Here is a 142,591-nt window from a genome sequence, read left to right as displayed (position 1 = left end):
TAGCTTGTAGTAACTCACGGGAAGCTTCTTTTATTTTATTTGTATTCATAATAATTTTTATTTTTCGTCAGAATGTATTATGGTGCATTATTCACCAATTTTTGTTCTCAAAAACAGTGCATTGTGTGTAATACAACTGTGATTTTTATTAAATGAGTTAGTTTTTAAGGAAGGCCAGAGCTTCAGCTGTGTCAAATAGATTGTTCCTTTAGTTAACGTTATTTAAAAGATATTATATTCCTATTTGATCAAGTCCTCTTTATTGTATTACGGAGAGCAATGTGAGCGTCCATTCCCATTAGATAACGGAGGATTTTACACCCGGAAGTAAGTATTCTCCTTCCTGTCGATTGATTTTATTTACAGTGATATCTGCACTGCTCATCAACTCAAAAACACCAGATCATCCTTGTTAATTACACAACATTGATTGGTTTAAATTGTGTGCAATGCTTTTGTATTTTCCCATTTCGATTCGGAGAAACAAATATTTGTTCGTCGTGTGGGGGCAGAAGACACTACACTACCCAGAATCCTCAGCTATGGGACTACACCATGTGCTTAGACGTGTCCTAACCCCCCCCCCCCCCCCCCCCCCCCCCTCCTTAGGTCACAGGCTCCTCCAACAGTGCAACCCTACGTCCATTTATATATACAGTCTATGAGTGCAACACAATAAAACAGATACACAGACAAAATAGTGCAAGTAAATACAAAAAGAAAAATAGTCAAATAGTAAAAAGTGAAATAGTGCAATAAGAGTCTATATACAAGTGATTGGAATATGATATATTAGATAAATAATTTCTAAGTAGCAGCCAGATGAATGTTATGGATGTTGTTTCAAAGTTCAGGTGTTTAATAGTCTTATGGCCTGTGGGATGAAGCTATCCCTGAGTCTGGTGGTTTTAGTTAGTTAGTTCTGCGGTACCGCCTGCCAGACGGCAGCAGACAGAACAGTTTGTGGCTGGGGTGATGGGGGTCTTTATAATCCTGAGGGCATTCTTTAAGGTTAACCTGGTATTTTTACTCCACTACATTTATTTGAGTTACTTTACAGATTTGGATTAATGATGTGAAATATAACAACCCTTAAATCAGACTTTAGTTACACCTGAGTAAAATTCAGTGAATTCAGCCAACAATCAGGCGAGATATTTGGTAGTGGGTGCTTGAGAAGATTAAATATTTATCTGCAGATCCCTATAAAGCATATTCATTACTCGTTATTCTCTACTAATAGTTCATTAAAAACTGTATATAATGGCTATTTTGCACATCCCTTTCAAGATTTCAAGATTTTCTAAGGTTTATTGACATATCATATACACAACTACGGTGTAGTTATGCAATGAATGAAAAACTTGGGTCACAGGTTCCTCAACAGTGTATTACAAGACATCTATCGATACCTGTGTACCTCCACCATTAAACATATTCTGCACCTTTCTTATACTATCTACATACATCTTATAAGAGTATAATTAATATGTATAATATCAGTTAAAATAAGTGAAGAAAAAGGCATTTTAAAACAGTCATTAAAAAGCAACACAATCTACCTGCATTACAATTACTCTAAACGTGTAATAACGTGCTTTAACCAGTAGGAGGTGCGGGTTAAAAAGCTGTCAAGTTTACAGTGTTAACAAAATAAAATATACTGCTGTTTCTGGTTTAGTTTACGACGGATATATTCTGTTATTGTTTTGATATTTGTAACACAAAAGCGATGTAAAAACCCACAGCAAGACAGAAAGAAGGTCTTAACATGACCAGCGGTCTAGTAGTTAATAAAAAACAATAATATCAAAACAAATTATTACTACTAACTTTATTGTGAAATTAAAACCGAACGGTAAAAGAATAGTTTCCGGTCTATTCTGAGCCCGATCTCTGTAGATAAATAAAGAACTACGACAGATGTGTAATGTTTAATGCAGCCAAACCATTCATTACAATGCATTCATGTGATGACTTTCAAAGAGTAAAGCAAGCACTGCTGAATAAAGTATGATTTTATCTTTTACGAAACGTTTTTTTTCCATATGGAATGCAGTTGGAGGTCAACCAATCACAGAGCTTGAGGCAAAGCAGAACAATAGCTGAGGATTCTGGGTAGTGTAGTGTCTTCGGCCATCCTAAACTCTGAACACATATTTGTTTCTCCGAATCGAAGGGGAAAATTACAAAAGCATTGCACACAATTTAAACCAATCAATGTTGTGTAATTAACAAGGATACTCTGGTGTTTTTGAGTTGATGAGTAGTGCAGATATCACTGTAAAATCAATCGACAGGAAGGAGAATACTTACTTCCGGGTGTAAAATCCTCCGTTATCCAATGGGAATGGAGGCTCACATTGCTCTCTGTGTCCGTAATACAATAAAGGGGACATGATCAAATAGGAATATAATTATCTTTTAAATAACGTTAACTAAAGGGAACAATCTATTTGACACAGCTGAAGCTCTGGCCTTCCTTAAAAACTAACTCATTTAATAAAAATCACAGTTGTATTACACACAACGCACTGTTTTTTGAGAACAAAAATTCGTAACTAATGCACCATAATACATTCTGACGAAAAATAAAAATGATTATGAATACAAATAAATAAAAGAAGCCTCCCGTGAGTGACTACAAGCAATAAAGTAGATTTTAAAAACGTTTTATAGAATAAAAGCTCACTGCGGGACGTTGTAGAAATGCGTGTGTGCACCACGACAAAGGAGCCTCATTCACTTTACATTGGGGTTGTTTGCGTGGTGCAGACACGTAAATGTAGCAAAGTTCGTGACTCCACCACGCACTGCGGTGTTAAGGAGTCGTGGTGGAGTCACGCATTCTGGTGAGACCAGGTTGTAAATTAAGGTTAGAATAGCTGACCCCTCCCCGCGGGGAAGCATAAGTATTTATACATTTTCCTGCCCTCCCCTGTGAGCGTCACAGGATATGTGGTTCTAAGTAATATGATTGATCATGACAGCACCCATTCTGATTTTTATTAAATGATCACCTATGCATAATGCCAATGTCTCAATCTCAGTGCAAAGAACATTTTCATCAACCTGCTGTATTCTGATACAAAGAAATGTCTCTATCCACCTCTTTAAGGTTATTTAACCAACAATTGTTAATATAGTATGACTCGTTCAAAATAGAATGCAAACATACTGTAATGTTCTCAATTACCAAGGAACATCATGAAGAAACAGATCCCTCTCCTGACCCGTGCTGTGAGGAAGGAAAGAACACTCCAGCAACACCACAGTCTGACCGTAAGTGTGACTGTCAATAACTGACCTAATGTTATAAATATATACGCAGTGATATGTAAAGATACTGAGATGTACTTTTCTTGTCTTATGACAGATGTTCCTCCACCAGGGAAAGTAGCTGGGTGTAGACTACAGTTAGATTACTCGGCTGTGAAACAAACAGCGGCAGTTTGACTGTTGATAACGCAGAAACTGTCACGGTTAAGGCACTGATTCACGGGACTGAGTGTACCATCAGTTTCAAAAAGATTGCAGACAATGGAAATCAAAGCGAAGCAACCTCGCTATCTGTCTTCACAGGTAAATCTGAAAATGTAATCAATGCCACCTGTTTTCTGGATCTTTTGGATAAATATATATGGCTTGTTTTTTGGCCTTTCCTTGTCAGTCAAACAGCACTTTAAAATGCTGACAAACATTCATTTTTTAAGTTTTACTGAAAGCTTTCTGTTTTTCCCCTCAGAGCCCAGCACTCCTGTTCAGAATAAAGTCTATCAGCTCAGCAGGGAGTTAGAGCCTCTGCATCCTGAGCCACCTGCTGCTGAACTTGATGAAGTGGAGAGTAACAATGCAACGTGGTGCAGTGAGGTTGGAAGCCAACTGCACCATCTGCCCCCCCAAAGGTCAGTCAAATATAATCGTTATTGCATGGTTTACTATAAAACAAAAGAGGCAAAACAAAACTAAAAGATGTACTTACTGTAAGATGATAACGTTAAATAATTGAGCGGTTTAGAACTCTGCCACATCAGCCCATAAATGAGTATCTCATAAGCTTGTGCTAGGGAATTGTAGTCTTTCTTTTTAATTGACTCTAGAGGTCGCCACGGGTGAAAATATTATTTTGGCATTCTGCACAAAACAATTGTAATGGGAATCTTTAATAAAAGTTAGCCGGATAAAAAGGTTCAGCCTTTGAAAACTACATTCTAATTGTGAATGTTAATTTGCCTTATTCTGAGACTGGCACCAGAGAGATAACTTAGCTTACTGGTCTTTCCAGCATGTTTGTTTCGGTCATAAAAAGAATCAGACCTCTTGATCTGGGTGGTGTCTCCAGAACTTTTGCCATTAACCAGGATCAATGAAGTGCATTTCAGTTTATGATCAATACATGTATGTCCAGGTATATGGTTTCTTTGAATGCAATTCCATTCTGGTCTTTCTTGCAAAGTCGTAGATCCATCTGCTCCAGAACTCCGTTATGCATTTCACTTGCTGCCAACAGTGTTTTGGCTCTGAATATTGCAGATGGATTTAACCTGGTGGTAACATTGGTTTGACCTTGAGCTGGAGCAAGTGGTCGAGTGATAGAGGTTCAAAGTCATTTGGAACATTTGGCACTGTAGTTATGTGTGTCGGCTGTTGATCATTTTACACGCACATAACTGTTGAAGGGCTTTCATCATCAAGTGTTGTCAAGTTGGCCAAAGTCATTGACTCTGACATGTATGGTGGTAGCTCTGGCGTAACTCTGTCTTTTGGAAATCTGACATGTTTTGCTCTTTTGCATTTCTATGCGTGCACCTGCACTTTCTGTTGCAAAACTACTTTCTTTAAAACCATCAGTGCATGTCTTTTGATGAAATCAACCAAAACTAGAAACATTGAATTTTTATTTTGTTTGAATCTATGAATTTGCAGTTCTACACTTTTCCCTGAGTTTAAAGGAAGGTATCAATATTTTCCATTGAGTTAAAATATCCTTAAAGAAAAATAGTGTAATTGAGCAGTGCTTTTCTATCTTCACTGTTAATGGCATTCCAATTTGACCTTTCTCCAAACAAGCTGCTGCAAAAGAGTTCATTTCCATAGTTCTCTTCGAGCAATCTCTTGGCTTTCTCGTCCTTTTTAGAATTCATTTATGAAACCTTCCACCAAGTCTTTAGCTTGGACAAACATCTCAATCAATGGAAGGTACTCTAATTTATATTCTTTAAAGATGGGTATTTCTCTGGATGGATGTAATGTTAAGCGTTGCTCCTTTGTCAGCATTTCAGTCATTTTGATTTGGTGCTGCATTACTTAAATCGAGTCACTCTTTCTTTGCTATTTGATTGTGACTTGGCTGGAGTTTGGCTTTATGTTTTTTTTTGTTCCTCTTCATTATGAACATCAGCATTTTCATCTGGTTGACCAGTACAGTATTGCTCCACCACAGCAAATATATTATCATCCTCCACCATACTCCAGGGCTTCCATGGTTGTTATTGTATCAGTTTGAAGCTCAAGCTTTTCCATTACCGCTCTAAGATTTGTTTTTATTGCTTCAAGGTTAGCTTCTTGTTTTTCAAGCAAATGCAACTTTCTCAGCAACAGCCTTTCTTCATGTTAATGAAGCTGTCATATATATATTACTGCCAGTATAGCACACATGATGCTTACTGCTAATCTGGCTCACACATTTTCTGTATGCGTACTTATCAGAATCAAAATCAGAATTCCTTTATTAGTCCCACTGCGGGGAAATGTACAGTGTTACAGCAAAAGTGGCATACAGTAGCAGGTAAAAAAGGCAACCAATACATGGCAACAAAATATTATATTTTATATATTATTATATTAAAGTATTGAGACCTTATAACAATTAAATGCTGAGACATTTATAAAAAAATGTGCTTTTACATAAATGACTATTGCACAGTAACATTGCAAACAAGTGTATATGTTTTCCTTTTCAAGTGGATGTTTCCTTAAACCATGCATAATATATATCTTAGATATGATTGATCATGACAGACATGAACGATAGTTTCTTTCAATGTTCACCTATCACTGCCAATGTCAAACAGTGTATTGCATTTTTATAAACCTGCTGTAATTTGATGCAAATGATGTCTCAATCTCTTCTTTCAAATCCTTTCACTGACAATTCCATTGCAATCTGCCAATTAGATTTGTATATCTCTTAATTTGATTCTAGTGTGTTGAAGGATCTGGATCCATCTATTAGACCAGCTGTTTAATAATTGACTGCCCATCATAGTTGTAGTTTAATAAACTATAGGAAAGGAAAAATGTTATAATAAATGTTGATCCATGCTTATGAATGTTTAATAATCAATTAAGGCTTTTATATGTATTGTTTTTATTTTCTACAGAGAAGCAGCTAGAGAGTTTTGGAGGAACTGGGGTTGGTACACCACTACAGAGAGAAGCTGTCCCTAAGCACACTTCTGAGGATTGACCAGAAGACCTTTACAGATGAACCTGCCAAATGTAATTCAGATCTTCCATGGTATTTTCTGAAGAAACTAATGATGGTTAATGTGACAGCTAGGAATGTGAAATATACACCTGCACACAAGTCCAACTGTGAGGATCACACAGATGGTCTTGATGATTAGACGAAAAAACACATTCAGGTGAAACACTGAATCCCCTTGATAATCACTGCTCTCTTCCTGTGCTCTGATGGTTTTGTACAGCAGGAAATGGCCCTCAAAATGTCCATGTGTCAGTTTTCCGTGCCTCTGTTGCTTCCCAACTGTGACACAAAGCAGTGCACACTCATGCTTTGGGCCATGAGAGACATTGTTAAAAAGTACAGACCTCTCACTTTCAGAATCCAAGGGATTTATTGAAGAGAGAATTGTTGTCTCTGAACTTCCAATGATATCTTTTGTGAGACTGGGTGAGTGCTCCTTGTCCAAGTCAGAGATCCTCAATAAGCTTCTGAGCAACTCTCAGCAGACCATGACACCTTTGTTCACCGTAACATGGAGGGTGGTGACAGTCCAAGGAGAATATCCAATGGATTGGTTGAAATGACTTGGTACCTTCCTTGTGGGAACAAAAACATGGACGTCTTCAGCGAGCCAGTTGCTGTAGCTAACCTTCGTGGGGACATTGCTTCATTTGAAACACAATTTTCTTTCTTGTGTCAGACATCTGCAGCAGTTTTTTGTTCTTTGATGCTTTGGACTCTGAGTGTGAGCTGCTAACCAACCAACAACACAAGGCACAGATCTTCTTGGTGGGTAACCGTCAAAGCAAAGATTTCAAATCAGATGCTGTAAAAAAGGTAGCAACCAAGTTGAGCTTAACCAAGAGCAACATCCTTTTGAAAGATAAGCACATAAATGATGCAAACTTTGTCAAAGATTTGCGGGAAAAAGTCAGCAATGCATTTGAAAACACAAAGGTGAAGATGGGAATTGAGAAGATGGCTGACATTGCCCATGAACATGGAATCTTGTTGATGAAGACTCTCCAGACTGCCAGACTGCGAAGGAAAAACGCAGATGCCATCACTGCAGAAATTCAAGACATTCTTGAATACAAAGAAGCTCAGCTTCCCTTGCAAGGACAATATGGAAAGACCTCACTCGCTTAGAGAAGGAAGAATTGCGACTTCGGAAAGTTGGGTCTGAAAATATAGAAGTACAAAAGCAATCTTCATCTAAGAAAAAGAACTTCGGAGAAAACAGAACTCTCAGACATGTCAAGGCAATGACATGTTTCATCAATGCAATATCAAGCCCAGGGATAGAGAGGTGCTATTTCCTGAAATGGATGCGAATGAACCTCGATAACGTGTCTCGGGAAAAACTCTTTGACCTCAGGGAGCAGTACAAAGAAAAATGCAAAACTCTGAGAACAAAAGGAGATCAAGGAGATTGAGGAACAACTTTCCAACAGCTCATTAGGGACTGAACACTTCTTCCGTGAAATGGGCAGATCTATGAAGCTTCCCTTTCCCTTCCTGAAACAGACCCAGCACGTCAACTACAGCATCTCCCCAAGCTATGTGCAGAATTAATGCTTGCTGGATTTCCACTTGAGCTTGTAGATGGAGAAGCATCCAACATACCTCTCAGATGGGTGAGTGACGTTCTCTCTCAGCTCAATGACTTGGTGTCTCCTAAGAACAAGATCCTGGTAGTCACAGTTCTTGGAGTTCAGAGCACAGGAAAGTCCACTCTCCTCAACACCATGTTTGGAGTGCAGTTTGCAGTCAGCAGTGGTCGATGCACTCGAGGTGCCTTTATGTTGCTGATTAAAATCAATGAAGATGTCAGAAAAGACCTCAACTGTGACTTCATGGTGATCATTGACACTGAGGGCTTAAAGTCACCAGAGCTCGCACAACTGGACAATAGCCACGAGCACGACAATGAGCTTGCAACACTTGTTGTGGGGCTGAGTGATATCACCATCATCAATGTTGCAATGGAGAATTCAACAGAAATGAAGGACATCCTACAGATAGTTGTACACGCTTTCCTCAGGATGAAAGAGGTGGGAAAAGAAGCCCAAATGTCAGTTTGTTCACCAGAATGTGTCCGATGTTTCAGCCCATGACAAGAACCTGCGAGACAGGAAACTGCTCCTGCAACAGTTAAACGAGATGACCCAGGCAGCAGCCAAAATGGAAAAGAAAGAAAGTACTCGAGCTTCACTGATGTGATGGAGTACAGTCCAGACACTGGAAACTGGTACATTCCTGGACTCTGGAATGGAAACCCACCGATGGCACCAGTCAATGCAGGCTACAGCGAGGCTGTCTATGAGCTCAAGAAAAACATAATCCACATTTTGGGAAGTTGTGGATCATCAGCTAATAATATCTTGGAGTTTACAGAGTGGATGAAGAGCCTGTGGACTGCAGTAAAACATGAAAACTTCATCTTCAGTTCAGAAACAGTCTCGTGGCTGATGCATACATGAGGCTGTGCACAGAATTCAACAAATGGGAATGGGAATTCAAAAAAGAAATGTACACATGGGTTACACAAGCTGAAACAAGAATCTCCAACTTCGGTACACCTGCTGATAAATCCAACAAATCTGACATGAGAGAACTTCTCATGCTATTGAAAAGCGAAGCTTTGATAGAGCTGTCTAAATGGGAGACAAAGCTTCTTGGAAATCTGGAACAGTACTTCAAGGAAAAAGAGGTCATGTCGATCTTGTTGAAGGATACAGACAGGAGTTTGCAAACAGTGCAAGGCCTTCGAGGAGAATGGAAAGGTCTGTGTTAATCAACTCACAGCAGCAGCTGACATCAGACAGGGGATGACAGAACTTGATAGAATCAAGGAGAACCACACAAAGGAATTAGAGGGCAAGTTTGTGCATTGATTGAAGAATGTAGGAAGAAAAACATCAAGATGAAGAGGAAGAGCTGGACAAAGAATTTGACAAGATGTGGACTCAAACAGTGACTCACCTATCCTGTTCAGAATTGAAGGTTGAGGACATTTTCACCAGTGTGTCTCACCACCTGAGAACAAATCTAAAACAAAAGGGAAGTCAAGCGAATGATTTGTTGAGTAACAAAACCCTGAAAGAGTGTGGACGGTTGCCTTTTAAATATACTGAAGGAATTGTCAAGCGATATATAGACCTTTCAGTGCTCAAAGTCACACAAAGGCTGTACAACAAACAGCTGACAGCATCATTACAGATTGCTCAGAGATGATGACTGACAAAATGCAAAGAAAGAGTAATTACCATGATACCTACATCGAGGAGATTCTAAACATGATTGATGAGAAGCTGCAAAACAATCAGGAAGTTGACATCACTTTTGAAGTCTCTCTGAAACTGCACATCTGTGGAGACGCAGCCAGAAGGTTTCAGAAAATGCATGAAGATTTCATCCATGAGAATGATCCCTACAGATGTCTGAACGAAAACAAAGAAACGTTTCGTTCTAATTTTAAAGATGTGTTCCATCATGTAGTCCAGTGCCAGAAGAAAGCAGAAGAATTCACAGACCGATGCTTGAAGCCTGCAGTCGAAGGCTTTGTCAACCGTTCCTGGGTCCTGATATCATTGGTGAAATGAGACAAGTGAGCAGTTCAGCACAAGAATGTCCTTCCAGTATTCAGTTTTACTGGATCTGCTCTCAGAGGATGACTTTAAAAAGTACCTGAGCTTTATTTGCTCCTATGAGAATTATGTAAAGAATTGGATACTCAACAAAATAGTGGAACGCTTCTCAAATGGCTCTACGATGTTCGAGGAACAACATCTCCAGTCATGTGTCTACAGCATAAATAATGCTATCCAGAAAGCTCAAACAGAAAAGTGTGGCAACTTGAAGTCATTTGTTGAAGTTGTCTGTCAGGAGCTTGGTGACAAACTGGTCATTTCCCAGGATGCTCTTGGTAAATTCATGATCCTGAACAATGCCAACCAGGAACAGTTTGCTCACAGGCTCACTGAGTGTGTGAAGGAGATGGCACAAGCTCTGAGAGAGAAGTTTAAGGAAACAAACATCCAAACTAAACTACAGAACCTTCAGGTGAATCCTCACCACGAGCTTTTCGTCATACTGATTGGATGTGGTGAACAGTGTCCGTTCTGCAAAGTGCCCTGTGAGGCAGGAGGAGAGCCCACATGGAGCACTTCGCTTCACTTCATCGCCCAAATGGTCTGGTTCGAAATAGATCGGAAGAGACACAAAAACTCACAATTGACTTATGTTCTTCCTCTGTGAACAGTGACATGCTTTTTCGCAACAGTGATTCAAAGGATAATGGCATCCTTTCAAGTCTTACAGACAAATTTATCCGCACTGGAAAATCCTACCAGATGCAAGCCTCCAGGCCTCAGACTACTGGAAATATGTAATGGCAAAGTTCAATGAGTTTGCAGAGCATACGATGCAAAGCCTGCTGATATTCCTGCAGCTTGGAAAGAAATCACAAAGGAGCAAGCAGAGGCAAGCCTCAAAGAGTCATTTTCTATCAAATGAGAAACTACAAGCTTTGTGCTCACAGAGGGTCACGTCCTCCTCATTACAGTCATCATCCTCTCATGGATATTTAGATTACACTTGATTCATATGAAGAGAAGCACACAGAGTAACATGCTGTTTGTGTGATGGCAAGATTGACCATATCTTTTCCCCACAATAACTTACAAGGAATTTGTAAATGTTTCAGTTTGATTAAATCAGACTTTGTATCCTACTTCTTTGGTTGTTATTGTAGTATCAATTAATCAAATCCGATTTGATTGAGTGTTTTTATTTCTTTAACCTGTTCCACTCTGAGCCTGTTTTTCAGGTCTCAGGCTCGAAAATGACATTCCCAGAACAAATGACCATATCTTCCCTTCTAAAAGGGTTAAATTAATAATCTTTGTTCTCAAAGTAATGATAAACCTGTGAGTTGGATGTAGAAGTGTCAGAATCAATATAGATGTTTTTTATTTTAAAGAAATTCAGATTTTACATAGTAAAAACTGTAAATTATAGTGTCCGTCCAAAAATTATTTTTTACAGATAGTGAAAACTACCCTTGGATGATGGGTTAGTAGACTAAAAGCTTTAGGAATCCAAAGTACAACATATAATAAGTACCCTGTATCAAGATTGATGCAAAACAAGTGAAATTTGACCTTTTTAGAGAGATTTAGCCAAAAACCCCCCACTTCTGGGGTCATTTGGGTGGATTTGACCTATCTCTGGCCCCCCTTGGTCGATTTGGTTGGTTGACACACCCTTGTGACCGTTAGAGCCAATAGAATCGAAGGGGAGGCTCACATACACACACATTGTAAAGAAAAAATGTGGGCGCTTCGCGTGTGGAAAACGAAAGCAAAGTGGATGAATGTCTCCTTCTGGAATTTGGAAATTAAAAAGCCGTTTTATTGCTTATGGATTATCAGAAATAATTTCAAAGAAGGCACAGACACATAGGATGAACCTATGGATTAACTGCAGCATCGTTTTTTTTATCGTTTTAATGCCATTGAAGACCACTTTTGACCAAGGTAAGCCATATTTACGTTTTTTAGCTACTTAGCTCCACATGTGATGATGTACGCTTTCGTTTATAGCGTCGCGAATGTTTATCACTGAGTGTTGAGGTTTTTTACACAGATTCAGTGTCTCCAGGACACCAAAAACGAGTGGTTGGCTGTGCATCTAGGATAAGTAATAAGGGAGTTATGAGTGAGTTTAAGTGCCTTTGTAGGTTCCGTTTTTTCGATCGAGGCTAATTCAGAGGCTGAGTGCTAGCATTGTGGTTTTTTTTGGAAAAAAAAAATGAAAAAGATCAGTTAGCTGAGTTTCTTCCCGTTACATGGATATAACACATTCATAGTTTTATTCAATATTAAGATTCCTTAGACGTTGTTTCCTGCAAATGACGCGTTTATCCGCCCGGTACCGGGGGGATGGTGTGGAACAGGTTAAAGTAACTGATGCAAAAATATTTGCTTTTATGTTTTTCTGTGTTTTTGTCATAAACACATTAACAATTTCAATGTTTTAAAATATCATTCAGTCTTCATGTCAACATGAAGATTAGACAATGTCTTTAGTTTTATTTCAAATAAGTATCTGGTTCTTATTATTTACATTTTTATTGACACATTTAGAATTGTTGTCTTTTCATTTCTGAGCTGCATCAAAAGCCACACATTTAGATTTTTAAATCAGTTAATGAATCATTGTGTTTTAGTTAAAATAGTTGTGGTACAAGACAATTCACATATAATCATGTTATGCACCTGATTTGTCTAAAAGTAATAACATACTACTTTATGAAATACATTGACAGCCAGAGTTGGGTGTCTTAAAAAATATTACTTTTGTCGGTAACGGTAGTGTAACGCGTTACTTTATAATTCAGTAATCACACTACAGTTACTAACATTGCCCCGACACGCGTTACTTCGTTACTTTTATAAAATCAGTCATAATCACACTGACAGACAAGAGGGGTTTTCGCCGCAGGTTTATATGTACGTAATCTGCACGACTTGCGCGTCCACATCTCCACGTGCAGTGCTGCATAAACATGGCTGAGTCAGCGATAACTTTCGAGGGGTGGAGGTATGCCCATTATTTTGAGTTCGTCCGAAGAATAGACAGGAATGTGACGGTGAGGTGCAAACTGTGTCCAGGCCAGAAGCTGTTATCCACTGCTGTAAACACCACGTCAAACCTCAACAAACACCTGCAAAAACACATGCTAAGGTGAAGCTAATAGCTAAGGACCCCCGAACCCAGAGTGAGGATGTTGTGAGTGCGCCACCGCCGACTCCGAAGCAGCACAAATTAGAATTTGGAGGACCGGTAACCAAAGCAGAGATGGACAGGCTTGTAGCATCCTTCATAGTAGAGGTAATGTTGCCCATTTGCACAGTGGAATCACCATCGCATCGTTCAGAGATATACTGCGCAAAATACAGATAGCAGGAGACAGAGGACAGCCATAGTCAGAGCTATCTGGATCAGTCTTATGCGACAATGGAAACTGAACTAAAGAGAACATTTGAAACTTTAGCAGTCTGCGTGATCTGCCTGTAGGGGGGCGGGCCGGCCCTGCGAGTAAAGTAACGAGTAAAGTAACGAGTTACTTTATGTAGAGAGTAACGAAGTAGTGTAATATATTACTTTTTAAAAAAGTAATATGTAATATGTATATATTACTTTTTTTTTAGTAACGACCCCATCTCTGGTTGCCGATTAGTGTCCTCCTTGAGTCTCGGCAGGTTGTTTACTGGCCCAGAGTTCTCTGTGAAAATGTAAGATTGAAGTGACTACATTAACTTATGTTCTTAAGTTAGACGGACAACAAATGCTGTATTCACAGTGCCTCGGTAGCAGTAGGTTAAGGTAAAGAATGAAGCGCTGGTGGCTGGCTGCAGTCAAACCCCCTTCAGTCATTTTAGACTGTGATCTTGGTTTCAAAAACTAAATGTTTCCAACTGAGAAACATTGCCAGGATTAGAGCAGTTGCCACTCAGAATGCTGCTGAAATGGTTTTACATGCTTTGATTTCTAGCGGCTTGGACTATAGCAATTCTCTTTTTACTTGTCCCTCTTAAAACATCTTTTAAATAATTGCAATTAATTCCGAATGCTGCAGTCAGGATATAACAAACAAAACAGAGATCACATTTCCCCTCTGCTGGCATCACTGTACTGGTTACCGGTGTCTTACAGAATTGATTTTTAAAGTGCTTTTAATGATTGACAAGACTTCACATAACCTTACCCCTCGATACTGTACATCAATGACTGCCTTTCATTCATGCAGACTCGCTTAGACTAGAAGACCATATTCGCTACATTAATTTATGGTCTTAAATTAGACAAACAAAAAATCTGTATTCAAAGTGCATTGATAGCAGTAGGTCAAGGTACAGAAGCACTGTGAATCCTGATTGGAGGGCAGGCCCCTTCCAAAAAACACAAGTAATCCGATTCCGCCCTTCTATCTGAATGGTTCTGCTGACCCTGCTTCAACCATCCATTCCCTATCTGTACCATGGTTGGCACTTCAAAAGCTCCAAACTATGGTGAACTGGCTTTGCTTCCAGGAACAGAAGTAAGCAAGTGAAGCTGAGACAAGTCTTCTGATTTGATGTAAGGAACAGTCTCAGCAAATACACATGGTAAGCACAGAAGGAAAGTAAGTGAGTCACGAAAGCCTTTGTCGATTTGTCCTTCCACCAAGGTGAATGCCGATATCCTTTATTAGGCCTAGATATTTAGTTGTGGCACCATCACAAGAATTAGGGAATGAACTGGCCTGCAGAGTAACGTAGCTCCCACAGGGGAACCAGTTCACATCAGCCCACACTAAGTACACTAGTAGGGGTTGCTCTAGTACAGGGCTTCTCAAACTCCAGACCAAGGTCCGGATCCGACCGAACTGCAAATCAATCCGGACCGAACCCTGTGCCCATTATAATAATAAAAAATAAATAAATAATAAAAAAAATCTGATTCTGATCAATTAATGTACATCATTATGTACGCGCGTCTTGTGTCTGACGCGTAGTGAGAATGAACGTGCTATATATTTACTTGTGTGCGCGAGCGTGACACTCATTGCAGACCGCAAGTTAACCGCAAGTTTACCTTGACTTTCTAATGCTTCTATGCCTTTTTTGCCGAGGTTCAAGGCATTGACTACAGACAAACAGCCAAGCCACCATACTGTATAATGTGTGTGTATAAAGCGGCGCCGTTTGCCGACAGGCAAGGCAGGCAAGTGCTTGGACCAGAAGGGGGCCCCCAAAGAAGGTAGATTAAGAAGGTCCACAGCAACGACACACATGGAACACCCTTTCATTTACTGCAAGACGTGTCGGGAAACCCCCATGCATAGCGCGCCATAAGAAACTGCTACTTAATTTCAGTTTCGTTTCAGGGGGGGGGGGGGGTGACTTTACTGGCATTGATCCGGACCAGTGACCTTGTATAAAGTTCACAAATGGACCTTTAATAAAAAAGTTTGAGTACCTCTGCTCTAGTATCTCACCCTCAACTGTTATGAGAGGCCCAGGAGTAGGTTAAGCACCCTCTCTGGTAGAAAATATCCTGTTGTAAGAGTGTTAGTTACTTAGTCAGTTGGGTAGAAAGGAGGAGGAGAAGGTTATAAGAAAGGATTCTAGCATGTATTGGTCTTTATCAATGCCAATTCCTTTTTTACAACGGTTCCAAGGTACCAAGAATAACGAAATTGCGTAATTGTGCTCGTGCAACGGAGTAGCATAAAAGAAGGGACTTCAAATGTGTCAAAAGCACATTTAAAAAGTGTTCACCCCTCTCCTGTTGTTTCACATAGTATGTGGTTCTGAATAACGTTCCTGAGAACTGGTTACATCAGGTTTCAACAGGAAATAAATGCTATTTAATCTGAGGTTGGAAATCCCCTTAACTTTAATGTATGCAAAATCTCCTCAAAGCATATATGGTCGTGAGTAAGCAAGTTATGATCATGGCAACACCCTTTTTAGTTTCCTTAAATGTTCACCTGTTAATAATGCCATGTCACAGAATTAGGATCATGTTCATTAACTTGCTTTTTTCAGATGCAAAATAGAGTTTCTTTTTCTGAGCTAACACCTACTTAACTGTAGTGCAAGATATTATTCCAGATTTTATAAATAATAGAACCTTACATAACCTTACCCCTCCATACTGTACATCAATGACTGCCTTTCATTCATAACCAGACTCGCTTAGACTAGAAGACCATATTTGCTACATTAATTTATGCGTCTTAAATTAGACAAACAAAATAATCTGTATTCAAAGTGCATTGATAGCAGTAGGTCAATGTACAGAATGAAGCACTGTGAATCCTGATTGGAGGGCAGGCCCCTTCCAAACAAAACACAAGTAATCTGACCCATTCTATCTGAATGGTTCTGCTGACCCTTGCTTCACCATCCATTCCCTATCTGTACCATGGTTGGCACTTCAAAAGCTCCAAACTATGGTGAACTGGCTTTGCTTCCAGGAACAGAAGGAAGCAAGTGAAGCTGAGACAAGTCTTCTGATTTGATGTAAGGAACAGTCTCAGCAATACCCATGGTAAGCACAGGAAGGAAAAGTAGTGAGTCACGAAAGCCTTTGTCGATTTGTCCTTCCACCAAGGTGAATGCCGCTATCCTTTATTAGGCCTAGATATTTAGTTGTGTGCACCATCACAAGAATAGGGAATGAACTGGCCTGCAGAGTAACGTAGCTCCCACAGGGGAACCAGTTCACATCAGCTCCACACTAAGTACACTAGTAGGGGTTGCTCTAGTACAGGGCTTCTCAAACTCCGGACCAAGGTCCGGATCCGGACCGAACTGCAAATCAATCCGGACCGAACCCTGTGTCCCATTATATAAATAAAAAAATAAATAAATAAAAAAAAAAATCTGATTCTGATAAATTAATGTACATCATTATGTACGCGCGTCTTGTGTCTGACGCGTAGTGAGAATGAACGTGCATATATATTTACTTGTGTGCGCGAGCGTGACACTCATTGCAGACCGCAAGTTAACCGCAAGTTTACCTTGACTTTCTAATGCTTCTAATGCCTTTTTTGCCGAGGTTCAAGGCATTGACTACAGACAAACAGCCAAGCCACCATACTGTATAATGTGTGAGTGTATAAAGCGGCGCCGTTTGCCGACAGGCAAGGCAGGGCAAGTGCTTGGACCAGAAGGGGGGGCCCCCAAAGAAGGTAGATTAAGAAGGTCCACAGCAACGACAACATGGAACACCCTTTCATTTACTGCAAGACGTGTCGGGAAACCCCCCAGGCATAGCGCGCCATAAGAAACTGCTTCTTAATTTCAGTTTCGTTTCAGGGGGGGGGGTGACTTTACTGGCATTGATTCCGGACCAGTGACCTTGTATAAAGTTCACAAATGGACCTTTAATAAAAAAGTTTGAGTACCCCTGCTCTAGTATCTCACCCTCAACTGTTATGAGAGGCCCAGGAGTAGGTAAGCACCCCTCTCTGGTAGAAAATATCCTGTTGTAAGAAGTGTTAGTTACTTAGTCAGTTGGGTAGAAAGGAAGGAGGGAGAAGGTTATAAGAAAGGATTCTAGCATGTATTGGTCTTTATCAATGCCAATTCCTTTTTACAACGGTTCCAAGGTACCAAGAATAACGAAATTGCGTAATTGTGCTCGTGCAACGGAGTAGCATAAAAGAAGGGACTTCAAATGTGTCAAAAGCACATTTAAAAAAGTGTTCACCCCTCTCCTGTTGTTTCACATAGTATGTGGTTCTGAATAACGTTCCTGAGAACTGGTTACATCAGGTTTCAACAGGAAATAAATGCTATTTAATCTGAGGTTGGAAATCCCCTTAACTTTAATGTATGCAAAATCTCCTCAAAGCATAATATGGTCGTGAGTAAGCAAGTTATGATCATGGCAACACCCTTTTTAGTTTCCTTAAATGTTCACCTGTTAATAATGCCATGTCACAGAATTAGGATCATGTTCATTAACTTGCTTTTTTCAGATGCAAAATAGAGTTTCTTTTTCTGAGCTAACACCTACTTAACTGTAGTGCAAGATATTATTCCAGATTTTATAAATAATAGAACCTTACATAACCTTACCCCTCCATACTGTACATCAATGACTGCCTTTCATTCATAACCAGACTCGCTTAGACTAGAAGACCATATTTGCTACATTAATTTATGGTCTTAAATAGACAAACAAAATAATCTGTATTCAAAGTGCATTGATAGCAGTAGGTCAATGTACAGAATGAAGCACTCTGAATCCTGATTGGAGGGCAGGCCCCTTCCAAAAAACACAAGTAATCTGACCCATTCTATCTGAATGGTTCTGCTAACCCTGCTTCACCATCCATTCCCTATCTGTACCATGGTTGGCACTTCAAAAGCTCCAAACTATGGTGAACTGGCTTTGCTTCCAGGAACAGAAGGAAGCAAGTGAAGCTGAGACAAGTCTTCTGATTTGATGTAAGGAACAGTCTCAGCAAATACACATGGTAAGCACAGGAAGGAAAAGTAAGTGAGTCACGAAAGCCTTTGTCGATTTGTCCTTCCACCAAGGTGAATGCCGATATCCTTTATTAGGCCTAGATATTTAGTCGTGGCACCATCACAAGAATTAGGGAATGAACTGGCCTGCAGAGTAACGTAGCTCCCACAGGGGAACCAGTTCACATCAGCCCACACTAAGTACACTAGTAGGGGTTGCTCTAGTACAGGGCTTCTCAAACTCCGGACCAAGATCCGGATCCGGACCGAACTGCAAATCAATCCGGACCGAACCCTGTGTCCCATTATATGAATAAAAAAAAAAAAAAAAAAAAAAAGAAATCTGATTCTGATAAATTAATGTACATCATTATGTACGCGCGTCTTGTGTCTGACGCGTAGTGAGAATGAACGTGCATATATATTTACTTGTGTGCACGAGCGTGACACTCATTGCAGACCGCAAGTTAACCGCAAGTTTACCTTGACTTTCTAATGCTTCTAATGCCTTTTTTGCCGAGGTTCAAGGCATTGACTACAGACAAACAGCCAAGCCACCATACTGTATAATGTGTGAGTGTATAAAGCGGCGCCGTTTGCCGACAGGCAAGGCAGGCAAGTGCTTGGACCAGAAGGGGGCCCCCAAAGAAGGTAGATTAAGAAGGTCCACAGCAACGACAACATGGAACACCCTTTCATTTACTGCAAGACGTGTCGGGAAACCCCCATGCATAGCGCGCCATAAGAAACTGCTTCTTAATTTCAGTTTCGTTTCAGGGGGGGGGGGGGTGACTTTACTGGCATTGATCCGGACCAGTGACCTTGTATAAAGTTCTCAAATGGACCTTTAATAAAAAAGTTTGAGTACCCCTGCTCTAGTATCTCACCCTCAACTGTTATGAGAGGCCCAGGAGTAGGTTAAGCACCCTCTCTGGTAGAAAATATCCTGTTGTAAGAGTGTTAGTTACTTAGTCAGTTGGGTAGAAAGGAGGAGGAGAAGGTTATAAGAAAGGATTCTAGCATGTATTGGTCTTTATCAATGCCAATTCCTTTTTTACAACGGTTCCAAGGTACCAAGAATAACGAAATTGCGTAATTGTGCTCGTGCAACGGAGTAGCATAAAAGAAGGGACTTCAAATGTGTCAAAAGCACATTTAAAAAGTGTTCACCCCTCTCCTGTTGTTTCACATAGTATGTGGTTCTGAATAACGTTCCTGAGAACTGGTTACATCAGGTTTCAACAGGAAATAAATGCTATTTAATCTGAGGTTGGAAATCCCCTTAACTTTAATGTATGCAAAATCTCCTCAAAGCATAATATGGTCGTGAGTAAGCAAGTTATGATCATGGCAACACCCTTTTTAGTTTCCTTAAATGTTCACCTGTTAATAATGCCATGTCACAGAATTAGGATCATGTTCATTAACTTGCTTTTTTCAGATGCAAAATAGAGTTTCTTTTTCTGAGCTAACACCTACTTAACTGTAGTGCAAGATATTATTCCAGATTTTATAAATAATAGAACCTTACATAACCTTACCCCTCCATACTGTACATCAATGACTGCCTTTCATTCATAACCAGACTCGCTTAGACTAGAAGACCATATTTGCTACATTAATTTATGGTTTTAAATTAGACAAACTAAATAATCTGTATTCAAAGTGCATTGATAGCAGTAGGTCAATGTACAGAATGAAGCACTCTGAATTCTGATTGGAGGGCAGGCCCCTTCCAAAAAACACAAGTAATCTGACCCATTCTATCTGTATGGTTCTGCTAACCCTGCTTCACCATCCATTCCCTATCTGTACCATGGTTGGCACTTCAAAAGCTCCAAACTATGGTGAACTGGCTTTGCTTCCAGGAACAGAAGGAAGCAAGTGAAGCTGAGACAAGTCTTCTGATTTGATGTAAGGAACAGTCTCAGCAAATACACATGGTAAGCACAGGAAGGAAAAGTAAGTGAGTCACGAAAGCCTTTGTCGATTTGTCCTTCCACCAAGGTGAATGCCGATATCCTTTATTAGGCCTAGATATTTAGTCGTGGCACCATCACAAGAATTAGGGAATGAACTGGCCTGCAGAGTAACGTAGCTCCCACAGGGGAACCAGTTCACATCAGCCCACACTAAGTACACTAGTAGGGGTTGCTCTAGTACAGGGCTTCTCAAACTCCGGACCAAGGTCCGGATCCGGACCGAACTGCAAATCAATCCGGACCGAACCCTGTGTCCCATTATATAAATAAAAAAAAAAAAAAAAAAAAAAAAAGAATCTGATTCTGATCAATTAATGTACATCATTATGTACGCGCGTCTTGTGTCTGACGCGTAGTGAGAATGAACGTGCATATATATTTACTTGTGTGCGCGAGCGTGACACTCATTGCAGACCGCAAGTTAACCGCAAGTTTACCTTGACTTTCTAATGCTTCTAATGCCTTTTTTGCCGAGGTTCAGGCATTGACTACAGACAAACAGCCAAGCCACCATACTGTATAATGTGTGAGTGTATAAAGCGGCGCCGTTTGCCGACAGGCAAGGCAGGCAAGTGCTTGGACCAGAAGGGGGCCCCCAAAGAAGGTAGATTAAGAAGGTCCACAGCAACGACAACATGGAACACCCTTTCATTTACTGCAAGACGTGTCGGGAAACCCCCATGCATAGCGCGCCATAAGAAACTGCTTCTTAATTTCAGTTTCGTTTCAGGGGGGGGGGGGGGGTGACTTTACTGGCATTGATCCGGACCAGTGACCTTGTATAAAGTTCTCAAATGGACCTTTAATAAAAAAGTTTGAGTACCCCTGCATTACATAATTACACCGTAGTTTGTTATGATGTTATGACAATAAACCTTTGAATTTTGAATCTTGAGATTAAAGCTCTCTTGTTGTTTTCAGGGAGAAGCTGTTTTCACAATCATGACCAAGAGCGGGTTGACTGAAAATAATTATTCAGAAAGGGAGGATACCAAACAATACGTTTCTTTTTCAAGGAAATAAAATGCAAAGTGGCTTCCCAAGGCAGTATAAAAGGAGACGCCTCTCATAGGCACTTGCATTGGCAGAGAAGGGCAGGGCTGTGTACTTGCAGAGCTTTATACTACTATACACTGCATATGAAAGCTCTGGATACAAGAACAGATTTACGTGTTACCATGGTTCATCTACAAAAGGTAGGAAAGCATTTATTTGTCTTTCATTTAAATACTTTTTAAAGGATGGCTTCACATGGTCTCAAACAGAAGCATAACTCATCAGTTTCAGTAATCTATCAGGCTGCAGAGTTCACATGGCTGTTTGATCTTTGGTGTTCAGGTGTTGTGTTTAATGGTTTTCAAGTACTGTACTCGAGTATGTATTTGAGGTACCTTTACTTCACTTGAGTATTTCACTTTGTGCTACTATATACTTTACTTCACCTCATTTTGGAGGCAATTTTTTACTTTTTACTCAACAATATGTATTTCACAGTTTTAGTTACTAGCTGCTCTGCAGACGTTGAATAATAATACAGAATACAAAATAAACTAATAAACCATCATGTATTATTATATGATAGGCACCCAGCAGTATATATCAAGATATACAAAATGAACCCAACCTCTACCAAGTGCAACATTGACATTAATTGACATTAATACATTCATTATTACTAATTATAATACAATTGTTTTTAAATATGAAAATGGGCCTTACTGCACAATGAGTACTTTTACGTTTTGTACTTGAAGTATCTTTTGATGTCTTTTGTAATTTTACTAGGGTAACATTTTGAATAAAGGACTTTGACTTGTTACAGAGGATTTTTACATTGTAGTAATGGTACTTTTACTTAATTAAAAGATCTGAGTACTTCTTACACCTCTGGTTATTTCCTATTACTTTTAGTGGGAAGCTGTTTGGATAATCTGAACGGTGTGGGATTGCTGAGGGTGTATCAAAAATGGAGTACACTGATAAGGAGGTAAACCGTTAAATGACAATACAATTACAAATACATGTCACATAAGCTATTGTTAATATAGTATGACTCGTTCAAAATAGAATGTAAACATACTATAATGTTCTCACTTACCAAGGAACATCATGAAGAAACAGATCCCTCTCCTGACCCGTGCTGTGAGGAAGGAAAGAACACTCCAGCAGCACCACAGTCCGACCGTAAGTGTGACTGTCAACAACTGACCTAATGTTATAAATATATACGCAGTGATATGTAAAGATACTGAGATGTACTTTTCTTGTCTTATGACAGATGTTCCTCCACCAGGGAAAGTAGCTGGGTTTAGACTACAGTTAGATTACTCAGGCTGTGAAACAAACAGCGGCAGTTTGACTGTTGATAACGCAGAAACTGTTACGGTTAAGGCACTGATTCACGGGACTGAGTGTACCATCAGTTTCAAAAAGATTGCAGACAATGGAAATCAAAGCGAAGCAACCTCGCTATCTGTCTTCACAGGTAAATCTGAAAATGTAATCAATGTCACCTGTTTCTGGATCTTTTGGATAATTATATATGGCTTTTTTTTGGCCTTTCCTTGTCAGTCAAACAGCACTTTAAAATGCTGACAAACATTGATGGAACATTCATTTTTTAAGTTTTACTGAAGCTTACTGTTTTTCCCCTCAGAGCGCAGCACTCCTGTTCAGAATAAAGTCTATCAGCTCAGCAGGGAGTCAGAGCCTCTGCATCTTGAGCCACCTGCTGGTGAACTTGATGAAGTGGAGAGTAACAATGCAACGTGGTGCAGTGAGGTTGAAACTGTGCAAGCGAAAGCCGATGGACCATTAAGCAAGCCAACTGCACCATCTGCCCCCAAAGGTCAGTCAATATAATCATTATTGCATGGTTTACTATAAAAACAAAAGAGGCAAACTCAAATACAATTATGCACAAACTAAGATTTATGTTTATTTCCGTTCGATGATAACGTTAAATAATTGAACGGTGGAGAACTCTGCCACATCAGGCCCATATCTGTGTATCTCAATAAGCTGGTGCTGGGGAATTATAGTCTATTATTTTTCATTGACTATAGAGGTCGCCACTGGGTGACAATATTATTTTGACCTTCTGCACCAAAAGAAAATGGCCTACATAGCGGCACTTATTGTTATCTTTAATAACAATAAACAAAACAAAGAATGAGCCAGATATAAAAGGTTCTTTGAAATCTATGTTCTAGTTGTGACAGAGAGTTGTTCAATTATTTGGCCTTATTCTGAGACTGGCACCAGAGAGCTAACTTTGCTTACTGGTCTCTCCAGCATGTTTGTTTTTGACATAAAAATAATCAGACTCTTTCTTACAAAAGTGGTAGACACATTGGGACTTTCTGCACGAAACCAAAACTCTGAAAAAGACCCTTCAGAGTGTGAGACTGCCAAGAAAGTTGCAGATGACATCACTGCAGAATTGTTCCTTGAATACAAGAAAGATTTCCTTGCAGAAGACAGAAAGCTGATTGCCCAGTTTTATGTAGTTAAAGCTAGCTGGCATTTCAAGTTATTCTTTTGTATGAGTCCTTGGTGAAGCTAGCGATCCTCCTGACCATGGGACCCTGGCCCTTTATGGCGCATATCCACTACAGGGCCTAGCACGGCTTAGTAAGGTATAGTTAGGCCTTGGTAGGCCAGGCTCACTTTATGCTGCGTTTCCATTACAGTTTAGGAACTGGGGTAGTAACTATAGTAACGCAGTGTAGGCGGAGCTGTGACTTCATCTTCAATGCGAAACACAAAACCAACATCAGCCGTTTGCTATTAGCCCTCAGAGCTCACAGCTCCTCATATCTGTTCAGAAACTAGACAAAAATTAAACAAGTACAAACCACAGACTGTCTGTGTCATGGTGAGTACAGTCGCTGGTTTATTTATGTCTGTATAGGCCGTTGTTGTGAGTGTGGACGGTCGGAGCATATACTGCGTTAGCTTAGCCAATCTCCATTTAGAAAACACGCATTTTAAAAGGTTTTTCGCCTGCCGTCTTGTCTGCAGACTTGTCAAAGCATTATTCATGGTTTTTACTAACCGGTATCAGCATGTTGTTACTTCAGCATCATTTTGATGTTGTTACTTCAGCATTATTTTGAAACGTATGTAATATGTATTACATTGAAATCTACATTCTAATTGTGACCGAGGGTTGTTCAGTTAATTTGCCTTATTCTGAGACTGGCACCAGAGAGATAACTTAGCTTAATGGTCTTTCCAGCATGTTTGTTTCTGTCATAAAAGAATCAGACCTCTTGATCTGGGTGGTGTCTCCAGAACTTTTGCCATTAACCAGGATCAATGAAGTGCTTTTGAGTTTATGATCAATACATGTATGTCCAGGTATATGGTTTCTTTGAATGCAATTCCATTCTGGTCTTTCTTGCAAAGTCGTAGATCCATCTGCTCCAGAACTCCGTTATGCATTTCACTTGCTGCCAACAGTGTTTTGGCTCTGAATATTGCAGATGGATTTAACCTGGTGGTAACATTGGTTTGACCTTGAGCTGGAGCAAGTGGTCGAGTGATAGAGGTTCAAAGTCATTTGGAACATTTGGCACTGTAGTTATGTGTGTCGGCTGTTGATCATTTTTACACAAACATAACTGTTGAAGGGCTTTCATCATCAAGTGTTGTCAAGTTGGCCAAAGTCATTGACTCTGACATGTATGGTGGTAGCTCTGGCGTAACTCTGTCTTTTGGAAATCTGACATGTTTTGCTCTTTTGCATTTCTATGCGTGCACCTGCACTTTCTGTTGCAAAACTACTTTCTTTAAAACCATCAGTGCATGTCTTTTGATGAAATCAACCAAAACTAGAAACATTGAATTTTTTATTTTGTTTGAATCTATGAATTTGCAGTTCTACACTTTTCCCTGAGTTTAAAGGAAGGTATCAATATTTTCCATTGAGTTAAAATATCCTTAAAGAAAAATAGTGTAATTGAGCAGTGCTTTTCTATCTTCACTGTTAATGGCATTCCAATTTGACCTTTCTCCAAACAAGCTGCTGCAAAAGAGTTCATTTCCATAGTTCTCTTCGAGCAATCTCTTGGCTTTCTCGTCCTTTTTAGAATTCATTTATTGAAACCTTCTCACCAAGTCTTTAGCTTGGACAAACATCTCAATAAATGGAAGGTACTCTAATGTATATTATTTAAAGATGGGTATTTCTCTGGATGGATGTAATGTTAAGCGTTGCTCCTTTGTCAGCATTTCAGTCATTTTGATTTGGTGCTGCATTACTTAAATCGAGTCACTCTTTCTTTGCTATTCGATTGTGACTTGGCTGGAGTTTGGCTTTATGTTTTTTTTCTTGTTCCTCTTCATTATGAACATCAGCATTTTCATCTGGTTGACCAGTACAGTATTGCTCCACCACAGCAAATATATTATCATCCTCCACCATACTCCAGGGCTTCCATGGTTGTTATTGTATCAGTTTGAAGCTCAAGCTTTTCCATTAGCGCTCTAAGATTTGTTTTTATTGCTTCAAGGTTAGCTTCTTGTTTTTCAAGCAAATGCAACTTTCTCAGCAACAGCCTTTCTTCATGTTAATGAAGCTGTCATAGATATATTACTGCCAGTATAGCACATATGACGTTTACTGCTAATCTGGCTCACACATTTTCTGTATGCGTACTTATCAGAATCAAAATCAGAATTCCTTTATTAGTCCCACTGCGGGGAAATGTACAGTGTTACAGCAAAGGTGGCATAGCAGGTAAAAAAGACAACCAATAAATGGCAAAAAAATATTATATTTTATATATATATATATATATTAAAGTATTGAGACCTTATAACAATTAAATGCTAGGACATTTATAAAAAAATATGCTTTTACATAAAATGACTATTGCACAGTAACATTGCAAACAAGTGTATATGTTTTCCTTTTCAAGTGGATGTTTCCTTAAACCATGCATAATATATATCTTAGATATGATTGATCATGACAGACATGAACGATAGTTTCTTTCAATGTTCACCTATCACTGCCAATGTCAAACAGTGTATTGCATTTTTATAAACCTGCTGTAATTTGATACAAATTATGTCTCAATCCCTTCTATCAAATCCTTTCACTGACAATTCCATTGCAATCTGCCAATTAGATTTGTATATCTCTTAATTTGATTCTAGTGTGGTTGAAGGATCTGGATCCATCTATTAGACCAGCTGTTTAATAATTGACTGCCCATCATAGTTGTAGTTTAATAAACTATAGGAAAGGAAAAATGTTATAATAAATGTTGATCCATGCTTATGAATGTTTAATAATCAATTAAGGCTTTTATATGTATTGTTTTTATTTTCTACAGAGAAGCAGCTAGAGAAGTTTTTGGAGGAACTGGGGTGTGATCACCACTACAGAGAGAAGCTGTCCCTAAGCACACTTCTGAGGATTGACCAGAAGACCTTTACTGATGAACCTGCCAAATGTAATTCGGATCTTCCATGGTATTTTCTGAAGAAACTAATGATGGTTAATGTGACAGCTAGGAATGTGAAATATACACCTGCACACGAGTCCAACTGTGAGGATCACACAGATGGTCTTGATGATTTAGACGAAAAAACACATTCAGGTGAAACACTGAATCCCCTTGATATAATCACTGCTCTCTTCCTGTGCTCTGATGGTTTTGTACAGCAGGAAATGGCCCTCAAAATGTCTATGTGTCAGTTTTCCGTGCCTCTGTTGCTTCCCAACTGTGACACAAAGCAGTGCACACTCATGCTTTGGGCCATGAGAGACATTGTTAAAAAGTACAGACCTCGGTCCCTTTTAGAATCCAAGGGATTTATTGAAGAGAGAATTGTTGTCTCTAAACTTCCAATGATATCTTTTGTGAGACTGGGTGAGTGCTCCTTGTCCAAGTCAGAGATCCTCAATAAGCTTCTGAGCAACTCTCAGCAGTACCATGACACCTTTGTTCACCGTAACATGGAGGGTGGTGACAGTCCAAGGAGAATATCCAATGGATTGGTTGAAATGGCTTGGTACCTTCCTTGTGGGAACAAAAACATGGACGTCTTCAGCGAGCCAGTCGCTGTAGCTAACCTTCGTGGGGACATTGCTTCATTTGAAACACAATTTTCTTTCCTGTGTCAGACATCTGCCGCAGTTTTTGTGTTCTTTGATGCTTTGGACTCTGAGTGTGAGCTGCTAACCAACCAACAACACAAGGCACAGATCTTCTTAGTGGGCAACCGTCAAAGCAAAGATTTCAAATCAGATGCTGTAAAAAAGGTAGCAACCAAGTTGAGCTTAACCAAGAGCAACATCCTTTTGAAAGATAAGCACATAAATGATGCAAACTTTGTCAAAGATTTGCGGGCAAAAGTCAGCAATGCATTTGAAAACACAAAGGTGAAGATGGGAATTGAGAAGATGGCTGACATTGCCCATGAACATGGAATCTGTGTTGATGAAGACTCTCCAGACTGCCAGAATGCGAAGAAAAACGCAGATGCCATCACTGCAGAAATTCAAGACATTCTTGAATACAAAGAAGCTCAGCTTCCCTTGCAAGGACGAATATGGAAAGACCTCACTTGCTTAGAGAAGGAAGAATTGCGACTTCGGAAAGTTGGGTCTGAAAATATAGAAGAGTACAAAAGCAATCTTCATCTAAAGAAAAAAGAACTTCGGGAAAAACAGAACTCCTATGACATGTCGAAGGCAATGACATGTTTCATCAATGCAATATCAAGCCCAGGGATAGAGAGGTGCTATTTCCTGAAATGGATGCGAATGAACCTCGATAACGTGTCTCGGGAAAAACTCTTTGACCTCAGGGAGCAGTACAAAGAAAAATGCAAAAACTCTGAGAACAAAAAGGCGATCAAGGAGATTGAGGAACAACTTTCCAACAGCTCATTAGGGACTGAACACTTCTTCCGTGAAATGGGCCAGATCTATGAAGCTTCCCTATCCCTTCCTGAAACAGACCCAGCACGTCAACAACTACAGCATCTCCCCAAGCTATGTGCAGAATTAATGCTTGCTGGATTTCCACTTGAGCTTGTAGATGGAGAAGCATCCAACATACCGCTCAGATGGGTGAGTGACGTTCTCTCTCAGCTCAATGACTTGGTGTCTCCTAAGAACAAGATCCTGGTAGTCACAGTTCTTGGAGTTCAGAGCACAGGAAAGTCCACTCTCCTCAACACCATGTTTGGAGTGCAGTTTGCAGTCAGCAGTGGTCGATGCACTCGAGGTGCCTTTATGTTGCTGATTCAAATCAATGAAGATGTCAGAAAAGACCTCAACTGTGACTTCATGGTGATCATTGACACTGAGGGCTTAAAGTCACCAGAGCTCGCACAACTGGACAATAGCCACGAGCACGACAATGAGCTTGCAACACTTGTTGTGGGGCTGAGTGATATCACCATCATCAATATTGCAATGGAGAATTCAACAGAAATGAAGGACATCCTACAGATAGTTGTACACGCTTTCCTCAGGATGAAAGAGGTGGGAAAAAAGCCCAAATGTCAGTTTGTTCACCAGAATGTGTCCGATGTTTCAGCCCATGACAAGAACATGCGAGACAGGAAACTGCTCCTGCAACACTTAAACGAGATGACCCAGGCAGCAGCCAAAATGGAAAAGAAAGAAAAGTACTCAAGCTTCACTGATGTGATGGAGTACAGTCCAGACACTGGAAGCTGGTACATTCCTGGACTCTGGAATGGAAACCCACCGATGGCACCAGTCAATGCAGGCTACAGCGAGACTGTTTATGAGCTCAAGAAGAACATAATCCACATTTTGGGAAGTTGTGGATCATCAGCTAATAATATCTTGGACTTTACTGAGTGGATGAAGAGCCTGTGGACTGCAGTCAAACATGAAAACTTCATCTTCAGTTTCAGAAACAGTCTCGTGGCTGATGCATACATGAGGCTGTGCACAGAATTCAACAAATGGGAATGGGAATTCAAAAAAGAAATGTACACATGGGTTACACAAGCTGAAACAAGAATCTCCAACTTCAGTACACCTGCTGATACATCCAACAAATCTGTCATGAGAGAACTTCTCATGCTATTGAAAAGCGAAGCTTTGATAGAGCTGTCTAAATGGGAGACAAAGCTTCTTGGAAATCTGGAACAGTACTTCAAGGAAACAGAGAGTCGTGTCGATCTTGTTGAAGGATACAGACAGGAGTTTGCAAACAGTGCAAGGAGCCTTCGAGGAGAAATGGAAAGGTCTGTGTCTAATCAACTCAGAGCAGCAGCTGACATCAGAGAGGGGATGACAGAACTTGATAGAATCAAGGAGAACCACACAAAGGAATTAGAGGGCAACGTTTGTGCTTTTATTGAAGAATGTAGAAAGAAAAACATCAAGAAGAAAGGGGAAGAGCTGGACAAAGAATTTGACAAGATGTGGACTCAAACAGTGACTCACCTATCCTGTTCAGAATTGAAGGTTGAGAACATTTTCACCAGTGTGTCTCACCACCTGAGAACAAATCTAATACCAAAGGGAAGTCAAGCGAGTTATTTGTTGAGTAACAAAACCCTGGAAGAGTGTGGACGGTTGCCTTTTAAATATACAGCTGAAGGATTTCTCAAGCGATGTAAAGACCTATTCAGTGCTCAAAGTCACACAAAGGCTGTACAACAAACAGCTGACAGCATCATTACAGATTGCTCAGAGATGATGACTGACAAAATGCACAGAAAGAGTAATTACCATGATACCTACATCGAGGAGATTCTAAAGATGATTGATGAGAAGCTGCAAAACAATCAGGAAGTTGACATCACTTTTGAAGTCTCTCTGAAACAGCACATCTGTGGAGACGCAGCCAGAAGGTTTCAGAAAATGCATGAAGATTTCATCCATGAGAATGATCCCTACAGATGTCTGAACGAAAACAAAGAAACGTTTCTTTCTAATTTCAAAGATGTGTTCCATCATGTAGACCAGTGCCAGAAGAAAGCAGAAGAATTCACAGACCGATGCTTGAAGCCTGCAGTCGAAGGCTTTGTCAACCGTTCCCTGGGTCCTGATATCATTGGTGAAATGAGGACAAGTGAGCAGTTCAGCACAAGAATGTCCTTCCAGTATTCAGTTTTACTGGATCTGCTCTTAGAGGATGACTTTAAAAAGTACCAGAGCTTTATCTGCTCCTATGAGAATTATGTAAAGAATTGGATACTCAACAAAATAGTGGAACGCTTCTCAAATGGCTCTACGATGTTCGAGGAACAACATCTCCAGTCATGTGTCAACAGCATAAATACTGCTATCCAGAAAGCTCAAACAGAAAAGTGTGGCAACTTGAAGTCATTTGTTGACGTTGTCTGTCAGGAGCTTGGTAAGAAACTGGTCATTTCCCAGGATGCTCTTGGTGTGTTCATGATCCTGAACAATGCCAACCAGGAACAGTTTGCTCACAGGCTCACGGAGTGTGTGAAGGAGATGGCACAAGCTCTGAGAGAGACGTTTAAGGAAACAAACATCCAAACTAAACTAGAGAACCTTCAGGTGAATCCTCAGAACGAGCTTTTCAACACACTGATTGGATGTCGTAAACAGTGTCCGTTCTGCAAAGCGCCCTGTGATGCAGGAGGAAGAGCCCACAAGGAGCACTTCACTTCACTTCATCGACCACAGGGTCTGGGTCAATGTAAATGGGATGAGACACAAAAACTCACAATTGACTTATGTTCTTCCTCTGTGAACAGTGACATGCTTTTTCGCAACAGTGATTCAAAGAATGAATGGCATCCTTACAAGTCTTACAGAGACCTTTATCCGGACTGGAAAATCCCACCAGATGCAAGCCTCCAGGCCTCAGACTACTGGAAGTATGTAATGGCAAAGTTCAATTATGAGTTTGCAGCAGCATACGATGCAAAGCCTGCTCATATTCCTGCAGCTTGGAAAGAAATCACAAAGAAGCAAGCAGAGGCAAGCCTCAAAGTGTCATTTCATATCAAATGAGAAACTACAAGCTTTGTGCTCACAGAGGGTCACGTCCTCCTCATTACAGTCATCATCCTCTCATGGATATTTAGATTACACTTGATTCATATGAAGAGAAGCACACAGAGTAACATGCTGTTTGTGAGATGGCAAGGTTGACCATATATTTTCCCCACAACAACTTACAAGGAACTTGTAAACGCTTCAGTTTGATTAAATCAGACTTTGTATCCTACTTCTTTGGTTGTTATTGTAGTATCAATTAATCAAATTCGATTTGATTGAGTGTTTTTATTTCTTTAAAGTAACTGATGCAAAAATATTTGCTTTTATGTTTTTCTGTATTTTTGTCATAAACACATTAACAATTTCAATGTTTTAAAATATCATTCAGTCTTCATGTCAACATGAAGATTAGACAATGTCTTTATTTTTATTTCAAATAAGTATCTGGCTCTTATTATTTACATTTTTATTGACACATTTAGAATTGTTGTCTTTTCATTTCTGAGCTGCATCAAAAGCCACACATTTAGATTTTTAAATCAGTTAATGAATCATTGTGTTTGAGTGGTGGTACAGTCAACATGTAAACATGACAGAAAGTCTGCTGTCATCAAGTTAAGTTTGATATGTGACCGTTTCCCAGAGAGTTAGAATATATTCTTATTTAGTTTCAGTGAATACATATAAACATCAGTTACAAATATTTACATATTCAATGTTTAAAATATCATTCAATCTAAATGTCAACATGTAGATCATACAAGCATTTTCTTCTTACCTTATTGAGTGCTATTCCAATACGTATATAACTCCAAATATTTACATTTTTATGTTCGTGTTATTGTATTGACTCAAAATGTATTGTGTTACTTTTCGTTTTGGGCTGCATCAAATGCCACATTTTAACATGTTTAAATCAGTAAAAGGATAATTTAGTTCATATTCAGCATGTAAACATGTAAACATGACAACAAGTTTGAATCAAGTTAAGGATGATATGTGATTGTTTTCCAGAAGGTTATAATCTATTAGATTTTGTGTTTGAAAGATATTTCAGTCTAAATGTCAACATGTAGGTTATCCTTCAGGTTGTTTTTCTTTCCTATTCGAGTATGGTATGTAATTTCCTTAGCTCAAAATCTGTTACGACTTTATTTTGTATCAACTTAGTATCTGATATCACATATTTACATTTATTAACACTTAAAAGATCATTCAATGTAAAAGTGCTATTGTCAACAAGTAAACATGACAACGTTTGTTTTAATCAAGTTCAGCATCATATGATCTTTCTTTTACTCAGAGATTATTATCTTTTGTTTCTGTGAAGTATCTGATTCTTTATATTTACGTAATAAAAAATATAATTCATTCTTTATATTGTTAACATGTATACTGACCACTGTTTACTATTTCAATAAAGAGACCAAATCTGCAGACTGGCTGTTAATGTCTTTAATGTTTCCCAGATCAGAATCACAGCATAGTGTATAATAACTTCTAAAGGAAACAGAAATATCATCACCTCATTTATTTATATAGTTTTACTATACTAAGATACTAATCATCTTTTTTTAAATTCCATTATTTAACATTTGTTTTCATCTCAAGTCTTAGGCTTCTGAATTCAACAAATAATGTAAAAACAAGACAACAGGTGCAACTCCGCAATGAATCGTGTGTGTGTGTGTGTGTGTGTGTGTGTGTGTGTGTGCGTGCGTGCGTGCGTGCGTGCGTGCGTGCGTGCGTGCGTGCGTGCGTGCGTGCGTGCGTGCGTGCGTGCGTGCGTGCGTGTGTGTGTGTGTGTGTTTGATCACAGGTTCAGACTCTGAAAAGTGAGAGAAATTCAGATTAACTTCAAGTTGAATTTCAACTGTTAACAATAAACTAAAAGTAAAGAATGTTTTTAAGGATGTGTGTACATGTTTTGCTTTCCAGTGTTTTATTGTTGATTTGTCCCATAACTGTATATTTTGCTAATTAAAAAATACAAATGATTACATTTGGATAATGCACATTTGGCTGCATCACGGCCTGGTACGGCAGCTGCACCGCCCTCAATCGTAAGGCTTTACAGAGGGTGGTGAAAACTCAACCCACTCTCTTCAGTCTGCATACAAATGGCACGACTTTACACATTGGAAATGCGTGCAATAGATATGCAGAAGTCTGATTTTGCGTGCATATGATACGCTAACCATTCCCATTGAGTTCTGAGGCCGAGTTTTGCGTGCATATGATACGCCCAATGGCAAGACGTGAACATGTGACGATTTACCATGCTGGGAGACGTGAAGATGTCACAATTTCGTCCCTTCAAACGTGACAGTTACACGGTATTGTTAACATGGCCCAAATACCCGGAAATGCCAAGCAAATGCTGTACCACGACGGTCGGTTGTTATTGTCAATATTAATATAATAATGATTTATTTTTTAATATTCACACTCGATTTCGCTGATTTTCTTGTTGCCCCAGCTGGTCGACACCTCTTTTAGCAGAAACAAAGGCTACATTAATGTATTAAATCGATGTTAATCCATGTGCGCGGTTGTGGAATTGACGGACGTGACGTTGTGCGATTGCGTTGCCAGGCAACAACTTGGCTTCATGTTAATTTACAAACTCTTCAACTAGAACCGTAATTATATTTAAAAACATTTTAGAAGGCCTCACAAAATACTTTAATGTAAATGTAAATTTAAATGTGAAGGACTGTGTGTATAACAAAATACATCCATCATAAACAATACCGGAAACAGACGTAGGCAAGATCCTCAGCTCGGTGATTGGATGGTTTAGCCGCAATGCATGTTGGGATATGGTGTTTATGCGATGTGAAATCCAAAAACATTTTTAAAAAATAAAATAATACTTTATTCCGAGTGTGCTTGCTTTTCTCTTTGAAAGTCATCACATAACGGCATTGTAATACACGGTTCGGCTGCATTAAATATTACATATCTGCCGTAGTTCTCTATTTATAGAGCCCTGATGAGAAGACTTCTAGACAAACAGGAAGAACTGCCGCCAAAACTGAAAACGTGACGTGGATCATAAATATATCAGCAATTAAACAACATCTTAGATTTATTTTCACACAATACGTCTCCTTGCAGTATCAACACTAATTCGGCTGACTTTTATATTTGATCCAATTGGTAGATAGGCTGTATTTACACCATAACGGCGCACAGCTGATAGAAAGGGACACCTACTGGTTAAAGCACATTATTGCATTTTATTATTTGTATTATTAGATATTAATAAGATCCCTATAAAGTATATTCATTACTCGTTATTCTCTACTAATAGTTCATTAAAGACTGTATATAATGACTATTTTGCACATCCCTTTCAAGATTTCAAGATTTTCAAAGGTTTATTGACATATCATATTATACACAACTACGGTGTAGTTATGCAATGAATGAAAAACTTGGATGTGCAGCATGTGTGTATGTATATGATATGTCAATAAACCTTTGAAAATCTTGAAATCTTGAAAGGGATGTGCAAAATAGCCATTATATACAGTTTTTAATTAACTATTAGTAGAGAATAACGAGTAATGAATATACTTTATAGAGATCTGCAGATAAATGTTTAGTCTTCTCAAGCACCAACTATCAAATATCTCTCCTGATTGTTGGCACTTGACAATCACCTTTCCCTGAATTGTACTCAGGTGTAACTAAAGTCTGCTTTAAGGGTTGTTTATATTTCACATCATTAATCAGAATCTGCAAAGTAACTAAAATAAATGTAGTGGAGTAAAAATACCAGGTTAACCTCTGAATTGTAGTGGAGTAGAATTACAAAGTAACAATGAGCTGTCATATATTAATAATGCCCATTATGGACACAAGTGATTTTCACCCATTTATTAATTACATGTTTTAAATGTGTACACACCAATTTGTTTCCTATCGCCTAAACCTCCAGGGCTGTACACAGTTTAATACTGTCAACTTCTAATTGTGGGAAAAATGAAAACGTATTTTAAAACTACAATTCCCAGTAGAGACGTGCCATAGAACATGTTGCGAAACACAATAGCCAGCATGTGTAGTTCTGGGGGGGCGTTCGAGTCCAGTTTTGGAAAGTCTGCCGTGGTTTCGTTCCATTTCAAAGAGCTTTGACGCTCGGCGTAACCTTGGCGCACTGCCACTCCAACATCCAATCCCAGAGCTTGAAGATTAATCACGGGGTTTGTCAACGGGGCTGTAGTCCCAAACGATAGCTGGGGATTATGGTTAGTGTAGTGTCTTCGGCAATCCTAAACTCTGATTTTTTTTCGGATATCATTTGTCACTACCCGATCTGTCCCCCTGCCCGATCTGTACTGCGCATGTGCGAGATGGAGAACTACATACGGCAACTCTAATAGGACACTTGACACAGTGGCTTTTGGCAAAGCAGAAAAAGAACCGAGAGAGATGAGTTATTGTTATTACAACGTGACTTCACTATTATTTAACAACTCTTTTTATTCGGTTGTTTTATTTGGGGTTAAATACATTGTCAGAATAAGTGAGACATGGATTTAACTTCTGTTAGACAGCTATATGCCATACATTTTTGCATACATTCACACTAAATATTTATTCAGTATGATAGCTGTCTAACAGAAGTTAAATCCATGTCTCACTTATTCTGACAATGTATTTAACCCCAAATAAAATAACCCAATAAAAAGAGTTGTTAAATAATAGTGAAGTCATGTTGTAATAACAATAATCTCTCTCGGTTCTTTTTCTGCTTTGCCAAAAGCCACTGTGTCAAGTGTCCTAGTAGAGTTGCCGTATGTAGTTGTCCAATATGGCGGACCATCTCGCACATGCGCAGTACAGATCGGGCAGGGGGACCGATCGGGTAGTGACAATCATATCGCATTAACACCATATCCCGACGTGCATTGCGGCTAAAACATCCAATCAACGAGCTTCAAGCTGAGGATCTTGGGTAATCAGTTCAGTGGGTTTGTGTATTGCAATGATGCTCGAAATGTCCCTTATAGGCCTACGTCTGTTTCCGGTGACTTTATTTACGGCTAAAAAGCCAAAGATTATAGAATTAAACGAATAAATAAAAACAAGGATAATTGTGTGTTATTGTTGAGTAAATAACAGTGTGTTATTTAGAAAAGAATAACAAATTAGAAGGAAAAAAAGATTTAAAAAATACAGATTTAAGTATTTTGAGGCTCTGAGCCCCATTTCTTTTCCTCACAGATGGCAAAAAGTCCGACATTATACGATTTAAAATAAAAACAATAATCGTGGCTTGATATTGAGTAAGAACACGTTTTTATGAACCGCACAGCTTCCGGTCTTCCAAGACCCGGCCGGACAAAAAGATGTGTTGCAGGCACGAAACGTGGTGTATCATATGCACGCAAAATCGGACTTCTGCGTATCTATTGCATGCATTTCCAATGTGTAAAGTCGTGTCATTTGTACGCAGACTGAAGAGAGTGGGTTGTGAAAACTGCACAGAACATCACCAGGACGGAGCTGCCATCCATGGAGGACCTTTACTCCCAGCGCCTCAGGAAGAAAGCCCTCAGGATTACAAAAGACCCCCATCACCCCAGCCACAAACTGTTCTGTCTGCTGCCGTCTGGCAGGCGGTACCCAAGCGGCAAACTCTGGGGAAGAGCCGGGACGCCAATACGGAAGTGCCACAAACTGCAGTCCATATATTGGCCGATAGGCGATGACTGCAGAAAGGAGCAATTTCCATAGACCCCATGTTAAAATGTCCAATTTTACAGCAGAAAAAAACATGTTTCTACCCCTGGATGCAATACATATTATTATAGATATAGTTAGATTCCACCTTCATGATTATGAATCTGTGAGTGAATTGTTTTCTAACGCGACCCTTTTATTTATATTAGGTCTTAATGTTTTTGCATAAATTAGGGCGTGGTCACTTTGATGGACAGGTACGTGCCTCACTGTCAGCTAACAGCAACTTGTCCACTCTGCTAGGCTACAACGTTAGTTAGTTGTAGTTACTGTACTTGACCCTTTAGCCGTGTTCGTGGTGATTGTGCCTTTTAGGGAATATTGTTACAAATACCAGACAATTAAAATGTCGTGCTGTGCGCTTGAATGTAGTAACAGAACTTCCAAGAAGTCTAAAATTATCATATTATACATGTTAACCCCGTTAGCAGGTGTTTGTGTGCTTGTTAGCTTAGCTTGTTATGTAGCTTATTAGCCAGCTAAGGACGTAACCCTTTATACATGTATACCAGTGACGTGCGGTGAGGTTCATGGCTGGTGAGGCACTGACTCACTGCGTCAGATTTACAAATATTATATTTTGACCTTAATCGAAATATTCGGTTATTTTCAAAAGCTTTTTTAGTCTGATGCTTCGATTCATTTTAAACAGACCGTTCAACAAAAGGATACCCAAAATCTAAATATTGGAGATCCCATTTTCATTACAAATGTGGTCTTACCTTGACTTGAAGATGAAGTCCATGCAATCCTTCTGGACAACAATCTCTGTTACTTTTTTGTAAAAGTCCTCCTTATCTTCCTGTAGTTTCAAAAGTCTAGTTTGTTGTTTGCGTCTACCGCAAGCGGCAAACTCTGGGGAAGAGCCGGGACGCCAATACGGAAGTGCCAAAAACTGCAGTTCATATATTGGCCGATAGGCGCTGACTGCAGAAAGGAGCAATTTCCATAGACCCCCATGTTAAAATGCCCAATTTTACAGCCTAAAAAAACATGTTTCTACCCATGGATCCAATAAATATTATTATACTGTAGATATAGTTAGATTCCACCTTCATGATTATGGATCTGTGAGTGAATTGTTTTCTAACATGACCCTTTTATTTATATTAGGTCTTAAAGTTTTTGCATAAATTAGGGCGTGGTCACATTGAGTGACAGCTCTGTCAAGTGACTGCTGCTGTTAGCTTCTTGTCTCTCTGCTAGCTGCTCTGTCCGTGAAGCTACAGGGACTCTGCCTGCCCAGTTCATCCAGGGAACACAACTTGACCCCGGCCGTGTTTGTTTGTTCTTCATGCTTATATATCGGACTATTGTGACTCGCTCTGCGGTTAAAACAGACGGTGCATGAATGCCGTTTTGCGGTAAGTGAAATTCGAGTACTTTATGTATGTGTTTATGCAGGGTTGCCAACTTTGGGTACCTGGCTGGAGTGAGATTGTGATATCATGGGTTTAATTCGGTTTAATTACACATATGCGCACGACATGACTGCTATCGTGTCAGCAGCGGGACCTTAGCATATATATAGGATATATATACAATATATACAAATACACAATAATGGACACAGACTATAAAGGGCACACAGTTTCATTCACTAATGAAAGTCAAACATGTTTGTTTCCACTGTTGTATTGTGTGCCTGTCGCGATAAGCAATTAATTGACTTATCGTACGATAAATAAAAATGAACTCGATAACTTTTCTGACTTCGATAAATTTCCATTTACATGAGGATGTGACTAGCAGTTTGAAAGGATGTACTTGAATTATTATTATATATTATCATTATGTCAGTGGTCTAAAATGGTCATACAACGGTGCCGACAATATTATCGTTTATCGCAATAATTTCCGGGAAAATGTATCCAACAAAATTAATTATCGTGAGAGGCCTATACATGAAACACACACACACAAACAAATCTACAGACTTACTCCAAACTGCCAAATATATTAATTAACACACTCTCACTCTCATATACTGTACTCTTTGACTCTATGTTGGCCTAGTAGAACAATAAGCAGCAGACTTTTACTTTTTTATCATTTCTACTGGATCTTAGATCTGCGCATGCGCTCCAGAGTATTTTTGTTGGGTAATCTATGGTAGGGCTAACCCATACAGTGGTGGGGCTTAAATCAGTATTTGCAATGTAATTACATACACGCTCCCCCCGACAGTGAAACGCCATGCGTGAGGTTTAGATTATTTCCCTGTCTCAATCCAAATTGAACTGTATGAAATAAAAAGGCACATTTGTCTTGTAGTAAATAAAAAGGGCGACCTGGAGCCAATCCTGCAACAGGTGAAAGAGTTGACATGCTGAAAACCCAACCCCTGCAGGGGGGTCTGGGGGGATTCTCCCCCAGGAGATTTTTTAAAATCCTAACATAAAATAAACATTCTGGTACTCTCTTGAGAAGAAAAATAAATAAATCTATTACTACACATTTAAAAAAATGAATGCCATATTATTTTTTTGTTACTTTGTTCTGAAAGCTGAACCTGCTGCTCCTCACAGAGAGAAGAGGGAAGAGGCTGTGTGAATTACTTTACATTGTGGATATGGGTGGATAGCCCCCATTGTTCTGTGTGTCAAAATGAAAGACAGCCCACACACCTATCAATCATCAAACCGTGGGGTCTTATTTCATTACGTGTTGATTTCTATCAACACGTAATGTTGTATCGATGTATAGAGATGTACTACCACAAAAGTATTCTCCGTCGGGACTTCCTGCAACAACACCACGCCGTTATCGTGATTCTGATTGGCCAGAAGACATTATCAAAGATGTTCTATTGAGAAGACGATCACTACGTGACAAAAGTTTTCAAAACCGTTTCTAGTCTTCGTATTCTTGTTTTTGGCGTGAGAATAGTTTGGGCAGCGTGAGAGCGTGAGATTGAGAGTGAAAGCGTGTGTCACACGCCAGATGCGTGAGAGTTGGCAACCCTGGTTTATGATTTTAATCAGCTACGTAATGAATGTTAAGGCTGGGGTTAGCATGTAAGCGAGTGGTAGCTACATCGGTGCTAATCGTATCCTCCAAGTTAACTTAAAACCATAGACTGTATATATAAAGGTTAAAATGAAATAGACATTAGTGTTAAGCGTTAAATGAGATAGTACTGTAGAACAAAAGGCTTCTGTTTGAGGTTGATAAAATAAGGTCATCCTTGTAACTTAGAGAGATATTTTATTATGTAGGTAGGAACTGTATGCATCGCTAAGGTTAATTTAAATTGGCTATGCTCAAGTATGTAGACAAGCTAACGTCGAAGTAGTGTATGTGAAATCAACCTCACAATAAGATGTGTGTATATTACAATTATTAATGTCATATTTCAAGATGATTACTTAGATATTACAATATGGTTGGTTGAGCTGGAGTTCATTATTGAGCTTACACGTTAACGTCACAGTCATCTGAAGAACGAACCCAAACCTTGTTGTTTTTATTAATTGCATTACCAAATTGGTATCAAATAAACAGTAATTATTGGTAACACAACTTCCAAAGTTACAGTAAAATAAAAAGGACCCTGACTCGGGCAATACACAATCCAACATGTTCAACAGAAGAGAATAAGTTATATTGTTTGTACACATGGTTCTTTACATATATATCTGTTTGTTTAAAGTTTCCAGGTGATGCAGACAGGCTGGACCAGAGAGTGAGAGACAGAACTGGACTCCTCACAGCAGTGAACTTCAGCACAGGTACAAATACTCTTTTTTCATACTGTACAAAGAATCAAGAAAGATATTGGTTTAAATAAATGAAGTATTGACTTTAATACACTGATATACATTCCATTAAACAATACTAAATACTAGATCACCTACACATCAGTGAAGTTGAGGGTTTTTTCCATGCAAAGGGTTACATGTTAACAAGCAATATTACTTTGTCAGCTTTCTAATTTAAGGTATTGAAGGCAAAGCTATTAGTGAGAACTGCTACTATTTATCTCTCAATATTGTCTGTAAAAAACGTGGTAAAAGTTATGATTTCAGTGAGAGAACAGAGCAAGCTTCTACAGTTGCACTAAGTTTTGATAACAGTTCAATATTATTTTGATAATAAAATATATTTCAATGTTGATGAATGTCCTACTGTTCATTCATAATCTGATTGTCTTTGTAGCTCACTGTTGAAATAAAATAAAACATTACAATTACAAAATAATTATATCTACAGCCCCTAAACACAAGCACACCTCTTTCATAAATAACACACTTGTTCTGCAATAATATGTTTTATGTTTCCTGTAATTTTTGTTAGGAAAGGACATGCCTGAAAGACACGACTCAACATTTTCTCCTTCTCTGAGGGTCAAGAAGAACATCCAAGAGGAAAATTAAAAGCTGATGTTATGAGATTTTAAGACCAGTACAGGACATTCACTAAGAAACTACTTTTATTGTGAAGTCAGCTGATCGAATGCACCTATTTCCACATCTACACTCCATCAGCTGATTAATTCTATTTGCCTCACTTTATGAGCTTCACAACACCTGTACCTTGTACCGCAGAGTTTGCAACGTCACAAATAAATGGGGCCAATCTTCAGTCAGATGTGAATGTGTAATCTAACATTTTCAGTAAGAATAATGGACAAAAGGAGTGCAAATACAAATTCAATTTATTGAAATCTGAACCAAAAGTTAATCAAACATGTTTTAAATAAAAAAGCACATATGGACAGAAGGTGTAAACCTATTAAATGTATAAGTAAACACATTTAGTCAAATAAAGTGACAGACAAGGCCTGTGCAGTTGGTATCAGCTATGCCCAGCATGGGCTCCTCCATCAGGCCTGGTCCTCCTCGCAGAGGAAAGACCCTCAGTCCTCTCCAAACCAACAGACAGGACGTCCATCACACGGAGGTTTCTCCCTGAAGTCTCTGCAGCTCTCTGGACACCACGCTGTCTCAATCCGTCCACACTGAATATGAGTGGGGGAAAATGAAAATAATAAATGCTTTAGACAATAAGAAATATAAAGTTGACTGTTGAGTTGCTCAGTTTTTTTAGATTGTCAATACTATTACTGTATAACTAATATCTCAGGTTAAGAGGCACCTTCAAATAAAGATTGGTCTTTAAATACATTTTGTCTTTTGAATTGTTTGTCTAAAGTCAAGGATCTAGAACTGGTACTTATAGTTTTAATGATACAGTCTGGTTATAATGCTGTTTGGAGGAGGCCTCACAGGTAAGAGCACTAACTAGCTACCATCACATGTACTGTACCTTAGCTTGACTTAAATGTATTAAACGTATAATTAAGTGATAGCAAAATATAAATAACTAATGTCATGCAAACATATTAATTTGCTTGATTCCAGTGTTGCATTTAGCACATTGCATACAAACGTTAAGGGATTTTAAGATTCTGAAGTATTATGCTAAAAACTCAATAACTTAGATTATTATTTATAGTTTTGCCGAATAGTTTCATGTCCGCTTACCTTAGAAACGTAAAATGTGACGGCAGTGTGCAGATGGGGAGCATGTTAGCTTAGCTTCTTAGCTTGAGCTAGCTCTGTTACTTCCCAGCTGGAGGCAGCAGGTCCCGCCTCGGCTCCGCCTCTTTGCCCTTATTTGGAGCGGGCGGGAGTTAGACTCAGACGTCACTGTCGAGCCGTTAGTGGCCGACTCCGCCTACTAAGGGCTTCTCGGCAACTCTGCAGAATCCTATGGGTGACGTCACGGACCCTACGTCCATTTATATATACAGTGGCCGTGTCTCAATTCAGGGGTTTCATCCTTCGAAGGCTGCATTCGTAGACCGCATACGTCACTTCCGCCGAAAGAAGGCTGTCCCAATTCAAAAAAAAGACGAGACTCCTCCGAATGCGGCCCACGAATGCAGCCTTCTTTTCCCCAATTTGAAGGATACATCTGATGGACACTCCGCGGCCTACCATATCCCAGGGTGCAATGCGCGCAGGGAAGAGTGAGTTTTTTTCAAATGAAATGGCTTCCGGTCTCCCCAGCAGAGTGGATTTAAAAGCAGCAGCAAGCGGAGGAATCACTAATAAATGTGAGTATTGGGTTTTAACTTAAATTAACTAATGTCACACACGTCAAACCCAAGGGGCATTCAAACGTACATTTTCGTTAAATAATACGGATAAATATGTGACGCTAACTAGCTAGCTGGACGTACTGCACTGTTGTTTACACTTATTTTTAATTCAATTCAGAAGTTTACTAAAGTCATACAGACATCTTGGCTCTGTTATAGATATGTTATACTTTATATTACATAAATGGACCAAAGTGAAAACATTTAGACCTGTATAGCCTACAGTACGGTGGGATTTATAAAATGCTACCCTGACGTGTAGCTGCTGTTTGCTTTATTTATTTCTCTGACATTTTGCAATGTTTTACTGTTTATTAAACTTTGGGACAACATTACAACCTTTTCATTCAGCTCATGCTGCTTTGAGGTAGGGTTAAAAGAAAAGCCTATTTTAAATATTTCCACCAGATTTGATCATCTTTTATAAGGTTAAAGTTTATTTAATGTATCCTAATCCCATAATAATAAGACAATCAAAAATAGACAGCAGCCTTTAGCTTGATGTTAGTTTGTGCCGTGCTGTCAAAGGGATGCACGTGTGACTGTCATTTAATCTCTTTAGTTTTTAAAAACCAGAACAGTACATCATTTTAAATGATCCTTTAGGGATTGTTTGTCTGAAATACTTAGAGTTAAATTTTGCAATAATACTTCTGCAACCCTGTGTTTAATATGATTAATTCACTTTTTTCTTTTTCTCTTGTTTTTCTCTGTAATTAGTAAAATTCTGGAGAAATGGATCTGCTGGAGAAGGACCCCTAATCTGAAAAGTGCACAGCGGATCATCAGGACAGAGCTGCCATCCACCTGGACCCCCCGAGGTGCTGGAGAAAGCAAAACGGTGATCAGGAACATCCTCCACCCAGACCTCTGCTTACTGCCGTCCTACAGACTTGTGTCTTAGTTTCAGAATTAGATTTTGTATGTGTCTTTTCTTTTAATAGATATGTAACGATTATAGCTTGAGTCTGTCTGATTCCCCAAACAGCTGCTTCTATATACTTGCTGCACATATAATACAAATAAACAACTCCATAAACACACTTTTGCTGATATTTGTGTTACTGCTGATGATGTTAAATAACATGATTGATTTCCTCTGTCTCAATGATGAAAGTTATAATAATAGAAGACATGAAGCTGCAGAGAGAGGATGGATATATTCTTACCTCTACTTTGTGATCAGATGAAAATACAATATGAAATTGTAATTGTTAAACACATTGTTTATTTCATTTACTGAGGTTTTAACCATTATTTCCAACATGTGTACATAAGCAGTGGAATAATAGGATATCTCTAGGTCATTAAACTGTCTTCAGTTTAATTTTATTAATACAAAAAATAGGTCATAGAAAATGTTTAATTGTGTATTTCAGCAGAGCGGGGGGTCACGGTGCTGCTGGACCTGGAGGTGCTGACCTGGGGTCAGTGGGACATCATCTGGGCAGGTTCAGGGGAAGAAGGAGAATATTTACTGTTATGATCACAGCTATTAAGATTAGAACACTAATATTGTTAAGAATCAATCTATACAACATGCTTTTGTTCATTTAAAAAACATTGTTTTAGTACAGAAAAATTAAGACTTATTTTAAATATGAAATAATATGATTAAATTACATCAGCTATATATAATTTACTTGTTAACTTACTAATGTAACATTACTGGGGGCTAAAGGAACAGCTTCATCTTATTTACTTGGCCATGGTCCTCTTTAATTAATCGCCGACGGTGATCTCCAAAAAATGTAAAAGTAAAGTTTCTGGATCCTTTTCAGCTGAGTTAGCTTGTAAGCTAATTTGCTAGTAGGCTGCTGGAGCAGCGTAACCGAACAGCGCGTATCACGTGACGTAAATACGAAGCCCTCCGTAGGCTAGACAGTCTCATTTCGTAGGCCGCTCGGTCCAGCCTACCCGGTCTACGTGGGCTGGGTCCTCCGTGGACCGCGTAGGCTGCGTACTCCGAAGGGTGCAGCCCCTGAATTGAGAAGGGTCTAGCTGCGGCATGGATGTATAATAAGAACTGGATACAGCGTGGGAGGCGGGGCCTCATTCATTCCTATGAGAGTTGCTCATTCGCGCATGATGATAAAATGGCCCAACTTTTGAGAGAGCGAAACGTCACAGATTACCCGGCATGCCTGAGAAGTACCCGTATGTGCGCTCATAGCGCATGCGCAACTTTAACCATGCCCCCCAAAATGCTCGTTCACATCAAGCACGTCAATTTGCGTACACGTAACAGCACCGCACGTTCATGACAGCATGGTAATGTTTGTTATGATAGATTTGATATTAACGAGGCGGCAGTTAGCAGCTAGCGGTTAGCTAGTAATTATGCTAATTTACACATCAATCGTTATGTACTTTTATATTACGCTGTAACAGGATCTAGTGATATCCAAGCAACAGAGCTTCATTTAGCATGAAAGAATTATTGCACTGTATATATATATATATATATATATATATATATACACACAGTGCAATAAGCTTCTTAGTGCAATAAGAAGCTACAGGGACGTTAATCTACGTCGGTAATATTAACTTTATTTAATACAACATTTACGGTACAAGATTTAATCATACAGCCCATGTAGTATAATATGTTATAAATGATGAATTACAGCAAACATGTGCAATATATCCATTATTACAGCTCCGTGGGCTGGCAGTAAGGCGATATGGGTCCGTTCTTATTGTGCATCCATGGGTAAAGATAAACGCATGTAGTGCTGAACACGTAACATGAACGTGCCGGGCGGCGCGGTCCCGTGGGTTAGATGCGCGTTCATAATGCAGAGGGAAATAACTCTCAGAATAACGTTATTAGCACATTTTACAACTTGAGGAACGAATGTTTTTAATAAGGGCTATACAAGTGTTCATACTGGGTAGTTTATTTAGTTTAAAAAAAATTATCCAACGATTTACAGACCACTCTTTCCCCATGTAAGTCAATGGGAAAAAGTGTTTCCGGGCCTGGCAACCAAAAGGAAGTGTAGTACCGCCGTTTGGCCAGCACGAATATTTTCATCAGAGTCCGGCGCACTTCCTGGGGGCTTGAGCTGCGGCCGCGGCCAGTACACGACACTACACGACACGCCCACTACACGACACGCCCACCTGACACGACACTACGGTGGCTGAGAGACATTACCATACATGGCAGATTAAAAGCGAATTGACGACACTGACGCTGATGCAAGGATATTTAAAGAGACATGAGGTTCAGAGAACAGACAAGAGTTCATGCGGCATTCGGGAGAAGGAAGCAGATCGGCTAGCTGATTCTGGTAGACGGCGGTGGAAACACTGGACTGTGACTGGACGAGAGATGGCAGAGGGAAGTGACGAGGCAGGAAGCGAGTTAGGAGACATGGACGTAACAGGCGCAGGCGGGAGTTGTGAAAATGGAAAATGGGATATAGTGAGGAGAAATAAACGTAAAAAGGGAGGAAATACTAATTCGGATGAGAGCAATAGTGAGGGTGAAAGGAGAGAAAGAGTGGTCGGAAATAGGCAACAGGAGTTCATGGTGGTTGTGAAACTTGCGCAAGAGGGAGCTTCGTTTGGCGTGTGGAACCCAATACGGTTAACTAAATCCATCAGTAAAGAAATCGGGGAGGTGATGAGTGCTAAAGTATTGAGGAATGGATCAATGTTGATCAAATGTAGGGATAGAGAGCAACAGGGGAAAGCAATAACGATGAGTACTGTGGAGGGTAAGAAAGTGGAATGTTCACTGTTCAGTGGTAGAAAGCTAGTCAGGGGAGTTGTGACAGGAATCCCCGTCAGAATATCAGCTGAGGATGTGAAAGGGAATATAACAAATGCAAGAATAAGTGATGTCAAACGCATGAAAGCAAACCGCAATGGGATCAAAGAGGATAGTCTTTCGGTTCTGATCACTTTTGATGAAAAAAGTCTTCCGGAAAAGATACTCATTGGATATATGTGTTATTATGTGAGACCTTTACTCCCAGCGGCTCAGGAAGAAATCACTACGGATTATCAAAGACCCCCATCACCCCAGCCACAAACTGTTCTTTCTGTTGCCGTCTGGCAGACGTTACCGCAGCATCCGGGCAAGGACAAGAAGATTCGGAGACAGTTTCTTCCCGCGGGCAGTGAGACTGTTAAACAATTGAACTGTTGAAACAACATCAAACATTCAACTGCTACTCAGTAGTATGTATCTAATACCTAATATATATATATCATTCCAATAACTTGTATATAGACTCATACTGCACTATTCCACATCATAACTTTATTTCATTTTTATAACTATTATTATTTTTGTATTGCTCTTGCTCTTATTGTTATTATGTTATGTTATTATGTTGCATTGTTGGAGAAGCCTGTGACATAAGATTTTCAACTGCATAATTACTCTGTAGCTATGTCAGATTGACAATAAAGAACCTTGAACCTTGAACCTTGTATGTTCCACCACCACTAAGATGTTTTAAATGTCAGAGATTTGGACTTGTGGCGGCAGTGTGCAAGGGAAAACAAAGGTGTGGCAGATGTGGTGGAGATCATGAATACGGCAAATGTGAGGAAGGGGCAAAGCTGAAATGTTGCAATTGCGGAGGGGAGCATAGCTCAGCGTACCGTGGATGTGAGGTTAGCAAGAAAGCAGAAGAGGTGCAGCGAGTCCGGGTGACGCAGGGAGTTAGCTATGCAGAGGCAGCAAAGACAGTTTCAGGAGGAACGCAGGTTACAATGGAAAACAACAAAAAGAGCAAAGAAACAGAAAAAGTTCACAACTGTGTTAAGTTGAAGGAGGACACTCTGATAGTGAGTAAAAGAGAGTTTGTACTGTTTATGGCAGAGATTATCAACTGTTCAGCGCAGACTAAAAGCCGGAATGAAAGAATCAAAATAATTGTCAAATCAGCTGAAAAGTACCTTGATGTGAAAGGGATGCACTGGGAACATGTGAAAGATATCCTGAATGATGACGTCCAACAATCTCAGACATGGAGTGGATCATCCTGATGGTGTTAATTGTACTGCAGTGGAATGCTAGAAGTTTAATTGCAAATGGACAAGAGTTCAAAAAATATATTGACAACCTGGGAGAGAAACCTAATGTACTTTGTATCCAGGAAACATGGCTGAAACCACAACTGGATTTTATTGTGAAGGGATATACTGCAGTTAGACGAGATAGGGACTCTGGCAGAGGGGGAGGAGTTGCAACATTCATACAGAGTGGTATAAGTTACAAAGTTATGCATGTAAGTACAGAGCATGAGGCAATAGTTATAAGGGTATGGAATGATAGAGGACCTATAGATATAGTAAATTATTATAATCCATGTGGGAAATTAGATCAAAGTATATTAGAGGATGCTGGGGGTTCACTGCAAGACAAAGTAATATGGTGTGGGGATTTTAATTCACATAACTCGCTATGGGGAAGCAGTAGCACAGATGCAAATGGTGCAGTAGTTGAGGAATTTATAGATGACCACGGGCTAGTGTGTATTAACACTGGGGAAGGAACACGATATAATTGCACGAAGAATATAGAAACAGTACTCGATCTGACATTTGTATCTAGTGCTATAGCAGGTATAAGTACATTGGATGTGGTAAAGCATACTACAGTGGCCAGCGATCATTATCCAGTGATGACTAAAGTTGGAACCAACATGAGTTTTGAAAAGGAAAAGAAAATTCCTAGGTGGAAATTGGGAAAGGCTAATTGGGATGCCTTTCAAGTTGTAAGTACGAATAGATGTAAAACACTTCAAGAGGAACATTTTGATGATATAAATAAATTAAATGATGAGCTGGTCAAGGTTATCATTCATTCAGCTAAAGAAACAATTCCGAAAATTGCAGGAGCTAGGCGTACCAAGAGTGTACCCTGGTGGAATGGTGAATGTAGCAAGTCCATTAAAGACAGAAATAAAGCATTCAGGCAACTCAAACAACTCCATTCTCAGGAAGCTTTGAATCAGTATAAAAGGGCCCAGGCTATAGTAAGGAGAACAATAAGAACGCAAAAACGCACTTTTTGGAGGCAATATTGCAATAGTATTGGAAGAGAAGTACAGCTTGCAGATGTTTGGGGCATGATTAGGAGAATGGGGGGAATTCGAAGGAATTATGAGTTGCCAGTTTTGAGCAGAGGGGACATAATGGCTGTCACAAACTTAGGAAAGGCGGAACTTCTAGCTCAAACATTTAGGAAAGTTCATAGTTCGGATAACCTTACAGAGGAAGCCAGGCAGTGCAGAAATAATACACTAATGGAAAACCCGAGAATATTGGATAGAGTAGAAGTGTTAGGGGATCAGTTGGACCTGCATTTTAGTATGTTTGAGTTGAGAAGAGCAATTATTAGTGCTCGTCAAACCACTCCTGGGAAAGATGGTGTTTGTTACAAAATGTTGGAACACATGACAGATAACACTCTAGTCATTGTGTTAAGGTTGTTTAACAGGGTGTGGGATTCTGGCCAACTTCCTTCAGTGTGGAAAGAAGCGATAATAGTGCCCATCCGAAAGCCAGGGAAAGACCCTTCAGATCCATCTAGCTACAGACCTATTGCCCTGACATCTCATTTATGCAAAATTATGGAAAGAATGGTTACAGAAAGGTTAACATATATCTTAGAAAGTAAAGCTCTGTTGTCCCCATATCAAAGTGGGTTTCGTAGGGGTCGGAATACAATGGATTCTATATTGTGCTTAGAATCAGACATCAGGAAAGCACAGACCAACAAGGAAGTAGTGATTGCAGTCTTCTTTGATATTGAAAAGGCTTATGACATGCTCTGGAAGGAAGGACTACTAATCAAGTTAAAATCATTGGGAATTGGTGGTAAAGCATATAATTGGGTTATGAATTTTTTACTGGACAGGAAAATACAAGTAAGAGTAGGTGCAGAGTATTCAAGTGTTTATGCTGTGGAGAATGGTACTCCGCAAGGTAGTGTATGTAGTCCGTTGCTGTTCAATATAATGATACATGACATTTTTAATCAAGTTCATCCAAGTGTGGGAAAATCTTTGTATGCAGATGATGGGGCTTTGTGGGCAAAAGGTCGCAATGTAGCACATGTTGGAAAGAAAATACAAGCTGCAATAGTTGAAGTGGAGAAATGGACAAATAAATGGGGATTCAAACTGTCAGTAGCTAAAACGCAGGTCATTTGTTTTACAAAACGGCATAAAATTGCTCCTATATCGTTAAAATTGTATGAGCAACCTCTTGAACAGGTTAATACAATAAGATTTCTTGGTGTTTGGTTTGACGGAAAGCTAACATGGAGCAATCATATAGGCAAAGTTCAAAATAAATGTAAAAAGGTCAACAATGTACTTCGGTGTTTGGCGGGACAGGAGTGGGGAGCGAGTAGATCATCACTTCTGAATATATATTGGGCACTCATGAGACCTGTAGTAGATTATGGGTGTATAGCGTTCATGGCAGCAGCAGAATCAAACCTTAAAAAACTGGATGTCCTACAAGCTCAGGCCCTGAGAATATGTAGTGGAGCTTTTAAAACATCTCCAGTATCAGCAATACAGGTGGAAATGGGAGAAATGCCTTTAAGGATAAGAAGAGTTAAGTTAATGTTGGCATACTGGGTAAACCTTCAGGGGCATTGTGATAGTCATCCTGCGAAAAGTATTTTGAAAGACTGCTGGGAGCACAATGAGTCACATTTAACAAGTTTTGGATGGATTGGTGATGTTAAAGCAGCAAGTATAGGTTTGAATAAAATACAGTATTGCCCCACAGTTCCAATCTCGTCCATTCCACCCTGGTTATTCCCATTGCCAAGGGTAGACCTCAATATACAAAGGGAGTTGAAGGAAAAGAAAGAACTACTACCAGTATGGCGCATAGTCCAGAATTATTTTGCAAGTAATTACTCAGACTCAACAATCATATTTACAGATGGCTCCAAAGATCCAGAGACAGGGCGTGCAGGGGCAGCAGTTTATATCCCAGTGAGTAATACACATATAAAGAAAAGGGTAACAGACCATGTGTCAGTATACACGACAGAGTTGTGGGCATTGGTGTTGGCATTGAAATGGATAGAGGGGAAAGAAATACATAATAGTGTAATTGCATCGGACAGTTTTTCAGCATTATCGAGTATACGATCAGGCAGATCTTCATTTAGAATGGACATAATAAATGAAATATTTCTAATTTTATATAAAATGCAAATCAAAGGCATAGCAACTAGTTTCATCTGGGTTCCTGCTCATGTTGGTGTGGAGGGTAATGAACAGGTGGATATTCTGGCCAAACAAACACTCAGAATTATGAACATAGACATAGAAGTTCCACTTAGCAAAGCGGAGGTTAAAACATTCATACATAAATATGCACAAACAACATGGCAAGAACATTGGGACCTTAGTGATACAGGAAGACATCTTTATAAAATTCAAAGGTATGTGGGGGATGGAAGGAAGGTGGGGTTTAAAAGAAGGGAGGAAAATGTCATTTCTCGGATGAGAATAGGTCATACAGGTCTCAATCATACATTGAGTAGAATAGGAAAGCATCCAACCGGAAAGTGTATACACTGTAGCCAGCCAGAAACTGTGGAACATGTTTTAATGATTTGTGGGAAATATAGTGTTCAGAGAGGTGTGTTTTTCCAGACACTGAAGAGGGCAGGATTCAGTGACTTGTCGATGCCGGGGCTGTTGGGGAAAACATCAGGCAATATTTATTGTGAGATTATTAAGTTTTTAAGAGAAACTGATACATTTAAAATAATCTAGAGTTTTGGTTCTTTTTTGTTTTGGTTTGTTTGGTTTGTTTGTTTGTTTTGTTTTTGTTTGTTTTGTTGTGTTTTATTTCTTTTGTTTATTGTTTTCTGGATAGTCTCTTGTCCACACTCCAGTCCAGTTGGTGGCGGTAATGCACCTATAAGTTGGTTTGCCAACCGCCAATAAAAACTAAAGAAGAAGAAGAAGAAGAAGAGAACAGACAAACAAACAATATGGCGCACCGAGTACAGGTAATTAACGTATTGTGGTTTTAGATATAATTACATACTATTTAGGTTCTCGTTTGTTTGTCGATGTGGCTGTTTAGCGCAGTGTAATTGTGTTTATTTAGCTAATTTGTATTTTAAATATTAAATGTAAAGGAATGGAATACATATAAATATATATATATCTTAGCTCTTAGCTTGACATGCTCGACGTTCAGTTAGCATATATGCTAACTGAACATGCTCGTTCAGTTAGCATGTCAAGCTAAGAGCTAAGATATATGTATATATTTTAGCTTGACAGATGGAACAATGCATGTACTCGCATTTTTACAAGAATCTGATTTTAAATATTCATTGAAGGTGTCTTTCACATTTGAATGTTTTAAAAAAAAAACATGTATTAGCTGCTATACTGACATGCACATATGTATAATTATATTATTATTTTAAGTGTGGTTTAAAGTTAAATGATATATAGTTATTGGGTAGAGCCAAGTAACCCAGGTGGATGCAATCAGGCCTCTGTTTTTAGATGGGGTTTGTGGCCATGCTGTAGGCCTGACATTTAAACCATAGACCGTATATATAAAGATTTAAACTAGCTGAAGGGCTTTCTGTTCGAACCACAGTGACATCTAGAGGTTGTTTTGTGCATAACATGTCAACCAAAAAGGTAGAGCTGGCTGAATCAGATGGAGTTAAACTTTTTTTTTTTTCAACAAGATATCAAGACACAAAATGTGCTCTACCAAATGGTGGCGCTGGCAGTTAAAGGGTTACCTTCTGAAAGTGAGGAAGTATGACCAGCTTTGTCCCATAGGATTATACAGGCCAGTCCATTGCTGCTTGTTTAAGGAGTTAACTATTTCCAATATTAAAGTCACTGAAATTGTATTCTATTTTATTCACCTATAGACAAACAACACAACACTCCGTGATGGAGCACGCCCAGAGCTCAACAAATTGGACTCGGACACCTTCCAGTGTCCATTTTGTGAAAGGACCGGGTCATACCCTGGTCTGATGGCTCATTTGCAGAGCCACCAGAGGGCACTTGTGAAATATGGAGGTAAGTACATCTATAATTCTATATGATCATTGTATACTTCATCACATTACATTACATGTTACTTGTTAGATGTGTTTAATGCCTCACATATTATGGATACATGTGTTATTTCTGTGCCCCAGGACATCCTTGGTGTAAATTCATTTTGAATTATAAATTGAACATTAAAAATTAGATTTATATTCAGGTTATGAAGTGTTAATAATGCTGGAAAAATATCCTTATTTGGGGTAGGCACAATATGAGCATAATCACACATTCAATCTGCAAAAAATCAGTTTATAGGCAAAAATATTATTGTTGGTGACATGATTATTTATTGCTCTCGCACAAACACCTTGTTTCAAATTGCATATTTACAAGAAATTCATGTTGGTTTGTTTCTAGAATCCTCTAAACCACTTTCTGTCTCTTTTTTTTAGGTTATAATGTTTATAAATGCCATCTCAAATGTGTGGCCAGCAGCCATTATCACTGTGGCTTTTGCCCAAGAATCATTGGGAGAAAGGAGATGTTTATTAGTCACTTTAAAAACTGCTGCACTGAACATCCAACTACGTTGGCGGCGGCCCCAGCAACCACAACGACTCCTCCAGTGATGGCCCCGACGGCCGCTCCAGTGATGGCCCCGACGGCCGCTCCAGTGATGGCCCAGACGGCCGCTCCAGTGATGGCTCCGACGGCCGCTCCAGTGATGGCTCCGGCTGCTGCAGCAACATGGCACAATATTTCCACAGCCCCCAACATTTTGATGTCAAAGTGCAAAACCACAACATGTTGTTTTTGTAGCCTACAACTAAAAAGGAACATTTTTCACATGATGTTCTGTTCAATAAATGTTCATTGAGGAAAACGGTATCAGTGTCTTATTGTATATTCATCACAGTGAATGCAGTGCATGCTGAACTTGCCGGACCATATACTGTAGTTGAAAGTACACAATGAAACACTGGCTTGCTTGTATCAAATCAATACAATTCCCACATGCCCTACCCCGGAACCTGCGGTCTTCAGACTCTGGCCCCCCGCACCAACCTGCGATCCTTCGGGGACAGAGCCTTCAGTATGGCAGCCCCCACTCTCTGGAACGCTCTCCCTGCGGAGATCTGCAACATCCCCACGCTTGACGCCTTCAAAAGGGCCCTCAAGTCTGCCAAGGTCTTTGGCCCCAAATCTATTTGTGTTGTCTGTCTAACTGTTCGTCTAACTGCCTTTTGTTATGTTTGTTTCTACTCCTGTTCTTTTTAAAGCGACCTTGGGTCTCATGAAAGGCGCTATATAAATCCAAGTTATTATTAATACATCATTGGAACGGTAAGAATCTCAGCTACAACACTGACTAAAGCCTTCCCATCTCCAGTATGCCTACATGACAAGCATTTTTATAATATACAGTAAACATATCTTTGACTTATTAGAGAAGAGACAATCATCAAGCCAGATACCAAGGTATTTACAACAGGCAACCACTTCAATTACTTTTCCTTTATGTTATTGTTATTTGGTTTTTATTAGTGCTTTTGTCGTTTTGAAGGAAATTAAAATACTGTATTGAGTTGGTTTCTTCTGTTTTGGAAGCCTTGTATATCTTTTTGGTCTTGTTAGAAATACCCCATGGTAAAACGGTGTTCTAGCAGCAGTTAAAGAAGCTTAGTTTGCTGTCTTAGACTGCCAGTTGTATTAAGATGGTTTGTTCACAATTTACACATAAAACCTAAATGTTCATCTGTTTATTGTTCTTCTTCCTTTATATTCAAAGCATGTTGATTGTCTATTGGCTATATCTTGACATTATGTTAATTTGATCATACTTGCCATACATTTATTTTAATTTATGCGATTCCTTCAAAGGTTTTGTAATAGACCCCTAGTACTTTTAATTTATAAAGTAATAATAATACATGTGAATGATTGAGCTCATTAGTGGCCTGACTGGCCCTCCTAATTTGTTCCTTAATGACCCCATGATGTGATAATGTATATCTTAAAACCTTTAACAACTATATTTAGATGTTCACAAATATCTACATTTATGTATAAAATACATGTGTAGCAGTTAGACAAACATAATCAATAGATCATCTCATTAATACCTATTTTATATATTAAAAAAAAGTTGACTAAACCACCGTTTGTTGACAAAATGATTTGGGTTGAAAGTTATACTGTTGTGTCTCAAACGGATAGACTAGGTTATTAATTTATTTGCCTAATAGTTGCTTAAAATGCTACAATAACATTTGCAATTCGTTTTTAATCTGCCATGTACGATCTCAATAATAATAAGTGTCGTCAATTCGCTTTTAATCTGCCATGTACGGTAATGTCTCTCAGCCACCGTAGTGTCGTGTCAGGTGGGCGTGTCGTGTAGTGGGCGTGTCGTGTAGTGTCGTGTACTGTCCGTGGCCGCAGCTAGACCATATTGCCTGAATTGAGACACGGCCAGTCTATGGTCTACCGTCTCTGCGTAGAATAACAGTAGCAACAAGAACCTGTGGGCTCACGTGCGCCCCCTTCAGTGCGGCAGAGGTTATGGCTGCCTCTCCTGGTGCTTTTTTCATTGCCGTTGTACAATGAGACCAGCGAGCCTAAATATCATATACGTGAAATAAGGTATTTAGAGACTATGGATGGCGAGGATAAATGTAATAAAGGGATCTACTGTAGTGCCGAGAGATAGGGAGTCGGAGGCGGTGCAGTGAAGGTGAAAAGTGGTGCTTTAATGAGCAGCAGAAATGCACATGCTGTCGGGTCGCAGCCCGGGAAGACAAGAGAAAGCGAAAGGGAGGGCACGCAGTAAGTACCAACCAAGTATGTCCGTGTGGAAACAGTACCCTCAACCTGTAGTTCCATGATTGGATTATGTAACCCCAGTGTATGAATCAGTGATCACTACACTACAAACATTACATTGGTGACCTACAGTGAGATGGTAACAGGCATGCGCTTAGGGCCCGCTTTCCAGACAGTTTCTGTGGGGTGACGCATTCTGAGGTGAGGCAGATCTCATCTGTGTCTCACCTTACCCACAGTGCTCCAGCAAGTTACTGTGGGTTTACGTGAGGCAGAGCTCGTCCCTGCCTCACTTCCCGTAGCAGAGCTCGGCACATTTGCTGATTTTGACTATAAAAAGCGATTGGAATCATACATAAATCACACATACAACACAGATCGGTGTAGACATTTTATTATTATTACTATTTAGTTTTTCTTTAGTTGTGCCTTGGGTAAGACTTTTATAGTATATGGCTATGACGCCCATAATGCTAAACGGGAGCAAATGTTAAAAGGGGACCCAATTATCCCAGTGGTGGCTGCCGGAGCTAACGGAGCCGCAGGGGGCTAGCTCCAGCCGGCGTCCAGCTCCAGCCGGCGTCCCGGAGCCCCCTGCGGCTCCGTTAGCTCCGGGCGGTGGAGTCCGGCGTTATAACTGGATATCAAGGAATGCAGTGAAACGCGGACTTGGTTCGCCTGCAGCCCGCTGTAGTATTAGCTAAATAAATGATGTTGAACAAGGCTTATTAAGCTGAACATCGCCACAATTGTTTTGCTATGTATCGGTACTTCTTTTATTTTATTAACGTGATGACAAGCATTAAGAATAACAAAAAATAGCTAATTCTCTTGCAGAGTGTCTCGTTTGATTATGAATGTAACGTTTATATAGGGGAACTACACTGTTTTATCAAAACCAAAGTGCCACGCAGTAACTTGGTATGCATGTATTTCATGTTAGCTTAGCTTCTTAGCCTGAGCTAGCTCTGTTTACTTCCAGTTCGAAGGCAGCAGGTCCCGCCTCGGCTCCGCCTCTTTGCCCTTATTTGGAGCAGGCGGGAGTTAGACTCTGACGTCGCTGTCGAGCCGTTAGTGGCCGACTCCGCCTAAGGCTTCTCTGCAAGTCTGCAGAATCCTATGGGTGACGTCACGGACACTACGTCCATTTATATATACAGTCTATGGCGGTACCGCAGCATCAGGACTAAAACCACCAGACTCAGGGACAGTTTCATCCCACAGGCAATAAGACTGTTAAACACCTGAACTGTTGAAACAACATCCATAACATTCATCTGGCTGCTACTTAGAAATTATTTATCTATTTACCTAATATATCATATTCCAATAACTTGCATATAGACTCTTATTGCACAATTTTACTATTTCACTTTTTTAAACTATTTTTCTTTTTCTTTTTGTATTTTCTATTTACTATTTACTTGCACTATATTTTGCTGTTTATCTGTTTTATTGTGTTGCACTGTTGGACAAGCCTGTGACCTAAGATTTTCATCGTCATAACTACACTGTAGCTATGTTCTTATGACAAATTAAAAAAAACTTGAACCTTGAGAAAGGATAGATGGAAACACAACAAGGGGAAGTCTGTCCATGTAATTCATTATCTTTATCTTCACATGTCTGGTTTCACATATCTGATAAGACATTATTGAGACATACATCCTTTCCATCAAACCAAATTATAGCCAATTTAAAATGTTGTATTAATGGTAAGCTTAATAGAGGAAGGTGAGGTAAAGGTGAGGTCTGTCACGGCCACTTAAACAGCAGATCTGTCAACAACTTATTAATTCTGAACATGGACTCCAGCAGACTACTGACATCTAGTGGACATGAATTGCAACAACAACTACTTTAAACTCAGGATTTCTCTTTTAATTGTTATCTTTAAAACATAAAGACATGGAACCGTAAACATTTCCTAATTGGATCTGAAAATTAAAGGCAATTGTTAATTTACTGTTAGCACTCTAATTTTTTTAAAGTAAATAATTCTATTTAAAACACAACCGTAGCCTCAAGACATGCAAAGTGAATTAAGAAGAGCAACTATCTGCAATTGACAACAACAGCTTAATAAGTTTAACTAAAGTTGTCCCAATAGAAGCTCCCGTCACAGTGTACTGACTGATTCTGCAGTCCATTGCTGCTGTCATCAAACATCTCCACACACAGACAACACAATCATATCTGTCTACTGATTTATCAGGGAAAATAGGACTTCAAAACTCACAAGGTTTATCCCAATATCCATCCTCAACTTGACCCGGAAATCGATCGTTGAAGGACGTCCTAATTCCTTAAATGTGTGCGGAGGAGTCGAGGAGAGAGGAGGGAGGAGGCTTCCAGAGGAGAGGGCATGGGAGAGGGGCGCGAGGAAACGAGTGCAGGCTATGCGGAGGTATCTAATGTAGCGAGAATGAACGCCATTACGAAGCAAGAAACCCAAATAACACAATGCAACAAGTCTCCTTTCACTGCAGCCACACCACACACATCATCTCTAGCAGAAGCTCCAATATTTACTTAATAAAATGAAAAGAAAATATAAAAACATGTAAAGAAAAGTCATTAGTGCCACCAATACGTTTGAAGTCCTATTTGAGTTTTCAGTTCCAATAATAAGTCCTGTTCTAACGCCATTGAGGCTCCCCCAAAAGTTTTAAAAAGCACCGCTGCTTGTAAGTTTCCAGCATTGCTTTTGTGTCTCGCCGCTGCCTTGGTTAGACTCAAGTTTGCAAACTTATAAGGCTCCAAACACGGAGTCCATTAGTTGACAATATTAGGCATTTCCAGCAATACAGTTTGCAGTACTCCTCCGAGGCTGTGAGCCAATGGTACCGCTCGTAAGGCAAGGCAAGGCAAGGCAAGTTTATTTATATAGCACCTTTCAACACAAGGCAATTCAAAGTGCTTTACAAAAATGAAAGACATTAAGAAAATGGCATTTAAAAACAGTCATTAAAAAGCAAAGATAATAAAGTAAACATTAAAAGAAAAAATACATGGATAAAGTTGCAGTGCAGTTTAAGATATGAATAGTTCAATTAAAAGCAGCGGCAAAAAGAAAAGTCTTCAGCCTGGATTTAAAAGTAGTCCTGCAGCGGACCTGCAGGTTTCTGGGAGTTTGTTCCAGATATTTGGAGCATAATAACTGAACGCTGCTTCTCCATGTTTAGTTCTGACTGGGGACAGAAAGCTGACCAGTCCCTGAAGACCTGAGGGTTCTGGATGGTTCATAATTTAGCAGTAGGTCAGAAATGTATTTTGGGCCTAAACCATTCAAAGCTTTATAAACCAGCAGCAATATTTTTGCAATGATTTATTTGACACACAGGAAGCCAGTGTAAAGACTTCAGAACAGGAGTGATGTGATCCACTTTCTTAGTGTTAGTAAGGACTCGAGCAGCGGCGTTCTGAATCAGCTGCAGCTTTCTAATAGATGTTTTAGTAAGACCTATTACAGCAGTCCAGTCTACTGAAGATAAAAGTATGGACAACTTTTTCCAAATCCTGCTGTGACATTAGTCTTTTAATCCTAGATATGATCTTTAGGTGATAGTAGGCTGATTTAGTAACTGTTTTAATGTGAATGTTGAAACTCAGGTCAGAGTCCATGACTACACCTAGATTTCTGGCTTTATCTGTTTTTTTTAACATTGCACACTGAAGCTCAGCGCTCATTTTTATACGTTCTGCCTTGGCTCCAAAAACCTGCTTCAAACTGAGCTGAAACTCAGAGAGCTGTACATTATACACACTCAAAGCAACTTTAACTGACCTTGAAGCAGGACGCTCTGTCTGTAAATGCTTTGGCTAAACTTGGTGTATGACTGTGTTGTGATTGTGTGTTTTTTAATTGTCTGTAACTGTAAAACTGTCTGAAACTGTGCTGTTACCATTCTTGGGCCAGGACTCTCTTGAAAAAGAGATTTTTAATCTCAATGAGACCTATCCTGGTTAAATAAAGGTAAAATTAAAATTAAATAAATTACAAAACTTCAGAGATTACCAGAGGTGGAGTTATTTCCGCAGGGACTGGCCTGTTTGGAGAAAGCCATCAGATTTGCAGATCAGCTTCATGCTGTTGACACTTCAGGGGTGGAACCAATGGATTCAGTTCTGGAGGACAGGTAAGGTTCAACCAGTTATGAAAACAAGTATATTTGTATATTGGCCTCCTCATCCCAGCTATATCAAATGAGCCCCAACTGTAGCACAGTTTTAAACTGAGCCGATTGCATGAATATTGTTATGTCTCATACATGCTCATTCAGGTCATTAAACCTTAGGGAGGATGCAGTGACGGAAGGGGACTGTGCTGAAGAACTGCTTCAGCTCTCCAAACACACCGTTGAGGAATATTTTGTGGCACCACCAGGTGAGAAAAAACCCTGAATACATGTATTTTTAAGCATTAGAGGGGATTGAATCATTGGTTTTAAAGGTCACCTATTATGCAAAATCCACGTTTTCATGTATTTTATACATCACATGTGTCCCCTCTGTGTAAAGAGATTCTGAAAGTTTCAGGAAAAAAGATTCTCTCACTTTTTGTCCTGATCCATTTATATAAAAACCTGTCTGAAAATGAGCTGATCAGATTTTGCCCACTATTTTGGCTTGTGTAACCATTAGCCAATAACCAACCAAGGTAACCCCCCCCCCCCCCCCCCCTTATCACCTGAATCTCCTCCTAGAGCACCATTGTGTTCTTCTTAACCAAATCTCTCTCAGAGGGGCGTGGGGAGTGGCTCCTTATTTTCATCTAAAGTAACAGACAGAGAATCAGCATTTTTGAAACAGGGCTGAAACAGAGGGGATTATGGGATGCTAGAATGATCTGTTTGGTATTTTGAGCCAAACACACACAGAGACATGTTTTGTATATATCTGAGACCTATAATATGTTGATGAAAAAGAGTATAATAGGGGACCTTTAAATAATTAAGAGTATATGGGAATGAAACTGAACAAGGCCTCATTGGTTGCTGATGTATTTCTGCCTCTCTACATTTGCCTGCACTATATGCTCTTCCCATACATTTGTACTATTGGCTTCTCTATGGCTGAATAACTAATCAGAGTTTTAAAAAAATATTAATATGGACTATTGCAATATTCAAATCGCACAAGGCACAATATTTGATAAGGTTAAATGTGTGTAAAGATACCATTTTCTATTAAGCAGTGTTGTGATTCACAAACCAGATTCTAAACGCTTAAAGGTCCCATGTCATGGCCATTTCCACTGATCATAATTCCATTGTTGAGGTCTACTAGAATAGATTTATATTGTGCAATTTTCCAAACTCACATTGGTTTCTCATACAGCATCTCTGTAAACTACTTGTATGCACTGAATTTCACTCGATAGCGAGTTAGCGATACACAGCCAAACACAGCCAAACTCATCCTGAGCACACACAAAGTCACAGCCGAAGTAAAAACAATAAGTGTGGCTTGATATTGAGTAAGAAAAAGGTTGATAAACGCTGTGAGAATGGGTCTGCAGACAGAATTTCGCCGCGATCCCAACTGTCTGTTATCAGCCTGCAGCCAGGGAGGAGAAATCAGCAGAGCTGCCTGCACACTGTATGTGTGTGAGGAAGTCCGTGGATTGGTCAATCAACACGTAATGTTGTATCGATGTATATAGAGATGTACTACAGCAAAAGTATTCTCCGTCGAGACTTCCTGCAACAACACCACGCCGTTATCGTGATTCTGATTGGCCAGAAGACATTATCAAAGATGTTTTATTGAGAAGACGATCACTACGTGACAAAAGTTTTCAAAACCGTTTCTAGTCTTCGGTATTTCCAGACAAGTGGCTACTGAAATCAATCTTACTAACTGCTGTCTGTGCAATTTACTCCGTGCGAGTTGGTGAACTTTATTTTGCTTACTTTAACATCATTTGTCATGGTGGGGCTAAGCCATTTGTTGGTATCGCTGTAGCCTACCCCAGCCATACCCTGGCGCCGCCACTGCCAACGAGGCGTTTTGGGGAGGTATTTTCTGTGTTACTGTTTTACTCGCTACAGGGTGTACTTTGAGGGTTTGTGACTCTGCACACCGTTTACATGCATAAAAACCTTCATAACACACAAGGGGACGGGTAATAACCGGAAAAAGCATGACATGGGACCTTTAAGAAATCTTAGTTTGGTACAGATCCTCGCAAAAAACATCAACATGATCAATTTCATATATCATTCAATGAAAATAAGATTAATGATGCAATAATCACCATTCCCTCCAACATAGTGAGATATATCATAATTGCAATGAAAGTCAAATTAAACGTAATAAAAAAAAATGTCTATATTGTTCTGCTCTAGCCCTCAGTGTATAAATCTCCCTGTGTATTCCCATCTTAACGTCTATACCTGTGCTTCTATCTACAGTTTGTATGTTGGCAACTGTCCCTCTTTTTTTATCCTGTATATATCTTATTAATTTCACACTGTTCATACTCTAGGCATCATACCCTGAGCATTTTGTAATCAATCCGTTTAGTTATTCTCTATATGCTCTGTACATTAATTTAAACTAAAGGATGATGTATAGTTTTCATCCTGTTTGATTGTAATTGTAAATATCCTTAACTGACATTTTTTATTTTCACCACAGGAAATATTCCTCTACCAACGAGGGAGGAAAGGGCCACCATACTGAAACACTCAGAGTTATGATATTTATTACAAATAGTACATTTTGGAAGTTAAATAAAAACCTTAAAGTACTGCATTAAGATTGTGTTATTGTTATTGTTCAGTTTCATTTACACCTGCAGTTTGGTTACTTCTCTTCTTAGTTTCGGTTTCATGTTAGCAACATGGTGAGTCAGCAGTGTTTGGACAACCTCTGTTATGAGGACATTGATAAGGAATGTTGTACAGGGCTTGTGACTTACATTGTGACAGTGATTGTCATGTGTCCTGTTTTTATTCAAGTGTTGTTTAACTTTGGTGTTAAAAAATATTTTCTATCTTTTTGTTTTTGTTTGTTTTAGGTTTACTGTGTGTGGCTAATAATAGACTCTGACGTGTTATTTAGATTTTATCTGATGAAAGGATTTTCCCTTTCCTATCGGTGAATGATATAACCTGTGAATCATAAACGTGCCTTACGGCTCTGATCCAATCACTTGTATATATAGACTCTTATTGCACTATTTCCCTATTTTACTAAAAAAAAAAATATTATTATTACTTACACTACTTTTTCAGTTTAAAAAAAAAAAACGTTTTAGTCTGTATTATTATTTAAGATACAAACTAATTATCACAGGAGGAGGGCCAGGTAAAGACCTGAATGAACAGAGCTTTCCCTCTATGTTGAACAGTCGTACTGTCCCGCAGCTGCTGCCTCTCTGTTGGAGTCCGGTACTGCACATTACTCACGGGACGTTTCTCTGTGAAACATTCGGGGCTTTTCAGAAAACATCCGGGGCATGAGCCCAAGTAGCCACCCCCTAGCTCCGCCACTGCAAAGACTCACTTTTAGTTTATCAGGAGTCGTCAGTTTATTCACTTACAGCAAACAACTTCACGTCATGGAAAAAGTCCGGGACTATGCCCTCGTGCACTTTACAATGTCCAAAACACTGCAGGTCATTTTTGGAGAATAGAAACCGAAAAGGATGAAGGCATGGAAGGGAAAACGAATCTTAAACCAGGGGGCGGGCTCGATCAGCTGGGCAGACTGTATATAAACAGAGGAGAGAAGAAGCCTGCGTCAGCTGCTCCGGATCATCGATTCCTGTCACTGTCTAAAGAAGAGCGAAGATTTCTGGAGGATTTTTCTAAATTTATCTCAAAGTACGAAGTTGTCTTTATCAGCACTGTCATGAAATGTACCGTGATACATTATTCTCTGGGTGACATTTTTTTTCTAGTGGACTTATTTGTATTAATGTATTTAGTGATGTAAAGTATAGAACATATTCACTGTACTTTTGTTTTTTAATGAGGGACTTGTAGTTATTTATTTAAATGTTTTGCTACTTTGTGCTAATAAAGTTCAAAGGTAAATAGTGTACTTTTACTCCACTGCATTTATTTATTACATTTAGTTACCTTGCAGATTTGCATTAATGGTGTGAAATGGTTACCCTAGTATTCACTTTTATTTAATAGGCTGCACCTTTACCAGCTTTGATAACACTTTAATGTATCAATAAAATATAATCAAAACATGTAACTTGTATTTTTCTGAAATAGGCCAATCTGCATAATATGTACTTTTACCTTTGGTACTTTAAGTATATTTTTATGCTAATACTTTTGTACTTTTACTTAAGTAACATTTTGAATGCACGACTTTTACTTGTAAAAGAATATTCCTACACTCTGGTACTTCTACTTTTAATTAAGTACACACTCTTCGTTTTTCTTCCACCTCTAAATGTATTTACCTATCTTTCAGGCCACTTTCATCATGGATCTAACCATCAGTCTGATGAATGGGAGCTCCCACACCCTGAGGGTTCACCCGCAGGACACAGTGGGCTCTCTGAAAATACTCATCCAGCAGAAACTAGGGTTTTCATGTGAGTCCCAGAAGCTGGTCTTTGAGAACGGCTGCAGCACAACTCTCAACAACGACTCTGCGACCCTCGAGTCCTACGGCCTGCACTCCGGGGCCAGGGTGAACCTGCTGGTGACCACACCAGCCATAATCCAGGTGTTCCTCAAAAACGACAAGGGGGTAAGCAGCACGTATGACATCAAACCGGATGAGACGGTGAGCCACTTCAAGAGCAGGGTGGAGGAGAGAGAGCGGGGTCCCGGTGAGCCAGCAGAGTCTCGTCCACGAGGGCAAAGTGATGAACGAGGGGAAACTCTCCGACTACAACGTCCGAGCGCATAGCACCATCTCCCTGAACCTGCGCCTGAGAGGAGGCTGTGGACACTTCCGGTTAATAGAAACTTCTGGACATTCCTTTATTTCATCTTAAAATGAAGATCATTTAGCTTGTATTTTATTTATTTAAATTTAAATTGCACTCATTAATACATTCCTCGATTAGAAATCATTCCAAAAAGAAAACTTTCTTTGTTTTGGCTTAACAAATATGTTATGAACACATCTTCATGTTATAATTTTAATTATGAGCAAATTGGTTCCACTGCATGTTTTTAAAGCTCGGATAAGTGCAATGATACTTGATACTGTTGGTACTTGTCAATGTCGCTAGGTATGTAAATGTAGTCCTGTAAATATGATGTCCTTTATTGTTTTCTGTTGTTTTCTGTTTCATGTTGTAACATACTTGCTGCCATGTTGGGCAGGTCTCCCTTGAAAAAGAGATCGATGATCTCAATGGGACCACCTGGTTAAATAAAGGTTTGAATGAATGACACTTCAAAATCTGACTACATCAAATGTACACTGTTAAAAAATAATAAAGATTTGGATCTTGCATGTCTGTTCTCATTTCCTGTTCTTTGCTGAATCTTCAGCTCAGGGTTGAGCTGCACTCTGTACAGACCACAACCATACGAAGTAACCAGAAAGGCACACTTTAGCATTGGATTAAAATTGACATTATGATCAAAATCATAATGAATGTTCACTACAGTATCACATTTCTGTAAGCAGTGCTCTGTAGAAAAAACACTTAGGCCTACATGTATTATGTTGTCATTACAAATGTACTAACATACCAAAGCAGTATGTTATAAAGGCTTAAACTCATTGTACAGGTTTCTTAGGTGTATCCAAATAACTGTATGTGAGAATTAGTGTCCATTTTAGAAACAGGTCAAAAGGTAGTAGAGGAAACAGCCCGATGTTAAAGCCACAGCTTCCGGTTCAGTGAGGTTAGGTCGGGAAGCTTTATTTCCTCACAGATGCAAGGTAGGCGTACCAAAATAAGGCGACCATGTTGGCAAACAGCACTCGGAACTGAAAGCAAAAACAGAGACAGGAATGGAAGGGGGAAACCATTACAAGTGATTCATCTTTTGTTTGATGACAGGATGCCAATGAATGAAGGGCATACCTCGACAGGCACAAAGTTGATATTGACGAACTGAAAGGGAGTCCACACTTTACAGTTCATTTTCAAGGCAGTCCAGTAACTTCCTCTCATCTTGCTTTCAAAGTCTCTCCATCCTTTTGCCTGGGAAAAAAGATGGTATGGTCATTTCATTTATTTTTCATTTGTCTATATGAAAACTATATAGCATGTGTTTACTACACAATTAACATGAAGACACTGGACCAAATACTGTGGTCAAAATGTAGGATGAAGCATTGCATGAGTGTTTTAATCATATGTTGAAAAGGGGCAGTTTGCCATTTTAAGATATCAGATTAGTAATGGGAAAAAGAACTGCGAGCATAGCAATGATCTTTTTTGCATAGCAGAGGTCTGTTGTATAGAAAAACAAGAAGATTCGGAGACAGTTTCTTCCCGCGGGCAGTGAGAATGTTAAAAAATTGAACTGTTGAAACAACTTCAAAACATTAATCTGCTACTCAGTATTATGTATCTAATACCTAATATATATATATCATTCCAATAACTTGTATATAGACTTGTACTGCACTATTCCACATCATCACTTTATTTTATAACTATTTTTCTTTTTGTATTGCTCTTGCTCTTATTGTTATTATGTTATTATGTTGCATTGTTGGAGAAGCCTGTGACATAAGATTTTCAACAACATAATTACTCTGTAGCTATGTCAGATTGACAATAAAGAACCTTGAACCTTGAACCTTGAACAAACAGAAGAATGCAGTTGACAATCAGAATCAAGTATTCACAAATCTGTTCAGTAATAAATATAATTTTATCTGAGATAATGATCGTTTTGGCCATGTTTTATCAAATTTAGCAAGAGAAGAACAGGTGGGTTCAATGTCAGTTCTGCATGAGTCTGGAGCACAGGTTTTCAATAAAAGACGGGTTTCATGCGGACCTAGGAAGGTCATTTCAGGGGCTTTTTAAAACTGTAAAGACCTTTAATAGGAAGTTCTATTAAACCTGTATAATGCAAACACATTTGATCAAAAAAACTGTTGTGACTAACTGGGTTATTGAAAATATGCTTTGCATGACAGGAAGTGTATCCTCCATTTTTTTACTTCAACCATACAGTACTAAAACCAATTGCTCCCTCTGCTGCTGCAATTGTGTAGTTCCCACAACGTAATGCCAGAGCATCTCAAATCACTACAGAGCTCCTTTAATCTGATGGTAAGGGGGACAGTTTCTGAGATGACCTACCTCCAGGATGTTCATAACAAAGTAGACAATCAGCAGAAAGCCAGGAGCAAAAATAAGCCGATCCAGTAGCAGACGTTTGACTATGCAGAGTGGGTCTGTTGTGGGCATCCACACCTCCATCAGCTGGTAGAAGATATGGCTCACTGGACCTGTGATAAAAAACCTGAAATACACAGGAACATAGACAGGTAATTTCCCCACAATTGGTGATGCTTTTTAGTTCACAATCACAAACCATTACATGTATTTTCCTGTTATTTAAGACATCAACCCTCAATTTTGTTTCCATATAAGGTCTCACCCAAAGGTTGCATATCGAGCAGCGGCAGCCGGGTCGGGGCTCCACTCTTGATTTTTTCTTGCCTCAAAAATCTGAGACAGAAGATGTCCTAAAGGTGAGCTCTGACATTTTACAGAGAACATAATAAATCCACAAGATAATCAGTGGATTAATTGATTATGAAAATAATATTTAGGTGTGGCTTTAGTTTTGAGGGACAACATCTCACAATATTGTCAGCATTACAAAACTTCAGAGATTACCAGAGGTGGAGTTATTGGGCTTGAGTCATGGCAGTGCGTGCTGATTAGAAATGATTAATGGAGGCAATTACTTTATTCAATGGTTACTAACAGTTAAAGACATTCTTAAAATGTTGTGGGAAGAATGTGTCATGCATACATTCCACCCCCCCCCCCCCCCCTCCCCCTTATCACCTGAATCTCCTCCTAGAAGCCAACATGGAAGCAAGAGCAAGAGGAAGAGGAAGAGTAAGAGCTGGGCTGAGAGTGAGAGGAGGAGGAAGAGGTGGGTGAGAGTGAGAGGAGGAAGAATGAGAGGTAGAGCTGGAGGGAGAGGACGTGGACAAAGAAGAATACTCTCTAATGAATTGAAATGTTATCAACCATGGTTTGACGATGAGAGAGGCTGGACAGAGGGTTCAGCCTAATCTAAGCCGATTAACTGTTGCCTCTGTAATCAGGACACTTAGACTTGAGTGCAGTTCTTCATTTAGCAGGAGAAATGAGGTGTTTTGCACTTTGGGTGTGTGGTTTTGTGAATTGTGTTTAGTGTTCTGAGAAACTGAGCAATTTAAACAAAAATGTGTGTTAGCAATCAAGAAAAAATGTAAGAAGAGCAACTATCTGCAACAACAGCTTAATAAGTTTAACTAAAGTTGTCCCAATAGAAGCTCCCGTCACAGTGTACTGACTGATTCTGCAGTCCATTGCTGCTGTCATCAAACATCTCCACACACAGACATAACATTACATGTTACTTGTTAGACGCTTTTATTCAAAGGGACTTACATACTCAATACTGTGGGCATGCCCCACAGGAGCAATTTGGGGTGAAGTGTCTTGCCCAGGGACACAACGACATGCTGACTGCAGTGGGGTTTGAACCTGTGACCCACTGATCCCAACACAGAGGCTCTATCCACTGCGCCACACGCCTCCGACACAGACTACACAATCATATCTGTCTACTGATTTATCAGGGAAAAATAGGACTTCAAAACTCACAAGGTTTATCCCAATATCCATCCTCAACTTGAGCTGGAAATCGATCGTTGAAGGACGTCATGATTCCTTAAATGCGTGCGGAGGAGTCGAGGAGAGAGGAGGGAGGAGGCTTTTACATTTGCTTGATTTTTTGTAAACAGAAATATCTTTGATTAAGGAGGAGATCCTACTCTAGAACACATTAAAGTGTTTGAAATAAACTTACACATTAAAAAATAATGGTTTGGTAATAATTATTGTCACTATTAATGAATCATTTACAGTTCCTGATAGTGGTTTATTTGCATGTGTGGATAAAGGACACTGAATTTAAAACAATTCATTGGTAAATAAAATGGTTATTATTATTTAGTTTATATTTATTTTATTTAAATTAATACATTTGTGTCTGAATTCTTAGTTTAGTTTTTGTGTGTTTTTTATTTGTAGTCTTAATAAATGAAGAAAGAATATATACGCTGTTTTTTTAATGTTGTCAAAGAGTGAGTTCTGCCAACTTCTACTATCCAAAAATGTAACTTTTACTTTTACTAGCTATAAACATGGTCTTCCTGTTGACAGTAATTATTCAGCTATTAATCAGATATCCTTATTTACAGTCTAGTAAACTTCTTGTTACTATTTAATGCAACTTCATACACTGGCTATCATTTTCCTTGTATACAACGTGGTGCCCCCAAGAGGTGATTTGATGTTATTTAAGTTATACAAATATAATAATTAATAATAAATAAATAATAGAACATATATACAAATTCTGCAGGTTATCAATTATGATTAACCAGACTTGCTTAGACTAGAACAACAACATTTTGGTGGCCCTTTTTGAGGGGTACTATTGTCTTTACTTTGGGCACTAAAAGTGAAGCGTAGACCCCAAGCAACCTTTAAGATGAAGTATGCTGTATTTTATAAAGTAGTATGTTATTACTTTTAGACAAATCAGGTGCATAACATGATTATATGTGAATTGTCTTGTAACTATTTTAACTGTCAGTCTAACTTTAAAATTCAGTTATAGTGAAACATTTATATTGCTCCCACAAAGGCCTCCTGTGCAGACCATCAGGTGTGGAACACTGTCTCTGCATTGGGACCCCCTGCTGGTGAAGTGGAGAGTTACATGAAACCCTCTTTTAATGGTCATACATGCAGAGCACACAGCACACACAGTGAAATTTGGCCTCTGCATTTAACCCATCCTAGTTCACCTGCTGGTGAAGTGGAGAGTTACATTGTGACTCATTGCAGCGAGGGAGACATTGTGCGAGAGATGATGGACACAGACAAACAGACACTCAGAAACCAGAACCTAGGGAAGTGGCTTCAGATTCTAAGTGTCTGTTTTTGCACAACTTCGCAAAGAAAGATCAAGTGTAATGCACTTTAATAAAAAACAGGCAAACTGCAACAGCTCCACACACAAGTAAGTCAAATACAATCATTGCACGGTTGATGCAGACCATGTGAACGATTTGTTTAAAAGAATGTCAGCAATGTGATGGGAACTCAGAGATGGCTTTTATTGCACATGCCTCTGGCTTGATGAAGTTCCTTTAGCGTGTGAGACTGCCAAGAATGCGGATGCCAAACCTGAAGAATCCTTCCTTGAATACAAGGAAGTTTGTCTTGCAGAAGACAGAAACCTGATTACCCAGCAGCTGTAGTTCCTGCATCAAACTATGCATGTCAAAACAAGCTTGCAATCGTTTTGAATTGTGCTGTTGTTTCCTCTGAGGTCATCCTGATCATGTGATACTGGCCTTTAAGAGGGCAGGATATAGTCTGGACCATATATTGGCCAGTTGCCGATTAGTGTCCTCCTTGAGTCTCGGCAGGTTGTTTACTGGCCCAGAGTTCTCTGTGAAAATGTAAGATTGAAGTGAGACAATATTCGCTACATTAACTTATGGTCTGGACTTATGGTCGTCTTAAAGTTAGACGGACAACAAATGCTGTATTCACAGTGCCTCGGTAGCAGTAGGTTAAGTTAAAGAATGAAGCGCTGGTGGCTGCAGTTCAAATACTGTTCAGTCAAACCCCCCTTCAGACAAATCTGGGGGTCATTTTAGACTGTGATCTTAATTTTTTAATCCATTTTAACAAGGTTTCAAAAACGAAATGTTTCCAACTGAGAAACATTGCCAGGATTAGAGCAGTTGCCACTCAGAATTCTGCTGACATGGTTTTACATGCTTTGATTTCTAGCGGCTTGGACTATTGCAATTCTCTTTTTATTTGTCCCCCTTAAAACATCTTTTAAATAATTGCAATTAATTCCGAATGCTGCAGTCAGGATATAACAAACAAACAGAGATCACATTTCCCCTCTGCTGGCATCACTGTACTGGTTACCGGTGTCTTACAGAATTGATTTTAAAGTGCTTTTAATGATTGACAAGACTTCACATAACCTTACCCCTCGATACTGTACATCAATGACTGCCTTTCATTCATAACCAGACTCGCTTAGACTAGAAGACCATATTCGCTGCATTAATTTATGGTGTTAAATTAGACAAACAAAATAATCTGTATTCAAAGTGCATTGATAGCAGTAGGTCAAGGTACAGAATGAAGCACTGTGAATCCTGATTGGAGGGCAGGCCCCTTCCAAAAAACACAAGTAATCCGACCCATTCTATCTGAATGGTTCTGCTAACCCTGCTTCACCATCCATTCCCTATCTGTACCATGGTTGGCACTTCAAAAGCTCCAAACTATGGTGAACTGGCTTTGCTTCCAGGAATGGAAGGAAGCAAGTGAAGCTGAGACAAATTTACTGATTTGTTGTAATGAACAGTTTCAGCAAATACACATGGTAAGCACAGGAAGGAAAAGTAAGTGAGTCACAAAAGCCTTTGTCGCTTTGTCCTTCCACCAAGGTGAATACCGATACCCTTATTAGGCCTAGATATTTAGTCGTGGCACCATCCATGAACTGGCCTGCAGAGTAACGTAGTTCCCACAGGGGAACCAGTTCACATCAGCCCACACTAAGTACACTAGTAGGGGTTGCTCTAGTATCTCACCCTCAACTGTTATACAAGGCCCAGGAGTAGATTAAGCACCCTCTCTGGTAGAAAATATCCTGTTGTAAGAGTGCTAGTTACTTATGGCGCATTTCCACTACAGCGCGGAGCTCGCTTTAAGCGTGCCGAGCCGTGCGGGGCCCGTTTTTGGTTGCGTTTCCACTTAGCGTAGTACCGGCGGTACTATTTCACAGTTTTTCTGGCCCCATAAAATCGAGGTTCTTTCCGGGCCAACAAACAGGGCTGAGTCGGGCTGAGTAGGCTAAACTAGAGAGAGAATCGCTGCCAAGGGGGCTATGATTACAACAAGATGAACATATTTGACCGTGATTTAATTGTAATACACGTTTCAAAATGATGCCGAAGTAACAACATACTGACACCGGTTAGTAAAAACCATGAATTAATGCTTTGACAAGTCTGCAGACAGACGGCAGGCGAAAAACCTTTTAAAATGCGTGTTTTCTAGATGGAGATCGGCTAAGCTAACGCAGTATATGCTCCGACCGTCCACACTCACAACAACGGCCTATACAGACATAAATAAACCAGCGACTGTACTCGCCATGACACAGACAGTCTGTGGTTTGTACTTGTTTAAGTTTTGTCTAGTTTCTGAACAGATATGAGGAGCTGTGAGCTTGAATGCTAACAGCTAACGGCTGATGTTGTTTTTCTGGGGTGCTCATTGAAGATTCCTAAACTGTAATGGAAATGCGCCATAAAGTGAGCCAGTCCTAACAAGGCCTAACGAGGCCTCGCCATACCGAGCGAGGCCGTGTAGTGGAAATGCGCCATTAGTCAGTTGGGTAGAAAGGAGGAGGAGAATGACTAAGGTTATAAAAAAAGAATAGTAGCATGTATTGGTCTTTATCGATGAGTAGTATTACCAATCCCCTTTCAATCACATTAGTATGCATAAAAAAGTGACAGGTCACACCTTCTAAGTCCCGCCCCTAATTATGCTAATGAGCCCCATTTGATATGCTAATGACCCCCTTTGTTCGAGGTGTTATCGCGTACAGGTGTTACATCCTCCCAGGTAGCCCCCACCCCTCTCAGCCCACCCCCCTCCCCCTCACATACAGGTGTCACATCCGCCCTGTCGCCCCCACCCCTCTCAGCCCCCACCCCTCTCAAGCCACCCCCCTCCTCCTCCCCCCACCTGTCCAGTCAGCAGGTCCGTTACAGTTTAAATCTTACGGACAAAATTTGAAAAGTGCCGGTCAAAGGTCTTCTATGTTATTTATTGAGCTTTTGAAACAAATTGATATGATTCGATATTAAACCAACTAATTATAGTAGACAATTAACTATTCAAACGTGTACAGTAATTTACAATAACACGGGAATAATAAACGGAGCGCTCTCCCCCTCTCCTGACATACGCCAGTATCATGCAGCTCGCGGATCCGATAACGAGTGACCCGACAGTAAAACTAAACATATCTATAAATAGTTTAGGTAGTTTGAGAGGTAATTAAAATAGCTACGTGTGATATCTGAAGAGTGTGTTTTGTTCCGCTCACCGCATGCAGAGATGCATGTCGGCTCGTCAGCAGCACCGGGTCTTTCCTGTCAGATTAGACTTTACTAGCGTTTATACCCATATCGATCAGATCTAGCTAGTTCTAGCTAATGATATGATTACCTGCTTATTAAAAGACACCTAAACAATAAGCGTCACTATGCAACGGGGTGAGGCCACAAAGTATAGTACAGCATTATGCATTTTGTTTACAAGCCCACCGGACCCCCGAGGCATTACCAACAGATCAACGCGCAATCAACCCATACAGGACATCTCTTGCTACACATTATGTGTAGACATTATAATTGACTATTCTTGTCTGTCACATACTCTTTTGTCTGTCACACACTATTCTTGTATGTCACATAAGTGGTGCAACTGATGCGGTATTGCGCTAAAGGGGATATCATTCTGACCGGAGAGATTTAGATTTGCCGGTCTTCAGCATATTTTACCGGCCACAGTCCGGTAATTACCGGCTAACGGGAACTCGGGGGTGGAGACAATGAGGCTTGATTTGGATCTGATCTGGAAAAACTCTGGTAAGTGCTTTTATCATTATAATATCATGTCATTATTTAATGTTGTTTTGTGTGTGTGTGTGTGTGTGTACAACGAAGTCTCTTTGAGAGGAAAATTATAATTTAAAGATCTTAATACCCCCTTATTGTTTAATTACTTCACACAACTATTAAAGAATCCCTATATGAAGTTACATGAGGCTACATTTACTGGGGTGCTTCCCTAGATGATGTAAATATCATGTGTGAAATCGGGGGTGACCCCCGTCCCAGATAGAATCATCCCTCTGTCACGCCCCCCTTCAGCAGTTCTGGGGTGACCCCCAACACCGCTGCAGTCTGAGAGCCAGGCATATGCTGTGATGTCAGAAGATAGAGGTGGGGGTGCAGTGAGCTAGGTAAAAAAAAAGAAATCCAGTGCAAACTAGATAAAAGCCAGTCATTTCCACTCACCAAGTCACCTAAACTTTCAAAAACGAAAATGGCAAAGAGACGCATCGATATGGGTTTAATCAGCGAGACGCCTGTGACAACTTACCGCCATCCGTCGGGAGCGCCAGTCAAGAAACGGGTGCAGTATCTGTGCCGGGTTCAGACCCTCCGTCTGAGGCTCTTCATGAAAAATGGAGTCTGGATGTGTGAGACTGTCTCCCCTCACACTTGGTAAAATATTCATTCATTTGTAACGAATTGAGTTTTCTTCAAGAATCAAACTCTAATGGAGAGTTTGTGATTTTAACACTGTTTCGATGAAACAATGCGGTTTTGATAACTTGACTTGACTAACATTACTTTTTTAATATTTTTCAACATACTGTGATATTTTGTTTTTTCTCTCCTTTTTTCAATTATATTTTTGAATATACAGACATTCAACGCAATAAGTCCCACCCCAATTAGCAAATCATCCAAAACTAAGGACCCCCCACTAAGACGAACAGATTTTCTTTAAGACTGTGACTCTTAAAGGCACTTTGGGATTTTAGTAAAACAATCCAGTTTTCTGGAAATAACTTAAATGATTTTCGTTTTTTCTCCTACAAAGATACTTATAGTTACACTTTAATGGATGCAAAACTTTATAACTTGGTAAAATATTCATTAATTTGTAATGAATTGAGTTTCTTTTTTGTTTTTGTTTTTCAACATACTACTGTACACAATGACTTTTCCATATATATATATATATATATATATATATATATATATATATATATATATATATATATATATATATATATTTTCTGACAAACTACACTTTGACTTTTTCCGTAAAATCGTGACAAACTATTACTTATGCTTAAATTTGACCTCTTGCTGCTTGGTTGGAAATGATAGATGAAAAAGCTCCAAAGCTTAAAGAACTTTTCTAAAAACTCTCAATTCTATAGATGACTCCCCCCCAATCAACGCAATAAGTCCACCCCCACTCAGCAAATCATCTAAAATGAAGGACCCCACTAAGACGACCGTTGAAAACTAGCTAGGGATCTGAGAAAAACCAAGTCTCCCCCCGCGAGTTGCAGCCAGGAACAAACTCCTGGACTACTATCGTCACCACCATTGTGGACACCCAAATCTTGCAGTACTACTGCTGCTGATGTTACTCCTGGGGCCAAGACGTCTCTGTTTCTGAACATAGTGAAATCGGAGTTGGTTGATATTCTGGAGAGGGTGCTGCATCGGTACAGAGAAGAAATCTGCAATGGATGCCGAGTCAGTCACCCCAGCCAGAGGCAACACGATTGTCTGAATGACATTCCAGAATATTTCTTCAGAAACAATTACAACGCGTTAATGAAAAGACTTTGGCTCGCCGACTTCATTACTGTGATTGACCAGAGTCTTAATGATAAAAACATTTACACGGCTGAATGGAGGATCCAAGGCGCTTCGGAGGCTTTTCTGCACAATCTCAAAAACTGCAGACGCCTCAAGGAGAGACTTGAAAAGATCCATGCCGAGCTGGATGGAGAAGAAGAAGACTAATAACCAGCGGTTGATTGAAGCCAGGGATTTTTTTTTTTTTTTTTTTCGATACTTTGACTTTTCTTTAAAGTAAAATAAAAAAAGGGGTAACTACTATGGAAAACAATCTGTATATATTTATCAGAATGCAGTCAATACCTGTTTAATAAGTGTGTTGTTGATGACGATTGAAAACAGAATGAGTAGTGATCCCTGTGTAAACAGAATGGCTGAAGTTTGTAAACTAGAAGACATTTTGGATATCGTTCATTCTGGCAGTACTATTCCGGGTCATTGGGAAACGATTATAAACGAAACATTTAAAGTGGTACTGGAATCTTCATTTTCCGAAACATTCTGTAACATTAGTCAAGTCATAGTATAGTTTGACAAAAAGATCTTGAAAAAGTCATGACATTGTGTGTTGAAATGGTTTTGAATAAACACATCAGTATTTAAAAAAGTAAAATTGTATCAAGTGCATCAGACAACTCAAATTACTCCATTTGAACCATATTATAAATAAGTAAAGAATGGTCATAGTATATAGCAGGGCTGTTTAATAGTGTTCTGTGTGTCAGTGTTTCAGGGTGTCAGTGTTTTGTGTGTCAGTATTTCAGTGTGTCAGTGTTTCAGTGTTTCAGTATTTCAGTGTTTCAGTGTTTTGTGTTTTTGTGTGTCAGTGTTTCAGTGTTTCAGTGTTTATGTGTTTCAGTGTTTTCAGTGTTTTGTGTTTCAGTGTTTCAGTGTGTTTGTGTTTCAGTGTTTTCAGTGTTTTGTGTTTCAGTGTTTCAGTGTTTCAGTGTTTTTGTGTTTCAGTGTTTCAGTGTTTTGTGTGTCAGTGTGTCAGTGTTTACAGCCTTTCTTTGCTCTGATCAATCCCCAGGGAATATAGCAGGATGAGAGAAAAACATTTAAAAAAACGTATCTTAGAAGTGGCTATAACATCTGATGCAATTCAAAAAGATAGTCAGATTCCTAAAAAGTTACAAAGGATGCTGGAAAAGAATTATTTAACAAGATTTTTGAAGCCTTGCTGAAGAAACAAATAATTCTTTTCCAGCATCCTTTGTAACTTTTTAGGAATCTGACTATCTTTTTGAATTGCATCAGATGTTACAGCCACTTCTAAGATACGTTTTTTTAAATGTTTTTCTCTCATCCTGCTATATTCCTTCCAGGGGAGGATCCCTGGGGATTGATCAGAGCAAAGAAAGGCTGTAAACACTGACACACTGACACTGACATACAAAACACTGAAACACTGAAACACAAAAACACTGAAACACTGAAACACTGAAACACAAAACATTGAAAACACTGAAACACTGAAACACTGAAACACTGACACACTGAAAACACTGACACACAAAAACACAGAAACACAGAAACACAAAAACACTGAAACACTGAAACACAAAAACACTGAAACACTGAAACACAAAACACTGAAAACACTGAAACACTGCAACACAAAAACACAGAAACACAGAAACACAAAAACACTGAAACACTGAAACACAAAACACTGAAAACACTGAAACACAAACACACTGAAACACTGAAACACAAAACACTGAAAACACTGAAACACATAAACACTGAAACACTGAAACACTGACACACAAAAACACAAAACACTGAAACACTGAAATACTGAAACACTGAAACACTGACACACTGAAATACTGACACACAAAACACTGACACCCTGAAACACTGACATACAGAACACTATTAAACAGCCCTGCTATATACTATGACCATTCTTTACTTATTTATAATATGGTTCAAATGGAGTAATTTGAGTTGTCTGATGCACTTGATACAATTTTACTTTTTTAAATACTGATGTGTTTATTCAAAACCATTTCAACACACAATGTCATGACTTTTTCAAGATCTTTTTGTCAAACTATACTATGACTTGACTAATGTTACAGAATGTTTCGGAAAATGAAGATTCCAGTACCACTTTAAATGTTTCGTTTATAATCGTTTCCCAATGACCCGGAATAGTACTGCCAGAATGAACGATATCCAAAATGTCTTCTAGTTTACAAACTTCAGCCATTCTGTTCACACAGGGATCACTACTCATTCTGTTTTCAATCGTCATCAACAACACACTTATTAAACAGGTATTGACTGCATTCTGATAAATATATACAGATTGTTTTCCATAGTAGTTACCCCTTTTTTTATTTTACTTTAAAACTTTATTTAAATTTAAGCATAAGTAATAGTTTGTCACGATTTTACGGAAAAAGTCAAAGTATAGTTTGTCAGAAAATATATATATATATATATATATATATATATATATATGGAAAAGTCATTGTGTACAGTAGTATGTTGAAAAACAAAAACAAAAAAGAAACTCAATTCAATACAAATTAATGAATATTTTACCAAGTTATAAAGTTTTGCATCCACTAAAGTGTAACTATAAGTATCTTTGTAGGAGAAAAAACAAAAATAATTTAAGTTACTTCCATAAAACTGGATTGTCTTACTAAAATCCCAGAGTGCCTTTAAGAGTCACAGTCTTAAAGAAAATCTGTTCAGAAAAAGTACTTAACTTTCTACCAGTTGTAAAGTTGTCATACATAAAACTGTATCAAAACAGTAAGTGAAAGACAACGGGGGAAAAATAGAAGTGTTAAAATCACCAACTTCCCTTTTAGAGTCACAGTCTTTAAGAAAATACATTTTGTTACAAAATAATTGACATTCTACCAGTTGCCAAATGTTCCTACATAAAAGTGTATCAACAAAAGTATCTTGGTAGCTGAAAATAACTAGAATATCAGAGAAAACCTACATTATTTAACTGTACAAGTGTTTTTTAGAAATAAAAACGGGGTATTAAAGAAACCCCCATTCCCTTACAAAGTACTTCATATTATACCCCTTTGTTAAGGGTTGCATACATAAAAGTGTATCTAAAAAGTATCTTGGTAACACAGGAAAAGAGAAAAAAAGTCAAAATCTGCCTTGTGTCAGTAAATAAGTGTTAAAAATCACAAACTTGCCTTTTAGAGAAACAGTCTTTACGAAAAAATCTAATCAGACAATGTACTTCATTTTCTAGTTTTAAGGTTTTGCATACCTCAAAGTGTGTCTAAAAGTATCTTGGCAAGAGAAAAAAGCAATAATCTGCCTTGTGTCAGTGAATAAGTGTTAAAATCACAAATTTATAGATAAGCTAGAAGCTATTTTAGATTTGTCAATTAGTGTTAAAGGGTTAAATAACATTTTCAAACTGCTGTTCATAGTTACTGGATACATAACGAACCTCATCATTATCTCGATTTTCTACTTCCATTTTTTATTTAACAGTGAAACGTCTTATTTTAGTACAGTCTAGTCAGAGGAGTTAATACTATTACTATATATGAAAGCAAAAATAAAACACATTTTCATTTGTTATGGTTGTTTAATTGAAAAACACACCATTCGTCACACCTTCAGAAAGACATATTACATTTGACCAAGTTAATGTCGTAGTGCATACAAGGTAATAGACTTAACGATTTGCACTGCTGCCTCTCTCCGCGTTTCATTTACAGTGATCGGTTTATCGTTCAATTCACATTGCCCAAGTAGATGTTTAGGGGTCTCTTGGAAATAAATGAATGCATTTTTTATATCAGATAAGTGCATTAACATCACTTGCAAATTCTCTATCCTTTCACCCGCAACGATTATAATCTGCTTTGCTTCTTCTTCGGTTTCACCATTATTAGCTCTGAATGTAATCCTTTCTGGGGCTTCTTGTGCTTCTTGTGGTCTGTTGAATACCTGGCATAGGATTTGTTTAGCTGTAAGGACGGGGTACCATATAATTGTCTTCAAAAGCTTTGTCTATGTCGTCACACGTTTTGGCATATCCTTCGCTGTAATGACAACCGATACTAGAATAGAGATCCTCCAACAGTCTTTTAATACATGTTCTGGTACTGTCGCCAATTTGGGCAATTCCATAGTATCGTGCTTTTTCTCTCATTATATTGAAGCAAAGCTCTGCCATTGCTTTTGGTATTTGTTCAACACATTCGCAGCAGTCGGTTAGCGGTAGATGATCTATAAGATTATTTTGATCACGAATGAGGTCAAATTTAATAAGTAATAGTTTGTCACGTTTTTACGGGAAAAAGTCAGAGCACAATGTCACATCTTAAAGACAGCTTGAACTGGATAGATGGTTAGTCTTTTTTCAAACATACCATATGTTCTGCATGTTAGTATATTTGGCCAATCGGGTTAGGCCCTACTGTCCCCCTCCCTCAATGGGGAAGTCACGCTTTGGGAAGAGGTGTTTAATTTCACAGATCTGACTTGATTGCTGTTGTGATGGCTGAAGTAAGAGGGACGGGGGAGGAAAATTCAGAGGGTGAAGAAGCAGAAAGATAACTTGTTTGTAAAACGGATAGCACGTCAGTTTCAGGAAAGATGACACCGGTTTTATGCATGACATGCCAAATATCCTGAAGCCCTACAAAAAAAGTATATTGTGTTGAAAATATCGCAAAAAGTCGTAATATTGTATAATGTAATAGTTGCATGTTGTATTTTGATAAAAAATCACTGTATATTCAAAAATATAATGGAGAGAAAAAACAAAATATCACAGTATGTTGAAAAATATGAAAAAGTAATGTTGTGTTAAAATAACATGAAAGAAATCAAAAGTAAAGCATCTAAAAACATATATTTAAAAAAGTAATGTTAGTCATGTCAAGTTATCAAACCTGCATTGTCTCATCGAAACAGTGTTAAAATCACAAACTCTCCATTTAGAGTTTGATTCTTGAAGAAAACTCAATTCATTACAAATGAATGAATATTTTACCAAGTTATAAAGTTTTGCATCCTTTAAAGTGTAACTATAAGTATCTTTGTAGGAGAAAAAACGAAAATCATTTAAGTTATTTCCAGAAAACTGGATTGTTTTACTAAAATCCCAAAGTGCCTTTAAGAGTCACAGTCTTAAAGAAAATCTGTTCGTCTTAGTGGGGGTCCTTAGTTTTGGATGATTTGCTAATTGGGGTGGGACTTATTGCGTTGAATGTCTGTATATTCAAAAATATAATGGAAAAAAGGAGAGAAAAAACAAAATATCACAGTATGTTGAAAAATATTAAAAAAGTAATGTTAGTCATGTCAAGTTATCAAAACTGCATTGTCTCATCGAAACAGTGTTAAAATCACAAACTCTCCATTTAGAGTTTGATTCTTGAAGAAAACTCAATTCATTACAAATGAATGAATATTTTACCAAGTTATAAAGTTTTGCATCAATTAAAGTGTAACTATAAGTATCTTTGTAGGAGAAAAAACGAAAATCATTTAAGTTATTTCCAGAAAACTGGATTGTTTTACTAAAATCCTAAAGTGCCTTTAAGAGTCACAGTCTTAAAGAAAATCTGTTCGTCTTAGTGGGGGTCCTTAGTTTTGGATGATTTGCTAATTGGGGTGGGACTTATTGCGTTGAATGTCTGTATATTCAAAAATATAATGGAAAAAAGGAGAGAAAAAACAAAATATCACAGTATGTTGAAAAATATTAAAAAAGTAATGTTAGTCAAGTCAAGTTATCAAAACTGCGTTGTTTCATCGAAACAGTGTTAAAATCACAAACTCTCCATTAGAGTTTGATTCTTGAAGAAAACTCAATTCGTTACAAATGAATGAATATTTTACCAAGTGTGAGGGAAGACAGTCTCACACATCCAGACTCCATTTTTCATGAAGAGCCTCAGACGGAGGGTCTGAACCCGGCACAGATACTGCACCCGTTTCTTGACTGGCGCTCCTGACGGATGGCGGTAAGTTGTCACAGGCGTCTCGCTGATTAAACCCATATCGATGCGTCTCTGCCATTTTCGTTTTTGAAAGTTTAGGTGACTTGGTGAGTGGAAATGACTGGCTTTTATCTAGTTTGCACTGGATTTCTTTTTTTTTACCTAGCTCACTCCACCCCCACCTCTATCTTCTGACATCACAGCATATGCCTGGCTCTCAGACTGCAGCGGTGTTGGGGGTCACCCCAGAACTGCTGAAGGGGGGCGTGACAGAGGGATGATTCTATCTGGGACGGGGGTCACCCCCGATTTCACACATGATATTTACATCATCTAGGGAAGCACCCCAGTAAATGTAGCCTCATGTAACTTCATATAGGGATTCTTTAATAGTTGTGTGAAGTAATTAAACAATAAGGGGGTATTAAGATCTTTAAATTATAATTTTCCTCTCAAAGAGACTTCGTTGTACACACACACACACACAAAACAACATTAAATAATGACATGATATTATAATGATAAAAGCACTTACCAGAGTTTTTCCAGATCAGATCCAAATCAAGCCTCATTGTCTCCACCCCCGAGTTCCCGTTAGCCGGTAATTACCGGACTGTGGCCGGTAAAATATGCTGAAGACCGGCAAATCTAAATCTCTCCGGTCAGAATGATATCCCCTTTAGCGCAATACCGCATCAGTTGCACCACTTATGTGACATACAAGAATAGTGTGTGACAGACAAAAGAGTATGTGACAGACAAGAATAGTCAATTATAATGTCTACACATAATGTGTAGCAAGAGATGTCCTGTATGGGTTGATTGCGCGTTGATCTGTTGGTAATGCCTCGGGGGTCCGGTGGGCTTGTAAACAAAATGCATAATGCTGTACTATACTTTGTGGCCTCACCCCGTTGCATAGTGACGCTTATTGTTTAGGTGTCTTTTAATAAGCAGGTAGTCATATCATTAGCTAGAACTAGCTAGATCTGATCGATATGGATATAAACGCTAGTAAAGTCTAATCTGACAGGAGAGACCCGGTGCTGCTGACGAGCCGACATGCATCTCTGCATGCGGTGAGCGGAACAAAACACACTCTTCAGATATCACACGTAGCTATTTTAATTACCTCTCAAACTACCTACACTATTTATAGATATGTTTAGTTTTACTGTCGGGTCACTCGTTATCGGATCCGCGAGCTGCATGATACTGGCGTATGTCAGGAGAGGGGGAGAGCGCTCCGTTTATTATTCCCGTGTTATTGTAAATTACTGTACACGTTTGAATAGTTAATTGTCTACTATAATTAGTTGGTTTAATATCGAATCATATCAATTTATTTCAAAAGCTCAATAAATAACATAGAAGACCTTTGACCGGCACTTTTCAAATTTTGTCCGTAAGATTTAAACTGTAACGGACCTGCTGACCGGACAGGAGGGGGGAGGAGGAGGGGGGGTGGGTTGAGAGGGGTGGGGGCTGAGAGGGGTGGGGGCTGAGAGAGGTGGGGGCTGAGAGGGGTGGGGGCTGAGAGGGGTGGGGGCGACAGGGCGGATGTGACACCTGTATGTGAGGGGGAGGGGGGTGGGCTGAGAGGGGTGGGGGCTACCTGGGAGGATGTAACACCTGTACGCGATAACACCTCGAACAAAGGGGGTCATTAGCATATCAAAGGGGGCTCATTAGTATAATTAGGGGCGGGACTTAAAAGGTGTGACCTGTCACTTTTTTATGCATACTAATGTGATTGAAAGGGGATTGGTAATACTACTTCGATGCCAATTCCTTTTTTACAACGGTTCAAAGGAACCAAGAATAATGAAATTGCGTAATTGTGCTCGTGCAACGGAGTAGCATAAAAGAAGGGACTTCAAATGTGTCAAAAGCACATTTAAAAAGTGTTCACCCCTCTCCTGTTGTTTCACATAGTATGTGGTTCTGAATAAAGTTCCTGAGAACTGGTTACATCAGGTTTCAACAGGAAATAAATGCTATTTAATCTAAGGTTGGAAATCCCCTTAGCTTTAATTTATGCAAGATCTCCTCAAAGCATAATATGCTCATGACAACACCCTTTTTAGTTTCCTTAAATGTTCACCTGTTAATAATGCCATGTCACAGAATTAGGATCATGTTCATTAACTTGCTTTTTTCAGACGCAAAATAGAGTTTCTTTCCACTTCTTTCAAGACCTTTACAGAAAATGACATTGCAATTACATTTTTTCATTTGCACATTAAAAAAACTAGGTAAGATGGTGTTGTGCAAGCCAATTGTTTTGTAATGAAGGAGACAACAATTTTCTTGCTCTGTTGAACATCTGATGTGAATATGTATTTGTTAATGGAATCATTCTCAGAAACCCATTTTAATACTGCTGTCAGTTCCTCATAACAGATACCTGATAATGGGTGAAAGGCGTTTGCTACAGGGGCGCTGGTTGGCTTTGTAAGATATACCCAACAATAAAGTCTGCACACAACAAAAACGAAAGCAGACTAGTACTAAGACACATGGTATTTTATCTTATTGCAATATGAATAGCAGTACATTATATAAGAGTCAATTCAATTCAAATGTATTTATATAGCCCAATATCACAAATCACATTTGTCTCAGAGGGCTTCACAAATCAACAAACACGAATGACATTATAAAAACAACAAACATATCGGAGAATAGAGTAAAATTACAAGATAAATGTGAAAATACCAATGAATGGCTACATAACACAATGACACGAATAGTTAGAATACAATAATCAAAATTCCATAAAATGAAGGGTCCATGAGGATGTTTAAAAGGGAGTTTAAAACCAATCAAAACTGTACGCTGTACCAAAGAGGAAAGTCTTCAGCATCCTCTTAAATGTGTGGACACTGTCTGCATCCCTAATCAACACTGGAAGTTGGTTCCAGAGGAACAGAGCTTGGTAGCCGAAAGCTCTAGCACCTGATCTTATTTTGTGGACTCTGGGAACCACCAACAGACCTGCACTCTGAGATCTTAATGCCCTAGAGGGGCCTTAGGGGATTAAAAGATCCTGTAGGATGGTGCCTGACCATTGAGCGCTTTGTATGTAAGTCAAAGTATTTTAAAATCAATCCTGGACTTAACTGGGATCCAGTGCAAAGCTGCTAAAACAGGAGTTATGTGGTCCATCTTATTTGTTCCTGTTAAAACCCGTTGACCCTATTGTCATTACTTTGGACACTAAAAGTGAAGCGTAGATCCCCAACAACCTTTAAGATAAAGTATGCTGTCAATGTATTGTATAAAGTAGTATGTTATTACTTTTAGACAAATCAGGTGCATAACATGATTATATTTGAATTGTTCTTCAACCAAGAACTACTGTATTTTAATTGTCAGTCTGACTTTAAAATTCAGAAAAGTAATTTTCAGTTTTAGTGAAACCTTTATATTGCTCCCACAAAGGCCTCCTGTGCAGACCATCAGGTTTGAAACAGTGTCTCTGCATTGGGACCCCCTGATAGAATAGAATAGAATAGAATTGGGAGGGATGAAACCCTCTTTTAATGGTCATACATGCAGAGCACACAGCACACACAGTGAAATTTGGCCTCTGCATTTAACCCATCCTAGTTCACCTGCTGGTGAAGTGGAGAGTTACATTGTGACTCATTGCAGCGAGGGAGACATTGTGCGAGAGATGATGGACACAGACAAACAGACACTCAGAAACCAGAACCTAGGGAAGTGGCTTCAGATTCTAAGTGTCTGTTTTTGCACAACTTCGGAAAGAAAGATCAAGTGTAATGCACTTTAATAAAAAACAGGCAAACTGCAACAGCTCCACACACAAGTAAGTCAAATACAATCATTGCACGGTTGATGCAGACCATGTGAACGATTTGTTTAAAAGAATGTCAGCAATGTGATGGGAACTCAGAGATGGCTTTTATTGCACATGCCTCTGGCTTGATAAAGTTCCTTTAGCGTGTGAGACTGCCAAGAATGTGGATGTCAAACCTGCAGAATCCTTCCTTGAATACAAGGAAGTTTGTCTTGCAGAAGACAGAAACCTGATTACCCAGCAGCTATAGTTCCTGCATCAAACTATGCATGTCAAAACAAGCTTGCAATAGTTTTGAATTGTGCTGTTGTGTCCTCTGAGGTCATCCTGATCATGTGATACTGGCCTTTAAGAGGGCAGGATAACGTCTGGACCATATATTGGCCAGTTGCCGATTAGTGTCCTCCTTGAGTCTCGGCAGGTTGTTTACTGGCCCAGAGTTCTCTGTGAAAATGTAAGATTGAAGTGAGACAATATTCGCTACATTAACTTATGGTCTTAAGTTAGACGGACAACAAATGCTGTATTCACAGTGCCTCGGTAGCAGTAGGTTAAGTTAAAGAATGAAGCGCTGGTGGCTGCAGTTCAAATACTGTTCAGTCAAACCCCCCTTCAGACAAATCTGGGGGTCATTTTAGACTGTGATCTTAATTTTTTAATCCATTTTAACAAGGTTTCAAAAACGAAATGTTTCCAACTGAGAAACATTGCCAGGATTAGAGCAGTTGCCACTCAGAATGCTGCTGACATGGTTTTACATGCTTTGATTTCTAGCGGCTTGGACTATTGCAATTCTCTTTTTATTTGTCCCCCTTAAAACATCTTTTAAATAATTGCAATTAATTCCGAATGCTGCAGTCAGGATATAACAAACAAACAGAGATCACATTTCCCCTCTGCTGGCATCACTGTACTGGTTACCGGTGTCTTACAGAATTGATTTTAAAGTGCTTTTAATGATTGACAAGACTTCACATAACCTTACCCCTCGATACTGTACATCAATGACTGCCTTTCATTCATAACCAGACTCGCTTAGACTAGAAGACCATATTCGCTGCATTAATTTATGGTGTTAAATTAGACAAACAAAATAATCTGTATTCAAAGTGCATTGATAGCAGTAGGTCAAGGTACAGAATGAAGCACTGTGAATCCTGATTGGAGGGCAGGCCCCTTCCAAAAAACACAAGTAATCCGACCCATTCTATCTGAATGGTTCTGCTAACCCTGCTTCACCATCCATTCCCTATCTGTACCATGGTTGGCACTTCAAAAGCTCCAAACTATGGTGAACTGGCTTTGCTTCCAGGAATGGAAGGAAGCAAGTGAAGCTGAGACAAATTTACTGATTTGTTGTAATGAACAGTTTCAGCAAATACACATGGTAAGCACAGGAAGGAAAAGTAAGTGAGTCACAAAAGCCTTTGTCGCTTTGTCCTTCCACCAAGGTGAATACCGATACCCTTATTAGGCCTAGATATTTAGTCGTGGCACCATCCATGAACTGGCCTGCAGAGTAACGTAGCTCCCACAGGGGAACCAGTTCACATCAGCCCACACTAAGTACACTAGTAGGGGTTGCTCTAGTATCTCACCCTCAACTGTTATACAAGGCCCAGGAGTAGATTAAGCACCCTCTCTGGTAGAAAATATCCTGTTGTAAGAGTGCTAGTTACTTATGGCGCATTTCCACTACAGCGCGGAGCTCGCTTTAAGCGTGCCGAGCCGTGCGGGGCCCGTTTTTGGTTGCGTTTCCACTTAGCGTAGTACCGGCGGTACTATTTCACAGTTTTTCTGGCCCCATAAAATCGAGGTTCTTTCCGGGCCAACAAACAGGGCTGAGTCGGGCTGAGTAGGCTAAACTAGAGAGAGAATCGCTGCCAAGGGGGCTATGATTACAACAAGATGAACATATTTGACCGTGATTTAATTGTAATACACGTTTCAAAATGATGCCGAAGTAACAACATACTGACACCGGTTAGTAAAAACCATGAATTAATGCTTTGACAAGTCTGCAGACAGACGGCAGGCGAAAAACCTTTTAAAATGCGTGTTTTCTAGATGGAGATCGGCTAAGCTAACGCAGTATATGCTCCGACCGTCCACACTCACAACAACGGCCTATACAGACATAAATAAACCAGCGACTGTACTCGCCATGACACAGACAGTCTGTGGTTTGTACTTGTTTAAGTTTTGTCTAGTTTCTGAACAGATATGAGGAGCTGTGAGCTTGAATGCTAACAGCTAACGGCTGATGTTGTTTTTCTGGGGTGCTCATTGAAGATTCCTAAACTGTAATGGAAATGCGCCATAAAGTGAGCCAGTCCTAACAAGGCCTAACGAGGCCTCGCCATACCGAGCGAGGCCGTGTAGTGGAAATGCGCCATTAGTCAGTTGGGTAGAAAGGAGGAGGAGAATGACTAAGGTTATAAAAAAAGAATTGTAGCATGTATTGGTCTTTATCGATGAGTAGTATTACCAATCCCCTTTCAATCACATTAGTATGCATAAAAAAGTGACAGGTCACACCTTCTAAGTCCCGCCCCTAATTATGCTAATGAGCCCCCTTTGATATGCTAATGACCCCCTTTGTTCGAGGTGTTATCGCGTACAGGTGTTACATCCTCCCAGGTAGCCCCCACCCCTCTCAGCCCACCCCCCTCCCCCTCACATACAGGTGTCACATCCGCCCCTGTCGCCCCCACCCCTCTCAGCCCCCACCCCTCTCAACCCACCCCCCCTCCTCCTCCCCCCTCCTGTCCGGTCAGCAGGTCCGTTACAGTTTAAATCTTACGGACAAAATTTGAAAAGTGCCGGTCAAAGGTCTTCTATGTTATTTATTGAGCTTTTGAAACAAATTGATATGATTCGATATTAAACCAACTAATTATAGTAGACAATTAACTATTCAAACGTGTACAGTAATTTACAATAACACGGGAATAATAAACGGAGCGCTCTCCCCCTCTCCTGACATACGCCAGTATCATGCAGCTCGCGGATCCGATAACGAGTGACCCGACAGTAAAACTAAACATATCTATAAATAGTTTAGGTAGTTTGAGAGGTAATTAAAATAGCTACGTGTGATATCTGAAGAGTGTGTTTTGTTCCGCTCACCGCATGCAGAGATGCATGTCGGCTCGTCAGCAGCACCGGGTCTTTCCTGTCAGATTAGACTTTACTAGCGTTTATACCCATATCGATCAGATCTAGCTAGTTCTAGCTAATGATATGATTACCTGCTTATTAAAAGACACCTAAACAATAAGCGTCACTATGCAACGGGGTGAGGCCACAAAGTATAGTACAGCATTATGCATTTTGTTTACAAGCCCACCGGACCCCCGAGGCATTACCAACAGATCAACGCGCAATCAACCCATACAGGACATCTCTTGCTACACATTATGTGTAGACATTATAATTGACTATTCTTGTCTGTCACATACTCTTTTGTCTGTCACACACTATTCTTGTATGTCACATAAGTGGTGCAACTGATGCGGTATTGCGCTAAAGGGGATATCATTCTGACCGGAGAGATTTAGATTTGCCGGTCTTCAGCATATTTTACCGGCCACAGTCCGGTAATTACCGGCTAACGGGAACTCGGGGGTGGAGACAATGAGGCTTGATTTGGATCTGATCTGGAAAAACTCTGGTAAGTGCTTTTATCATTATAATATCATGTCATTATTTAATGTTGTTTTGTGTGTGTGTGTGTGTGTGTACAACGAAGTCTCTTTGAGAGGAAAATTATAATTTAAAGATCTTAATACCCCCTTATTGTTTAATTACTTCACACAACTATTAAAGAATCCCTATATGAAGTTACATGAGGCTACATTTACTGGGGTGCTTCCCTAGATGATGTAAATATCATGTGTGAAATCGGGGGTGACCCCCGTCCCAGATAGAATCATCCCTCTGTCACGCCCCCCTTCAGCAGTTCTGGGGTGACCCCCAACACCGCTGCAGTCTGAGAGCCAGGCATATGCTGTGATGTCAGAAGATAGAGGTGGGGGTGGAGTGAGCTAGGTAAAAAAAAAGAAATCCAGTGCAAACTAGATAAAAGCCAGTCATTTCCACTCACCAAGTCACCTAAACTTTCAAAAACGAAAATGGCAAAGAGACGCATCGATATGGGTTTAATCAGCGAGACGCCTGTGACAACTTACCGCCATCCGTCGGGAGCGCCAGTCAAGAAACGGGTGCAGTATCTGTGCCGGGTTCAGACCCTCCGTCTGAGGCTCTTCATGAAAAATGGAGTCTGGATGTGTGAGACTGTCTCCCCTCACACTTGGTAAAATATTCATTCATTTGTAACGAATTGAGTTTTCTTCAAGAATCAAACTCTAATGGAGAGTCTGTGATTTTAACACTGTTTCGATGAAACAATGCAGTTTTGATAACTTGACTTGACTAACATTACTTTTTTAATATTTTTCAACATACTGTGATATTTTGTTTTTTCTCTCCTTTTTTCAATTATATTTTTGAATATACAGACATTCAACGCAATAAGTCCCACCCCAATTAGCAAATCATCCAAAACTAAGGACCCCCACTAAGACGAACAGATTTTCTTTAAGACTGTGACTCTTAAAGGCACTTTGGGATTTTAGTAAAACAATCCAGTTTTCTGGAAATAACTTAAATGATTTTCGTTTTTTCTCCTACAAAGATACTTATAGTTACACTTTAATGGATGCAAAACTTTATAACTTGGTAAAATATTCATTAATTTGTAATGAATTGAGTTTCTTTTTTGTTTTTGTTTTTCAACATACTACTGTACACAATGACTTTTCCATATATATATATATATATATATATATATATATTTTCTGACAAACTATACTTTGACTTTTTCCGTAAAATCATGACAAACTATTAATTATGCTTAAATTTGACCTCTTGCTGCTTGGTTGGAAATGATAGATGAAAAAGCTACAAAGCTTAAAGAACTTTTCTAAAAACTCTCAATTCTATAGATGACTCCCCCCCAATCAACGCAATAAGTCCACCCCCACTCAGCAAATCATCTAAAATGAAGGACCCCACTAAGACGACCGTTGAAAACTAGCTAGGGATCTGAGAAAAACCAAGTCTCCCCCCGCGAGTTGCAGCCAGGAACAAACTCCTGGACTACTATCGTCACCACCATTGTGGACACCCAAATCTTGCAGTACTACTGCTGCTGATGTTACTCCTGGGGCCAAGACGTCTCTGTTTCTGAACATAGTGAAATCGGAGTTGGTTGATATTCTGGAGAGGGTGCTGCATCGGTACAGAGAAGAAATCTGCAATGGATGCCGAGTCAGTCACCCCAGCCAGAGGCAACACGATTGTCTGAATGACATTCCAGAATATTTCTTCAGAAACAATTACAACGCGTTAATGAAAAGACTTTGGCTCGCCGACTTCATTACTGTGATTGACCAGAGTCTTAATGATAAAAACATTTACACGGCTGAATGGAGGATCCAAGGCGCTTCGGAGGCTTTTCTGCACAATCTCAAAAACTGCAGACGCCTCAAGGAGAGACTTGAAAAGATCCATGCCGAGCTGGATGGAGAAGAAGAAGACTAATAACCAGCGGTTGATTGAAGCCAGGGATTTTTTTTTTTTTTTTTTTTTCAATACTTTGACTTTTCTTTAAAGTAAAATAAAAAAAGGGGTAACTACTATGGAAAACAATCTGTATATATTTATCAGAATGCAGTCAATACCTGTTTAATAAGTGTGTTGTTGATGACGATTGAAAACAGAATGAGTAGTGATCCCTGTGTAAACAGAATGGCTGAAGTTTGTAAACTAGAAGACATTTTGGATATCGTTCATTCTGGCAGTACTATTCCGGGTCATTGGGAAACGATTATAAACGAAACATTTAAAGTGGTACTGGAATCTTCATTTTCCGAAACATTCTGTAACATTAGTCAAGTCATAGTATAGTTTGACAAAAAGATCTTGAAAAAGTCATGACATTGTGTGTTGAAATGGTTTTGAATAAACACATCAGTATTTAAAAAAGTAAAATTGTATCAAGTGCATCAGACAACTCAAATTACTCCATTTGAACCATATTATAAATAAGTAAAGAATGGTCATAGTATATAGCAGGGCTGTTTAATAGTGTTCTGTGTGTCAGTGTTTCAGGGTGTCAGTGTTTTGTGTGTCAGTATTTCAGTGTGTCAGTGTTTCAGTGTTTCAGTATTTCAGTGTTTCAGTGTTTTGTGTTTTTGTGTGTCAGTGTTTCAGTGTTTCAGTGTTTATGTGTTTCAGTGTTTTCAGTGTTTTGTGTTTCAGTGTTTCAGTGTGTTTGTGTTTCAGTGTTTTCAGTGTTTTGTGTTTGAGGCCCCGGCTCCACGAGGACAAATACGGCAAAACGCATCGGAGTAACGCAAATGCAACCGCAAAAAACCTTCCGTCCCCACGCAATATACACCGGATTGTGTCAAGCTCCACGAGACGGCTCCGTTTACATCCAAACGCTGGAAAAGCTGCAGTACATATGCCGAACCTGTACGTGGCGCTGTAACTTCCTCCACAAAAGCAGCAACTTCCTCCACAAAAGCAGCGAAGAAGAATGGTTGTCATGGCTGCACTTCTGTGTATTCTCCGCGGTGGGGGCCGACAGAACCGGGCAGAGTTTTTTCGCCGGTCAGCGTGTGTTAAAGTTGAAATCTTCCGGACAAAATTATAAAAGTGCCGGTCAAAGGTCTTCATTGTTATTTATTGAGCTTTAAAACAAATGAATAACGACGATATAATGATATATAATCATCAAATACACAGAGCCTGTCTCTTTTTCCTCTCTTCTCACAGCGTCAGTGTCTGTCTCATGCAGCAGCTGATCCTGTAATGAGTGACCCGACAGTAAAAATGAACATATTTACAACTAGTTTAGTTTGAGAGGTAATTAAAATAGCTAAGGGTGATGATCTGACTTGAAGTGTGTGTTTTGCTCCCGCTGCATCACAGCGGGAGGAGCTGCGTGTCTCCGTCCTGTCAGATTAGACTTCACTCGCGTTTATGTCCATATCGAGATAAATATAAATAATCTGAATTCAAGGAGGAGCTCCTGTAGATGTTGCACAAAGAACTGTAGCATGGTCAGTAGCGACTGGAGCACGATAGCAACCCTGCGGGGGAGAGGCGGGGCTATGAAAACGAATGACCGTATAGGCGACTCCACGGCCCCGTTGGACCCCCCAGAGCGCTCCGTTCCCAGATCTATCCACCTTTGGACCCGTTGTCGTTTGCGGGGTCTGTTTCTACGTTTCCCTTACGGCCTCGTGGAGCTTAGAGGGCTATACGCATGAGAAATATGCGGATTCAACCCGTTTTCATCCTCGTGGAGCCGGGGCCTCAGTGTTTCAGTGTTTTTGTGTTTCTGTGTTTCTGTGTTTTTGTGTTGCAGTGTTTCAGTGTTTTCAGTGTTTTGTGTTTCAGTGTTTCAGTGTTTTTGTGTTTCAGTGTTTCAGTGTTTTTGTGTTTCTGTGTTTCTGTGTTTTTGTGTGTCAGTGTTTTCAGTGTGTCAGTGTTTCAGTGTTTCAGTGTTTCAGTGTTTTCAATGTTTTGTGTTTCAGTGTTTCAGTGTTTCAGTGTTTTTGTGTTTCAGTGTTTCAGTGTTTTGTGTGTCAGTGTGTCAGTGTTTACAGCCTTTCTTTGCTCTGATCAATCCCCAGGGAATATAGCAGGATGAGAGAAAAACATTTAAAAAAACGTATCTTAGAAGTGGCTATAACATCTGATGCAATTCAAAAAGATAGTCAGATTCCTAAAAAGTTACAAAGGATGCTGGAAAAGAATTATTTAACAAGATTTTTGAAGCCTTGCTGAAGAAACAAATAATTCTTTTCCAGGAGTTAATACTATTACTATATATGAAAGCAAAAATAAAACACATTTTCATTTGTTGTGGTTGTTTAATTGAAAAACACACCATTCGTCACACCTTCAGAAAGACATATTACATTTGACCAAGTTAATGTCGTAGTGCATACAAGGTAATAGACTTAACGATTTGCACTGCTGCCTCTCTCCGCGTTTCATTTACAGTGATCGGTTTATCGTTCAATTCACATTGCCCAAGTAGATGTTTAGGGGTCTCTTGGAAATAAATGAATGCATTTTTTATATCAGATAAGTGCATTAACATCACTTGCAAATTCTCTATCCTTTCACCCGCAACGATTATAATCTGCTTTGCTTCTTCTTCGGTTTCACCATTATTAGCTCTGAATGTAATCCTTTCTGGGGCTTCTTGTGCTTCTTGTGGTCTGTTGAATACCTGGCATAGGATTTGTTTAGCTGTAAGGACGGGGTACCATATAATTGTCTTCAAAAGCTTTGTCTATGTCGTCACACGTTTTGGCATATCCTTCGCTGTAATGACAACCGATACTAGAATAGAGATCCTCCAACAGTCTTTTAATACATGTTCTGGTACTGTCGCCAATTTGGGCAATTCCATAATATCGTGCTTTTTCTCTCATTATATTGAAGCAAAGCTCTGCCATTGCTTTTGGTATTTGTTCAACACATTCGCAGCAGTCGGTTAGCGGTAGATGATCTATAAGATTATTATGATCACGAATGAGGTCAAATTTAATAAGTAATACTTTGTCACGATTTTACGGGAAAAAGTCAGAGCGCAATGTCACATCTTAAAGACAGCTTGAACTGGATAGATGGTTAGTCTTTTTTCAAACATACCATATGTTCTGCATGTTAGTATATTTGGCCAATCGGGTTAGGCCCTACTGTCCCCCTCCCTCAATAGGGAAGTCACGCTTTGGGAAGAGGTGTTTAATTTCACAGATCTGACTTGATTGCTGTTGTGATGGCTGAAGTAAGAGGGACGGGGGAGGAAAGTTCAGAGGGTGAAGAAGCAGAAAGATAACTTGTTTGTAAAACGGACAGCACGTCAGTTTCAGGAAAGATGACACCGGTTTTATGCATGACATGCCAAATATCCTGAAGCCCTACAAAAAAAGTATATTGTGTTGAAAATATTGCAAAAAGTCGTAATATTGTATAATGTAATAGTTGCATGTTGTATTTTGATAAAAAATCACTGTATATTCAAAAATATAATGGAGAGAAAAAACAAAATATCACAGTATGTTGAAAAATATGAAAAAGTAATGTTGTGTTAAAATAACATGAAAGAAATCAAAAGTAAAGCATCTAAAAACATATATTTAAAAAAGTAATGTTAGTCATGTCAAGTTATCAAACCTGCATTGTCTCATCGAAACAGTGTTAAAATCACAAACTCTCCATTTAGAGTTTGATTCTTGAAGAAAACTCAATTCATTACAAATGAATGAATATTTTACCAAGTTATAAAGTTTTGCATCCTTTAAAGTGTAACTATAAGTATCTTTGTAGGAGAAAAAACGAAAATCATTTAAGTTATTTCCAGAAAACTGGATTGTTTTACTAAAATCCCAAAGTGCCTTTAAGAGTCACAGTCTTAAAGAAAATCTGTTCGTCTTAGTGGGGGTCCTTAGTTTTGGATGATTTGCTAATTGGGGTGGGACTTATTGCGTTGAATGTCTGTATATTCAAAAATATAATTGAAAAAAGGAGAGAAAAAACAAAATATCCCAGTATGTTGAAAAATATTAAAAAAGTAATGTTAGTCAAGTCAAGTTATCAAAACTGCATTGTTTCATCGAAACAGTGTTAAAATCACAAACTCTCCATTAGAGTTTGATTCTTGAAGAAAACTCAATTCGTTACAAATGAATGAATATTTTACCAAGTGTGGGGGGAGACAGTCTCACACATCCAGACTCCATTTTTCATGAAGAGCCTCAGACGGAGGGTCTGAACCCGGCACAGATACTGCACCCGTTTCTTGACTGGCGCTCCCGACGGATGGCGGTAAGTTGTCACAGGCGTCTCGCTGATTAAACCCATATCGATGCGTCTCTTTGCCATTTTCGTTTTGAAAGTTTAGGTGACTTGGTGAGTGGAAATGACTGGCTTTTATCTAGTTTGCACTGGATTTCTTTTTTTTTACCTAGCTCACTCCACCCCCACCTCTATCTTCTGACATCACAGCATATGCCTGGCTCTCAGACTGCAGCGGTGTTGGGGGTCACCCCAGAACTGCTGAAGGGGGGCGTGACAGAGGGATGATTCTATCTGGGACGGGGGTCACCCCCGATTTCACACATGATATTTACATCATCTAGGGAAGCACCCCAGTAAATGTAGCCTCATGTAACTTCATATAGGGATTCTTTAATAGTTGTGTGAAGTAATTAAACAATAAGGGGGTATTAAGATCTTTAAATTATAATTTTCCTCTCAAAGAGACTTCGTTGTACACACACACACACACAAAACAACATTAAATAATGACATGATATTATAATGATAAAAGCACTTACCAGAGTCTTTCCAGATCAGATCCAAATCAAGCCTCATTGTCTCCACCCCCGAGTTCCCGTTAGCCGGTAATTACCGGACTGTGGCCGGTAAAATATGCTGAAGACCGGCAAATCTAAATCTCTCCGGTCAGAATGATATCCCCTTTAGCGCAATACCGCATCAGTTGCACCACTTATGTGACATACAAGAATAGTGTGTGACAGACAAAAGAGTATGTGACAGACAAGAATAGTCAATTATAATGTCTACACATAATGTGTAGCAAGAGATGTCCTGTATGGGTTGATTGCGCGTTGATCTGTTGGTAATGCCTCGGGGGTCCGGTGGGCTTGTAAACAAAATGCATAATGCTGTACTATACTTTGTGGCCTCACCCCGTTGCATAGTGACGCTTATTGTTTAGGTGTCTTTTAATAAGCAGGTAGTCATATCATTAGCTAGAACTAGCTAGATCTGATCGATATGGGTATAAACGCTAGTAAAGTCTAATCTGACAGGAGAGACCCGGTGCTGCTGACGAGCCGACATGCATCTCTGCATGCGGTGAGCGGAACAAAACACACTCTTCAGATATCACACGTAGCTATTTTAATTACCTCTCAAACTACCTACACTATTTATAGATATGTTTAGTTTTACTGTCGGGTCACTCGTTATCGGATCCGCGAGCTGCATGATACTGGCGTATGTCAGGAGAGGGGGAGAGCGCTCCGTTTATTATTCCCGTGTTATTGTAAATTACTGTACACGTTTGAATAGTTAATCGAATCATATCAATTTGTTTCAAAAGCTCAATAAATAACATAGAAGACCTTTGACCGGCACTTTTCAAATTTTGTCCGTAAGATTTAAACTGTAACGGACCAGCTGACCGGACAGGAGGGGGGAGGAGGAGGGGGGGTGGGTTGAGAGGGGTGGGGGCTGAGAGGGGTGGGGGCTGAGAGAGGTGGGGGCTGAGAGGGGTGGGGGCTGAGAGGGGTGGGGGCGACAGGGCGGATGTGACACCTGTATGTGAGGGGGAGGGGGGTGGGCTGAGAGGGGTGGGGGCTACCTGGGAGGATGTAACACCTGTACGCGATAACACCTCGAACAAAGGGGGTCATTAGCATATCAAAGGGGGCTCATTAGCATAATTAGGGGCGGGACTTAAAAGATGTGACCTGTCACTTTTTTATGCATACTAATGTGATTGAAAGGGGATTGGTAATACTACTTCGATGCCAATTCCTTTTTTACAACGGTTCAAAGGAACCAAGAATAATGAAATTGCGTAATTGTGCTCGTGCAACGGAGTAGCATAAAAGAAGGGACTTCAAATGTGTCAAAAGCACATTTAAAAAGTGTTCACCCCTCTCCTGTTGTTTCACATAGTATGTGGTTCTGAATAAAGTTCCTGAGAACTGGTTACATCAGGTTTCAACAGGAAATAAATGCTATTTAATCTAAGGTTGGAAATCCCCTTAGCTTTAATTTATGCAAGATCTCCTCAAAGCATAATATGCTCATGACAACACCCTTTTTAGTTTCCTTAAATGTTCACCTGTTAATAATGCCATGTCACAGAATTAGGATCATGTTCATTAACTTGCTTTTTTCAGACGCAAAATAGAGTTTCTTTCCACTTCTTTCAAGACCTTTACAGAAAATGACATTGCAATTACATTTTTTCATTTGCACATTAAAAAAAACTAGGTAAGATGGTGTTGTGCAAGCCAATTGTTTTGTAATGAAGGAGACAACAATTTCCTTGCTCTGTTGAACATCTGATGTGAATATGTATTTGTTAATGGAATCATTCTCAGAAACCCATTTTAATACTGCTGTCAGTTCCTCATAACAGATACCTGATAATGGGTGAAAGGCGTTTGCTACAGGGGCGCTGGTTGGCTTTGTAAGATATACCCAACAATAAAGTCTGCACACAACAAAAACGAAAGCAGACTAGTACTAAGACACATGGTATTTTATCTTATTGCAATATGAATAGCAGTACATTATATAAGAGTCAATTCAATTCAAATGTATTTATATAGCCCAATATCACAAATCACATTTGTCTCAGAGGGCTTCACAAATCAACAAACACGAATGACATTATAAAAACAACAAACATATCGGAGAATAGAGTAAAATTACAAGATAAATGTGAAAATACCAATGAATGGCTACATAACACAATGACACGAATAGAGTTAGAATACAATAATCAAAATTCCATAAAATGAAGGGTCCATGAGGATGTTTAAAAGGGAGTTTAAAACCAATCAAAACTGTACGCTGTACCAAAGAGGAAAGTCTTCAGCATCCTCTTAAATGTGTGGACACTGTCTGCATCCCTAATCAACACTGGAAGTTGGTTCCAGAGGAACAGAGCTTGGTAGCCGAAAGCTCTAGCACCTGATCTTATTTTGTGGACTCTGGGAACCACCAACAGACCTGCACTCTGAGATCTTAATGCCCTAGAGGGGCCTTAGGGGATTAAAAGATCCTGTAGGATGGTGCCTGACCATTGAGCGCTTTGTATGTAAGTCAAAGTATTTTAAAATCAATCCTGGACTTAACTGGGATCCAGTGCAAAGCTGCTAAAACAGGAGTTATGTGGTCCATCTTATTTGTTCCTGTTAAAACCCGTTGACCCTATTGTCATTACTTTGGACACTAAAAGTGAAGCGTAGATCCCCAACAACCTTTAAGATAAAGTATGCTGTCAATGTATTGTATAAAGTAGTATGTTATTACTTTTAGACAAATCAGGTGCATAACATGATTATATTTGAATTGTTCTTCAACCAAGAACTACTGTATTTTAATTGTCAGTCTGACTTTAAAATTCAGAAAGTAATTTTCAGTTTTAGTGAAACCTTTATATTGCTCCCACAAAGGCCTCCTGTGCAGACCATCAGGTTTGAAACAGTGTCTCTGCATTGGGACCCCCTGATAGAATAGAATAGAATAGAATTGGGAGGGATGAAACCCTCTTTTAATGGTCATACATGCAGAGCACACAGCACACACAGTGAAATTTGGCCTCTGCATTTAACCCATCCTAGTTCACCTGCTGGTGAAGTGGAGAGTTACATTGTGACTCATTGCAGCGAGGGAGACATTTTGCGAGAGATGATGGACACAGACAAACAGACACTCAGAAACCAGAACCTAGGGAAGTGGCTTCAGATTCTAAGTGTCTGTTTTTGCACAACTTCGGAAAGAAAGATCAAGTGTAATGCACTTTAATAAAAAACAGGCAAACTGCAACAGCTCCACACACAAGTAAGTCAAATACAATCATTGCACGGTTGATGCAGACCATGTGAACGATTTGTTTAAAAGAATGTCAGCAATGTGATGGGAACTCAGAGATGGCTTTTATTGCACATGCCTCTGGCTTGATAAAGTTCCTTTAGCGTGTGAGACTGCCAAGAATGTGGATATCAAACCTGCAGAATCCTTCCTTGAATACAAGGAAGTTTGTCTTGCAGAAGACAGAAACCTGATTACCCAGCAGCTATAGTTCCTGCATCAAACTATGCATGTCAAAACAAGCTTGCAATAGTTTTGAATTGTGCTGTTGTGTCCTCTGAGGTCATCCTGATCATGTGATACTGGCCTTTAAGAGGGCAGGATAACGTCTGGACCATATATTGGCCAGTTGCCGATTAGTGTCCTCCTTGAGTCTCGGCAGGTTGTTTACTGGCCCAGAGTTCTCTGTGAAAATGTAAGATTGAAGTGAGACAATATTCGCTACATTAACTTATGGTCTTAAGTTAGACGGAAAACACATTCTGTATTCACAGTGCCTCGGTAGCAGTAGGTTAAGGTAAAGAATGAAGCGCTGGTGGCTGCAGTTCAAATACTGTTCAGTCAAACCCCCCTTCAGACAAATCTGGGGGTCATTTTAGACTGTGATCTTAATTTGTTATCCATTTTAACAAGGTTACAAAAAAACACATTTTTTCAACTGAGAAACATTGCCAGGATTAGACCAGTTGCCACTCAGAATGCTGCTGAAATGGTTTTACATGCTTTGATTTGTAGTGGCTTGGATTATTGCAATTCTCTTTTTATTTGTCCCCCTTAAAATATATTTTAAATAATTGTAATGTATTCCGTATGCTGCAGTCAGGATATAATAAACAAAACAGAGATCACATTTCCCCTCTGCTGGCATCACTGTACTGGTTACCGGTGTCTTACAGAATTGATTTGAAAGTGCTTTTAATGATTGACAAGACTTTACATAACCTTACCCCTCCATACTGTACATCAATGACTGCCTTTCATTCATAACCAGACTCACTTAGACTAGAAGACCATATTCGCTACAATAAATGTATGGTCTTAAATTAGACAAACAAAATCATCTGTATTCAAAGTGCATTGATAGCAGTAGGTTAAGGTACAGAATGAAGCACTGTGAATCCTGATTGGAGGGCAGGCCCCTTCCAAAAAACACAAGTAATCCGACCCATTCTATCTGAATGGTTCTGCTGACCCTGCTTCACCATCCATTCCCTATCTGTACCATGGTTGGCACTTCAAAAGCTCCAAACTATGGTGAACTGGCTTTGCTTCCAGGAACAGAAGGAAGCAAGTGAAGCTGAGACAAGTCTTCTGATTTGATGTAAGGAACAGTTTCAGCAAATACACATGGTAAGCACAGGAAGGAAAAGTAAGTGAGTCACAAAAGCCTTTGTCGCTTTGTCCTTCCACCAAGGTGAATACCGATACCCTTATTAGGCCTAGATATTTAGTCGTGGCACCATCCATGAACTGGCCTGCAGAGTAACGTAGCTCCCACAGGGGAACCAGTTCACATCAGCCCACACTAAGTACACTAGTAGGGGTTGCTCTAGTATCTCACCCTCAACTGTTATACGAGGCCCAGGAGTAGATTAAGCACCCTCTCTGGTAGAAAATATCCTGTTGTAAGAGTGCTAGTTACTTATGGCGCATTTCCACTACAGCGCGGAGCTCGCTTTAAGCGTGCCGAGCCGTGCGGGGCCCGTTTTTTGGTTGCGTTTCCACTTGGCGTAGTACCGGCTAGCGGGTACTATTTCACAGTTTTTCTGGCCCCATAAAATCGAGGTTCTTTCCGGGCCAACAAACAGGGCTGAGTCGGGCTGAGTATGCTAAACTAGAGAGAGAATCGCTGGCAAGGGGGCTATAACTACAACAAGATGAACATATTTGACCGTGATTTAATTGTAATACACATTTCAAAATGATGCCGAAGTAACAACATACTGATACCGGTTAGTAAAAACCATGAATTAATGCTTTGACAAGTCTGCAGACAAGACGGCAGGCGAAAAACCTTTTAAAATGTGTGTTTTCTAAATGGAGATCGGCTAAGCTAACGCAGTATATGCTCCGACCGTCCACACTCACAACGGCCTATACAAACATAAATAAACCAGCGACTGTATTCGCCATGACACAGACAGTCTGTGGTTTGTACTTGTTTAACTTTTGTCTAGTTTCTGAACAGATATGAGGAGCTGTGAGCTTGAATGCTAACAGCTAACGGCTGATGTGTTACGACTGGGGCACACACAAAAATGATAGGACCCAAATGCACGACTCCAGACAAAAGATGATTCCAAAAAAGGATTTACTTGTGGTGATTTACAAGATAATACAAAAACGCTCAAATGACTTTTCAAAAAGCTAACCTAAATTCACCGTAGCACAGAACACAACTGGCTGACAGGCAACACAAGAATCAAAACGATCTGGCACTTGGCACAGAGAAAACAGGGAATAAATACACACACAAGGGACCCCACATGTGCAAACAATAAGGGTGGGGCAGGTAATCAGGTCAATTAGCACACCTGACCAGGTAGGAGTCAAACTACCTGAAATGAGAGAAGAAACTCACAAAGTAAAACAGGAAATGACAGACAACAAAAAAGGGTTGGCAGACGCGGACTAGACAATATGAACTAAACAGAGAAATAATACTAACAAATCTGGCGAGACACAACAGTACCCCCCCCCTCTACGGCCGACTCCGGACGGCCCAGAGTCCTGTGGATTTAGCCTGAAAAAGTCATTTATCAGGCTCTGATCCACAACGAAGCTTGCTGGTACCCACGACCGATGTTCTGGACCATATCCTTTCCAGTCTACCAGGAACTGTCGGCCACGTCCTCTCTTCCTGACTGCTACCAGTTTCTTGACGTCGTAGATCAGACCGCCGTCTAACATCCGGGGGGGAGGAGGGGGCTTGGATGGAGGAACCAAACGACTCTCACGAACCGGTTTGACTTTAGCAACATGAAAGGTAGGATGAACTCTCAGGGACCTGGGCAGGCGCAGGCGAACAGCCACCGGGTTAATAACTTGAAAACATGAGATAAGAGAGCTTCTGCTGTCTCTTTAGCAGAGGGCAATTTAGGCATGGGGATAAAGTGAGTCATCTTGGTAAATCTGTCAACAACAGTGCAGATGTTGGTGTTACCTGCAGAGGGCGTCAGTCCAGTGACAAAATCCAGCGAGATGTCAGACCATGGGCGGCTTGGAATGGACAAAGGTTGCAGTAGACCCATAGGAGACTGGGTAGAGGTCTTATTCCGAGCACAGGTAGTGCAGGCTGCCACATACTCAGTTACCTCCTTCTCCATTTTAGGCCACCAAAACCTTTGTTTTATCATGTACATAGTTCTTTTAATACCTGGATGACATGTTAGTACAGACGTGTGAGCCCAGTGAATCACGTCAGAGCGGACAGATGGAGGAACAAAGAGACAGTTAGGAGGACCTTCGCTGGGTACAGTTTTTCCCTCTAATGCTCGATTTACCTTAGCCTCAATTGGCCATGTCACCCCTCCTATTACCCGAGTGGGTGGTAGAATGGATTCGGTCTCCTTGGAAAGGGCCTCTGGGTCAAAAAGCCTGGATAACGCGTCAGGTTTGGTGTTCTGTGAGCCAGGACGGTAGGAGAGAGTGAAGTTAAACCTATTGAAAAATAAGGTCCATCGTGCCTGTCTGGAGTTTAACCTCTTAGCCTTGCGTATGTACTCCAAATACTGCGGCAATAGAACTAAAATTCCTAACAAACTTCCTGTAGAAGTTTGCAAATCCAAGGAACTGTTGGACTTTCTTCCTGGAAGAGGGTGTGGGCCAATCAGCCACAGCACTCACTTTAGCAGGATCCATCATTATCTGGTCAGGACCCAGGATGAAACCCAGAAATGAAGTGGAACTGATGTGGAACTCACATTTTTCAGCCTTTACATAAAGTTGATTGTCCAACAACTTTCTTAATACTTGGCGAACATGAGGAACGTGTGAATCCTCATCACGGGAAAAAATCTAAATATCATCAAGATAGACAAAAACAAAATGATTAAAAAACTCCCTCAACACATCATTTATGAGAGCCTGAAAAACTGCAGGTGCGTTTGATAGACCAAAAGGCATTACCAAATATTCATAATGTCCGCTTGGAGTGTTAAAACCAGTCTTCCACTCGTCCCCCTCCCGTATCCTTACCAAGTGGTAAGCGTTACGCAGGTCTAGTTTTGAAAAAACTCTAGCACCTTTCAAAAGTTCAAACGCTGAGGCCATAAGCGGGAGGGGGTACCTGTTTTTGATGGTTATGTCGTTTAGGGGGCTGTAGTCGATGCAGGGTCTCAGGGATCCATCCTTCTTCTCGACGAAGAAAAAACCAGCTCTGGCGGGAGATGACGAGGGACGGATGAGGCCCGTTTTGAGAGAGCCGTCTATGTACTCCCTCATAGACTCTCTCTCTGGAGCAGAGAGAGAGTACAGTCTTCCCTTGGGCAAGGGGGACCCAGGCAGGAGATCGATGGCGCAGTCATAGGTGCGATGAGGAGGAAGGGATGTCGCTTTAGTCTTATTGAACACCTCCTTGAGATCTCGGTAGCAGCTGGGCACGTTCGAAAGGTCAGGGAAGTCTGAGTCTTGGTTACTTTCATCTTCCATGTCAGTGTCTATAATGGGCTCTCTAACAGTTTCAGCAGTTTTTTTCCTGAAACACGAATGAGAACAGTCGCTTCCCCACCCCAAAACTTTACCAGTCCGCCAATCAATGTGAGGGTTATGTCTACACAACCAGGGATAGCCCAGAATTACTGCATGTTGTGCAGAATCAAACAGATGAAAAGTCATATGCTCTGTGTGTTCATGATCAATAGTTACTTTAAGAGGCATGGTTCTATGAGTCACTTTGCACATGAGAGTACCGTCAAGAGCGCTAGCCTCAAGTGTCTGAGTCAAAGGCACGGAGGCAATTTTCAAACGTTTAGCTAACCCCCAGTCCATTAAATTAGCGTCAGCCCCTGAATCTACAAGTACTTTCAAACATATGCTGTGCTCATTATTACTAACCTCTACTTGGGTCATGGAACGTGAAGGAAAATCTGCGGTTGTCAGTCGGCTGACCAGCACCCTCCGTCTTACTGGTGAGCCCCGTCTTTTAACGGGCAGGCTCCCAGGAAATGTCCCTGCTTCCCACAGTAGAAACATAAACGGTCCCGGAGACGCCGCTGCTTTTCCTCGGGAGACAGCCTGGCCCTTCCGAGCTGCATGGGTTCCTCTTCTGTGGTCCACGAAGCAGGTTTCACGGTAGAGGAGGGATAGTGGGTACGAAATCCGGGCCGTCGTGGAGATCGTGCAAGAGGTGAGCTTCCTCGTTTAGCTAGCGGAGGTGACGCTTTCCTGGCTTTCTCCCTCCGTCGCTCTTGCAGCCGAGTGTCTGTGCGTATAGCCAAGGCGATCATACTGTCCAAATCCGGCGGAAGATCAAGTGGAACAAGAAGATCCCGCACACAGTCACTGAGTCCGCTGAGAAACACATCATATAGTGCGTCTTCATTCCATCCACTGTCCGTGGCCAAAGTGCGAAAATCAATGGCGTAATCAGACAAACTCTGATTCTGCTGGGAGATCTGTGTCAGGGCTCTGGCAGCTTCTCTCCCCGGTGTGGTTCGGTCAAAGATTTTTTTTATAGTCTGAATGAACAGTTGTAATGATTTACACACCGTAGAGTTCCGTGCCCACTCTGCCGTAGCCCAGGCTTCCGCTCTTCCCGTGAGGTGGGACACAATGAACGCCACCTTGGCTGAATCGCTGGGGAAAGCAGCAGGCAGGCAGGTAAAATGCAGGTCACACTGAGTTAGGAAAGGACTGCAATTACTAGACTCGCCTGAGAACTTCGCAGGAGGAGTAAGACGAATCATGGAAGTTGGCACGGGAAAATCAGCTGTAGTCTCTGGGGCTGGGGCAGCCACGTCGGAAGGAGCGGCGGGCACACTATCCAAACGAGTGAGTATATTATGGAACTGTTCAGCCAGACGATTGATCTGCGTCGTAACCGTACCACGAAACTCACTCTGGCTGTCAGTCAGGGCCTTCACTCCCTGGTTTATGCCCGTCATGTCCTCCTCCTGCTGCCGCAGGCGTTGAGCCTGAGAGCAGAGCGCTGCTCTCAGAGTTTGAAAGTCGGCTGAGTCCATTTGTTGGCCAGATCGTAATAGATAGATAGATAGATAGATCGTACTTTATTGATCCCAAATTGGGAAATTGTTTTTGTTACAGCAGCATAAAAGGCATTTTACAATAAAACAAAATATACAAGAATAGAAATAAAATAAAATAAAATATAAAATAAAATATAAAATATACATGTCAAAATACAAAATAGAAAATATACATACAGATATTATATATATATATATATATATATATATATATATATATATATATACAAATATACAAATATATATATATTCAAAATATATGGAATTATGGAGTATTAAATATGAAACAGATTATGTGTGAGTAAAATGTACAAGGTGGTTTTATTTCTAGAGAAACTATGGAGCAGAGAGTTCTCTTCCAGCCAGAGGTGATTTGTTGTACAGTGTTATTGCAGTGGGCAGGAATGTTTTCCAGTATCGGTCCTTGTGGCAGGGGAGCTGCAGCAGTCTGTTGGAGAAGGAGCTCCGTTGACTGTCCAGCTGCAGGTGGAGAGGATGGGTGGGGTTATCCATGATGGACAACAGCCTGTTCAGTGTCCTCCTCTCCACCACAGCTTCAAAGGGTTCCAGCTTGATGCCGATGACTGACCCAGCTTTCCTGATCAGTTTATTGATCCTGCAGGTGTCACCGGCTCTGATGCTGCCCCCCCAGCAGACCGCAGCAAAGAAGAGTGCACTAGCCACAACAGACTGATAGAAGATCTCCAGCATCTTACTGCATACGTTGAAGGATCTCAGCTTCCTCAGAAAATAGAGTCTGCTCATCCCCTTCTTGTACACAGCGTCAGTGTTGATCCTCCAGTTCAGCCCATTGTCTAAGTGCACTCCCAGGTACTTGTAGACCTCCACAACTGCCACATCCTCTCCCAGAATGCACAGGGGCAGAGGAGGAGATGTCCTCTTCCTCCTGAAATCAATGACCATCTCTCTGGTCTTGGCCACATTCAAAAGCAGATGATTTCTTCCAGTCCACTCAACAAAATCACCCACCAGCGCTCTGTACTCCTCCTCCCGTCCATCCCTTATACACCCTACCACTGCAGAGTCATCCGAAAACTTCTGCAGGTGGCATGACTCTGAGTTGTATAGAAAGTCAGAGGTGTATAAGGTGAACAGGAAAGGAGACAGCACAGTCCCCTGTGGGGCTCCAATACTACCAACCACCACATCAGACAGCACACTGCCCAGCCGGACGTACTGTGGTCTGTCCGTGAGGTAGTTGGTAATCCAGGAGATGGTGGACGAGTTTACCCTCATAGCCTGCAGCTTGTCACTCAGTAGCCGAGGCTGGATCGTGTTGAATGCACTGGAGAAATCAAAAAAGGTGATTCTCACAGTGCAACCCGATCCATTCAGGTATGAGTGAGCACGCTGCAGCAGGTAAATAATGGCATCGTCCACCCCCAGGTGAGGCTGGTAGGCAAATTGCAGAGGGTCAAGGAATGATCTCACCTGCGGTCTGAGATGGGCCAAGACCAGTCTCTCAAGCACCTTCATCACATGAGATGTGAGTGCTACAGGGCGATAGTCATTGAGCCCAGAAGGAGTTGTCTTTTTAGGGACCGGAACAACGCATGATGTCTTCCACAGCACCGGGATGGTCTCCAAGTGCAGGCTCAGGTTGAATATATACTGGAGAACAGGAGCCAGCTGGCGTGCACAGGTCCTCAGGACCCTGGGGCTGATACCATCAGGGCCAGCAGCCTTGCCTTGGTGGAGTTTTTCCATCTGACTCTGGACCTGTCCTGTGCTCACAGTGAAGCGGGGGGGGGGGGCTTGATGGAAGGGGGGATAGAGGGGGGGGGGGTCTGAGGCAAGATGAGCAGAGGGGGGGGGGGGGGGTCAGCGGCAATGTGAGCAGAGGGGGGGTGCAGAAGCCAGGCTGGGTGGTGGAGGAGAGGTGTGAAGTGTAGGTGGTGAGCAGAGGGGGGATGTTGACGCCAGGCTGAGAGGAGGAGGTGAGGTGAGAAGAGGAAGTGGAGGAGACAGCAGCGGGCGGAGAGCTAAACCTATTGAAGAAGGTGTTCAGCTCGTTGGCCCTCTCCAGGGTGCCCACAGTCAGTCTGTCTCTCCCTTTGAAGCCAGTGATAGCCTTCATCCCAGCCCAGACATCCCTGCTATTGTTCAGCTGGAGCTTAGTCTCCAGCTTCTTCCTGTACGAATCTCTGCCCCTCCTCAAATTGTCTCTCAGTTGATGCTGGACACTCTTCAGCATTGATTTGTCCCCAGACTTATAAGCTTCCTTTTTCTTATTTAAAAGAGTTTTCAGGTCACTAGTAATCCAGGGTTTATTATTGGGGAAACAGTTGACAGTTTTAGCCGGTAATATTGTTTGTTCACAGAAGTTGATGTATTCTGTGATGCAGTCAGTCATATTATTGATGTCCTCTCCATGTGGCACACAAAGCACGTCCCAGTCAGTGGTCTCGAAGCAGTCCTGTAGAGCCTCATTAGCCCCTGGAGTCCATTTCCTCACAGTCCTGGTGGATACAGGCTGCCTCTGCACCAGAGGGACATATTTAGGAGCCAAAAAGACGAGGTTGTGGTCAGATCTGCCCAGGGGGGGGAGGGCAGTGGCACAATATGCATTCTTGGTATTAGCATATAGAAGATCCAGAGTATTATTTCCCCTGGTGGGGCATTTCACATACTGAGTGAATGTAGGCAGAGATTTGTCCAGTTTTGCACGGTTAAAATCCCCAGTTATTGTTATGAATGCATTTGGGTGAAGAGTTTGGAGTTTGGCCACAGAAGAGTGAATGACGTCACCAGCCACCTCCGCGTCCGCGTTCGGTGGAATATAGACAGCAACTACGATGACAGAATAAAGTTCTCTAGGTAGATAAAATGGACGTAATCCCACAGCTAGCAGTTCAATGTCCGGGCTACAGAAACGCTCCTTCACAGTAACATGTCCAGGATTACACCATCGTTCGTTCACATACAGTGCAATCCCTCCTCCTTTCTTTTTACCGCTCAGAATAACGTCCCTGTCCGCCCGAACACTCGTGAAGCGGGGGAGAGCCGTGTTATTATCCGGGATGAGCGAGTGCAACCAAGTCTCGGTAAAACACATGATGCTACACTCACGGTATTCCCACTGCGTCTTCGTCAGCACGCGGAGCTCGTCCATCTTATTCCCCAAAGACCTCACGTTCCCCATTATGATGGCCGGTACACAGGGTTTGTACCTCATCTTCTTCTTCATCCTCAGCTTGGCCCCAGCTCTGCAGCCCCGCTTGAGCCTCCGAAGCTCCTCCGGGATGTCATGCCTGGCTCCGGGCAGCAGCACGGGTCGGCACAGCGCAATCAGCTGCTCACGCGTGTAAACAATGCCATCACTCCTCTGAGCATGGCTCTCCGACACAAAAAGTGAAAAAAGTAGCAGAAGAATGACCAGAAAACGTTCGAAGTAAAACGTGGCCATAGTTCGCTGCAAAACAAAATAAATATCCAAAGAAAAAAGTACAACTAAGAGAATAAAAGTAAACAAAAAGACAAAGAACAATAAAACACCGGGAGCTGCATGCAACAGGCAGCCACCAGCACGGCGCCTTACTTGATAGCCTTGTTACGACTGGGGCACACACAAAAATGATAGGACCCAAATGCACGACTCCAGACAAAAGATGATTCCAAAAAAGGATTTACTTGTGGTGATTTACAAGATAATACAAAAACACTCAAATGACTTTTCAAAAAGCTAACCTAAATTCACCGTAGCACAGAACACAACTGGCTGACAGGCAACACAAGAATCAAAACGATCTGGCACTTGGCACAGAGAAAACAGGGAATAAATACACACACAAGGGACTCCACAGGTGCAAACAATAAGGGCGGGGCAGGTAATCAGGTCAATTAGCACACCTGACCAGGTAGGAGTCAAACTACCTGAAATGAGAGAAGAAACTCACAAAGTAAAACAGGAAATGTCAGACAACAAAAAAGGGTTGGCAGACGCGGACTTGACAATATGAACTAAACAGAGAAATAATACTAACAAATCTGGCGAGACACAACATGATGTTGTTTTTCTGGGGTGCTCATTGAAGATTCCTAAACTGTAATGGAAATGCGCCATAAAGTGAGCCAGTCCTAACAAGGCCAAACGAGGCCTAGCCATACCGAGCGAGGCCGAGCGAGGCCGTGTAGTGGAAATGCGCCATTAGTCAGTTGGGTAGAAAGGAGGAGGAGAATGACTAAGGTTATAAAAAAGGAATTGTAGCATGTATTGGTCTTTATCAATGCCAATTCCTTTTTTACAACGGTTCAAAGGAACCAAGAATAATGAAATTGCGTAATTGTGCTCGTGCAACGGAGTAGCATAAAAGAAGGGACTTCAAATGTGTCAAAAGCACATTTAAAAAGTGTTCACCCCTCTCCTGTTGTTTCACATAGTATGTGGTTCTGAATAGAGTTCCTGAGAACTGGTTACATCAGGTTTCAACAGGAAATAAATGCTATTTAATCTGAGGTTGGAAATCCCCTTAGCTTTAATTTATGCAAGATCTCCACAAAGCATAATATGGTCGTGAGTAAGCAAGTTATGATCATGACAACACCCTTTTTGAGTTTCCTTAAATGTTCACCTGTTAATAATGCCATGTCACAGAATTAGGATCATGTTCATTAACTTGCTTTTTTCAGATGCAAAATAGAGTTTCTTTCCACTTCTTTCAAGACCTTTACAGAAAATGACATTGCAATTACATTTTTTCATTTGCACACTTAAAAAAACTAGGTAAGATGGTGTTGTGCAAGCCAATTGTTTTGTAATGAAGGAGACAACAATTTCCTTGCTCTGTTGAACATCTGATGTTAATATGTATTTGTTAACGGAATCATTCTCAGAAACCCATTTTAATACTGCTGTCAATTCCTCATAACAGATACCTGATAATGGCTGAAAGGCGTTTGCTACAGGGGCGCTGGTTGGCTTTGTAAGATATACCCAACAATAAAGTCTGCACACAACAAAAACGAAAGCAGACTAGTACTAAGACACATGGTATTTTATCTTATTGGAATATTAATAGCAGTACAGTCTATAAGAGTCAAAAAAGGCCACAGGAGTATCAAAGACCCCCATCACCCCAGCAACAAACTGTTCTGTCTGCTGCTGTCTGGCAGGCGGTACCGCAGCATCAGGACTAAAACCACCAGACTAAGGGACAGTTTCATCCCACAGGCCAAAAGAATATTTTAAATCTGAGCTTGCACTATATTTATTTTTGATTGTTGTTTTTTATACATATTTTTGTATATCTTAAAAATTTCACTGTTGAGGAACTTGTGATCTAAGTTGTTCATACATTACATAATTACACCGTAGTTTGTTATGATGTTATGACAATAAACCTTTGAATTTTGAATCTTGAGATTAAAGCTCTCTTGTTGTTTTCAGAGAGAAGCTGTTTTCACAATCATGACCTAGAGCGGGTTGACTGAAAATAATTATTCAGAAAGGGAGGATACCAAACAATAAGTTTATTTTTCAAGGAAATAAAATGCAAGGTGGCTTCCCAAGGCAGTATAAAAGGAGACACCTCTAATAGGCACTTGCATTGGCAGAGAAGGGCAGGGCTGTGTACCTGCAGAGCTTTATACTACTATACACTGCAGATGAGAGCTCTGGATACAAGAACAGATTTACGTGTTACCATGGTTCATCTACAAAAGGTAGGAAAGCATTTCTTTGTCTTTCTATCAGGCTGCAGAGTTTGATCTTTGGTGTTCAGGTGTTGTGTTGAATGGTTTTCAAGTACTGTACTCAAGTATGTATTTGAGATGCCTGTACTTCACTTGAGTATTTAACTTTGTGCTACTATATACTTTACTTCATTTTGGAGGCAATTTTTAACTTTTTACTCAATGATATGTATTTCACAGTTTTAGTTACTAGCTGCTCTGCAGACGTTGAATAATAATACAGAATACAAAATAAACTAATAAACCATCATGTATTATTATATGATAGGCACCCAGCAGTATATATAAAGATATACAAAATGAACCCAACCTCTACCAAGTGCAACATTGAAATTAATTGACATTAATAAATTGATTATTATTAATTATAATACAATTATTTTTTAAATATGAAAATGGGCCTTACTGCACAATGAGTACTTTCACGTTTTGTACTTGAAGTATCTTTTGATGTCTTTTGTCATTTTACTAGGGTAACATTTTGAATAAAGGACTTTTACTTGTTACAGAGGATTTTTACATTGTAGTAATGGTACTTTTACTTAAATAAAAGATCTACTTCTTACACCTCTGGTTATTTCCTATTACTTTTAGTGGGAAGCTCTTTGGATAATCTGGACAGTGTGGGATTGCTGAGGGTGTATCAAAAATGGAGTACACTGATAAGGAGGTAAACCGTTAAATGACAATACAATTACAAATACATGTCACTTAAGCTATTGTTAATATAGTATGACTCATTCAAAACAGAATGTAAACATACTGTAATGTTCTCACTTACCAAGGAACATCATGAAGAAACAGATCCCTCTCCTGACCCGTGCTGTGAGGAAGGAAAGAACGCTCCAGCAGCACCACAGTCCGACCGTAAGTGTGACTGTCAATAACTGACCTAATGTTATAAATATATACGCAGTGATATGTAAAGATACTGAGATGTACTTTTCTTGTCTTATGACAGATGTTCCTCCACCAGGGAAAATAGCTGGGTTTAGACTACAGTTAGATTACTCAGGCTGTGAAACAAACAGCGGCAGTTTGACTGTTGATAACGCAGAAACTGTCACGGTTAAGGCACTGATTCACGGGACTGAGTGTACCATCAGTTTCAAAAAGATTGCAGACAATGGAAATCAAAGCGAAGCAGCCTCGCTATCTGTCTTCACAGGTAAATCTGAAAATGTAATCAATGCCACCTGTTTCTGGATCTTTTGGATAATTATATATGGCTTTTTTGTGACCTTTACTTGGAAGTTAAACAGCACTTTAAAATGCTGACAAACATTGATGGAACATTCATTTTTTAAGTTTTACTGAAGCTTTCTGTTTTTCCCCTCAGAGCCCAGCACTCCTGTTCAGAATAAAGTCTATCAGCTCAGCAGGGAGTCAGAGCCTCTGCATCCTGAGCCACCTGCTGGTGAACTTGATGAAGTGGAGAGTAGCAATGCAACATGGTGGAGTGAGGTTGAAACTGTGCAAGAGAAAGCCGATGGACCATTAAGCAAGCCTGTACCATCTGCCCCCAAAGGTCAGTCAAATATAATCATTATTGCATGGTTTACTATAAAAACAAATACAATTAAAGCTGCAAGCAGCGTTGAGCGGGTCTTCGACGCTCCGCAGGCTGTTGTCCGCACGTCGAGGTATCATGCAGGAGTTTTCCGGACTCGGCCGTTGGCAAACGTGGGAAGTTTCAGGCCGATTGGACAACGTAAATGGGAGTTACAGCAGTATTATACAGTAAACATTGTGTTTGATGGCGAGTGATCTACTGCCATGGCAACGGCATATGATGACATCCCAGAATTGGCGTAGAGCTGTTGAGGGCCGGACCATTAACTGTCATCTGAAGTCTGGTGCCGTTTGGAAGCTTTTCCATTGAATTAAGACAACATCGTGTTTTATGGCGAGTGATGCGTTGCCATGGAAACGGCATACGGTGAGATCTCAGATTTCACGTAGAGCTGTTGGGGCATGGACCGGTGATATAAAAGTGAAGATTGGGGGACGATGGGACCGTGTCCATTGGAGTTAGAGCGACACGGTGTTTTATGGCGAGGGATTCGTTGCCATGGTAACGCCATATTAAGTAACATCACATTTGACGTAGAGCTGTTCAGGGCCGCAGTGTTAACCATCACGTGAAGTTTGGTGGCGTTCTGAGCATGTCAGTTGGTGTTATGACATCATCGTGTTCCATGGCGAAGTATGGGCCTAGCATCGAGCGAACGCAAACTTTGGCGCTAAATAACGGCTGCGCCGTGCGAAAGAAAAAAACTTCCGTGATAACTTTGAATTGCCCATGTCTCGAGATGCTACCCGACGAATTTCGAGTCGTACGGATAAAGTCCCTGGGAGAAGATAGATTTTGTGCGGAGGACGAAAAAACGCGATAAATCGCGTTTTTTGACGCCTTTTTCGATGCCAAATTCAAAATGGCCGACTTCCTGTACGTTATTTTATACCCCTCCAAGAGGCTTTTTTGTTTGTCTCCGCACCTTAGATATGCTTAGCGAGTTTCGTTCGGTTATGTGAAAGCTAAAGTAGGGGGAGTTAACGTTAAAAACGGAAGTGGGCGTGGCTTACGCAATTTTTTACGTAATATTCCGGAACCAATTAAATATCAAAATTTTGCGCACTTCTGACGCGCATGCGAAATTTGGTGAGTTTTCACATATGTGGCGGGGGTCAAAAGTGCGCGCGATGTTCTAAAATAAGAATCATAATAATAATCGGACCAATATCAATAATGTGCTAGTTTATACAGTGACGTGGGCTACGCCCACGTCACTGTAAGCCGTGGGCTACCTACTGTCATGATTTAGGCCACTTTTAATGGGCTTTTACCCGTCTTTTTCCCTGTTTTTAGTGGGTTTTGCATGGTTATCGCTCGCTTCGCGAGCGACTAAATTGATCGTAACGATATTAATTATGCGAGTTGCACTCACGTGGGCGAAGCCCACGTGACTGGGCTCGCGCGGACTATCTGCCGTTACTATTTCCGAACCTTTTCTGTGCTTTTGCCGGTCGTTTTCCCTGTTTTTATGTGTTTTTCGCAGGTTTATCGGTCGCTGCGCGACCGATTTCAATAGGGTCTTCGCCGACCTATGGTCTCAGACCCTAATTATGCACAAACTAAGATTTATGTTTCTTTCCGTTCGATGATAACGTTAAATAATTGAACGGTGGAGAACTCTGCCACATCAGCCCATATCTGTGTATCTCAATAAGCTGGTGCTGGGGAATTATAGTCTATTCTTTTTCATTGACTATAGAGGTCGCCACTGGGTGACAATATTATTTTGACCTTCTGCACCAAAAGAAAATGGCCTACATAGCGACACTTATTGTAACGGGCATCTTTAATAACAATAAACAAAACAAAGAATGAGCCAGATACAAAAGGTTCAGTTTTTGAAATCTATTTTCTAGTTGTGACAGAGAGTTGTTCAGCTCTTTGGCCTTATTTTGAGATTGGCACCAGAGAGCTAACTTTGCTTACTGGTCTTTCCAGCATGTTTGTTTTTGTCATAAAAATAATCAGACTCTTTCTTGAAAAAGTGGTAGACACATTGGGACTTTCTGCACGAAACAAACACTCTGAAAACCCTTCAGAGTGTGAGACTGCCAAGAAAGTTGCAGATGACATCACTGCAGAATTGTTACTTGAAAACAAGAAAGATTTCCTTGCAGAAGACAGAAAGCTGATTGCCCATTTTTGTTTAGTTAAAGCTAGCTGGCATTTCAAGTTTTTCTTTTGTATGAGTCCTTGGTGAAGCTAGCGATCCTCCTGACCATGGGACCCTGGCCCTTTAGATGGCACAAACTAGCCCGGACCATTGATTGGCCAGTTGTCCCTAAGGGACCTCCTTAGATCTTTGTAGGGTGCTTGCTGACACAGAGTTCAAAGTTCTCTTTGAGAATGTAAAATTAAAGTCACGGTATTCAACACATGACTTAATGGTCTTAATGACGTCAGGCAATCAGAACTGCCTTCACAATTCCTCGGTTTCAGTGGGTGTAAATCTGTAAACCAAATCAATTCCATCTGTTTCTGGATCTTTTGGATAATTTTATATGGCTTTTTTGTGACCTTTACTTGGAAGTCAAACAGCACTTTCAAATGCTGACAAACATTGATGGAACATTCATTTTTTAAGTTTTAGTGAAACCTTTCGTTTTTTCCCCTCAGAGCCCAGCACTCCTGTTCAGAATAAAGTCTATCAGCTCAGCAGGGAGTCAGAGCTTCTGCATCCTGAGCCACCTGCTGGTGAACTTGATGAAGTGGAGAATAACAATGCAACATGGTGGAGTGAGGGTGAAACTCTGCAAGAGAAAGCTGATGGAACATTAAGCAAGCCTGTACCATCTGCCCCCAAAGGTCAGTCAAATATAATCATTATTGCATGGTTTACTATAAAAACAAAAGAGGCAAAACAAAACAAAAAAATGTACTAACTGAAACATTGTTTTCTTACTGTTTGATGATAACGTTAAATAATTGAGTGGTTTGGAACTCTGCCACATCAGCCCATTATGTGTATCTCAATAACTTTCTCCAATTAAACAAAGATAAAACTGAGGTAATGGTTTTTGGAGCCAAGGCAGAACGTATAAAAGTTAGCGCTGAGCTTCAGTGTGCAATGTTCAAAACAACAGATAAAGCCAGAAATCTAGGTGTAGTCATGGACTCTGACCTGAGTTTCAACAGTCACATTAAAACAGTTACTAAATCAGCCTACTGTCACCTAAAGAATATATCCAGGATTAAAAGACTAATGTCACAGCAGGATTTGGAAAAACTTGTCCATGCTTTTATCTTGAGTAGACTCGACTACTGTAATGGTGTCTTCACAGGTCTCACTAAAACATCTATTAGAAAGCTGCAGCTGATTCAGAACGCTGCTGCTCGAGTCCTCACTAACACTAAGAAAGTGGATCACATCACTCCAGTTCTGAAGTCTTTACACTGGCTTCCTGTGTGTCAAAGAATAGATTTCAAAAAATATTGTTGCTGGTTTATAAAGCTTTGAATGGTTTAGGCCCAAAATACATGTCTGACCTACTGCTAAATTATGAACCATCCAGAACCCTCAGGTCTTCAGGGACTGGTCAGCTTTCTGTCCCCAGAGTCAGAACTAAACATGGTAAAGCAGCGTTCAGTTATTATGCTCCAAATATCTGGAACAAACTCCCAGAAACCTGCAGGTCTGCTGCAACTCTTACTACTTTTAAATCCAGGCTGAAGACTTTTCTTTTTGCCGCTGCTTTTAATTGAACTATTCACATCTTAAACTGCACTGTAACTTTTATTCATGTATTTTTTCTTTTAATGTTTATTTTATTATCTTTTCTTTTTAATGACTGTTTTTAAATGCCATTTTCTTAATGTCTTTCATTTTTGTAAAGCACTTTGAATTGCCTTGTGTTGAAAGGTGCTATATAAACTTGCCTTGCCTTGCCTTGCCTTGCCTTGCCTTGCCTTGCCTTGCCTTGCCTTGCCTTGCCTTGCCTTGCCTTGCCTTGCCTTGCCTTGCCTTGCCTTGCCTTGCCTTGCCTTGCCTTGCCTTGCCTTGCCTTGCCTTGCCTTGCCTTGCCTTGCCTTGCCTTGCCTGCCTTGCCTTGCCTTGCCTTGCCTTGCCTTGCCTTGCCTTGCCTTGCCTTGCCTTGCCTTGCCTTGCCTTGCCTTGCCTTGCCTTGCCTTGCCTTGCCTTGCCTTGCCTTGCCTTGGCTAAGGAATTGTAGTCTTTATTTTTCATTGACTTTAGAGGTCGCCACTGGGTAAACATATTATTTTGGCATTTTGCACAAAACAAAAAACTGGCCAAAAAAAAGCCCCTTATTGTAATGGGAATCTTTAATAAAAGTTAACAAAACAAAAAAGGAGCTGGATACAAAGGTTCAGCCTTTGAAATCTACATTCTAATTGTGACAGAGGGTTGTTCAGTTAATTTGCCTTATTCTGAGACTGGTACCAGAGAGATAACTTAGCTTACTGGTCTTTCCAGCATGTTTGTTTCTGTCACAAAAATAATCAGACCTCTTGATCTGGGTGGTGTCTCCAAAGCTGTCGCCATTAAACAGGATCCATGAGGTGCATTTCAGCTTATGATCAATACATGTATCGCCAGATATTTAGTTTCTTAAATGTTATTCCATTGCTGTTAATGACGTCAGGCAATTATAACTGCCTTCACAATTCCTTGGTTTCAGTGGGTGAGGTACAGGATGAAGCGCTGGTAGCTGCAGTGCCCATATTGTTCAGTGGAACAAACTTTGTTAGTTCAACGAGACAACAAGCCCTCCTTGAGTCTATTAGTCCAGATGACTATCAGCCCAGGGGCAGGAAGGATCCTGTTGTAAGAAAGCAACATTTTTGCCGGTCAGGTAATAAAGATGAGAATGACTCAGGTTTTAACAAAACAATACAAATCCCTGTATAATAATAATAATAATAATAAATGGAATTTATAAAGCGCCTTTCAAGGGACCCAAGGTCGCTGTATGACAACAGTTTCAAAGTATTAGGTATAATGAAATTGCCACCTAGTTATCTATATTCACGGGTAAATCTGTAAAACAAATCAATTCCATCTGTTTCTGGATCTTTTGGATAATTTTATATGGCTTTTTTGTGACCTTTACTTGGAAGTCAAACAGCACTTTCAAATGCTGACAAACATTGATGGAACATTCATTTTTTAAGTTTTAGTGAAACCTTTCGTTTTTTCCCCTCAGAGCCCAGCACTCCTGTTCAGAATAAAGTCTATCAGCTCAGCAGGGAGTTAGAGCCTCTGCATCCTGAGCCACCTGCTGGTGAACTTGATGAAGTGGAGAATAACAATGCAACATGGTGGAGTGAGGGTGAAACTCTTCAAGAGAAAGCCGATGGACCATTAAGCAAGCCTGTACCATCTGCCCCCAAAGGTCAGTCAATATAATCATTATTGCATGGTTTGCTATAAAAACAAAAGAGGCAAAACAAAACAAAAAAATGTACTAACTGAAACATTGTTTTCTTACTGTTTGATGATAACGTTAAATAATTGAGTGGTTTGGAACTCTGCCACTTCAGCCCATTATGTGTATCTCAATAAGCTTGTGCTAAGGAATTGTAGTCTTTATTTTTATTTTCCAGTCGCCACTGGGTGAACATATTATTTTGGCATTTTGCACAAAACTAAAAACTGGCCAAAAAAAAAGCTCCTTATTGTAATGGGAATCTTTAATAAAAGTTAACAAAACAAAAAAGGAGCTGGATACAAAAGGTTTCAAAGCCTTTGAAATCTACATTCTAATTGTGACAGAGGGTTGTTCAGTTAATTTGCCTTATTCTGAGACTGGCACCAGAGAGATAACTTAGCTTACTGGTCTTTCCAGCATGTTTGTTTCTGTCACAAAAATAATCAGACCTCTTGATCTGGGTGGTGTCTCCAAAGCTGTCGCCATTAAACAGGATCCATGAGGTGCATTTCAGCTTACGATCAATACATGTATCGCCAGGTATTTAGTTTCTTAAATGTTATTCCATTGCTGTTTTTCTTGAAAAAGTGGTAGACACATTGGGACTTTCTGCACGAAACAAAAACTCTGAAAAAGACCCTTCAGAGTGTGAGACTGCCAAGAAAGTTGCAGATGACATCACTGCAGAATTGTTACTTGAAAACAAGAAAGATTTCCTTGCAGAAGACAGAAAGCTGATTGCCCATTTTTGTTTAGTTAAAGCTAGCTGGCATTTCAAGTTTTTCTTTTGTATGAGTCCTTGGTGAAGCTAGCGATCCTCCTGACCATGGGACCCTGGCCCTTTAGATGGCACAAACTAGCCCGGACCATTGATTGGCCAGTTGTCCGTAAGGGACCTCCTTAGATCTTTGTAGGGTGCTTGCTGACACAGAGTTCAAAGTTCTCTTTGAGAATGTAAAATTAAAGTCACGGTATTCAACACATGACTTAATGGTCTTAATGACGTCAGGCAATTAGAACTGCCTTCACAATTCCTCGGTTTCAGTGGGTGAGGTACAGGATGAAGCGATGGTAGCTGCAATGCCCATATTGTTCAGTGGAACAAACTTTGTTAAGTTCAACGAGACAACAAGCCCTCCTTGAGTCTATTAGTCCAGATGACTATCAGCCCAGGGGCAGGAAGGATCCTGTTGTAAGAAAGCAACATTTTTGCCGGTCAGGTAATAAAGATGAGAATGACTCAGGTTTTAACAAAACAATACAAATCCCTGTATGACAACAATTTCAAAATATTAGGTATAATGAAATTGCCACCTAGTTATCTGTATTCACGGGTAAATCTGTAAAACAAATCAATTCCACCTGTTTCTGGATCTTTTGGATAATTGTATATGGCTTTTTTGTGACCTTTACTTGGAAGTCAAACAGCACTTTCAAATGCTGACAAACATTGATGGAACATTCATTTTTGAAGTTTTACTGAAGCTTACTGTTTTTCCCCTCAGAGCCCAGCACTCCTGTTCAGGATAAAGTCTATCAGCTCAGCAGGGAGTTAGAGCCTCTGCATCCTGAGCCACCTGCTGGTGAACTTGATGAAGTGGAGAGTAGCAATGCAACATGGTGGAGTGAGGTTGAAACTGTGCAAGCGAAAGCCGATGGACCATTAAGCAAGCCTGTACCATCTGCCCCCAAAGGTCAGTCAAATATAATCATTATTGCATGGTTTACTATAAAAACAAAAGAGGCAAACTCAAATACAATTATGCACAAACTAAGATTTATGTTTCTTTCCGTTCGATGATAACGTTAAATAATTGAACGGTTGAGAACTCTGCCACATCAGCCCATATCTGTGTATCTCAATAAGCTGGTGCTGGGGAATTATAGTCTATTCTTTTTCATTGACTACAGAGGTCGCCACTGGGTGACAATATTATTTTGACCTTCTGCACCAAAAGAAAATGGCCTACATAGCGGCACTTATTGTTATCTTTAATAACAATAAACAAAACAAAGAATGAGCCAGATACAAAAGGTTCTTTGAAATCTATTTTCTAGTTGTGACAGAGAGTTGTTCAATTATTTGGCCTTATTCTGAGACTGGCACCAGAGAGCTAACTTTGCTTACTGGTCTTTCCAGCATGTTTGTTTTTGACATAAAAATAATCAGACTCTTTCTTGAAAAAGTGGTAGACACATTGGGACTTTCTGCACGAAACAAACACTCTGAAAACCCTTCAGAGTGTGTGACTGCCAAGAAAGTTGCAGATGACATCACTGCAGAATTGTTCCATGAAAACAAGAAAGATCTCCTTGCAGAAGACAGAAAGCTGATTGCCCAGTGTTGTGTAGTTAAAGCTAGCTGGCATTTCAAGTTTTTCTTTTGTATGAGTCCTTGGTGAAGCTAGCGATCCTCCTGACCATGGGACCCTGGCCCTTTATGGCGCATTTCCACTGCAGGGCCTAGCACGGCTTAGTAAGGTATAGTTAGCACTTGGTAGGCCAGGCTCACTTTATGCTGTGTTTCCATTACAGTTTAGGAACTGGGGTAGTAACTATAGTAACGCAGTGTAGGCGGAGCTGTGACTTCATCTTCAATGCGAAACACAAAACCAACATCAGCCGTTAGCTGTTAGCCCTCAGAGCTCACAGCTCCTCATATCTGTTCAGAAACTAGACAAAAGTTAAACAAGTACAAACCACAGACTGTCTGTGTCATGGCGAATACAGTCGCTGGTTTATTTATGTTTGTATAGGCCGTTGTTGTGAGTGTGGACGGTCGGAGCATATACAAAGTTAGATCTCCATTTAGAAAACACGCATTTTAAAAGGTTTTTCGCCTGCCGTCTGTCTGCAGACTTGTCAAAGCATTAATTCATGGTTTTTACTAACCGGTATCAGCATGTTGTTACTTCAGCATCATTTTGATGTTGTTACTTCAGCATTATTTTGAAACGTGTATTACAATTAAATATGTATTACATTGAAATCTACCTTCTAATTGTGACAGAGGGTTGTTCAGTTCATTTGCCTTATTCTGAGACTGGCACCAGAGAGATAACTTAGCTTACTGGTCTTTCCAGCATGTTTGTTTCTGTCATAAAAAGAATCAGACCTCTTGATCTGGGTGGTGTCTCCAGAACTTTTGCCATTAACCAGGATCAATGAAGTGCATTTCAGTTTATGATCAATACATGTATGTCCAGGTATATGGTTTCTTTGAATGCAATTCCATTCTGGTCTTTCTTGCAAAGTCGTAGATCCATCTGCTCCAGAACTCCGTTATGCATTTCACTTGCTGCCAACAGTGTTTTGGCTCTGAATATTGCAGATGGATTTAACCTGGTGGTAACATTGGTTTGACCTCGAGCTGGAGCAAGTGGTCGAGAGATAGAGGTTCAAAGTCATTTGGAACATTTGGCACTGTAGTTATGTGTGTCGGCTGTTGATCATTTTTACACGCACATAACTGTTGAAGGGCTTTCATCATCAAGTGTTGTCAAGTTGGCCAAAGTCATTGACTCTGACATGTATGGTGGTAGCTCTGGCATAACTCTGTCTTTTGGAAATCTGACATGTTTTGCTCTTTTGCATTTCTATGCGTGCACCTGCACTTTCTGTTGCAAAACGACTTTCTTTAAAATTATCAGTGCATGTCTTTTGATGAAATCAACCAAAACTAGAAACATTGAATTTTTCATTTTGTTTGAATCTATGAATTTGCGGTTCTACACTTTTCCCTGAGTTTAAAGGAAGGTATCAATATTTTCCATTGAGTTATAATATCCTTAAAGAAAAATAGTGTAATTGAGCAGTGCTTTTCTATCTTCACTGTTAATGGCATTCCAATTTGACCTTACTCCAAACAAGCTGCTGCAAAAGAGTTCATTTCCATAGTTCTCTTCGAGCAATCTCTTGGCTTTCTCGTCCTTTTTAGAATTCATTTAGTGAAACCTTCTCACCAAGTCTTTAGCTTGGACAAACATCTCAATAAATGGAAGGTACTCTAATTTATATTATTTAAAGATGGGTATTTCTCTGGATGGATGTAATGTTAAGCGTTGCTCCTTTGTCAGCATTTCAGTCATTTTGATTTGGTGCTGCATTACTTAAATCGAGTCACTCTTTCTTTGCTATTTGTCTGACTTGGCTGGAGTTTGGCTTTATGTTTTTTGTCTTGTTCCTCTTCATTATGAACATCAGCATTTTCATCTGGTTGGCCAGTACAGTATTGCTCCACCACAGCAAATATATTATCATCCTCCACCATACTCCAGGGCTTCCATGGTTGTTATTGTATCAGTTTGAAGCTCAAGCTTTTCCATTACCGCTGTAAGATTTGTTTTTATTGCTTCAAGGTTAGCTTCTTGTTTTTCAAGCGAATGTATCTGTTGTAAAGCAGCAGTGCATAGAGCAACTTTCTCAGCAACAGCCTATCTTCATGTTAATGAAGCTATCATAGATATATGTCATAGATATATTACTGCCAGTATAGCACATATGACGCTTACTGCTAATCTGGCTCACACATTTTCTGGATGCGTACTTATCAGAATCAAACTCAGAATTCCTTTATTAGTCCCACTGCGGGGAAATGTACAGTGTTACAGCAAAGGTGGCATAGCAGGTAAAAAAGGCAACCAATACATGGCAACAAAATATTATATTTTATATATATATATATATATATATATATATATATATATTGAAGTACTGAGACCTTATAGCAATTAAATGCTGGGACATTTATAAAAAAAATGTGCTTTTACTTAAAATGACTATTGCACAGTGAAATTGCAAACAAGTGTATATTTTCCTTTTCAAGTGGATGTTTCCTTAAACCATGCATAATATATATCTTGGATATGATTGATCATGACGGACATGAACGATAGTTTCTTTCAATGTTCACCTATCACTGCCAATGTCAAACAGTGTATTGCATTTTTATAAACCTGCTATAAATTGAAGCAAATTATGTCTCAATCCCTTCTTTCAAATCCTTTCACTGACAATTCCATTGCAATCTGCCAATTAGATTTGTATATCTCTTAATTTGATTCTAGTGTCGTTGAAGGATCTGGATCCATCTATTAGACCAGCTGTTTAATAATTGACTGCCCATCATAGTTGTAGTTTAATAAACTATAGGAAAGGAAAAATGTTATAATAAATGTTGGTCCATGCTTATGAATGTTTAATAATCAATTATGGCTTTTATATGTATTGTTTTTATTTTCTACAGAGAAGCAGCTAGAGAAGTTTTTGGAGGAACTGGGGTTGGATCACCACTACAGAGAGAAGCTGTCCCTAAGCACACTTCTGAGGATTGACCAGAAGACCATTACAGATGAACCTGCCAAATGTAATCCAGATCTTCCATGGTATTTTCTGAAGAAACTAATGATGGTTAATGTGACAGCTAGGAATGTGAAATGTACACCTGCACACGAGTCCAACTGTGATGATCACACATATGGTCTTGATGATTTAGACGAAAAAACACATTCAGGTGAAACACTGAATCCCCTTGACATAATCACTGCTCTCTTCCTGTGCTCTGATGGTTTTGTACAGCAGGAAATGGCCCTCAAAATGTCTATGTGTCAGTTTTCCGTGCCTCTGTTGCTTCCCGACTGTGACACAAAGCAGTGCACACTCATGCTTTGGGCCATGAGAGACATTGTTAAAAAGTACAGACCTCGGTCCCTTTTAGAATCCAAGGGATTTATTGAAGAGAGAATTGTTGTCTCTAAACTTCCAATGATATCTTTTGTGAGACTGGGTGAGTGCTCTTTGTCCAAGTCAGAGATCCTCAATAAGCTTCTGAGCAACTCTCAGCAGTACCATGACACCTTTGTTCACCGTAACATGGAGGGTGGTGACAGTCCAAGGAAAATATCCAATGGATTGGTTGAAATGACTTGGTACCTTCCTTGTGGCAACAAAAACATGGACGTCTTCAGCGAGCCAGTTGCTGTAGCTAACCTTCATGGGGACATTGCTTCATCTCAAACACAATTTTCTTTCTTGTGTCAGACTTCTGCAGCAGTTTTTGTTTTCTTTGATGCTTTGGACTCTGAGTGTGAGCTGCTAACCAACCAACAACACACGGCACAGATCTTCTTGGTGGGCAACCGTCAAAGCAAAGATTTCAAATCAGATGCTGTAATAAAGGTAGCAACCAAGTTGAGCTTAACCAAGAGCAACATCCTTTTGAAAGATAAGCACATAAATGATGCAAACTTTGTCAAAACATTGCGGGAAAGAGTCAGAAATGCATTTGAAAAAACAAAGGTGAAGATGGGAATTGAGAAGATGGCTGACATTGCCCATGAACATGGAATCTCTGTTGATGAAGAATCTCTAGACTGCCAGACTGCGAAGGAAAACGCAGATGCCATCACTGCAGAAATTCAAGACATTCTTAAATACAAAGAAACTCAGCTTCCCTTGCAAGGACGAATATGGAAAGACCTCACTCGCTTAGAGAAGGAAGAATTGCGACTTCGGAAAGTTGGGTCTGAAAATATAGAAGAGTACAAAAGCAAACTTCATCTAAAGAAAAAAGAACTTCGGAAAAAACAGAACTCTCAGGACATGTCGAAGGCAATGACATGTTTCATCAATGCAATATCAAGCCCAGGGATAGAGAGGTGCTATTTCCTGAAATGGATGCGAATGAACCTCGATAATGTGTGTCGGGAACAACTCTTTGACCTCAGGGAGCAGTACAAAGAAAAATGCAAAAACTCTGAGAACAAAAAGGAGATCAAGGAGATTGAGGAACAACTTTCCAACAGCTCATTAGGGACTGAACACTTCTTCCGTGAAATGGGCCAGATCTATGAAGCTTCCCTATCCCTTCCTGAAACAGACCCAGCACGTCAACAACTACAGCATCTCCCCAAGCTATGTGCAGAATTAATGCTTGCTGGATTTCCACTTGAGCTTGTAGATGGAGAAGCATCCAACATACCGCTCAGATGGGTGAGTGACGTTCTCTCTCAGCTCAATGACTTGGTGTCTCCTAAGAACAAGATCCTGGTCGTCACAGTTCTTGGAGTTCAGAGCACAGGAAAGTCCACTCTCCTCAACACCATGTTTGGAGTGCAGTTTGCAGTCAGCAGTGGTCGATGCACTCGAGGTGCCTTTATGTTGCTGATTAAAATCAATGAAGATGTCAGAAAAGACCTCAACTGTGACTTCATGGTGATCATTGACACTGAGGGCTTAAAGTCACCAGAGCTCGCACAACTGGACAATAGCCACGAGCACGACAATGAGCTTGCAACACTTGTTGTGGGGCTGAGTGATATCACCATCATCAATATTGCGATGGAGAATTCAACAGAAATGAAGGACATCCTACAGATAGTTGTACACGCTTTCCTCAGGATGAAAGAGGTGGGAAAAAAGCCCCAATGTCAGTTTGTTCACCAGAATGTGTCAGATGTTTCAGCCCATGATAAGAACATGCGAGACAGGAAACTGCTCCTGCAACACTTAAACGAGATGACCCAGGCAGCAGCCAAAATGGAAAAGAAAGAAAAGTACTCGAGCTTCACTGATGTGATGGAGTACAGTCCAGACACTGGAAGCTGGTACATTCCTGGACTCTGGAATGGAAACCCACCGATGGCACCAGTCAATGCAGGCTACAGTGAGACTGTCTATGAGCTCAAGAAGAACATAATCCACATTTTGGGAAGTTGTGGATCATCAGCTAATAATATCTTGGAGTTTACTGAGTGGATGAAGAGCCTGTGGACTGCAGTAAAACATGAACACTTCCTCTTCAGTTTCAGAAACAGTCTTGTGGCTGATGCATACATGAGGCTGTGCACAGAATTCAACAAATGGGAATGGGAATTCAAAAAAGAAATGTACACATGGGTTACACAAGCTGAAACAAGAATCTCCAACTTCGGTACGCCTGCTGATAAATCCAACAAATCTGACATGAGAGAACTTATCATGCAATTGAAAAGTGAGGCTTTGATAGAGCTGTCTAAATGGGAAACAAAGCTTCTTGGAAATCTGGAACAGTACTTCAAGGAAACAGAGAGTCGTGTCGATCTTGTTGAAGGATACAGACAGGAGTTTGCAAACAGTGCAATGAGCCTTCGAGGAGAAATGGAAAGTTCTGTGTCTAATCAACTCAGAGCAGCAGCTGACATCAGACAGGGGATGACAGAACTTGATAGAATCAAGGAGAACCACACAAAGGAATTAGAGGGCAAAGTTTGTGCATTGATTGAAGAATGTAGGAAGAAAAACATCAAGATGAAAGGGGAAGAGCTGGACATAGAATTTGACAAGATGTGGACTCAAACAGTGACTCACCTATCCTGTTCAAAATTGAAGGTTGAGAACATTTTCACCAGTGTGACTCACCGCCTGAGAACAAATCTAAAACAAAAGGGAAGTCAAGCGAATGATTTGTTGAGTAACAAAACCCTGAAAGAGTGTGGACAGTTGCCTTTTAAATATACAGCTGAAAGATTTTTTAAGCGATGTAAAGACCTAGTCAGTCGTCAAAGTCACACAAAAGCTGTACAACAAACAGCTGACAGCATCATTATAGATTGCTCAGAGATGATGACTGACAAAATGCAAAGAAAGAGTAATTACCATGACACCTACATCGAGGAGATTCTAAAGATGATTGATGAGAGGCTGCAAAACAATCAGGAAGTTGACATCACTTTTCAAGTCTCTCTGAAACAGCACATCTGTGGAGACGCAGCCAGAAGGTTTCAGACAATGCATGAAGATTTCATCAAAAAGAATGATCCCTACAGATGTCTGAACGAAAACAAAGAAAAGTTTCGTTCTGATTTTAAAGATGTGTTCGCTCATGTAGACCAGTGCCAGAAGAAAGCAGATGAATTCGCAGACCGATGCCTGAAGCCTGCAGTCGAAGACTTTGTCAACCGCTCCCTGGGTCCTGATATCATTGGTGAAATGAGGACAAGTGAGCAGTTCAGGACAAGAATGTCCTTCCAGTATTCAGTTTTACTGAATCTGCTCTCAGAGGATGACTTTATAAAGTACCTGAGCTTTCTTTGCTCGTATGAGAAATATGTAAAGAATTGGATACTCAACAAAATAGTGGAACGCTTCTCAAATGGGTCTACGAGGTTCGAGGAACAACATCTCCAGTCATGTGTCTACAGCATAAATAATGCTATCCAGAAAGCTAAAACAAAAAAGTGTGGCAACTTGAAGTCATTTGTTGACGTTGTCTGTCAGGAGTTTGGTGACAAACTGGTCATTTCCCAGGATGCTCTTGGTGTGTTCATGATCCTGAACAATGCCAACCAGGAACAGTTTGCTCACAGGCTCACTGAGTGTGTGAAGGAGATGGCACAAGCTCTTAGAGAGAAGTTTAAGGAAACAAACATCCAAATTAAACTACAGAACCTTCAGGTGAATCCTCAGAGCGAGCTTTTCAACACACTGATTGGATGTGGTAAACAGTGTCCGTTCTGCCAAGCTCCTTGTGATGCAGGAGTAACAGCCCACATTGAGCACTCCACTTCACTTCATCGACCACAGGCTCTGGGTCGATATAGATGGGATCAGACACACAAACTTGTGATTGACATATGCTCGTCCTCTGTGAACAGTGACAAGCGTTTTCACTGCAGGGCTACAAATGATGAATTGCTTCCTTACAAGTCTTACAAAGACATTTATCCGGACTGGAAAATCCCACCAGATGCAAGCCTCCAGGCATCAGACTACTGGAAATATGTAATGGCAAAGTTCAATGATGAGTTTGCAGCAGCATACAATGCAAAGCCTGCTGAAATTCCTCCAGCTTGGAAAGAAATCACAAAGAAGCAAGCAGAGGCAAGCCTCAAAGAGTCATTTTATATCAAATGAGAAACTACAAGCTTTGTGCTCACAGAGGGTCACGTCCTCCTCATTACAGTCATCATCCTCTCATGGATATTTAGATGACGCTTGATTCATATGAAGAGAAGCACACAGAGTAACATGCTGTTTGTGAGATGGCAAGATTGACCATATATTTTCCCCACAACAACTTACAAGGTATTTGTAAAAGTTTCAGTTTGATTAAATCAGACTTTGTATCCTACTTCTTTGGTTGTTATTGTCGTATCAATTAATCAAATTCGATTTGATTGAGTGTTTTTATTTCTTTAAAGTTACTGATGCAAAAATATTTGCTTTTATGTTTTTCTGTGTTTTTGTCATAAACACATTAACAAGTTTGTGCACAGATGGAAGGCTGACAGGCAGGTAGGCCATCCAGTCATTTTAGCCGAGCCGGCTAAAATGATTGGTCGTACTTTTTACAGTACTACGGCTTCCACAGATGAACATTTTTTTATGGATTTTTTGTCAAAGCACTTAAGATATTCATTGCTATCAGGATGTTAAGAGCATTCCATGGAATATAACAAAAAGTGTATCTCGAGCCGGTTTCTCAAACTTACCTACCCCACCTTTAAATGTTTTAAAATATTATTCAGTCTTCATGTCAAGAAGATTGGACAATGTCTTTATTTTTATTTCAAATAAGTATCTGGCTCTTATTATTTACATTTTTATTGACACATTTAGAATTGTTGTCTTTTCATTTCTGAGCTGCATCAAAAGCCACACATTTAGATTTTTAAATCAGTTAATGAATCATTGTGTTGTAGTGGTGGTACAGTCAACATGTAAACATGACAGAAAGTCTGCTGTAATCAAGTTAAGTTTGATATGTGACCGTTTCCCAGAGAGTTAGAATATATTCTTATTTAGTTTCAGTGAATACATATAAACATCAGTTAAAAATATTTATATATTCAATGTTTAAAATATCATTCAATCTAAATGTCAACATGTAGATCATACATGCATTTTCTTCGTACCTTATTGAGTGCTATTCCGATAGTTATATAACTCCAAATATTTACATTTTTATGTTTGTGTTATTATCAAAATTTATTATGTTACTTTTCGTTTTGGGCTGCATCAAATGCCACATTTTTACATGTTTGAATCAGTAAAAGGATAATTTAGTTCATATTCAGCATGTCAACATGTAAACATGACAACAAGTTTGAATCAAGTTAAGGATGATATGTGATTGTTTTCCAGAAGGTTATAATCTATTAGATTTTTTATGTTTGAAAGATATTTCAGTCTAAATGTCAACATGTAGGTTATCCTTCAGGTGGTTTTTCTTTCCTATTCGAGTATGATATGTAATTTCCTTAGCTCAAAATCTGTTACGACTTTATTTTTTATCAACTTAGTATCTGATATCACATATTTACATGTATTAACACTTAAAAGATCATTCAATGTAAAAGTGCTATTGTCGACAAGTAAACATGACAACGTTTGTTTTAATCAAGTTCAGCGTCATATGATCTTTCTTTTACTCAGAGATTATTATCGTTTGTTTCTGTGAAGTATCTGATTCTTTATATTTCCGTAATAAAAAATATAATTCATTCTTTATATTGTTAACATGTATACTGACCACTGTTTACTATTTCAATAAAGAGACCAAATCTGCAGACTGGCTGTGAATGTCTTTAATGTTTCCCAGATCAGAATCACAGCATAGTGTATAATAACTTCTAAAAGAAACAGAAATATCATCACCTCATTTATTTATATAGTTTTACTATACTAAGATACTAATCATCTTTTTTTAAATTCCATTATTTAACATTTGTTTTCATCTCAAGTCTTAGGTTTCTGAATTCAACAAATAATGTAAAAACAAGACAACAGGTGCAACTCCGCAATGAATTGTGTGTGTGTGTGTGTGTGTGTGTGTGTGTGTGTGTGTGTGTGTGTGTGTGTGTGTGTGTCTTTACTGTGTGCGATATGAAGTCACTTTGGTTTGTTGAGGCTAGGTGTGTCCACATACATCCAGTCTGATGCACCGTTAATCACAGGTTCAGACTCTGAAAGTGAGAGACATTCAGATTAACTTAAAGTTGAATTTCAACTGTTAAAGGTGGGGTATGTAATTTTGGAGAAACCAGCTCGAGTGCGCTAGAATTTGAAAGTACACAACCGGAACAAATCTGCCCCTTCCTTCAGACTTCCTTAAAGAGCCCCTCCTCCAACACACACGTACGCGCACATGACCAATGAGGGCACGAGATAAGTTTGTGCACAGATGGAAGGCTGACAGGCAGGTAGGCCATCCAGTTATTTTAGCCGGGCCGGCTAAAATGATTGGTCGTGCTTTTTACAGTACTACGGATTCCACAGATGACATTTTTTTATGTATTTATTGTCAAAGCATTTAATATATTCATTGCTATCGGGATGTTAAGAGCATTCCATGGAATATAACAAGTGTTTCTGAAATAAATTACATACCCCACCTTTAACAATAAACTAAAAGTAAAGAATGTTTTTAAGGATGTGTGTACATGTTTTGCTTTCCAGTGTTTTTGTGTTGATTTGTCCCATAACTGTATGTTTTGCTAATTAAAAACACAAATGATTACATTTGGATAAAGAAAGGATAGATGGAAACACAACAAGGGGAAGTCTGTCCATGTCATTCATTAGTGCGAATGCTGTGCCACAGCATTCCACTATAGTACTTCAATTCTTTATTAGTGCGAATGCTGTGCCATAGCATTCCACTATAGTACTTCAATTTCTTTATTCTTCCCCTTATTATTAGTGCGAATGCTGTGCCACAGCATTCCACTATAGTACTTCAATTTCTTTATTAGTGCGAATGCTGTGCCACAGCATTCCACTATAGTACTTCAAATCTTTATTAGTGCGAAAGCTGTTTACAGCATTCCACTATAGTACTTCAATTTCTTTATTCTTCCCCTTATTATTATTAGTGCGAATGCTGTGCCACAGCATTCCACTATAGTACTTCAATTCTTTATTCTTCCCCTTATTAGTGCGAATGCTGTGCCACAGCATTCCACTATAGTACTTCAATTCTTTATTAGTGCGAATGCTGTGCCACAGCATTCCACTATAGTACTTCAATTTCTTTATTAGTGCGAATGCTGTGCCACAGCATTCAACTATAGTACTTCAATTTCTTTATTAGTGCGAATGCTGTGCCACAGCATTCAACTATAGTACTTCAATTTCTTTATTACTGCGAATGCTGTGGCACACTTTTTAACTTTTTAAAAATATCTTATACGTTTTGAAATATTCAGCTTTTTAAACTCTTTTTTTTAACATTGAAGTCAATGGCAGATGCCTTCAAATCCTCTTTTCCTACACTTTGCGCCAAATGCTTCTCCTTCCACATAATTTCAGCTAGACACTTCATTCCAACTTTCAAATGACCACAACACCTTCAGCTATAAAACTTGTTATTCGGATTCTTCATATCTTTTACCCTTCTTGAGATATCTAACTTAGTTTGGAGCTTGGTAGAGAGGCCTTTTTCAGATTTTAACATTAGTGTGGATGGAGCAGCTCGTTAAGTCTAGAGTGCTTTGATCTCAAAACAGAGTGCAGCAGTGCTCCCCAAAATCTTTTTTAAACTTGCCATAATTCCCAAACCCTACACTCCTCAGACATATTTTTTCATGAAAAATGTAGGAAAACCTCTCCTAGGTTGGAAAATAAAAAAAAATTAAGAAGTAATATTAATCAAAATGCCTCTTGAGGGCATGAAGAGACAAAAAGTCCACCTAGCTCCCAATTGATTCCCATGTTAAATCTTTCCGGAACTTTCTTCAGAACAGAGAGAAGTACACTTTAGACAAACTGCTCGCATCTCCACATTTTACACACAAAACCAAAAAAAAACAACATATATCAGTTCATTGGGGTTCCCTGATGCTCACGGTCTGGTAATTTTTTGATAGGAGCCATAGTTTTTTAACAGGTGGCAAAATTGTCAGATATAATCGTCAATGCATTCTTAATTAGTGCGAATGCTGTTTACAGCATTCCACTATAGTTCTTCGAATCTTTATTCTTCCCCTTATTAGTGCGAATGCTGTTTACAGCATTCCACTATAGTTCTTCGAATCTTTATTAGTGCGAATGCTGTGCCACAGCATTCCACTATAGTACTTCAATTTCTTTATTCTTCCCCTTATTATTATTTCACCAATATTTTGGCTCTCCATAACTTCAGCTTACTTTCAGCTACAGAAACCATTCAAATATCAAACTATTCAGCCTGTTCAGGAATCGATGGGAAACCTTCAACTTTTTAAAAATATGTTATACTTTTTGAAATATTCAGCTTTTTAAACTCTTTTTTTTAACATTGAAGTCAATGGGAGATGCCTTCAAATCCTCTTTTCCTACACTTTGCGCCAAATGCTTCTCCTTCCTGATAATTTCAGCTAGACACTTCCTTCTAACTTTCAAATGATCACAATACTTTCAGCTATAAAACTTGTTATTCAGATTCTTCATATCTTTTAAACTTTTTGAGATATTTAACTTAGTTTGGAGCTTGGTAGAGAGGCCTTTTTCAGATTTTAACATTAGTGTGGATGGAGCAGCTCGTTAAGTCTAGAGTGCTTTGATCTCAAAACAGAGTGCAGCAGTGCTCCCCAAAAAATGTTTTAAACTTGCCATAATTCCCAAACCCTACACTCCTCAGACATATTTGTTCATGAAAAATGTAGGAAAACCTCTCCTATGTTGGAAAATAAAAAAAAATTAAGAAGAAATATTAATCAAAATGCCTCTTGAGGGCAGGAAGAGACAAAAAGTCCACCTAGCTCCCAATTGATTCCCATGTTAAATCTTTCCGGAACTTTCTTCAGAACAGAGAGAAGTACACTTTAGACAAACTGCTCGCATCTCCACATTTTACACACAAAACCAAAAAAAACAACATATATCAGTTCATTGGGGTTCCCTGATGCTCACGGTCTGGTCATTTTTTGATAGGAGCCATAGTTTTTGAACAGTTGGCAAAATTGTCAGATATAATCCTCAATGCATTCTTAATGGGTCTCAGTGCTGCAGTTGGGAAATCGTCATAAGTCGTCACCATGGTAACCTTTCATCTCTGGGTTTACACACACAGGTGTTTGTAAACATTCATTCACTACTACTTACATTTAATATCTTTATTTAACTCCTTGAGCCTAATTTCAGCTGCAGGAACAATTCAAATATCAAACTATTCAGCCTTTTCAGCACTTGATGGGGAAACTTTCAACTTTTTCAAAATATGTTATACTTTTTAAAACATTCAGCTTTTTAAAGTCTTTTTTTAACATGGAAGTCATTGCAATGCATTTGAGCTGGAACAATTCTCTCTCTCTCTCTCTCTCTCTCTCTCTCTCTCTCTCTCTCTCTCTCTCTCTCTCTCTCTCACAGACAGACAGACACACTCTCTCTCTCTCTCTCTCTCTCACACTCACACACACACACACACACACACACACACACTCACACTCACACTCACACTCTCTCTCACAGACAGACAGACACTCTCTCTCACACACACACAAACACACTCTCCCTCTCTCTCACAGACTCAAGAGGGCGATCAAGAGATAGAGAGGGCGATCAAGAGAAGAGAGAGGGCGATCAGAGCAGAGAGAGAGGGCGATCAAGAGGAGAGAGAGAGGGCGATCAAGAGAAAGAAAGGGCGATCAAAGAAAGAGAGAGAGGGCGATCAAGAGAGGAGAGGGCGATCAAGAGAAGAGAGAGGGCGATCAAGAGAAGAGAGAGAGGGCGATCAAGAGAAGAGGCGATCAAGAGAAGAGAGAGAGAGGGCGATCAAGAGAGAGAGAGAGCGATCAAGAGGAAGAGAGAAGGGCGATCAAGAGGAGAGAGTGAGGGCGATCAAGAGGAGAGAGTGAGGGCGATCAAGAGGAGAGAGAGAGGGCGATCAAGAGGAGAGAGAGAGGGCGATCAAGAGGAGAGAGAGAGGGCGATCAAGAGAAAAGAAAGGGCGATCAAGAGAAGAGAGAGGGCGATCAAGAGAAGAGAGAGAGGGCGATCAAGAGAAGAGGGCGATCAAGAGAAGAGAGAGGGCGATCAAGAGAAGCGAGAGAGAAGGCGATCAAGAGAAGAGAGAGGGCGATCAAGAGGAGAGAGAGAGGGCGATCAAGAAGAGAGAGAGGGTGATCAAGAGGAGAGAGAGAGGGCGATCAAGAGGAGAGAGTGAGGGCGATCAAGAGAGAGAGAGAGGGCGATCAAGAGGAGAGAGAGTGGGCGATCAAGAGGAGAGAGAGAGGGCGATCAAGAGGAGAGAGAGAGGGCGATCAAGAGGAGAGAGCGAGAGAGAGGAGAGAGAGAGAGGGTGATCAAGAGAAGAGAGAGAGTAATGTAACCTCCTAATGTAATGTATTACTCCTATGAAAATGTTCAAAAAGTGCTCAAAACTTCACATGTGTGCTAACAGTCCAGCCGTGAAGACATCTACGGGACAGTTTTGAGATTTCTTCAAATGCCGTTGCCATGGCAACACAATGCCCTCACCATGAAACAACGGTTTTCTCATAACTTCAGTGAAAATGATCGAAATGGCCCAAAACTTCACATGTTTGGTAACGATGCAGCCATCAACACATCTAAGCGTATTATGGGGTGTCATCAAATGCCGTTGCCAATGGCGACAGATAATTCACCATCAAGTTAGTTCAAAAGTTTGCAGTTCAAATATTCTGCTGCTTTCCCAAGCCTTTAATTACTTTCTTTTCTCATCTTAATACAAATTCAATTCACTACTACTTACATCTGATATTTAACTCCTTCAGCCTATTTTCAGCTGCAGAAACCATTCAACTATTACATTATTCAGCTACTTCATTACATCAAGGCTATACATGTTTTTTTAAACCTTTTCTTTTAAATATTAAGCTTTTTCTGCATTTTTTTAGCTAAAAGCAGCTACCATTCAGCTAATAACATATTCAGCTTTTTCAGCTAAATTCAGCCACAAATGTTCACAGTTTACAGCATTCGCACGCATTTTCTGCAGGAAATGCATTTTCTAGTTAGTGCGAATGCTGTGCCACAGCATTCCACTATAGTACTTCAATTTCTTATTCTTCCCTTATTATTATTATTTCAACCATACTTTGGCTCTCCATAACTTCAGCTTACTTCAGATACAGAAACCATTCAAATATCAACTATTCAGCCTGTTCAGGAATCAATTGGAAACCTTCAACTTTTTAAAAATATTTTATACTTTTTAAAATATTCAGCTTTTTAAAACTCTTTTTTTAACATTGAAGTCAATGGGAGATGCCTTCAAATCCTCTTTTCCTACACTTTGCGCCAAATGCTTCTCCTTCCACATAATTTCAGCTAGACACTTCATTCCAACTTTCAAATGATCACAACACCTTCAGCTATAAAACTTGTTATTCAGATTCTTCATATCTTTTACACTTCTTGATATATTTAACTTAGTTTGGAGCTTGGTAAAGAGGCTTTCTTCAGATTTTAACATTAGTGTGGATGGAGCAGCTCGTTAAGTCTAGAGTGCTTTGATCTCAAAACAGAGTGGAAGAGTGCTTGAAATTCTCCCAAAAAAAATGTTTTAAACCTGCCATAATTCCCAAACCCTACACTCCTCAGACATAATTTTTCATGAGAAACGTAGGAAAACATCTCGTAGCTTGAAAAATGACAAATAATTAAGCAAAATAATTAAACAAAATGCCTCTTGAGGGCATGAAGTGACAAAAACGTTCAACATGTCTCCATTAAAGCCCATTGTAATTTCAGGCAGATATTTCCTCACAGCAGCAGCCGCACACCTTTCTTAAACTGCCAAAAAGCCACATTATTAACCCGAAAGTAAACAAAAATTACACTTCAGATACTCAACTTACCTTGACATGCTTCACGTTTTGAAATTTCACAGATATCTGTTATCGTTCTTCCACAAAACGTTCACATGTAAGAGGTTCATCTCTCATTCAGAACAATGAAGCCTTTGATCTATACATAGCTCGTTAGCGCAACTATCAACACCTGTGTTTGAACACGATGATGTCATCACTCCAACTGTCAGTTCAGCTCTCTCTCTCTCTCTCTCTCTCTCTGGTGACAAAATTGTCAGATATACTCCTCAATGCATTCTTATGGGACTCAGTGATGCAGTTGGTTGTCTTTGATCTCTGGACACACACAGGTGTTATGATTGGGTGTTATGAGTAGGTGCTCAGGAACAGAAACAACACTGACAGACTGGACTTTAACAGACTGTCTCAGCCTATTATTTTCTGTCTGATGGAGACTTCATACTACTTATATCTGATATTTAACTCCTTCAGCCTAATTTTTAGCTGCAGAAACCATTCAACTATTAACTTATTCAGCTATTTCAGGACATTGAGGCTATCAATGTTGTTGTTTATACCTTTTTTAAACCTTTTCTTTTAAAATATTAAGCTTCTTCACTATTTTTCCTACTCTGCAATGCATTTGAAGAGCTGTAACAATTTTGATTCAAATCATTTCACTTTTCAGCATTTCTCCGCTAAGTTCAGCAAACACACATACTTGGTTTTTGTAGCTACAAGCAGCATCTAATCAGAGCAGACATGCCCACAGACAGACAGAGACACAGGCCCCGGCCCCACGGGAACGAAAACGGGTTGTATCCGCATATTTCTCCTTGCGTATAGCCCTTTTTGCCACACGAGGCCGTAACGAAACGATAGAAACGGACCCCGCAAACGACAACGGGTCCAAAGGTGGATAGATCTGGGAACGGAGCGCTCTGGGGGGGGTCCAACGGCCCGTGTGAATCGCCTCTATACGATCATTTTGTGATAATGATGACGCAATACACCACACACTCTCTCTCCTCTCACACTCTCTGCTCACACACTCTCTGCTCACACACACTCTCTCTCTTTTATATTTTTATTATTATATATCATTATATAGAGTCGTTATTCATTTGTTTTTAAAGCTCAATAAATAACAAAGAAGACCTTTGACCGGCAACTTTATAATTTTGTCCGGAAGATTTCAACTTTAACACACGTTGACCGGCGAAAAACTCTGCCCGGTTCCCTCGGCCCCCACCGCGGAGAATAAACAGAAGTGCAGCCATGACAACCATTCTTCTTCGCTGCTTTTTGTGGAGGAAGTTGCTGCTTTTGTGGAGGAAGTTACAGCGCCACGTACAGGCTCGGCATATGTACTGCAGCTTTTCCAGCGGTTGGATCTAAATGGAGCTGTCTCGTGTGGGAAGACACTATCCGGTGTATATTGCGTGTGGACGGAAGCTTTTTGGCGATTGCGTTTGCGTTAATCCTATGCGTTTTGCCGTATGCGTTCCCGTGGGCCGGGGCCACAGACAGACAGACAGACAGACGTAAACAGGTATTTTGATAATGTCAGTCACCATGGTAACCTTTGATCTCTGGGCTTACACACACAGGTGTTTGTAACATTCCTTCACTACTACTTACATGTAATATCTTTATTTAACTCCTTCAGCCTAATTCCAGCTGCAGGAACCATTCAAATATCAAACTTTTCAGCACATGATGGGAAACTTTCAACTTTTTCAAAATATGTTATACTTTTTAAAATATTCAGCTTTTTAAAAGTCTTTTTTTTAACATGGAAGTCATTGCAATGCATTTGAGCTGTAACAATTTGATTCAAATCATTTATCTTTTCTGCATTTCTCTGCTAAGTTCAGCAACACACTGACTTTTTGTAGCTAAAAGCAGCTACCATTCAGCTAATAACATATTCAGCTTTTTTCTGCATTTTCAGCTAAATTCATCCACAATGTTCACAGTTTACAGCATTCGCACGCATTTTCTGCAGGAAATGCATTTTCTAGTTATTATTATTTCAGCCAATACTTTAGCTCTCCATAACTTCAGCTTATTTTCAGCTACAGAAACCATTCAAATATTAAACTATTCAGCCTGTTCAGGAATCGATGGGAAACCTTCAACTTTTTAAAAATATTTTATACTTTTTGAAATATTCAGCTTTTTAAACTCTTTTTTTTAACATTGAAGTCAATGGGAGATGCCTTCAAATCCTCTTTTCCTACACTTTGCGCCAAATGCTTCTCCTTCCACATAATTTCAGCTAGACACTTCATTCCAACTTTCAAATGATCACAACACCTTCAGCTATAAAACTTGTTATTCAGATTCTTCATATCTTTTACACTTCTTGATATATTTAACTTAGTTTGGAGCTTGGTAAAGAGGCTTTCTTCAGATTTTAACATTAGTGTGGATGGAGCAGCTCGTTAAGTCTAGAGTGCTTTGATCTCAAAACAGAGTGGAAGAGTGCTTGAAATTCTCCCAAAAAAAATGTTTTAAACCTGCCATAATTCCCAAACCCTACACTCCTCAGACATAATTTTTCATGAGAAACGTAGGAAAACATCTCGTAGCTTGAAAAATGACAAATAATTAAGCAAAATAATTAAACAAAATGCCTCTTGAGGGCATGAAGTGACAAAAACGTTCAACATGTCTCCATTAAAGCCCATTGTAATTTCAGGCAGATATTTCCTCACAGCAGCAGCCGCACACCTTTCTTAAACTGCCAAAAAAGCCACATTATTAACCCGAAAGTAAACAAAAATTACACTTCAGATACTCAACTACCTTGACATGCTTCACGTTTTGAAATTTCACAGATATCTGTTATCGTTCTTCCACAAAACGTTCACATGTAAGAGGTTCATCTCTCATTCAGAACAATGAAGCCTTTGATCTATACATAGCTCGTTAGCTCAACTGTCAACACCTGTGTTATGGAACGCGATGATGTCATCACTCCAACTGACAGCAGTCAGTTCTAACTGACTGTCATTTCATACTCACACACACACTCTCTCTCTCTCACACTCTCTCTCTCTCTCACACACTCTCTCTCTCACACACACTCTCTCTCTTTTATATTTTATTATTATATATCATTATATAGAGTCGTTATTCATTTGTTTTAAAGCTCAATAAATAACAAAGAAGACCTTTGACCGGCACTTTTATAATTTTGTCCGGAAGATTTCAACTTTAACACACGTTGACCGGCGAAAAACTCTGCCCGGTTCCCTCGGCCCCCACCGCGGAGAATAAACAGAAGTGCAGCCATGACAACCATTCTTCTTCGCTGCTTTTGTGGAGGAAGTAGCTGCTTTTGTGGAGGAAGTTACAGCGCCACGTACAGGCTCGGCATATGTACTGCAGCTTTTCCAGCGGTTGGATCTAAATGGAGCTGTCTCGTGTGGGAAGACACTATCCGGTGTATATTGCGTGTGGACGGAAGCTTTTTGGCGATTGCGTTTGCGTTAATCCTATGCGTTTTGCCGTATGCGTTCCCGTGGGGCCGGGGCCACAGACAGACAGACAGACGTAAACAGGTATTTTGATAATGTCATCACCATGGTAACCTTTGATCTCTGGGCTTACACACACAGGTGTTTGTAAACATTCCTTCACTACTACTTACATGTAATATCTTTATTTAACTCCTTCAGCCTAATTCCAGCTGCAGGAACCATTCAAATATCAAACTTTTCAGCACATGATGGGAAACTTTCAACTTTTTCAAAATATGTTATACTTTTTAAAATATTCAGCTTTTTAAAGTCTTTTTTTTAACATGGAAGTCATTGCAATGCATTTGAGCTGTAACAATTTGATTCAAATCATTTATCTTTTCTGCATTTCTCTGCTAAGTTCAGCAACACACTGACTTGGTCTCTGTAGCTAAAAGCAGCTACCATTCAGCTAATAACATATTCAGCTTTTTCTGCATTTTCAGCTAAATTCAGCCACAAATGTTCACAGTTTACAGCATTCGCATGCATTTTCTGCAGGAAATGCATTTTCTAGTTATTATTTCACCAATATTTTGGCTCTCCATAACTTCAGCTTACTTTCAGCTACAGAAACCATTCAAATATCAAACTATTCAGCCTGTTCAGGAATCGATGGGAAACCTTCAACTTTTTAAAAATATTTTATACTTTTTGAAATATTCAGCTTTTTAAACTCTTTTTTTTAACATTAAAGTCAATGGGAGATGCCTTCAAATCCTCTTTTCCTACACTTTGCGCCAAATGCTTCTCCTTCCACATAATTTCAGCTAGACACTTCATTCCAACTTTCAAATGATCACAACACCTTCAGCTATAAAACTTGTTATTCAGATTCTTCATATCTTTTACACTTCTTGATATATTTAACTTAGTTTGGAGCTTGGTAAAGAGGCTTTCTTCAGATTTTAACATTAGTGTGGATGGAGCAGCTCGTTAAGTCTAGAGTGCTTTGATCTCAAAACAGAGTGGAAGAGTGCTTGAAATTCTCCCAAAAAAAATGTTTTAAACCTGCCATAATTCCCAAACCCTACACTCCTCAGACATAATTTTTCATGAGAAACGTAGGAAAACATCTCGTAGCTTGAAAAATGACAAATAATTAAGCAAAATAATTAAACAAAATGCCTCTTGAGGGCATGAAGTGACAAAAAACGTTCAACATGTCTCCATTAAAGCCCATTGTAATTTCAGGCAGATATTTCCTCACAGCAGCAGCCGCACACCTTTCTTAAACTGCCAAAAAAGCCACATTATTAACCCGAAAGTAAACAAAAATTACACTTCAGATACTCAACTTCCTTGACATGCTTCACGTTTTGAAATTTCACAGATATCTGTTATCGTTCTTCCACAAAACGTTCACATGTAAGAGGTGTCATCTCTCATACAGAACAATGAAGCCTTTGATCTATACATAGCTCGTTTAGCTCAACTGTCAACACCTGTGTTATGGAACGCGATGATGTCATCACTCCAACTGACAGCAGTCAGTTCTAACTGACTGTCATTTCATACTCACACACACTCTCTCTCACACACACTCTCTCTCTCTCACACACACTCTCTCTCTCTCACACACACTCTCTCTACCAAACCGTCTCATCTCTCTGCACTACACAACTCTCTCTCTCACACACACACTCGCTCTTCTCACACTCGCACACACTCTCTCCCTCTCTCTCTCTCGCGCTCTCTTCTCTCTCTCTCTCATCTCTCTCTCTGCTCTCTCTCTCTCTCTCTCTCTCTCTCTCCTCTACGTTCTCATCTCTCTCTCTCTTCTCTCTCTCTTCTCTCTCTCTCTGCTCTCTCTCTACTCTCTCTCTCTCTCTCTCTCTCTCTCTCTCTCACAGGTGGCAAAATTGTCAGATATACTCCTCAATGCATTATTATGGGACTCAGTGCTGCAGTTGGCTGTCTTTGATCTCTGGACACACACACAGGTGTTATGATTGGGTGTTATGAGTAGGTGCTCAGGAACAGAAACAACACTGACAGACTGGACTTTAACAGACTGTCTCAGCCTATTATTTTCTGTCTGATGGAGACTTCATACTACTTACATCTGATATTTAACTCCTTCAGCCTAATTTCAGCTGCAGAAACCATTCAACTATTAACTTATTCAGCTATTTCAGGACATTGAGGCTATCAATGTTGTTGTTTATACCTTTTTTAAACCTTTTCTTTTAAATATTAAGCTTCTTCACTATTTTTCCTACTCTGCAATGCATTTGAGCTGTAACAATTTGTATTCAAATCATTTCACTTTTCTGCATTTCTCCGCTAAGTTCAGCAACACACATACTTGGTTTTTGTAGCTACAAGCAGCATCTAATCAGAGCAGACATGCCCACAGACAGACAGACAGACAGACAGACGTAAACAGGTATTTTGATAATGTCGTCACCATGGTAACCTTTGATCTCTGGGCTTACACACACAGGTGTTTGTAAACATTCCTTCACTACTACTTACATGTAATATCTTTATTTAACTCCTTCAGCCTAATTCCAGCTGCAGGAACCATTCAAATATCAAACTATTCAGCCTTTTCAACACATGATGGGACCTTTTCTTTTAAATATTAAGCTTTTTCTGCATTTTTGTAGCTAAAAGCAGCTACCATTCAGCTAATAACATATTCAGCTTTTTCTGCATTTTCAGCTAAATTCATTCACAGTTTACAGCATTCGCACGCATTTTCTGCAGGAAATGCATTTTCTAGTTATTATTATTTCAGCCAATACTTTAGCTCTCCATAACTTCAGCTTATTTTCAGCTACAGAAACCATTCAAATATTAAACTATTCAGCCTGTTCAGGAATCGATGGGAAACCTTCAACTTTTTAAAAATATTTTATACTTTTTGAAATATTCAGCTTTTTAAACTCTTTTTTTTAACATTGAAGTCAATGGGAGATGCCTTCAAATCCTCTTTTCCTACACTTTGCGCCAAATGCTTCTCCTTCCACATAATTTCAGCTAGACACTTCATTCCAACTTTCAAATGATCACAACACCTTCAGCTATAAAACTTGTTATTCAGATTCTTCATATCTTTTAC

At 39.8% G+C, this 142,591-nt stretch overlaps 1 protein-coding gene and 1 pseudogene across 7 annotated transcripts; both read left to right on the top strand.

The window, feature by feature from the left end:
- The first annotated feature begins 21,560 nt into the window (after positions 1-21,560).
- LOC117496949 (interferon-induced very large GTPase 1-like) lies at positions 21,561-128,522 on the top strand. 7 transcript variants are annotated; one of them, XM_034148814.1, is made up of 10 exons: positions 21,561-21,682; positions 22,398-22,473; positions 22,589-22,670; positions 22,765-22,971; positions 23,143-23,334; positions 112,624-112,812; positions 115,477-115,665; positions 118,023-118,211; positions 119,753-119,941; positions 123,493-128,522. In XM_034148814.1, the coding sequence occupies exons 2-10, from the start codon at positions 22,453-22,455 to the stop codon at positions 128,136-128,138; spliced, it is 5,904 nt and encodes a 1,967-aa protein (XP_034004705.1). In that variant the 5' UTR covers positions 21,561-21,682; positions 22,398-22,452; the 3' UTR covers positions 128,139-128,522. The 7 variants fall into 7 exon arrangements, with proteins under 7 accessions (XP_034004705.1, XP_034004707.1, XP_034004708.1 ...); XM_034148816.1 differs by lacking the exons at positions 22,398-22,473; positions 22,765-22,971; positions 23,143-23,334 and adding exons at positions 112,070-112,151; positions 112,246-112,452 and having other exon boundaries at positions 21,562-21,682; XM_034148817.1 differs by lacking the exon at positions 118,023-118,211 and having other exon boundaries at positions 21,562-21,682.
- Positions 63,901-65,614, top strand: LOC117496953 (annotated as a pseudogene).
- Positions 128,523-142,591: the final 14,069 nt, after the last annotated feature.

This window comes from Trematomus bernacchii, unplaced genomic scaffold (genome assembly GCF_902827165.1).
Source record: "Trematomus bernacchii unplaced genomic scaffold, fTreBer1.1, whole genome shotgun sequence".
In the NCBI taxonomy this organism is placed as follows: domain Eukaryota; kingdom Metazoa; phylum Chordata; class Actinopteri; order Perciformes; family Nototheniidae; genus Trematomus; species Trematomus bernacchii.
This window is presented reverse-complemented; position numbering and strand designations above follow the sequence as displayed.

Bases quoted from the DNA above. Each gene is read 5' to 3' on its own strand.
- LOC117496949 (XM_034148814.1), top strand. From the start codon at position 22,453: ATGGAGTACACTGATAAGGAG. The intron at 22,671-22,764 runs GTAAGTGTGACT...GTCTTATGACAG, and splicing joins AGCAGCACCACAGTCCGACC to ATGTTCCTCCACCAGGGAAA. The intron at 23,335-112,623 runs GTCAGTCAATAT...TTTTCCCCTCAG, and splicing joins TGCACCATCTGCCCCCAAAG to AGCCCAGCACTCCTGTTCAG.